The 118,910-nt window shown below is 46.5% G+C and overlaps 16 protein-coding genes across 39 annotated transcripts in view; 11 read left to right on the plus strand and 5 right to left on the minus strand.

Annotated features, from left to right (window-relative positions):
- The window catches only part of LOC117581245 (inositol-trisphosphate 3-kinase A-like), an 11,989-nt gene extending 7,189 nt beyond the window's left edge, over positions 1-4,800 (plus strand). Inside the window, exons 2-7 of one of the 5 annotated variants that reach the window (XM_034268246.1) lie at positions 1,820-2,235; positions 2,266-2,937; positions 3,072-3,321; positions 3,403-3,674; positions 3,753-3,863; positions 3,938-4,800. In XM_034268246.1, coding sequence (XP_034124137.1) covers positions 1,912-2,235; positions 2,266-2,937; positions 3,072-3,321; positions 3,403-3,674; positions 3,753-3,863; positions 3,938-4,273 — 1,965 coding nt within the window. In that variant the 5' untranslated portion in view covers positions 1,820-1,911 and the 3' untranslated portion in view covers positions 4,274-4,800. Of the gene's footprint in view, positions 1-1,819; positions 2,938-3,071; positions 3,322-3,402; positions 3,675-3,752; positions 3,864-3,937 lie in introns of all 5 variants that reach the window. The other 4 variants (XM_034268244.1, XM_034268245.1, XM_034268247.1 and 1 more) reach the window with 4 other exon arrangements.
- A 394-nt stretch (positions 4,801-5,194) lies between these two features.
- On the plus strand, positions 5,195-6,856 carry LOC117581250 (peroxiredoxin 1). The gene is made up of 2 exons (XM_034268253.1): positions 5,195-5,348; positions 5,990-6,856. The coding sequence occupies exon 2, from the start codon at positions 5,990-5,992 to the stop codon at positions 6,572-6,574; it is 585 nt and encodes a 194-aa protein (XP_034124144.1). The 5' UTR covers positions 5,195-5,348; the 3' UTR covers positions 6,575-6,856.
- Positions 6,857-9,729: 2,873 nt separating this feature from the next.
- LOC117580958 (40S ribosomal protein S15Aa) lies at positions 9,730-11,190 on the minus strand. The gene is made up of 2 exons (XM_034267743.1): positions 11,042-11,190; positions 9,730-10,306 (listed from the first exon to the last, which is right to left on the minus strand). The coding sequence occupies exon 2, from the start codon at positions 10,302-10,304 to the stop codon at positions 9,912-9,914; it is 393 nt and encodes a 130-aa protein (XP_034123634.1). The 5' UTR covers positions 10,305-10,306; positions 11,042-11,190; the 3' UTR covers positions 9,730-9,911.
- A 68-nt stretch (positions 11,191-11,258) lies between these two features.
- LOC117580957 (nuclear speckle splicing regulatory protein 1) lies at positions 11,259-12,709 on the plus strand. The gene is made up of 2 exons (XM_034267742.1): positions 11,259-11,389; positions 11,450-12,709. Exons 1-2 carry the CDS (start codon positions 11,379-11,381, stop codon positions 12,654-12,656), a joined length of 1,218 nt encoding a protein of 405 aa, XP_034123633.1. The 5' UTR covers positions 11,259-11,378; the 3' UTR covers positions 12,657-12,709.
- A 13,655-nt stretch (positions 12,710-26,364) lies between these two features.
- LOC117581309 lies at positions 26,365-32,981 on the plus strand. Of its 2 annotated transcripts, none has more exons than XM_034268353.1 (6): positions 26,365-26,443; positions 29,023-29,310; positions 29,374-30,563; positions 30,619-30,763; positions 30,821-31,165; positions 31,221-32,981. In XM_034268353.1, the coding sequence occupies exons 2-6, from the start codon at positions 29,107-29,109 to the stop codon at positions 31,608-31,610; spliced, it is 2,274 nt and encodes a 757-aa protein (XP_034124244.1). In that variant the 5' UTR covers positions 26,365-26,443; positions 29,023-29,106; the 3' UTR covers positions 31,611-32,981. The 2 variants fall into 2 exon arrangements, with proteins under 2 accessions (XP_034124244.1, XP_034124243.1); XM_034268352.1 differs by lacking the exon at positions 26,365-26,443 and having other exon boundaries at positions 29,021-29,055; positions 29,092-29,310; positions 31,221-31,610.
- Positions 32,982-33,078: 97 nt separating this feature from the next.
- Positions 33,079-49,772, minus strand: LOC117581641 (RNA-binding protein 1). 3 transcript variants are annotated; one of them, XM_034269012.1, is made up of 3 exons: positions 49,204-49,760; positions 45,322-45,450; positions 33,079-33,096 (listed from the first exon to the last, which is right to left on the minus strand). In XM_034269012.1, exons 1-2 carry the CDS (start codon positions 49,599-49,601, stop codon positions 45,363-45,365), a joined length of 486 nt encoding a protein of 161 aa, XP_034124903.1. In that variant the 5' UTR covers positions 49,602-49,760; the 3' UTR covers positions 33,079-33,096; positions 45,322-45,362. The 3 variants fall into 3 exon arrangements, with proteins under 3 accessions (XP_034124903.1, XP_034124902.1, XP_034124901.1); XM_034269011.1 differs by lacking the exon at positions 33,079-33,096 and having other exon boundaries at positions 44,818-45,450; XM_034269010.1 differs by lacking the exons at positions 33,079-33,096; positions 45,322-45,450 and adding an exon at positions 46,351-48,572 and having other exon boundaries at positions 49,204-49,772.
- On the plus strand, positions 33,300-34,945 carry LOC117581640 (doublesex- and mab-3-related transcription factor 2). The gene is made up of 2 exons (XM_034269009.1): positions 33,300-33,999; positions 34,610-34,945. The coding sequence occupies exons 1-2, from the start codon at positions 33,546-33,548 to the stop codon at positions 34,906-34,908; spliced, it is 753 nt and encodes a 250-aa protein (XP_034124900.1). The 5' UTR covers positions 33,300-33,545; the 3' UTR covers positions 34,909-34,945.
- LOC117581639 (alanine aminotransferase 1) lies at positions 35,255-43,357 on the plus strand. Its single transcript, XM_034269008.1, has 7 exons — positions 35,255-35,401; positions 38,126-38,441; positions 38,543-38,681; positions 41,622-41,711; positions 41,790-42,052; positions 42,113-42,936; positions 43,000-43,357. The coding sequence occupies exons 2-7, from the start codon at positions 38,134-38,136 to the stop codon at positions 43,146-43,148; spliced, it is 1,773 nt and encodes a 590-aa protein (XP_034124899.1). The 5' UTR covers positions 35,255-35,401; positions 38,126-38,133; the 3' UTR covers positions 43,149-43,357.
- A 666-nt stretch (positions 49,773-50,438) lies between the features above and the next one.
- On the plus strand, positions 50,439-56,978 carry LOC117580974 (mitochondrial import inner membrane translocase subunit Tim9). Of its 2 annotated transcripts, XM_034267768.1 has the most exons (4): positions 50,439-50,604; positions 50,716-50,811; positions 50,877-51,044; positions 56,969-56,978. In XM_034267768.1, the coding sequence occupies exons 1-3, from the start codon at positions 50,545-50,547 to the stop codon at positions 51,003-51,005; spliced, it is 285 nt and encodes a 94-aa protein (XP_034123659.1). In that variant the 5' UTR covers positions 50,439-50,544; the 3' UTR covers positions 51,006-51,044; positions 56,969-56,978. The 2 variants fall into 2 exon arrangements, with proteins under 2 accessions (XP_034123659.1, XP_034123658.1); XM_034267767.1 differs by lacking the exon at positions 56,969-56,978 and having other exon boundaries at positions 50,877-51,132.
- Positions 51,160-52,607, minus strand: LOC117580973 (protein yippee). Its single transcript, XM_034267766.1, has 4 exons — positions 52,421-52,607; positions 52,008-52,258; positions 51,763-51,922; positions 51,160-51,699 (listed from the first exon to the last, which is right to left on the minus strand). Exons 2-4 carry the CDS (start codon positions 52,123-52,125, stop codon positions 51,612-51,614), a joined length of 366 nt encoding a protein of 121 aa, XP_034123657.1. The 5' UTR covers positions 52,126-52,258; positions 52,421-52,607; the 3' UTR covers positions 51,160-51,611.
- LOC117580972 (mpv17-like protein 2) lies at positions 52,863-53,935 on the plus strand. The gene has a single exon (XM_034267765.1). The coding sequence runs from the start codon at positions 53,136-53,138 to the stop codon at positions 53,850-53,852; it is 717 nt and encodes a 238-aa protein (XP_034123656.1). The 5' UTR covers positions 52,863-53,135; the 3' UTR covers positions 53,853-53,935.
- A 4,903-nt stretch (positions 56,979-61,881) lies between the features above and the next one.
- On the plus strand, positions 61,882-65,701 carry LOC117580985 (branched-chain-amino-acid aminotransferase, cytosolic). 2 transcript variants are annotated; one of them, XM_034267781.1, is made up of 6 exons: positions 61,882-62,111; positions 62,145-62,242; positions 63,380-63,805; positions 64,100-64,330; positions 64,405-64,866; positions 64,947-65,701. In XM_034267781.1, the coding sequence occupies exons 2-6, from the start codon at positions 62,213-62,215 to the stop codon at positions 65,133-65,135; spliced, it is 1,338 nt and encodes a 445-aa protein (XP_034123672.1). In that variant the 5' UTR covers positions 61,882-62,111; positions 62,145-62,212; the 3' UTR covers positions 65,136-65,701. The 2 variants fall into 2 exon arrangements, with proteins under 2 accessions (XP_034123672.1, XP_034123671.1); XM_034267780.1 differs by having other exon boundaries at positions 61,882-62,242.
- A 227-nt stretch (positions 65,702-65,928) lies between these two features.
- LOC117580984 (trichohyalin) lies at positions 65,929-67,768 on the minus strand. Its single transcript, XM_034267779.1, has one exon. The coding sequence runs from the start codon at positions 67,546-67,548 to the stop codon at positions 66,073-66,075; it is 1,476 nt and encodes a 491-aa protein (XP_034123670.1). The 5' UTR covers positions 67,549-67,768; the 3' UTR covers positions 65,929-66,072.
- A 2,913-nt stretch (positions 67,769-70,681) lies between these two features.
- On the plus strand, positions 70,682-72,041 carry LOC117580926 (lysosomal aspartic protease-like). Its single transcript, XM_034267705.1, has one exon. The coding sequence runs from the start codon at positions 70,718-70,720 to the stop codon at positions 71,969-71,971; it is 1,254 nt and encodes a 417-aa protein (XP_034123596.1). The 5' UTR covers positions 70,682-70,717; the 3' UTR covers positions 71,972-72,041.
- A 2,641-nt stretch (positions 72,042-74,682) lies between these two features.
- On the minus strand, positions 74,683-108,126 carry LOC117580925 (potassium voltage-gated channel protein eag). Of its 15 annotated transcripts, none has more exons than XM_034267691.1 (18): positions 108,111-108,126; positions 101,810-101,925; positions 92,148-92,268; positions 88,931-89,043; positions 88,452-88,502; positions 87,349-87,480; positions 86,563-86,696; positions 86,357-86,500; positions 85,124-85,220; positions 84,708-85,054; positions 84,471-84,626; positions 84,296-84,368; positions 83,399-83,598; positions 81,323-81,575; positions 80,833-81,257; positions 79,427-79,717; positions 78,989-79,006; positions 74,683-77,858 (listed from the first exon to the last, which is right to left on the minus strand). In XM_034267691.1, exons 2-18 carry the CDS (start codon positions 101,886-101,888, stop codon positions 76,629-76,631), a joined length of 3,864 nt encoding a protein of 1,287 aa, XP_034123582.1. In that variant the 5' UTR covers positions 101,889-101,925; positions 108,111-108,126; the 3' UTR covers positions 74,683-76,628. The 15 variants fall into 15 exon arrangements, with proteins under 15 accessions (XP_034123582.1, XP_034123585.1, XP_034123584.1 ...); XM_034267694.1 differs by having other exon boundaries at positions 86,563-86,669; positions 92,142-92,268; XM_034267693.1 differs by having other exon boundaries at positions 86,563-86,675; positions 92,142-92,268.
- A 9,693-nt stretch (positions 108,127-117,819) lies between these two features.
- Positions 117,820-118,910, plus strand: part of LOC117581028 (probable 4-coumarate--CoA ligase 3) — a 6,729-nt gene continuing 5,638 nt past the window's right edge. Inside the window, exon 1 of the mRNA XM_034267858.1 lies at positions 117,820-118,250. Coding sequence (XP_034123749.1) covers positions 117,969-118,250 — 282 coding nt within the window. The 5' untranslated portion in view covers positions 117,820-117,968. The remainder of the gene's footprint in view (positions 118,251-118,910) is intronic.

The following is a 118,910-nucleotide window of genomic DNA, read 5'->3' on the forward strand; positions in this document are numbered from 1 at the left end:
CGGCATCGAAGATTGTACAATTGTTTTTATTAGATAACGGACAGCAAATTTGTATTTAAGGACGGATCGGACACCAGCGTCGTTGCGATACGATCCAAAACGAATCAAATCGAATCGAATAGATCCCACTCGTATTTAAGAGAGTTGAGCAGGCAAGAGTGTGCCAAGCCAAAAATGAGAATAGAGATAGATAATCAAAGGAGCAATTATCACTGAAATTCAGTGCCAGGAGATAGATAGAAAGAGGATGTGAACAAGGACCACTGAGATGGATATGTAGTGCCAGAGACCTAGGAAAATGTGCAACATGCATCAAATTTGAGTTAAGTGATCTTATCTTTGATAAGTGCTTAAACTGGAACACTTTACTACGTAGCATTATGGAAGTGAACAACGTTTGAGTGGCTGTACAAATGTCCCTTAAGCGAAAGGACACTTTGAGGCACTGCATTGTGGTAGTTCCGGAAGGATTTAACAAAGGAAGCTTAGTAAAAAATATTAGCTTTTAAATATGGGAAGACTCTGGAAGAACTTCGCTTCAGAGAACAGTTCAGAAAGATCTTTAAACACATGCAGACAGAAAAGAAACAGAAATCAAACCCTGAAGCAGCGAACCCAGCGATTCAACACAAAGAACAGTTAGTATATATCCTAATTTTGTAGAAACTAGATCCAACGATGATCGTTGAACGCAGCCAACGTTGTGTTCCAGCAAGGTTTCCACTCGTTTGCCGGTCGGTTTGTCGTCTATTTGGGGTGTTGTTGGTTGTGTTGCTTCGTTATCGCCTAGCGGCGACAGCGTCAACTTTTGCAAATGACGTCAAATGTTATAAAGAAATTTCAGTATACCAAACCATACTCTACAGTATATATGTACAGAGTATATGCCACAGACTCGTATGTATATTCAGTATTCAGTCTGTCTGTCTGTCTGTCTGTCTGTCTGTCGCGGTGTGCACTGGCTGGCGTAACTGGATAGCAGCTCATTGCTGCTGCTGCTGCTGCTGCTGCTGCTGGCATTTCCATTATTATCATAATGTGTTGTTCGATTTGGGTTTCGGATTGCCTTGCCTTGAGTTGCCTTGCCCGACTCTGGTCTGGGCGGTTTCCACTTGCTTCTAGTAGCTGCTGCGGCTTGTGGTGGCTTGTGGCACCGATGGTGTGGATGCCGCAGATGGAGCTGCCAAGATGCCAACACGCTTCGACAATGCCTACTTACGTGTGCTTTTTCTCCGTTTTCTGTGTTTTATTTTTATTTTGTTTCATCTGTGCTGTTACATGGCACATACATGTGTCTTAAATTTAATCAATTTTGATTGATGTGCGCGCGCGCGCGCCCAACGGCTGCCACAGCAGCCCCCAAAAGCAGACAAGTCAAATCAGCAAATCAGCCGCAACCACGAACCAACAATACCCTCATAGATCGCTCGGTGTTGTCCCATTTGATGTAACTGCAGATTCTCCCATTTGCAGTGGGGAAAATATCTTCTACTTTGGGACAAGTTCTTTGACAAACTCTTTCGAATTTTTCTGTGGATCTCTCTCTCTCTCTTATGCTGCTCTCTGGCTGCCTACAGGGTATCCCAATCACTCCTCAGACAGCGGTAAGCTAGGGACAGTGGGCCAGGCACTTGGAGCTGGAGGAGGGACCTGGTGGCTGCCTGACGGTTGGCGTTTAAGGAGCGAACGGGTTCGCAAATGTGCAGAAATCATAAATGCAGCCATCAGCCCCAGCATCAGCAATGAGCTGGCCTCTCTCTCTCTCTCTGTCTGTCTCTCGATTTGTATCTCTCTCTTGATGTCCATAACTCTGCCGCAGTTGCAGTTGCAATCTGAATTTTGTGTCGGAATCGTGCCGCCTAATGCGCCAGTGGAGCATCGAGCGTCTGTCCCCGACGCAGGTCGTGTAAAATGTCCGTGTGCGCCCTCACCCAACCGCAACAGAAGCAGAAGCAGAAGCAGAAGCAGAAGTCGCCCCGGCCAGCGGCTGGAAAACCTTTGCTGACACCACTAACCGCTGCCGGAGCACTGCCGCTCCAGAGCTCCTCGAGCTTGAGTAAGAATCAGATACCGCCGACGCCGCCGCCCTCGCCGCAGGTCCGCATCTACGAGGACTTTGACAGGATGAGCGCCAAGGAGGTGTACTACAATGAGGCGGGCAAGAAGGTGACCGTCAAGCTGCTGCACTTCCCGGACGTGTCGCCCGAGGATATAGCCAAGCTCCGCTTCGACGACGAGGACGATGACGAGGAAGCGGAGAAGGAGGAGGAGGATGAGGAGAATGACAGCCGTGTGCCGAAGAAAGCGGCCGCAGACAGCGATGAGGATGCGGGCAGCGAGGCGGAGACCAACAATGGACATCCAGAGGCCCACGCGACTGGCGGCGGCAGCAGCTCCGGCACCACCAACAACACCACCAGCAGCACCGTCAAGAAACTCTTCCGCCGCAAGCTGTCGGGCAACAACATGCAGTCGAGGAAGTGCAGCCTGGCCTTTGCCCAGGCCCACGGCATACGGCAGCGGGCGGAGAAGAAGCTCTCCATGCCGACCATCAGCATCACGGCCAATTCGGGCGATCAAATGGCGCACAACATGAACCTCAATCTGAATCTGGCTGGGAGCCGGAAGCTCTCGCAGCAGCACTCGCTGCCGCCGGGCTCTGGTTCTGGTTCCGGGTCCCCGAGCTCGCCCACGGCACTGGGACTGGGGCCGCGGCGCTCCCATTCGCCGCTGGGCCAGAGCCTGTGTCCGGGCTACATTCAGTACTCCAAGTCGCTGCTGGAGGTGCCCATGCCGCGGGACTATGGCTACGCCAGCAGCGATGATCTGAGCTCCGAGTGGGACTCGGATGTGTCCACCTCGGGTGCCCCAAACGCCTCCTCCGGCTCGACAGCAGCGACGGCGGCTGGCGGTGGCGGTGCACCGGGCACCAAGAAGGTAACGAGCGACAAAGAGAGGAGCCCCTCCAGCGGTTCTTCTTGCTTGGATCATTTTATGCTGTTTCCTGTGCATCTCTTTTGATCTGCTCATTAATCTCCTCCTTTTTCTGCTCCTTGTGCGATCCTTTGCAGAGCTCCGGCTGGCGGAAGATTCGGAACATTGTGCAATGGACGCCCTTCTTTCAGACGTACAAGAAGCAGCGCTATCCATGGGTCCAGCTGGCCGGACATCAGGGCAACTTCAAGGCCGGTCCCGAGCCGGGCACCGTCCTCAAGAAGCTCTGCCCCAAGGAGGAGGAATGCTTTCAGATCCTCATGCAGGACCTGCTACGGCCCTATGTGCCCGTCTTCAAGGGGCAGGTGACCAGCGAGGATGGTGACCGTGAGTTGCGCCTTTGATTTTGTTCTTTTTCTTTTTCTGATTCCCATTCTCATCCGTACCCCCCCCGGCCTGCCATGTCAGCAGTTTACTTGCAGCTCCAGGATCTGCTGAGCGACTACGTCCAGCCATGCGTGATGGACTGCAAGGTGGGGGTGCGCACCTACCTCGAGGAGGAGCTGTCCAAGGCCAAGGAGAAGCCCAAGCTGCGCAAGGACATGTACGACAAGATGATACAGATCGACGCCCAGGCGCCCACACTGGAGGAACATGCGGCCAAGGCGGTGACAAAGCCCCGCTACATGGTCTGGCGTGAGACAATCTCCAGCACGGCCACGCTGGGCTTTCGCATCGAAGTGAGCTCCCCTCAAACGCACAAGCGAAAAGTGCCAAAGAGAAACAAAATGAACGTTTTCCTTCTCTCACTCTCGCAGGGCATCAAGAAGAGCGATGGCACCAGTTCCAAAGATTTCAAAACGACCAAGTCACGCGAACAAATCAAACTGGCCTTCATGGAGTTCCTCAGCGGCCATGCCCAGATTCTGGTAGGTGTACAGGTGTCGCCCCTGGAGCCACGCTAATGGCATTCTCTCTCTCTCTCTCTGTCTCTCTGCCACAGCCGCGTTATATACAGCGACTGCGCGCCATACGCGCCACTCTGGCCGTGTCGGAGTTCTTCCAGACCCACGAGGTGATCGGCAGCTCCCTGCTATTTGTGCACGATCATACCCATGCCAGCATCTGGCTGATTGACTTTGCCAAGACGATGGCACTGCCGCCGGAGCTGCACATCGATCACTATTCGGCGTGGAAGGTGGGCAACCATGAGGATGGCTACCTGATTGGCATCAACAATCTCATTGACATATTCGTCGAGCTGCAGGCGACCCTCGAAAAGGACGCAGAACCATCCAAAAACGAGGAGGATGGTGCAGCAGGAGGAGCCGACGAGTGAACACAAATTCGTTGAAGAAGGGGCTGAGCCCCTGAGTGGCACGAAACACGATTGAATATTCCCCCTAAAACCCAAGTTTAGGCTAGAAAATAGTTTTTTTTTTTGTTTTTTTTTTTATATAAACTACATACATTTAACCCGTTAAATTTAAAGAAAAAGACTGAAACAGAATATACCTATACGATATATATGTAAACAAAACTTATAGATATATTTACACACATTTACATAAAGAACCCGCAAGTGCAGATTAATGCATACAAAATGTACAAGTAAATGTCTCTATAGCTTATTTGCGCTGCTGCTGCTGCTGCTGACCAAGTAATTTATTTATGCAAGATGGCACAATCCCACGAACCGCGTATAAAGGTAGCGAAAATGAAATGAAATCAATCAGAATAATAATATGTAATCCGTAATGTTACGAGCAGAGTTTAGTTTTATTGTTATTAATGTAACGTTAATGCGATTACCTACTAAATACATACTAATTGTGCACTATTAAATTCAGTTCGAAACCGAAACTTTGATAAACGTGTGACTACATAATTTCAAAGACGATATTCACGCGCCAATAGGTAAAGCTGCAGGCGATAGCCAACGCCGGGTCGCAGTCTCAGCAATCGATAGGTCCATGGTACAAGTAGGGAAGGTGGGAACAATATGTTCTGTGCTGGCAAAGCTTACACAATTTTGAACCTAATTCCAATGTTTTTCTACACAGTTCATGGCAATCCATCCAATCACTACACACTGGTTAGATGCGAGTTTTGTTATTTCGACATACGCCATAGAAGAAATAAACCCCGCAAAAGCTCCCCACCTAAAATAGTTATACCATGCGCTTGGAATACAGCGTTCGGTAACACTGGCGCTGAAGCACACGATTTGGCGCAAAAAGCGAGAGGGAGAGAGAGAGAGAGGGACTACCCATTAACTATAACTATATCTATATCTCGCTCCATTCTCGATTTTGTTACCGTGCCGAAAGGTTGTGTTATTTTCAACCAGATCTTAGATCGACCCGAGTCATCCAAAGCGGAAGTCCATTTTATTCTATATCCAACAGGTTAAAGTGAGTGTCCGACAATGAATATTTCGCAAATACTAACCAAAGTCAAAGAGAAATTACTGTGGAGTGTAAGACCAATCATGATTACCATTGCCGTAGTTGTTTTTTCTTTTATTTGCTGTTGCTGTGTGTGTGGTGTGATGATGATTTGAGTCGCAGATAATTTCACAAGTTTTATTGCCGCACCGCACCGTACCGTAATTGTAGTCTTTTCTTTCACTTTGTGCTTTATTGGCACGTCCGTCCGTCCCTCGCTCAAGAGCACAAACACACGCACGCACAGGGCAGACGCAGCCTCACACACAAACACACACCAGCAAACACTCGCAGTGTGTGCCGCCGGCTGTAGAAAAATTGAATCAAAGAAGAACACGAAATAGGGTTAAAATATGCGCAAAATGCGGCAAATAGTTTCGATTTCTGTAATTAAACCCACACATCCGCACTAAAACGTGCCCAATGTTCAATTGGTGCAAATATTTGGCCACCTTCATTACAATTACATGCCTAGACACATGCATACATATGTACATATGTATGTATGTAGGGGTGAACCGCTACATTATGGCTAGACAGACGCCATCTTGTGGACTTGAGCTTAGATTTTACTTACTACATAAAACCCTTTCTCTTGCCCCCATTAGATGCCCCAACTACAGAAGCCCGCACCCGAATTCGCCGGCACCGCCGTGGTCAATGGCGTGTTCAAGGACATCAAACTGAGCGACTACAAGGGCAAGTACCTGGTTCTGTTCTTCTATCCACTGGACTTCACTTTTGTGTGCCCCACGGAGATCATTGCCTTCTCGGAGAATGCTCCCGAGTTCCGCAAGATCAACTGCGAGGTGATTGGCTGCTCCACGGACAGCCAGTTCACCCATCTGGCCTGGATCAACACCGCCCGTAAGCAGGGCGGTCTGGGCAACATGGACATCCCGCTGCTGGCTGACAAGTCGATGAAGGTGGCCCGCGATTATGGTGTTCTGGATGAGGAGACTGGTATTCCCTTCCGTGGCCTCTTCATCATCGACGACAAGCAGAACTTGCGTCAAATCACCATCAACGATCTTCCCGTTGGCCGCAGCGTGGAGGAGACTCTGCGCCTCGTCCAGGCCTTCCAGTATACGGACAAGTACGGAGAGGTGTGCCCAGCCAACTGGAAGCCCGGCCAGAAGACCATGGTGGCCGACCCCACCAAGTCCAAGGAGTACTTTGCCACCACATCCTAAGAAGCTAATCATCTGTGTGGGCGCTGGGCCAGTGCGGTGCTGTGGCCCTGGCGAGTCCAGGACGATTCGAATCGCATTGCACAGACACACACACATTTGAATACCTTAAATATAATATAATGAAACCCAAAACCCTAGAGCTAGTTCGTCATCCATATACGAGAGTTGTATGCATATTATTATGATTTGTGAACAAAAACTGTGAAATAATTGCTTATTTCTCCACCCCCTGCATTACAATACCAACACAACACCACAAACAAACACACACACATTACCTAAGCAGAAAGTGATTTATTTGAATTTGCTCTTAATTTGTAATTTCGCCTCAATTAAACTGTATTGAATACTACACCGGACACGTGGGTCTTTATCGGTGGAGGAAGGAGGCCTTTGCTGGCCGGAGAGGAGAGGGCCGAGAGACGGACTTTCGCCCTGCTTATCTGCATGCATGCATGCGGTGCTTACTTTTATCGCATGTCCCAGACAGAGAGCGGAGACGTATTTCGCAATCTCCGTTGATTATACGGAGGCGTATTAATATGCTAAGAATTCCGGAACGGAACGGAACGGAACCCAACGTCACAAGTCCACAGAGCACGAAACAAACCAGCTGATGCATGACACAGTGACAGTGGCGGCAGTAGGTTACGTTACACTGCTGCACTTCCCCTTTTCGCCAGCGTATTTATTCCCGTTTTGGATTCCCGTTTTCCTTTTCAATGTTAAGTGCAAGCCGACGACTGGTGACGTGGATGTCGTGCATATTAAGCAGGTCTTGGCGGGATGTATCTGTGTGTGTGTGGATGGAATGAGATGTTTCGCTTGCGTCTCGCCTATTACATGTGTTGCAGCGCATCACACGATCCGCCTGTCAGTCTGAGTCGAGTCGGTTTACTCTTTGGCCAAACTAGTTTACACAAATGTGAGTAAGTGTGCTTCTTCTTGTATATGTATGTATGTATGTATGGGTATGTACAAGCAGCTGCGAATCGTGGAAAAAGCTTCGGCGCTGTTACCGTGTCGCCGCCGATCGAAGCTACCAGAATACAGAACAGAAGGGGAACCCTTTCGAATGGTGCGATCGTATCGTTCTGACTTTATCTATGGAGACTGAGCATACATATTTTCTCAGTCATGGCGTTGTCTACTATCAGCCGAGAAAAATGTTTGCTCGCATGTTTACTACTCGGCAACACACAACTGCGGACAAGCTATTAGCTAGCTAAATATATTTGTTCATTTAAAAGAACTAAAAGCTCGCACTGAAGAGCATCACTGCTTCGCCGTTCCAGATATTCCCTTTTCCAATGGTTTGGTTTTACCTGAGCTGATGTTAGCCAACTATCGCAAAATCTATTCATATTCATAAGCGTCTCGACAGCTGCAAAAAAAAAAAAGAAAAAATAACAAATGCCATTTGGCTTTTGCTGAATCACTGCCCAGAGAGCTGTGCGACCAAAGCGTTTGCGTTTACTGGAAAGAAACATTTTTCTGAACACAGAAAACAGTGTACAAAAAAGTGGAATAATCTGCGTCTGAGCCAAATTGAGGGCGTTGGGTTTGAATGACTTTCAATTCTCGAATAACGGTATGTACATGTACATGCATATGTACATACACACACACATATGTACATACTATCGATGAATGTAAGGAAATGCCTTTAAGCGAATGAAAAGCAGGACTCGGAATTGCTGCTCCAAATCAAATGACATTGAAATACCCGGAAAGCACATACTCGTACCATATATAATACTTATAGTGTGCTGTCTGGTCTGTCGCGTAATTTGATTATTTTATAGACTGATAAAGCAAGAATCTAATGATAATCGCTGGCTCTGTGGTTCTTTTGCTGTGTTGGTGCTGGGCAGCCATTGGCTCAAGGGTTTGGGTCGTGTGGAAAATAATATAAAATGGCAAAATACTCGTAGATAGTAGATAATGGCCTATGTACGCAGAGTCCTACGGGTATTGGGTGTGCGGTAATCAAAAATGAAATGAATAAGTCTGCAGCTGCTTATGACCTTTCAATAGTACCGCCGAAGGGTAGTGGGGCGGTGTGGGTGGCGAGCGTACTCCTGATTGGCTCATCAATTATATTTCTGCCACTTGCACGCAGCGTGCAGGGTGGGTCGATAGTTATTATTATTTAGTTCTATGGCTGATAAGTATTTATGGAACATTTCCCGGACATCATTTGGGTGTGGGTGTGTTTGACACAAACTGCAATTATCATGTTAGATTATAGTCGGCAATGTGTTCGTTGTATTTTCGATTGATTGTCGAAATTATTGATTCACTTTTAATGGGTAAGGTCAACGGGTCAGCAGTCAGCAGTCAGCTCCGGAACGTATTCTTTTATGTTCTTGCCGTAAACTATAATTTGCGCAAGAGCTGTCTCGTACGAACAGAACTTTGAAGCAGCTAATGTAAGAGATAATGACGGGGGAAAATTGGTTTGCTCATCAAATTGATTATTATTTGAACTCCAACAGCAATTAGGCGGGCCAGCTGGGAACCTACAACCAATTGGCAGTGCCAATCAAACAGCTGATCCAGTGCCAGAAATGAGCGTTGTACAACACATATGTATGGTGTGACCGTGCGCTCCATCCCTTTTATTTAATGCGAGGGCTGCAAAACAGTGACTTCCCGCCAATATGTTTACTTTTTAAGGTTGTGCAGTTTGTTTTGATTAATGGAAATGAAACAGCGAGCGTGTATCTACCAGATACTTGCAACTGCCTGTTGACTGTAGCACGTTTTTCCACAGCGTCCTGTTGCACAATGCGCTTTGTAGCGCAGCTCTCTCATTGATAATCGAACCAATCAGCAACCAAACTTCGCAAAGCTTTGGCGCCATGCTGCATCTTGACAATGATACAAGACAGGGGGGATACGTGCATCAAAAATAAAGCGTGCAGTTCCTTCTTGACTTCTTACTGATACAATTAACGATTTGAAAATGATTTACAGATCTAAATGGCTATGCATTTCACACACTCATTCACTTGGCAACGAACTAACTTCAGTTACAATTATACACACAGATGAGCTTGTTTCACGTTGTCAGATTGATTTACTATTATTTTCATTTATCTTTTCGGCTTACATGTTACAGTGTGTACAAATTAACAAAAAAAAAATCTTGATCACCATTAATATGTATCAAATCATTTTATTTCGCGTTTAACTTTGTGAACATTCAGATTTGCTGCTTTTATTTTATGCTTGAATGGAATCCTCTCGTCGGTCCCGGGCTCGGTGTGAAATAAAAGAACATTTTACATATTAAACTCCCACACAGACGCTTTAGCTCAAGCATTTAGGTTGCTTAGAAGAAGAAGCCGAGGATCTTGCCTCCCAGATGTTTTCTCCTGGCCTCCTCGTGATCCATTATACCGCCCGAGGTGGTCAAGACAACGTAGCCGAACTGACGGGACGGCAGCAGATTGTTGGTCCACTTCTCAATGTCATTGATGGGCACATCGAACCTTGGGGAGATGACGCCACATTTGTTGAGGCGTCCCGTAAGGTTTACCACAATCTTGCCAGAGCGATGGTCATCGACAATCTCGAACTCGCCGATATAGCCGTGCTTCATCATCACAGTCAGGAACTTGATGATCACCTTTGAGCAGGGACGCAGCAGCACCTGGCGCTTGCCACGCTTCTCCGCGTTGTTGATGCATTTAAGGGCATCGGCCAATACGTTCATACGCACCATGGCTGCAAAATGTGAAAACGAGACAAATTAGTTCACGGCTCTCGCAGAACAATCAAAAGAACAGTAGAAAACTTTTCCTAAAAGCTAGCACGTGCAAAATACATGAAAAAATAACTCCAGGGCGGCCGCCATTGCCTGTGTGTGTGTGTGTGTGTGTGTATGTGTGCGAACTCCCATGCTGGGCTGTGTGAGTTCCTCTGTCTGGGCATTGGAGTTACATGGTGTAAACAACAACAGGCAACAGATAGATTTTCGGGCAGGACGGTGCTCCCCCTCATCAATATGCCGGCTAGAGATTCCCTAGGTCAATGGATCGAATGCTCTCGCCTGAATCCCGCTTACAGACGACACACAACCACCAGCAACAACAACAGCAGTCGCACACACACACACACAGCTGACATCTCCCTCACCGGGCAGGAATCACAGCCCAAAAACGCCGCAACATAAAAAAATTGGCAAAAAAATAGATTTAGATATCCTAGGACTCATTCATTGATGGACAATGTCATGTTTATACATTGGGCCAAGCGGGCAGTGTTCGGCGTAACCACTGTCGGCCAACAAGTAATTGGATAAACTTTGGCTCACAACAAAAAAATATAAAAAGAATAACATTTTTCACATATTTTGCATAGCACTCGCACTAAATCTATGGTTTAAACCACAGTGGACACATTTGGCTTGCCATTTTTTGGCTTTACTTTAACAAATCTATTAAATTAAGCGACGATTACCTAGGATTGATTTGCAAACACAAATTTACACGACCGCGAACGTATCGGAAAAGAGAAAGAGGAAGTCGGGCAGGCCGCATCTGACACTTGACAGCTGGCAGGGTTGCTTTGGAGCACCCAGAGTTGCTTCTGCTGCTGCCTATCAGAGCCCTGATAAAAAATATGCCGTTTTCTGCAAAAAATTTCTACGGTCACACTTCAAAAATATAAACATTGTATTTATATTTGGTCTTAATTGGTATACTTACAGTATATTTCGGTATATTTGGGACTGTCAGGTGGTATATTTCATTAGTGAAATCCGCGGCCAAATAAACAAACAAAAAAACAAAAAGAAATGTCAAAACCGTGAGTATTGCATGAAATAAGTTAACAAAATGACTATTAACGTGGGAATCATGATCTTAGGTATGGCCTAATCATACCGGGGCAGCAAAAGAAGGAGGCTGCCCGGCCGGCAAAGCCGCCCACCAAACCGTCCGTATTCGACGAGAGCAGCGACTCCGACGACAGTAAGAATGCCCCACAAATGCGCCCCAAAGCCGGCGTGACTGGCGGACCAAGTGTAATGGAGCGTCGGGTGGCACGCCGCATGCAGGAGAAGGCCCTGGCCGAAGATCCCACCATATTCCAGTACGATGAGCTCTACGACGAAATGGAGAACAAACGCGACGAGGCCAAGCAGAGCAAGAGTCAGGAGCCCCGCAAGGCCAAGTACATCAACCGCCTCATGGAGCACGCCGAGCGGCGGAAGCTAGAGAAGGAGCTGCGTGTCGAGCGGCAAGTGCAGAAGGACCGCGAAGCTGAGGGCGAAATGTACAAAGACAAGGACACCTATGTGACAGCAGCGTATCGCAAAAGGCTCGAGTCGATGCGCGAGCTCCAAGAAAAGGAACAGCGGGCCGACTACCTTGAGGCCATAGGCGATGTGACCAAGCAAAAGGATCTGGACGGCTTCTACAGACATTTGTACGAGCAAAAACTGGGCACCACAGAAACGCAGGTGGCCAAACCGAAGACAGCACCATCCACCGAGGAAGTGGCCTACAAGCCCATCAAAGCGGAAGTGCCAAAGCACCGCAGCTACAGAAAACGCCGTGCCTCTGACGATGAAGAGAATCAGCCATCCGCCTCTCCTGCCAAGCCAACCACAATTCCAGATACGTCTGACAACAAGCCAGGCAATGCAGCCAGCTCGCTGGCGCACTTGAACAACAACATAGATGCGGACTCTGATTTCAGCATCGATGATTCCAGCGAAGATGAGGTGGAGGATGAGAAGGAAAAGAACATGAAGCAGGCGCAGGCCAAGAAGCAGACCAAGAAGGAAAGTAAGTCAGAGCAGTCTAAGAGTCAAGACCCAGCCAAGAAGCGGAAAACGGAGCAGCCAGAGAAGCCCGAAGATGTCTGCAAGGAAGCGATGGCAGATCCCAAGTCCAAATCAAAGGATGACGATGGGGATAAGAAGGATGCTGATGTGAAGAACCTGCCCATCCCCACGGTAACCAAGCCGACCGTCGACCGTACTTTGATCTGGCGCAAGCGGACCGTGGGCAAGGTCCTTGAGGAGGCACTGGCCCGCTATCAGGTGCGCAAGAAGTCCCGTCAGGGCTGAATGCAATTAGAAAAGTTTTGGCAACGCATTAAAAAGGGGAAATAACCGAAACTCGAAAACAAAAAATGTCCATTGTTTGCTTATTATGTTAATTCCAATTTGTCCCCCGTGTCATAGTTTATTTATGCATGTGCATGGCAGTTTCAGCTTCAGCTTCAGCTTCGGGACCACAAAGGCATCTTCTGGGGACAAACCCCCTTGGTGCACATATTTAGCATAAGTTGCAATTTTCTTTCTTTCCTTCTCTCCCTCTTTATGCGCTTTCTACAAAAAAAATGGCAAGAAAATGCTGATGGCTTCGTCTGACGAGACATTAGATACCCTTGCCGGTCTATGGTGTTATTTTTGGATCACATTCATGTGTACTTTGTTCCATGTAGAGACGGATTTGGTGGACACGTTTTTCCGTGCAAAGTCTTATTCGATTCAGTACAAGTATCGGATCAATGATATGGTAATGCGATCTTATCAGTTTTCCTATAGTCTCTGACATGAGGGACTCCCACTCGGGTACTTTGAAATGGAAATTATGTCAATATGTGCACATGCATAAATACTCGTTTAATTCATGAAATTAGAGATGTTTTCTAAAGGTTGGGCTAGGTTATTTGTATTACCCACAAGAGTAGGGTATAAAAAGCTCACGGCGCCAACTTCGGCATGACGGATAGAAGCAGAGGAAGAGGCAGTGGCAGTGAAACCCTGGATGTGGATTGGCGACAGAGCCAGAGGAGCTGCTTGTAGATGGTGGGGTGGGGGATAGAAGCACGGAGCATGGCACGAAGATATTCCATTTATTTTGTATGACGACGACGACGACGACGACAAACCCAAAAGAGCCAACAAAAAGAAGACGGGAAAAAAAATAAAACTTGCAAAACGCCCAAATAACAAAGAGCCAAGTTGCCGTTAGTTTTCTTTTTTCTCTCTCTTTTTTTTGTGTGTTTTGTTTCATTTTACCGCAAAAGCTGGAAATCCCTTTTGAAAATAGGTGTGCCTGCCTGCCTGCCTTCGCTGCTCTGCGATGCGATGCGCTGGCTGTGGGCCGCGCGCCATAAAAGCGAAAGGCAAGGAATGGAAAGAAATGAAGGGGAAGAGCAAAGCCCGGGCATGGGCTATGAGCATAGCTGACATGGTTAGGAAGCGGGTCCGGCGCATTGCAGACATAGTAGACCACAGCATCAGGAGCAGGAGCAGCAGCAGCAGCAACGGCAACGGCAGCGTCCTCATCTGCATCTGCATCCTGGCTGTCAAGTCGGATGCTTCGCTTTTGATGTCGTCAACGTGCTCTCCGTCCTTGTCGTCGGCCTCGTGCTAGTCGTCCTCGTCGTTGTCGTCAGCGAAATTAATAGTGAAATCCATTTTCCATTTGGCACGGCCCTGTGCCCCGCACTCTACACTGCGCCACATAACAACTGCATCGCGGCTCTGGCCATCTCGCTTGCACACTCAACTCTTGCCTGCTTTTATGTATGTGATTCTCTCCCTCATACCTGTTTGATTGTGTCATCAATCTCACATGTCTTCTTCTTTTACTGCCGCTGCTCTGCTGATGCTGCTGTTGTTGTTGTTGTTGTTGTTGTTGTTGTGACTGCTCCTTCATTACATTCCTCTTCATCATTTGCTGGCGCTGCCGCTATTTCTACTTCTCATTCTTCTTCCTGTTCCTGTCCTTGTTGCTGTCTGTGCTGCAGTCGAGATTTGTGTTCCACATTTTAGGCAAATTAATTTGATATGAAATGAGCATTCCGTTCCGTCAAGTGTGCTTCCGCATAACGGATCGTATCGGTTGGAAGAGTGCGGCATGCGTACACATGACCATCTCTTTCTGATTGATGGCAGTGATCAGAGCAGTGGGGTGTGATTATTTTACCCTCTCTAATTGATTGTGTTTGGTGGTATGCAGTTGCTGGAATGGCCCAATTCGGTTTTGATAATAATCGGTTTAAGCAACAACGTCGGCGAACAGGGTATTCTGACAGCCAAGTGCATAAGCATTTGAGTGGATCGCTTAGACATTTATCGCATTAAAATGTTGTACATGATTAAGCAGCGAAGTACAAATATACATACATACATATGTATGAACATATATATTTTACAATATATTTTATTCAGCTCTCCCTCTCTCTCTCTATGGGTCTGGTCTTTACCTGATCCACGACATTGAGAGAATATGCAAATATCTTTGAGGAACAGTGCAGCTGCAGCTGTGGGATGGGAGAGCGATAACACGAGGACAGCGCTTGCATAACTGTAATTCCATTAACCCCGTTGTTCGTTCGTTATGCGGTCCGTACCTCGGTTGGCTGCTCTCTCTCTCTCTATCTCTCTTTGGCTGCTGCTCCTCGTTGGTTAATCAATTTACGATCATAATTACTTGGGCCTGTGGCGATGGTGCGGGCATGGTTTGGCTGCTTTTGGCTCTGGCTTTTCCTTTTGGCCTCTGCCAAATTGCACTGATGCAATCTGACTCTCCTTCTTCTTCTCCTCTCATGGCTTTGCTCCTTTGGTTTATATGTGTTGGAGGGGGGTGGCATTATGGACAGGGGCTGTGACTGGGGGTATAACTTAGTAAAGGCTTCAAGATTGTGATCATTCACGTGTAAATTCAATTATCAACATTTTCAATGCCAGGCTGGACGTATGAGGGGGTATTTTCACCGCAAAGGAGTCTAGGGGAACGGGGAGGGGGAGAGGGCGTACCAGCAGGCAGCGGCAGTTAGTCTTATCCAGAGTTGACAGGGCCGTAGACGAGTGGGGGGAAAGAGCAGAGACTTGCTCAGCACATTTAGGTCCCTCCCTTCATTCCCCCGCTCCACTTACTCTACCGCTCTAGCCGCGACGCCACTGACTCCCTGGGTGTGTGTGTATGCTGGTGATTTATTTCGTGTGTGCACTGAGTGTGTGTGTGTGTGTGTGTGTGTGTGTGTATGTGGGGGTAATGTATAAGAAGCCGAGCCGCCGCCTCTTGGCAAGAAGCAATGCGCGGCGCGGTGAGACGCATCCAAAAAAATTTCGTTTGCTGCATTGGACAGAGAGTGTAATGAAAAACTAGCTGGGGTGGGATGTGGTAGGGTGGGGTAGTAGGCTAGATGCCAACGCTCATGACAAACAAAACGCATCCCACTCACACACACATATGCACAGGACCGTGCACAAACACACATGTGTAGATGGAGCGTTCGCTCTGTCAGCCTCTTCTTGTATCTTTGCCATTGCATCTTCGCATATCCCGTTAGTTGGCTTGGGTCACGGGGTAGATTCGTTTCGTTGGCAGTTCTGTTGCCATGGCACTGCGCTGCCGCTGCCGCTGCCGCAGCCACTGTCTTAAGCCGCTGCCCGTGCTCTGCCGCTGCTTTAAGCGGCTCCCACTGCCTTTTTGCTCTGCTTTAAATGCTCTACTTTTGCTTTATTTTACTTTACTTTTCAGATTAAGTTCTGCCGCAAAGTGTGGTAATACGAGGTGAAGCATTCCAGTTCTCCCGCCTTTCCACTCGCTCTCTCTTTATACATATGTATGTGCCTTTCTTTGTGTCACCCACACAGACGCCTCTACAGCAACTTGTGCGAGAGTTCACTGTAATCCAGGAAGGCCTCACCTTGCATAAATACACCCTTTTCCTCTGCTTTCATTATGTTATTCCCGTGCACTGCCGCTCCGCTTCCTTGCGCCATCTCTGCAGTTCCAAGGTGTACTTATAATCCTTTCCAGTAGGGTGTGCCATATGTTGAAAGCTGTGAGATTTCTGCGAGCGGGTGTGAGGAGGCTTTTGTTCTTTTTTTTTATAACGAACTGCACTTTTTCGGATTAACATGGTTTTTTTTTATCAATATGTACAGACGGATGTACATATGGATGTACATACATGCATACATATGTAACTACATATAACAATAAAGAGTTTATGGCGTAATTATGGGATGGAAGATAGACAGCCCAACCGCGTATCTATTTATTTAAATTGAACACTCTTTAAATATTTCCAAGCCGAGAGTTTTTTTCTTTTCGTAGCCAGGAACCAAAATGCAGCCGTCTGAAAAAGTTAAGGGCCTCGTAAAACTGTCAATCCACAGCACTCGAATCCTGTTAAGCTCAGATGTCTCAGATTGATTCATTGATTCAGCGAGGAGCTTCGTAACAAAGTTACTTATTTGCTGTGAATATGGGTATTTTTAAAGAAATGTAATGGTTAAAATTACCTCAAGTACTGAATATTCGTATTTCCCTATTTTCTCATGATCTTTTATATTAATTCGGAAATCGGGTAGATCTGAATATGATCTGAGAACTGCACTCCTGCTGCCCCTCCCCTTTCTTTCCTGCCGTCACTCTGTCTCATTTTCAGAGATGGGTAATCGTCGAGTCGATACTTGTGCACCTCTAGGTCTTCCTGCAGGTCTTCCCCTGCACTTCCTTTAACCCCTACTGTGTGGTGTGGCTGTGGTTGCTGCGGGCGTTCGTTGTTTGCGTGTGTGGTGGGAATGGGTACGGGAGTGGGAGTGGGAGTGCGAGTGTGAGTGTGAGTGAATGGGCAGGGGGTAGAGTGTGGTAAGGTGAGGAGGGGGGGTGGCAAGGGGGAGGCCCTGCCTTAGTTTGCCTTTTGCGGGCGTGGCCTGGCTAATAAGCAGGAAATTAAAATGTTATATGCATTGTCATGGTTGCTCAGCCGTCCGTTCGTCCGTTCATCTGCCAAGCCTCTCCTCGGGCATTGTCAACTCTCTACGCCTGCCCCCGCCCTACTTCTCCACCGTCCTCCACCTAGATGTGTGTGTGTGTGCTGTAGTGTGCGGTTTGGTGGCGCGCCTTCAAGTATGCATTATTTTTACGTGTCAGTGCGCATTTTTGGCATAATTGAAGCACAAACACAGCGCCAGAGCTCCCGCTGCTTCCGTTGCTGAAGGTCGTTTATATGCTCTCAGCACTCACTCACACACACACACTTTCCCCTTTCCATTCTGCTGAGGCCATCCCTAAGCCAAAGTTAACATTGCGTGCCTGCAGCTTCGCTGGACTTGGATTAAGTTTTACACTCTTTCACCCGCTCTCTGCACTCTCACCCCCTTTATTCTTTTTCGCTCTTTTTCGCTTTTTCTGCCCTGCTCCTCTGCCTCTGCCTGTGCGTGTGTGTGTGTGTGTGTGTGTGCTTGAGTGTGTATGGGCGGGCAGCTTATAGACAGCCAAAGTTTTTGTCACCCGCCCCCCCATTATCATCAACACCCCTTTCACGCCTGCTGCTGCCGTACCGTACCCTCTTGCACGATAAGTTTTTATACCCTTGCAGAGGGTATTATTACGACGTTGCAGAAATATTTGGCAAGCAGAGCAGATGCACAGCGTAAGCATGCATATTTTATTAAATACTGGATAAATAATGCACATCAAATCGTATCCCAAAATGTAATCCAAAATATGTTCATGATGGACTTCGTGTATTTCGTGGATAGTAAATCGTAATTTACAAATAAGAAGTTGTCATCACCACAGACAGCTGTTCTCTTGCGAGGCTCACACGCTTGTTCCTCTCTAAGCCGAGAGAGAGCGAGTGGATGGTCCTCGCCACCTATGTAATTCCTTATTATATCGTGAATCGTAGAGCCTGAATAAATACTTACAATTGATTATTCTACCATCTACTATAACTGTACTTAGTTAAACTAATTTATTTGTAATACAAATCGAATAAAATGTTTAGACCATCCCAGCTAATGGGAAGACTGGATCTGAAAGTGTATTAAGAGCTTCGGCCCCTGCGGCGAGTTTTTCTTTCTTGTTAAATGAGATTCTGTTTTATGTTTCGCAGCCTTCCCCCACTCCCCACTCCCCTCTTCACCACTGATCCGCTATAACCGAATTCCATCTGAACACATCTGCGGCACTTCACCTCCACCTCCACCTCCACCTCCGCCCCCCCCTCAGCATTCAACGCTGCTGTTCTCATGCACATCTCACACTTTACGACTTTTGCGGTTGTTAGGCAGGCGGCAGGGGGCGTGGTTGCTGGAGTGGGCGTGGTCGTGGTCGTGGTCGTGCCTGGGTCGCTGGCTCTTATATAAAAACCTAATTAAAAGTGCTTTATTATGCAATTAAAACAGATAATGTCGCATTGTGGAGCCGCCAAGTGGGTAGGGTACCGGACACTCAGCTGCGGACCGAAGGGAATGCATTTTCAGCCAGGGATGTTCATAACATATCGATATTTACAGCACTTACACTAAAAATAAAAAATACAATGGAAAATATTATAATTATTGTTATTTATTTTATAAATTATAATTCTGATAAGACTTAGCTAGGCTCCAAAACCATTTACGGATCTCGTAACAAATTGTGAAATAATTGATATGTGGAACAAAGTCAAACATTTTTAAACAAATTCCCAAACATTTACGAACCGAAATTGTCAACGATATGCACTAGCAGAAATGTAAATACATTTATTGTATGAACAATACAATACAATAAATACAACACTATTTGCAAGTGATTTCGAATAAGCACAAAGATGCAGTTTCAGCCCAAACCCAATCCCAATCCCAATCCCAATCGCAATCCCATTTCTCACCCTCGGTATCCCCTGTCCACTCATTTCGCATCCCTCTCTGCAGTTCCTTTCCTCATTGTTGACATTTGTTTTGCATAAATTCTTTTTTGGCTAGGAAAATGTAAAATTCTCACTTGTTTGTCCATTGGCAGAGTCCTCCCCCCCCCCCCATTTACTCTCCCTCTGCCGCTGCCATCCCACATTACCATTTCCCTTGTGGGTGTCCTGGTCAGATGAGAGATGAGAGGGTGCATGTTGCTGGGCCTGGGCACAGGCTGCTGCTGCTGGTGGGGGACAGGGATGGGAACATGGGGATGCTGCTGCAACTCTTGTCTTTGCTTTGTCCTGATTTATGTGCTTATAGCACTCGCATTCGGTGTCCAGTCCCTGCTCTGCTCTGCTCTGCTTTGCTCTGCTGCTCTGTTCTGTTCTGGATTCAACTTCAGTTTCGGGTCTGGCAGGGCCTGCATTCCCCAGAAAGGACATTGCAGGACATTCTCGGACATGCGACAGGCCGAAACTTCACACATTCGCTGAGCCTTTGGGTGGGTACCCGGGATTCGGGTCTCTGGTCTTGGGATCCGTGATCCGGGTGTGTGTTGGGCTGTGGGTGTGTGTGTGTGTGTGTGTGGCTGGTATGCTCGTATTTAGACAAACATAAAATATGCTAATTTATGGCTGTTGATTTTAATAACTTGGCCCCGCCGCCCATATAATCATGCCCTGTTTTTCTTTGCCTTCTCTTATCAGTGGACTGTCGGAAGAGAGGAGTGCGGGGGAGGACTGCTGAAAATTGGAACAGTCCAGTGGGAGGACGTGTAGGAGGCAGCCGCATTACACCAGAGAGTAACAGCTCACATGCTAAAATGAAAATAGAAAGACAGAGTTCCACTGTAATTTAAAGTCTGAAACATTTCACGTCGCAAGAGGCTTTGATTGGCAGCCCTGACTTTAATTTAATATTCGAATCTTGATAGTCTCCGCCACTATCCGTGATTTAATCCCAATTGTAACTGGCATGGACATTGATAGTCCGGGCTAATCTGCTTTGTACTCGTCACAGACGGCACGGGGCACGGCCCCTATGTCGCTATTGTACATAGGAAAAGGCGCTGCTGGAGCGCTGCCTCTCCACGTCAACGTGCATTACAGTGGCTGGCACCAATAAAGTGTTCCGCTGTAAACGCACTGCACAGCATGTGACTGTCAGCGGCACACTCGGCACTGCCACTACTGTAGTTGCAGTCACTCTCATAATGATCTACTGTATTGTTTGGAAACTTAACAGCTGTTGGGTAACTTCGAACTTCCATCCAATCAATTTCAAAATCAGTCACAGCGACATTTAAAGACGCATAAAATTACATTCGTAATTGTTCAGGATTTACAACGATTCAGTTGCAAAGTAGCTAAGTAGTAAGTTGAAGACGATGTCAGTTGAAGATTTTCAAGAGTTGGATTAACCCAAATTGCGTGGGCAGCCATGAAAGCAAGCGCAGCTTATAATGAGAGCGACAAATCGTGGGAGGGATAGAGCAAGAGCGCAAGAGAGCAGCTTGGCGGCAATGCTGCAGTGCCAGTCACAGAGCGAACAAAGAAAGAGCGCGACATAAAGAGAAGCGAGAGAAGAGACTGCAATGTTCCGGAATATTCTGTAACTGTTACTTTATGCTGAGCCTTTCTAGCTGTGAATTATTTACATTAAATTTTCAAACAGACCGCTGGCAGATTATCAGCGTTCGAGTTCGAGAAAGTTCTAGAACTTATTTATTTACTGCAACCGAGACAATGGATTTTAGACACATGCAAGTTCATTTCTATTCACAGTCAAGAAACCTCACATCGAAGCACAGTCGTGGCCGTCATATTTAGACAGTGTGGAGACAAGAAGCCATTCAAGTCACACTCTCTAATCACTGCCAAAGAACTTTGTCACAGCATAGTGGAGCGGAGTCGTGGATACAGCAGCCGAGTCAAGTGAGGACAAATCAGTCACATCGAACCGTCATTGGTAATGGATAGCCCTCGAACAGACTTCGAAGTCACCACAAAAGTCCAGCCCCCAACTGTCGCCAGTGATCCGATAACCGATATACATACTCGAATGATTGCAGGGAATGGACGGGAGCGGGAGTTACAACAGATAGAGTCCATCGGGCTGACATCAATGGCCATCGAGTACACATGTCTGTGGATAGATGGAGCACTGACAAATAGCAACTGTCCCCTTGCCCGTCCTCGACCCCATCCACATGCCTCCCTTTGCTTTCGTCCACCTCTTTATCCACTGTCCCGTACCCTGTCACAGTCGCCATCCCGGCCACAAAAGCACGGACTTTTCAATGGGACTTCCTTACCTTTCCGGCGAATCTCTTTTTGTTTTTTTTTGTTCTCTTTCGTTTTTTATTTTACGGGGTTTTCTGCTCTTTTTGTTTCCGTTGTCACTCGTTTTCGGTTTTTGTTGACAAATCATTCTATGCGTGTGCTGCGGGTGGGGATAGCGATGGAGGAATGTCGGGGCTGTGTCCTGTGGCACCACAAAGGGCACCCCAGTGCAAAGGACAGAGATTGGACAGAGAGGACAGAGGGTACACAGGGTAGAGGGCATGGCAGTCAGGTGGTCCATTGTCCGAGGCAACTGGCATATCATTCATTCACCTGGGCAACGGATGCGCCGATGTCGAGGCGAACGTCATCTGGCGCTTCAGAAAGCGCTCGCCCAAATATTCCAACAGTTGAGTGTATGTGGGTGTGGGTGTGTGTGTGTGTGTGTGGTGGGAAGGGTAGAGGGCAGGCTATATGTAAGTATATGCTCCACAAAGAGTCCCTGCATCAATGGGTCAGTTTGAGGCAACGATGACGAGATTATGCTCATTAGAGTGAAGGCCTCGCCTGACAGCAGGGAGCAGGGAGCAGGGAGCATGCAGCAGGCAGTAGGGGGTTCCACATCCATTACCCACCTCCTGTCGGTGGTGAAAACAATGGGGATTGAGAAACCAGTGGATTGCCAGAGCGACTGGTACGTGGCACGCGGCACTTGGCACTTGGCACACTGCGCCAACAAAAATAGCGCAAAAAGAAGATCAGGCACACCGATACAGCTGGAGAGTGTTTGCGGTGTGGATGGGCCCAACCCCGTGGCTATTTTTGAAACAAATCCCAGCCAGACCTCGAAAGTTCACGACGTTCTTTGACCCCTTCTACCCTGCCCTGCCCCAAAATAATCGACCTAATTGATGGACAGTTTCGGGGCACCACTGCCAATTAAGTAACCACATTTAATAGATGGAAAATAACTAAGATTGACACATTGTTTTGACCCGGCAAAACGTTAGACTCAATGAAGACTATTTTAATGCAACAAAACATAAATAGATTCTTCATAGGCTCCCATCACTGTTATACCTCTCTGCTACCCCCTGTGTGCCCACCCGCTATTATGATGATGCCATCAGTTTTGGTGAGCGTTGATGGGAGGCTGGGCAGGCTGGGTAGGCCCTAAAGCCTGATCGACTGGCACACTCGGCAACTACTTTCCATTCAGAGGAGCAACTTGAAAAGAGTTCTCGGTTCACAAAGCGTTGAAATGCTTCCCCATATAAATCCCGTAATTCTAAGTTAATTGGGTTGTCAATTGATGGAAGAGTGAGAGCGAGAGCAGATAGAGGGGAAGGGGGGGGGGGGGGGGGGGGGGGGGGGGGGGGGGGCAGTTCACCGAAACAAAATTGGGAGCAGGGTTGCCGGGCACTGCCACTGTGAGGGAACAAAGTTTGTTGGCCAACGAGTTGGCCTGTCTCTCTCCCCCTCTCCCTCTCTCTCCCGCTCACTCACTCTCTGTAACTGTAACTGTGTGTGCATATTTGTGTTTGTGTGTGCGCTTGTGCTGTTTGTGTTTGTGTGCTGTATGTAGCTCGTTTCACTCGGCATTTGTGCAATATTTTCTCATGAATTGACGTGCCCGGTTGATAGGCTTCTGCCTGGAATGGCAGCAGTTTTTTGGGTCTGTTGGGGCTGAGGCTGCGACTGCGACTGGGACTGGGACTGGGACTGGTGCTGCAACGACTGAAGGGTTGCCATTATTTGTATGGCCTAAAACTTTTTCGTAATGCCCTGATCAATGCACAGAGAGAAAGAGAGAGAGAGAGAGAGAGTGGCATGAATCCTAGGATGGTGGGGGATAGTTGTCGAATTCAATTGAAATTGCATTTGAAATCATTTTGGCATTTAGCATTATTATACATATTGTTAGGCACAACAAAAATGCCAGGTCCTGCCGGTCCTGCCTGTCCTGCCTGTCCCGCTGCCGATAGCAGCTACCGATATGGAAATTGTTGTGCTTGTGTCAGTTTCAATTTACCACAATTTGCACAATTTATTTGCTTTGACTTTGACTCTTCAACCCCGGACGAAGCCTGAGCCTGAGCCGGAGCCGGAGCCGGAGCCGGGAGCCTCCTGCACTGAGCTGGTACAGTTGCCGCACAGTTTTACCATCCAGGGCCGTCCGTGCCACAATATGCCACATTTCATAGAAGCCGACCACCACCATATACTAGTACAATTCCCTCAGCTTTATTTCATTTCATTTCATTGCATTTCATTTCATTTCATTTTGTTGTGCATCGCATTGCGATGGTAAGTTTTTTTTTGTTGTTTTGCTGCCTGCCCCAAAGGCCCTTTTTGCACTGCAACATTGCCATTTTTTAATTCTTTTTTATTGTTATTTTATCTGCTGTGGTTGCTGCTGGCCCACCTAGATTTGGCCTGGCCCTGACCAGCCAATGCATTGCCAAAGTGTTGGCCCATAATCAATTTGATTTGTTCGACAATCAACTGGGCAATGGGCAGTGGGCAAAAGCGCGTCAAAGGATTCTATGGCTATGCCCATCAATGCGAATTGCTTTTCATTAGAGCAATTTTTGATTTAGAAATGCGTGGAAATAGGTTTTCCCCGCCACATTCCACATTTGAGCAAATGAAAGCCGCAAATTGCCAAATTAAAATGCACTGTTGGTGGTGCTTTCTTTTTCCCTTAAAACATTGCCGCTGGAAAAGCATTTGCAACAAATTAATAAAGCATGCTTTTTGGTGTGCCCCGAAAGTGGGGCACAAATAATTTCGCTCTGCACACACATCCAAGTGAAATGAGCCCGATGGAAAACTTGCACAAAACTTTTAATGTGCCTAATCCCATACCCCATACCCCATACCCCACTACCCATCCCCATGCCCATTCCCATTCCCATTCCCATCCTTCTCGTATTTATCTAACCCCATTATGCTGCCAGCAAGGGCTCAGCTTCGGCTCCGGGATTAGGCAGCGTAACAACAACATTGTGTAAGGTCAAACTGTTCTACTACTTGCGTTCCACATGACCTGCACATGGCAGTTGGATGCAGGGTGCCGGTGCATGCTGCAGGACGCAGGGCATGCCAGGGCAAGGGTAGGATAGCCTTGTCATCATTATTCGTTATGCTGCTGCTGCTGCTGCTGCTAAGAGTCCTTGACGGGGCCGAAGAAGCACAAATGCAGGCCCCTAATGGCATTCCAAGGTCTTAACAGTTGCGGCAACGCCTTAGAGGCTATGCTAAATTAACAGCCTGGGGAAGCGAACAGGGGAAGCGCACACAATAGCTCTGTTAAATGTTTAACAGCTTGCTGTAAGCATGCCCATCGCAAAAGCTGTTAACTCCGTTATATAACTTCAGGCCCACGCGTCAGCCGTTAACAGTTCTGCAGGCGCATGCACACCCAATTACCTTGCTAATCCTTTAACAGCCAAGCTAATGACATCACAGCTATGCGGACAGTTTGCTCAGCCATGCGAGTAGCGGTGAAGCGGTGAAAAGATGCACTGCTCATGCATGGATGTATGTGTGAGATGCTGCTGAAAGGCAAAGATTTATCTTCAATTCGTACATGTAACAGCTGCGCTGCTAAGCTTCGTAACAGCACTGCTCAGTCGCTGCTAAATGCCCGGCTGACTGTATAACAGTAACTGGAACACCGAATCTGGCTTCTAACAGCTCTGTTAACTCCATAAAAGCTCTGCAAAGTCCCCAATCGAAGCTTGCAGTCTACACAAAATCCCCTCCTTCTAACCCCTTTGTTAGAATAGAGACGAATAGCGATGCTCTCGTGTCACGACACGCGATGCTCTCGCAGCATGACTCGAACAACATTCAGAATTGAGCAATAATTCGCAGAAACTTAATTTTTATACAGTATAGAAACAGAATATAATCATAAAATCTCTCCGAAATAAGGCCGGCACATGCTGTTTCATTAAAAGTAACATATTTGCCTTCACGGCATTATCTTTGATTCGGATGTTTCCAGCGGCTCAGCTCTCGTTTATGGCATTTTAAGGTACATTTTTAACCATAATGGTATGGCCAAGCATTTTATGGTTCATTTTTTGGACTTGACCAGCCATAATGGTTTGGTATAATGGCATAATGACCGCCATAATTATTGGTATATTGGCATAATCGCTGCCATAATGGTATGGTTATACGTTTTATGGTCAATCCATGTCCTAAAACTCACTTTATGTCGAAATTAAGCTCATTTTTGGGACAGGACAAGACACAAACCCTGTCTATCGATTGCACCTCAACTGTAGCTTATCGTAAACGTGAGATTGTGTGTATATGTGATTGGCGAATATATGCGTGTGAGAAAGAGAAAGCTTGTGGGAGGACCCAAATAGTGGACCAAAGTTTTGTTGTTGCCGTCCGGATAGGCAACATTTAGTACCAATGCAAAAACATTCCATCTGTGTCGGTGAGCCATCTCAACGAAATTTTTCAGATTATAAATACCGAGAATGTATCTAGAACTTTTAATGCTATTTTTTTGGTTGAGCTTTTTAGTTTTAACCTTATTTTGCAATCAATCCAAAGAAGATAGGTCTTGAAAATCAGCCATTCTTGTGAAGAATTGAACGATGATTCGAATAAAACTATATTTTCAAAGCTGAGAGTGATAACTAGCTGATAATGTTAAACAGAAGATCAAACTCCAGGAAAATGTTTTAAGATTTACGGTAACTTTTCAAACCTTCGGTATATTCGCGAAGGTCTGTCGGTATATTTTATCGATAATTCCGCGGTCAAGCTGGTTGTGTGTGATTCCAGTTATTGGGGCAGCCCCAAATTAAAATTAAGCTAAAAGTGTTAAATTCCATAAACAGTATAATGATGAAAAAATTTTATTTTTGTAAAAGAGAAGCCAAGCTAAAGGTAAAGGAAATGTGTTGCTGCTGCTGTCCTCTTTTGTTGATTTGTGTACATTGTTGTTCCTGCGCTGCTGCTGTTGCTGAGCTTCTGCTGTACTGCTATCTCTTATTGTTTTTTGTAGTTGTGCTATCTTAAAGTGTGTCCAAATAAAGTGGTATAAGGACCTTCCAAGGGAGAGGTATCTGAAGAGTGACCTATAAATTCAGGTGCTATCTTTAGTGGTTTTTGCTGCCAGTCAAAACCTTCGAAAATGAATAGCCGAAAAGTTAACTGTAATTGTGGCATAGTAGTACTGGCAGGAATGTGTGTGTGTGAAAATGTGTGTGACCCGTGCGTATGTTTCTGCAATTTCGCCTACTTGCTCTAGATTTTTTGACCCCCACACCCCTACGTTTGTCGTTTATCCTGCTCTGCCAGCTCTGTAGTTGCCGATTCCGATGCCTCTGTCTCTGCTTTCCTTCTCTGCCAGCAATTCCTTCGCTGCCTTTTTGCTGATTTAAGTTCTGCCCCTGTACTTTTTCTCTGCCGGCACGGCACCTATTCATCTGCCGCTGCCTTTACCTCTGCCCACACTTCGGGCTCTACCACTTTTTGATTACTTTGACTTTCGTTTGCTTTTCACTCTTCATTTCACCATAAAAAACATTTCTGATTTCCTTTCTCTTTTGTTTTTCTCCGCTAAGAGAGGGAATGGAATGGACAGACGCAACTAAGGAGGGGAGGCGGCAGAAAGATGAGTAGCGAAACAAGGTTCTAAGTACGGGAGAGGGTGGATAGGGAGGATAGATAGACCGTTTACAGTTGTCTTCTGACGTGACTAGAGTTCATTTTTGTTTTCGTTGGTGCCTTTGTTGTGCGTCCAACGGTCTGGCCGCCACAGTGTCCCATTTTTGGTGCGGCAGCAGTGAAGCGAGAAGCCGCCAAAAAGAGGTCACTAGCCGGCAGCACTCCACATCTTCTTCCTCTTCCTCATATTCGCTTATTGGCTTATGCGGTGACACTTTCAGGCCTGCATATGCAATAATACATACACATGTACATAAATACATATTTGTATGTAACAAATATGCACATGTGCACACAGACTGGGCTGCTGCATCCTGTCGCATTGGAGCGCCAACAAAAGACAGAGCCAGTGGAATGACCTCGCAGTAGGTTAATGAAAAGTGGCACTGTGCTGATGCTGGCAGCCTGCCTCCTGTACCTCCATTGCTGCAAAAGTTCTTCTAAGCTACTGCTGGCACCGTAGTAATAGCCCTGTCACACAGAGTGTACTTGTGTACGTGTGTGTGTGTGGGAGAGCGGAAGATTGAGAGAGGCTGATTAACCGATTATTACACCCGTTAATTAGAGGGTAGTCGGGGGTAGATGGAGCCAAAGGCAGCGCAAGTTCTGCTTTTCCACCATAGAGTAATGTCTGTACAGAGTATGCAATAGGCGACCCTACATAGTCTTGAAATAAGAGGCTGCGTGGGCAGTGTCTATGCTGGCATGAATGGGGGATACATCATTTTGTCCTGTGTATTTGTGATAGATAAGCCTCCAGGCAGCGGATTCTCCTGCAAAAAGTGTCCACACAGCGAAAGGACACGCTGACTCTCTCTCTAATCCGCACAATGCAAAATACATACAGGGTATGCACAGAACGACTTTCTCTAAGCTGTGGGCCATGTAGTATATATAATGCATTTATGCCCGGGAATAATTAAACTGAAGCTCAATGAACTGAACTGCATAAATTGATTATATACGAGGGCTTAATTCAACGTTTTAATGAACCATTCACTTCGCAGCCCAGCTAAAAGCAATTTAATTCGGCCGTAGAAATAATCCCCATTCAAGTGCTGTTACTTAAATACCGTTGAGTGCCTGGCAGCGCCAGCTGAAACAAGAAAAGAGACAGACAGGCGGAGCAAGTGCGGGTGAGAGAGGCAGAGAGACCTGGATGAGTGCAATGCATTGTCAGTGTTTGCCTCTCCCCCCATTCTGCCTTCTCCCATCCGACACTCTCTCGTTCAATAATCCGCCTAAGTCCCGTTGCCTAAACTCTTTGAGTGCCTCTGCCTGCTACCTTCTGGCTGGTGACGACAGCGATAGCAAGAGAGAGAGAGTTCTAAGTGTGGGAGAGCCGCCCTCCCGGCAGGCAAGCTGCTGCCAAGCGAAAGTGATCCATTGTCAGCGACCAGCCCGGCCCCCTCCCTCTTGACACCTCTTTCGACGCTTCGCTTTGATGTGGCAATGCCTGCGTCTTCGGTTACAAATTCAATTGAAAAAACTGTCAATTTTTGAGATTGAGAACCAGAGCACGAGCACCTGTCCACGCCTCCACATCATCCGCATCTCATCTTATCTCATCTCATCTCATCTCATCGTTGATGAGGCAAATCGTCGACTGTAAAGCGATGCGAGATGAAAGTGTTTTCACTATTTGTACCCTTGCACACCTCATGCCCAACCCCTTCCACACATCATTTTCCAATGAAAACATTTGGGTTTTATTTTCGTTTCTATTTTGTATGTTGATGAAACTTGTAAGGGAAGCTTTGCCGCTCACCCCCGGCTGACTCATTTCCATTTTGTAGGAAACTCACGAAATGACCAGCGACTGGTAGAGGATATCCATCCGAGCAGAGAGGCAGAGAGAGAGAGACAGAGAGCCAATAGCCATGGATAGGGTGCCGTCCCTGACAATGACCTTCACCAGCCTGGCTCTGCTGCTCCTGGTGCTGATCATGGGCCTGCTGTTTGCCTGCCACTGCCTGGGGCACCGGGCGGCCAGCTGGATGCGCATGCGGTCCAGCAAGGAGGAGAAGATCGGCCTCTCCAATCACAAGCACAAACTCTTCCATGGCAATGGCTATATGGCCAGTGTAAGTTGGTTCCCGCTTCCCATGCCCGAATGTTATCGATTGTCCGTCCAATGCTCACCACAGATCCAATCCGGCTCGGAGTTCCTGCTGAGCACCAGCGGCAGCTTCAAGCGTTTCGACACCATCGACAAGGATGATCACAATCGCTCCCAGCATCTGCTCTTGCTGAATGGTGGGGCAGGTGGTGGTGGTGGCGGGGGCACGGGCACTGGTGCTGCCTCCTCCACATTAGAGGCCACCACGCCGCTGTGGAACCTGCCCCAGGGGGATGTTGGCATTCCGCCGCAACCGCTGCGACCCGCACCGGCACCCAATAGCGCCGGAGCCAGCAGCAAGACCGTCACGTTTTCCTTTAGTCAAGTCAACGAGCTGGCCTCTCCCACAGCCGACGAGCCGGAGCTGCTGGATCGCCGCTCCTGTCTGCGCTCACCGCTCCGAACTGTAGTGCCACAGCCACTGGAGGCACCGCCGCCACCGCGACTCACCACCTCCGCCTCTGTAAACCTGTCGGCCACCGCTATTCCGCGTCCAATTGCAAAGCGTCAGGTGTCCCTGCAGCAGGGCATCAACCGGAGCGGGGAGCAGCTTGCAGTTGGTGCAGGCCAATTGGTGGCGCAGGTGGAGCCCCAGGTTGTGGTGGAGGTGGAGAGACGCACACCGGCATTGAAGCGCCGCAACTCTAGCACAAATCCCTTCCTCTGCGAGTCCATTGAGCATGTGCAGCCAGGCCCAACAGAAGCTCCAGCAGCGACCTTTACTCCAACTCCAACTGCAAATCCTGCGGCACCTCACAATGGGAATCCCTTCATGGAGTCGCAGAGCCTCTCCAGTCGGCTGCTGAAGTTCCACAACACAACGAATCCCTTCACGGGTCTGGGGCAGCGCGTCAAGGGGCCACACATGCTGCAGAAAACCATCTCCGAGGACTATCTCTTCCGCAAGTTGGGCATGAACGGTCCACTGGTGAATGGCCATAGCCAGGCCAACGGCAACGGCAATGGCAACGGCACTTGGAGCTTTGGTCGCTCTCTGATGCGACAGGAGTCGACACTCAGCCTGGGCCTGGGCAGGCGCAACAGCTCGCAAGTGTCGCTGGACACGGGCTCCGCTGCGGGATCGCTGGAGGGCATCAATCTGGAGCATGCCATCTCCTGCGATTCGGTCAACTCGGACTCCACCCTCTTCCTGGATCAGCTGGATCAACCCTACACCCAGATCACTGGATATCTCTGCATTGGCCTGCACTATGACAAGTAAGCGCACGATGAAGTTCGATTTCCCTTCAGACTATCAGTGAATTCCTTGCAGAAACAGCATCAGCAGCGAGGGCATGGAACTGACTGTGAGCGTGCTGGAGGCCAAGGGTCTCATTTGTCCCTTCAGTGTGGAGTCGTTGGATACGTTTGTGCGGATCTATCTGGTGCCCGATCATCCTGGCGCCATGCAGACCAAAGTGAGTACATTTGATGGCTGTTTCTGGAGCTACCCACACGACAAATTGTGCCTCCAGGTGGTCGACTCCACGCTGACGCCCAGCTACAATGAGAGCTTCAACTTTTGGCTGCAGAAGAAACAGGTGCGGCACTCTCTCTGGTTCCATTTGTACCACAACGGACCGGCGCACACGCTGATTGGGGAAGCGGAGATGGAGATTGGTGAGCTGCCACGTCCCATCACCACCTGGATACCGCTGTCGGACTCGCGGAAATGCAACGCACGCTGGGGCGAGCTAATGTTCTCGCTGAGTTACCTACCAACGGCCGAACGGCTGACCATTGTGGTGGTCAAAGCGCGCAATCTGAAGCTGGACGTGGAGCAGTCCAGCCCGGAAATTGTGCAGAATGTCTTTGTGAAGGTAAGCATGGGGTGAAGCAGCCCTTATGGCACCCAATAACCCTTTTTGCTTGCAGGTTTATCTGATGAACAACGACAAGAAGGTGCTGAAGAAGCGCACGTCGCTGAAGCGCAAGGATCGCTGTCCCATCTTCAACGAGTCGATGATATTCAGTGTGCCGCCGCAGAATCTGACAACGGCCCAGTTGCGTCTCACGGTGTTCGGCGTGACCAATGAGGGCGGTATACTGCCGCTGGGCCATGTCATTACCGGCAGCTGTGCGGTGGGCAAGGGATTGCGGCACTGGCATCAGATGCTCTCGTCGCTGCGTAAACCTGTTGCCATGTGGCATGTCCTGCGTCGGGCCGTCAATCAGCCAATTTTTACGGGCGGCGCCGAGGCTGTGGTGGCCGCCATGCAGAGCACACTGCAACGGGCCAGCGCCAAGCGGAACAGCATCGTTTAAGGCGGTGTCTCAGATCTCGCTCGCTCGCTCGATGAGCCATTAAAATTAGCGTATTTAGTTGGAAAAGAAGAACCCTTCTCCCAGTCCCAGTCAAAGTCCCTCTTCCCCCTCCAACTTGTTTGGCAAACGAAAGAGACGGGAAAGATGGAGAGCCTCTAAATTGCATTTAATAACTTTCTTACTTTTCTACTGCTTAACCCACATCCTGCCAGCTCCCTCCCAGTCTTAGCTTAGGGCTAAAATCAAATTTACTAAAAGTATTATTAAAATATAGAGAGAGTTTAATCTAATCCTAGACCCGCACCAAAGGACAAACAGAGCCTATTAACTAGTTATACATATTAACACATTGTCTACGCACTAATTGTTATTCGAATGTAAGATTTATATTATGACTATCTAGAGTGAGTGAGTCCACCCCCAGCACTTGTTGAGATTTGCGTTCATTGTCGGCATGCAGCGCGTGGTGGAATGCCCTTGCGCTGCATGATAGCTAGTCTAGCGACCTGTGAGCCTGTTATATGTATGTATTTACTCGTACAACTCCATAGATAGTTAGATAGATCTCCGATCGTCAGTTGGCAATCAATTGTTGTTGAAATTTGTAACTCAATCGAGAAGCGTTCAATCCCCTTAAGCATTGTGATATGATGACAGAGCAACAGAGAAACCCTAAAGAATCGAACAAAATTAGCAACAATTACGCCTGTGAGTTGTGCACTTTATGTTCTGCACTTTTAGATTTAGTTCTAAAATTATAATTATAATCATTTGTGGACAGATTTCCATTTAGAGTCGAGTTGTTTAAGCAGTAAAGGACAATAACTTTGCAAGCATTTATAATTATGTATAATCAAGGACAGGTCCTGTCGAACCCCAACCACAACTCAACATTTCACTCACTTTTGATTGAACTCCTTCAACCCAGGCTGAGGCTTTAAAAATGCATCCAACAATTACATAAATCACAGAGATATGCAGACATTCCCGACATTATCAATGAATCAAATTATTGATCAACATTCTAAATCGAAACATTAAGGAGGTTAAAGGTTAAAGAAAATCAAATGAAAGCAGTGCTCAATGACCATAGCGTTGATTCCTTATTTATTCGTGACTATATTTATCATTCTTTGAGTGATATAATTCGACAATCGATTTGATTTGAAATGCACACCAAATCGGTAAAAGTGAGAGAGAAAATTCCATTATTAAGTGTTCGATCAAAAAGAAATACACAAATATACGAAGAGAGCATTTAAGGGCGTGTCCTGTGCCCCAGATTAAACAATATAAATATATACAGACCTAAAAACAAATATATCTCGTAATTAACTGACGAATCCGAATATAAAGACCTTTTTTTTTATTGTTTGTTTGCTAAAACTAATATTAAAAGAAACGAAAAAAAAACTAGTTGAAATCCGTGTTGAAATTTGTATTTATATATATATATAGTAGAATTATATACATACATGCATATAGAGGGGCAAATATATAAGATAATGAATGCTACAAATTGTTATACAAATACCAAAAATAAACCGAGAATTGAATCATAGATTTATGATACATTTTTGGGTTCGTGGCCTACGGATTGGATTGTAGCAAGCAAATCAATATGCAATTTGTCGAGCGACTTTGTCCAAACACAGATGTCTGTGGAGATACACAAACTGATGCCTGATGCGAGACATCTGTGCCGCCATTGGAGCGTCTATTTTTAGTTGCAGCGATTAGCAGCCAATGGCAGGCCAGACCCGACCACACCAGACCACTTGACGCTGCCCGAGCAGACTGTCTGTCTGCAGCCACGGAGGAGTCGATTCTGGTAGTCAAGTAGTTGCGGTCGCTGCCGCCGTTGAATGTCTTAAATGTTTGTCACTCTCCCGCGATCCTTTCAGTCGATCGTTAGCCGCGAACGTGTCAGCAAGGATGAGCCAAATAACGCTGAAGGAACGCCGTCTCCTGCGCACACCCAAATGCGCGCGCTGCCGCAACCATGGCGTCATCTCGTGCGTCAAGGGCCACAAGAAGCTGTGCCGCTGGCGTGAGTGCTGCTGCCCCAACTGTCAGCTGGTCGTTGATCGCCAGCGGGTGATGGCCGCTCAGGTGGCACTGCGACGTCAGCAGACAATGGAGGCGCTGGAGGCATCCGCCCAGACATCGCACACAGCCACAGCCACAGCCGCAGCATCCAGCAGTGAGGGCGAGGAGTCCTTAACGTCAACGTCGCCACCACCAGCTCCAGCTACAGCAGTCGCCTCAGTTTCCTCATCCTCATCCTCATCAGCCACGCGCCAAGCACTGATTGCACAGAAAAGGATCTACAAGCAGCGACTGCGCAACCTGCAACAGTCCACGTTGCACATCACAGCAGCCATGGAAGGTTAGTAATAGATTCCAGTCCCCATGCCCATGCCCATGCCCATGCCCATGCGATGTGCCATGCGGTGCCAGACTGTCTGGCTCGGCGATGCGTAATTGGAGATCCTCCAACGCCATCGGGGGCACAGGAAATGACTGATTCGCTGCAACAACAATGACAACAGCAACAGCAAGTGATTAAAACTCGAAAGAGAAACAAATGGAAATTGGATGCCACGAAATGTGTCTACGTACGCACATTTCCAATCACTTGAGCGAACGGACAGTCCGTCTGTCTGTCCGTACTGTAAGTGGATACGCGACCAAAACGGAAAAACCTCTTGAGACAGAAACACAATGTGGCAACAGCCAACAAATGACTTCACTTTGGTGATCTTCTTCGTCTGCTGTCCTCCATCTGGTTTCTGCAGAATCTACCAATTTTGGTGCCAGACTGTCTGGACCGAACAGGGTCTGTCTGGGCCGAGGGCAGACGCTCATATTACTACCCTCGGCTGAACGAATTACGGCAATTTGTACTCTGTCCGCCACTGATAACGCCCCCAAACACACACACACACACACAGTACCGTTACTTATTCGAGTCTCCTTCTTTTGTTTGTCTTTTGCAGAGTACAAGCAGAGATTTCCCACGTTCAGCTCGCCGCTGATGGAGCGAATGCGCAAGCGACGAGCGTTCGCTGATCCGGAACTCAACTACGCCATGGAGGCGACGCTGGGCGGTAACGCCCTCTATGCCGCTGCTGCTGCTGCTGCCGCTGCGGCTGCTGGCATGCATCACTCGGGGCCGCCATTCATAGTCGCAACCCCAATCACAGCCATCACGACACCCACGCCGCCCGCACACGCCACAGCGAAGAAGCCCAAGTTGAGTTTTTCCATTGAGTCCATAATGGGCATTAGCACGTAGCCAGGAATCGGCAAACCTCTGTACATATAGAATAGTTAAGAATACACTTTTTTTTTAATAGAACTAAGTTTCTTAGGAAATAAAACAAAATAATTAAAACTGCGCGCCTTATTTTTTGAATTGCGATAACTGAGCGCAGCCAAGCACAGAGAACGCGGCGCTGCCAACCCAGACAACGCAGCGTTGCTTTGTTCTGTGCAATCGGTATTTTGTTCAAATATATCGCTTGGCGCAATTGAAAACTTTCGCACTGGGCCAATAAATATAAATGCAACAACAGCAACAATAAAATAACAACAACTAACCGCTGTACACGCGTTGTCTAAATAATTGTCGAGTAAGAAGTAAGACGCCGCAGAACCAGGACGGGACAGTTTCAGTTGCTTTAGCGGAATTGGAGCGAGAGGCAGAACGGCCAAGCTTTGATTTTCTTAGTGGACACACATATTCTGCCGACCGTAAACACACTCACACAAACGCGAGCGCGCGCCAGGTACGACCAACACACACACAAACAAAGCCTAATATTTATTATGTATGTGGTACATATTGGGATGGTGTAGATAAGTTTATTAATAAGTTTAAGTTTTCCACATTTGTTGTATGTTCGCTGTGTTCGTGTGTGTGATTTTTTTTTGAGGGTCAATCTTGTGTGTCCCTCCCAACAGAGCAGTTCGCAGCGGCTACCGCAACGTTTTGGGATCATTAGATAATCGGGACAGGAGATAATAAACAACAAGCCCACCCCCCAACCCCTTCATCAAGGTGAGTTGAGGAGGAAAAAGAAAAATTGCATTTCGGCAAAGAAAAATCGATCGAGCTCTGCCAACTTGGAGGCTGACAGACGGACGCATTGCTCTTGAACTACATACACACGAGAACGGACACTGACACACACATACAAACACAAACACAGAGGCGAGACAAAAATTCTTATTGAGCCAAGAAACGTGCTCCCGCCACCGCTGCGCGACGCTGTTTAGTGAAAGTGATTTGTGGCACACTCAATTGTCGCCAATTTCCGCCCAACTGTGGTTTTGTTTACTGCCTAACGGTACACCGTTTAGCGTTTTGCGTGACGCCCTCTAATTGATTTGCGTGCTCGTTTTGCAAAAGTGTGTCAATTATCAGGTGGAAGCGGCACTTCCAGAATGAATTCTCCCACGAGTGTCGCAAATTGTTTTGGAAGTGCCTGAAGGAGCGAAAGGGAGAGTTGATGTGTGACTAGAAGACCGACAATACTAATGTCTCCACATTATTTTATTACACCCTTGCTGCACGACTGTGAATAGCCAAAAATTGTTGCTTCCCCTCCCATTCATTGTGTTTTTGTGTCTCCCTGTCTTCTTCTTGTGTGCGTGTGTCTGGGTGTGAGTGTAGTGAGTGCATGAGGCGTTAACAGCTGTTTAGGCAAGCAATTAGCAGAAGCTTCTGCCCTTCACCTTCGCTCTAACATTTCAATCAAATTGAGACCCGCTCCGTGCTCCACTCTCGCCTTGGATTAGTATAGAGTTTTAATTAGTTTCAGTTGTTATCTGGCCTATCTTATCCAGTCTTGATATTAAATTTGTGCACATTCTAAATTCCCAGAGAGATTGCAGGAGTGTGTGTGTGTGTGTGTGTGTGCGTGTGAGACACAGTGGCCTGTCACTGCATCAAAGTCCACAAATTTTTTTTTGGAACATCATTGCATAAGTGTAATGTGTGCCGTGCGGGCCAAAAACAAAACAAATCAAACACAAAGAAAATAAAAAAGACTTTTTGCATCACCTACGGGTAGCTGCCTAAAGATTTCCAATAGTATCTGCAATTAGCAGCTGTTTTCCATGCCGTAGCTCCACTGTAGCTCACCCATTTATTGGCACCTTCAATTGTTCCTTCTGCCTGTGTTCCTGTTCCAAGCGAACGCTTTGAGAGCTTTCCCTGCGTTTTGCTTAGTCAGTATCCCCTTTAGCTGGCTGATCATGTTATATTTGTATGTACCATTTATATATACAAATTTGCATAAGCAAACCCACTTTTTTGCTACGCTGTGCTCCCATCAAACCCTAACCGGTTTCAAGTGCGTTGCGTTCCGTTCCTCAAAACAGAATCTTCACCCGAACCTAATGAAACGAAACGTGTGAGAGCTGGACAATGGGCAAACAAGTTCTGAGGTTCAGTTTAGCCGGCTTCGGGGCTTCTTCCCTAACGAAAGCAGCTACACAATACACTCTTATACATATGTTTTGTGCCATATAGTATGTATGGCATGGTATGCCATGGCATATAATTTCTAGAAAGCAAAACATATGCTGGGGTGGCTGATTGACGCTTTATTTGTGCCGTGCCGTGTCACATTTTAAAACATTCTACACCAACAATATTTAGCCATACGACTTGTGGCCATTGTCATTTTTTTAATGCTTCTTTGTCTGCTTTTTGCTTGCTTTTACTTTTTGCCAGCTTGCAGTTACGTAAGTGCCGTTTCAAAGTGCAAAATAGATGAAAAGTGAAGAATCTGTAGGAATCGGGTCCATGTACAAAGCTTGGACTGGGTACGTCACTGATAAGAGTACCCGCGCTCAGGCTCAAAGTCAAAAGTTCGTGTTACTGATTAGGGGACTGTACGAGTGTAGCAGCAACCGGAATTCAGTTTGAATTTGTGCAAAAATAAACCCATTTATTTTCTCTCGTATTTTCGTACACCCCCAAATGAAGCCTGTTCCACAGCAATAATGGACTTACGATTACAAAAATGCGATAAGAAACAGATTCAAATTTGAATTTCAGTTGCGCGCTCGAATGCAGCTGTCAGCTGGGGGTTCGTTTCTCCGCTAAATGTGCATATGCGCTGCCAGTGGCAAATTTAACTGAACTGCTAACTGCGCTTGTAATGAGTGTGTTATATCGCTAAATTATATAAACCTCGGACTTAGCACACATAAACTACACATACGCCCAATAAATATATAATCTACTTATTTAATATTGATAAGCAAGCAATTTTATTGAGCCGCTTCTGCCGATAACACAGCAACAGACAGCAAGAGAACCGGCAAACCGACTCTTATACATTGTACCAGCGTATTATACTCTTATACGAACGCACCCTTTCACAGTATGCGTGTGTTCTGTGTTCCTCCTAAATATACAACAGAAATAATAAATATATTTCACATCAATACATCGATATATCGATATATATTTAACATAAATTATTTACATTTAAATTCAGAGAACAAAATGAGCCGTCTGCTAATAAACAAACCCAGTGCCATGCAACGTGCGGCAGCCACAATGTCTGGCAGGGCCGCCGCCGCCTTGCCACTTCGCCAGCCCTATCCACAGCAGCAGCAACAATCCAAATTGACGCCCAGTGTCGTCATTCGTCGCTGGAAGTCGTTTATACATAGCGTTCAAAAATCCGCAACAGCAGCGGCAGAGCCAGCAGCAGCAGCGACAAGCGTGACTACTACGACAGCGACGTCGCACCGCAGCCGCATTCAATCCGAAGCTTTTGGGGGTAGACATTCACCGTTTGACGCCCGTCGGTTAGTTGTTCGCCTTCTTCTTCTTTAGGCCGTGTCCAAGAAGTGAAATACATTTTAATAACAAAGTGAAAATATTGCGCTCTTGCACTTCTCCTCCTTAGTTCGTTCTCAACAAGCACCAACATGCCAGCGAAATGTCTGCAACTGGAGAACATCAATCCGAACTTCATCACCATGGAGTATGCTGTGCGTGGCCCTCTGGTGATACGAGCCGGTGAAATCGAAAAGGAGCTTGAAAAGGTTAGTGAGCTGGGTTAGACGCCTGGCAGCGTGTATAATTGAACACCGCCACGTTAAGTGCGCCGTGTCGTATCTTCCAATTTAATGGCCGTCAAAAGCCCGCATTTATTGTCTAAGCACGCTATACACTCATATGTGCGTGTGTGTATATCCAAAGTGTTAGTGTAGTAGTGAATTTAAGTGTTCGCTCTGCCGCCCTTTTCTTTATAATTCAGCGGGCCAGAATTCGGTACCAAATCATTCACTGACTGTTGCAGCCAACTGCATTGCGGCCACCTGTTAGAGGCTGTTCATAGAAATTCGAAATGAGGATGTGACTTTTTCGGTTGGAGACTACTTCAAAGTGAGCCCCAACTTGGTAAATTCCGTGGCTAAATGTACTTTATCTCAGATATGCTTTATGGGTGATAAAAAAATACCCGAAAATTATAATGAACTTTGAAGTGGGATAAGAAGACATACAAAACAAAAAAAAAGTGATATCGTTTCATATTTGAACAAAGACCTTACTTTCTACTATGAATGATTGGCGAAAAAGAGCTTGCCTAATCCCCGCTTATGCTTTCAGCTCAAGTCGAGTTTGTGTGTAGTTTGTGTTACACATGTGTATGGCAAGTTTTTAATTATTGTTAATTACATTTTGCAGCTTTCAATTAGGGGAAGGCCTCATACGACCTTCAACTCCCTTGAGTTGTGCTTACATAACAAGCCAAGAGTGTGCGTGGGCGGGGAAGGGATGCTGTTATCAGTGCGAAAAGAACGTCAACATTCAAAACAGAGACAAAACATGCGCATAAGCTTTGACAGTGTGTGTGTGTGTTTTATGCCTCATCCATACATACACTTCTCTCCTGCTACACCATTCTCTTTGTACACTTTTACCGTTTGTTTTGGATATTTCAAGCTGAATTCTCTTCGAAATATGCCCAAGCGACGGCGCACATTGACCCACAACATACATACACATGCATACATTGAGTACACATAAACATACATATTTACATACAAACTTCTACGCTTATGCGAGTATGTATCAGATCCATTGTTTGTCCCGCGCTGACTTTTCACAATTTGTATTTTAATGCCGCTGACAGCTTGTTCACGTTCCCCCCTGATCCGCCCCCGTTGCGATTGATTTCCTTATACGCCTGACTGATTCGATTCGTTTTTGCTCTGATTTTTTTTGTTCTTTGTGCTTCTATCAAATTCCTTTCGGCCTGTGGCACAGCTAACAGGATGAAGCAGAACGATTTGGCCATTTGCCAAAACCATGTGGCGTCGTGGCCCAAGGCAGAGACATTCTTATCATTTAATATTACTTATGCTTCTTCGTTGGGGCTTCTTGAATGCATTGAGTGGATTATGTGATGGTTGGGATCTCCCCGTACCCTGTGCCAAGTTCATAATACCCTGTGCCGCATAGCAAACGAGGGTATATTTGACTTATCCCTCTAGAAAAAATGTTAGTATAATTATGTCCACGTATTACCATCCATTTGATGAATCATCCAAGAAAATATTCAAAGTATTGGGTATCCAATATTAGTGTTGCTATGGAAGTATTAAGCTTTCACAGTTGTTTTCACTTCCATTTGACATTCGGCAAATTGTTATTACATATTATTATTGTTATGGCTCGCTTAGAGCGATAAGATCGCCGATTGGGCGAGCTCTCCTGTATGATTATACGACTCTACCTTATACCATATACCGTATATAAATACATACATACCTGCCCTGCCATATACTTATCAATTATATAGCACTTGGAACCAAACAGTTTGTTTACAGCTACACTAAAGTGCAAATTGATTGATGGAATACGTTTTAAAGTGGAGAGCGAAGAGTGGAGAGAGAGACTGCAGATGGGAAACTGTGGGATAAATACGGTTTTAGGTTTACACAATATACATTCACTAGGTACCATTTAGCCCTCCGAAACAAATATTATACAGTATATATGTAATCTACAATGTACTCTGGCGACTTGGCAACACCTGTTTTTTTATCAGCAATTTAACGAAATTGAAAAGGAAAATATGGTTCGATAAGGTGGTGGCCCCAGATCTGTTGAGTACGTTTACACTGTGCGAATGTTTGCGGTTTGTGAACTGTGGAAAAATGTAGAGCGTTCCCTTGGATGGCAAACTTGTTGTTCCCGTCTCAGTCCGTGATGTGCAGCGAATTCCTCAATTATATTCAATATTTACCCTGACATGTACTGCGGTATGACGTAAACGACAAAACACCAACGCCAACGCGCCAGCATTTTACATATCCATTACTTGGTCGGTCACCCATTTGAAAGCAGCCTCCCCGCACCCGTCAATTGTGTGCCCAGTCGAGCGGAGCATTGTAATCCAAGCCACTGCCAGCTATAATGAATGCAGGCCACTGCAAGTGCCCTGCAAATTGTGTGTTAGATTGCTGACAATTTCTTGGCAAATTATTCCGCCTCACCCTTTATTCCAGAGAGTACGGAAAAGGGCTGTGCCAGCGGAAGGCAATGCAAAGTAGCAGGATTCCCCTAACCCCTAATTTGTGATTGGAATCCAAAATAGAACAGACGCTAATGTCATTTCAAGGCTTTTATCTGTACTCCTTATTTGTTTGGTTTTATTTGTACGATACATACATAGATATCCCCCGATTAGCCACAGGCACTCGATGAAACGTTAATTAGTATCGCTAGCTAGTCCACCGCCTGTTAATCGTGTGCCATAAATAATCAATGAAGAACACAAATCGTGTGCAATTACGGGCTGATTGTATGTGTCGTCCACCTCCCTCCCAAATTGAATGTAATTTGCATGGCAAAGAGAGCAAAATTAAAAGCTCATTTGATACGCCTCGTGGCGCATCCAACATTCAACATTAGACTTTCATTCAGAAAAAAAACCCACTATAATTTCGCTTTCGTTTGATTGAATTTGATTGCAGGGCGCAAAGAAGCCGTTCGACCAGGTGATTCGGGCCAATATCGGTGATTGCCATGCCATGGGACAGCAGCCGGTGACGTTTCTGCGTCAGGTGAGAGTCGCACTTGGAGAGAAAGAGAGAGAGAGAGAGATCTTCCCAGAAATCGAATCTGTTGTTTCCTCGTTACAGCTGTTGGCCTTGACATTCGAACCTCGCCTGCTGGACTCGCCCGATTATCCCGAGGATGTGAAGAAGCGCGCCCGCGCCATTTTGGCCAACTGCCAGGGTCACTCGGTGGGCTCGTACACGGACTCCGCTGGCCTCGAGGTGGTGCGTCGCCAGGTGGTCGATTATATAGAGAAGCGCGACGGCGGAGTGCCCAGCGACTGGCAGAATATTTATCTGACTGGTGGTGCCTCGCCCGGCATCAAGAGCATTCTCTCGCTGATCCAGTAAGTGGTGATATTCCCTTTCAAAGCTTTTTCTAATCCTGGCTCTGACTTGTGTTTTAGCGCTGAGGTGGGAGGCAAGAAGCCTGGCGTAATGGTGCCCATTCCTCAGTATCCACTGTACTCTGCCACCATTGCCGAATATGGCATGGACAAGGTCGACTATTATCTGGAGGAGGATTCCGGCTGGAGTCTAAGCCGCCAGGAGCTGCAGCGCTCCTTCGATGAGGCCAAGAAGACGTGCAATCCACGCGCTCTGGTCGTCATCAATCCGGGCAATCCCACCGGCCAGGTGCTCACCCGCGAAAACATTGTCGAAATCATCAAGTTTGCCAACGACAACGGGCTGCTTCTGCTCGCTGATGAGGTGTACCAGGACAACGTTTACGACAAGAGCTCCAAGTTCTACTCGTTCAAGAAGGTCGCCTACGAGATGGGTGAGCCCTACCGCAGCCAAGAGCTGGTCAGCTTCCTGTCCACATCGAAGGGTTTCCTCGGCGAGTGCGGCATTCGTGGCGGCTACATGGAGGTGGTTAACCTATGTCCCCAGGTCAAGGCCATGCTCACCAAGTCGATAACGGCTGCCCTGTGCAGTACCACCGCCGGTCAGGTGGCCGTCAGTGCTCTGGTCAACCCACCCAAGCAGGGCGAGCCCTCGTACGAGCTATTCCAGAAGGAGAAGAACGCCACCCTGGCGGCCCTCAAGGAGCGCGCCGAGCTTGTCCACAAGACGCTCAGCAGCTTCGAGGGCTACAAGGTGAACCCCGTCCAGGGCGCCATGTACGTGTTTCCCCAGATCGAGATCCCACCAAAGGCCGTTGAGGCAGCCAAGGCCAAGGGCATGGCACCCGATGCTTTCTACGCATTCGAGCTCCTCGAGACGAGCGGTAAGATGTGCCCTGCAACGATTTGTACACCAAACTAATCGCATTTCCTTGTCGCTTTTATAGGCATTTGCATTGTTCCTGGCAGCGGATTCGGGCAAAAGCCCGGCACCTATCATTTCCGCAGCACGATCCTGCCGCAGACGGACAAGCTGAAACTGATGATGGAGAAGTTTCGTGTATTCCACGCTGATTTCATGAAGAAGTACAAGTAGATGCCGCACCCATTGCTTGTGGCCCTACCCTAGACCCTTCCTCCCCCTTCCGCCTGCCTGTGTTAAGAGTATCTGATCACGCCCCACCCCCCAGCTAAGGATTATCTGTTTATTTTTTTTTTGTTACTATAATTGATAATTATTTGCCATAGACTTTTCTCTGTTTCCTCTGCTCTATATTATTTTATATATCAAATATAAAACATAAATATAAATGTGTAACATTTTTACATTCAATATTTGTACGCCAAAGAACTCCATGAACCCACAGCAAATGAATTATTTTCTTTGTTTAAAACATTTAAGATGTATTAAGACAATTTGACAGCAGTTTTTCTGCATTTTTGCTTAGACATTACTTACAAACTGTGGACTCATTCGGTTCTTTGGCAGCTGCTATATAATCCTCTCTCTGTTTAGTCGTTAACTAAAATGTTGAATTTTGTGTAGCAATGATGTGCGATGTGCCGATCCCTAATCCACGATTTGAAACTTTTGCGCATGCTGCAAGCGAGAATGGCAACAAATCCAAGTGATTTGAGGGGAGTGACAATAATTTTGTTAGAGCCAAAAAGTGATTTATTACTTGCGTTGGCCTAGCGTAGCCGATCCGGATATTGTTCTATAGGAAAGTTGTTTTTGCATTATACATACGTGTATATATTTATCCATACTCGTTCACATATGTATGTATGTGTGTATGCCCCGATCCGATCACGAATACATATTATGTACCATGTCCTTAATTCATGAATATTTGTTAACATACAACATAAATATGAAATATATAAACATTACAATTGTTACATTTTTACTGGGAACTTTACTGGAACTGCTGGAATTAATATCTAAACTGTAAGCTAATTAGCTGTAAGTATTGTATTAATAATGGAACGGCTGTGCAGCAAGAAACTTAAATAGTCTCATGGCAGACAGTTTGTAATTCAAAGTAAAAGTCTCACCAGCAGCTAAAAGAAATAGTGCCAGCTTGACAGTTTCGTGAGTTCATAGCAAACAGCTTTAATAGTTTTATGGAAGCCAAATCAGTTATCCTCGATTTATGATGCTGCTGGGCATATTAATTCCCAGAGGGTGTCGGTGTCCATATCCATATCCGCTTTGGAGCTAAACGTATGTATGTGAATTGCCTCAAGTCAGGAACAGAGTTGGTATAGATACAGCTGAACAGCTGTACTTGCTATTCTCCTCTATTTCATGGCGAACAGCTTTCTGGCTCTTTCTTCTTTCACCCACTGGTCTTGAGAATAAGTTAAGAACGTTGAAGACCGACTGTAAGTATATAGTGGGTTTGAGTAGAGTAAGGCTCTTGGGGATGTCGTTTGGCTGCTTATACAAATTCCCATGCATGAAATGATCGTACATTTTTGATTCGATTCGTTGTCGTTTGTCAACGCATCAACATGGATGAATTTTCATGCATATTACAGTTTATTCCTAGTTATTCGCTTGTCCTTAAATGAATTAGGATAATAAAAACACGTTTTAATTTTCATAATTTGTTTTATTTGTTTTTCTTTTTATTGTATCCATTTTGAGTTACGACAGATTTTTGAAATAAACAACACAACAATAACAAAAAAAGAGAAACAATAAAATGCGTCCATGAATTTTAAATCGCATTTACCTTTTCGTTCTTTTCTGTTTGCACCTTCTTGTTCTGTTCATTGTTCTTCGTCCGTGTGCTGTTTCTGTTGTTGTTGTAGTTGTTTATTGCAGATGCATGCTGATCTGATGATTAGAATCTAACATATGCTTAATATCCTATATGCCAATATGTACCGTACTGTACTGCACTGCACTCCCTCCTTACCAGTCGGTCACGATTCGTCTGGGGTTTGAATTTATAGGACAGGAGGGAACTACGTTGTGGGTCTTAATATTACAATCAAACTTGTTATTCTTAATCAGCGCCCCTAGGGGGGCGTTCGATAAACTGATAGATAAAATTTACAATTACTTTAAACTTACATCCGCATGGGGATGTCCATTACTCCAGGGTTAAGGGAATTTCGTAGCTGCTGCCTGCTGCTGGTCGGTCTGCTGGTGAATCAATAACTATTTGCTTCGGACACAGCTGTGGCTCTCTACGATCGCTATGAGACTGTGTGCGGGTGTGTGGGAGAGGGGTGGGTGGTGAGACTGTGTAAGTATATATGTATAGGTTACATCTGCTGAAACGGTACTGTTTGCCACCTAGTGCCGATCCCGGGAGTCGGAACGGCTGCGACGATCCCTTGAGAAGCTGCGACTGCGTGTCCTCGACCTTCTGGGTGACCTCGATCTGAAATTAGATGGGGATATGGGTGACACCACAGATAGAGATAGACAGAGAGAGAGAGAGAGAGAGAGAGAGAAAGAGTGGGAGAAACAGAGAGGAAAGAGAGAGAGAGAGAGAGAGAGAGAAATACAAATTAATAGTTTCGTGCACTTGTCGCTGTCTGAAAATGAATGTAATAATTAGCAAATTCCTTAATATGTAGGTAAAGTTGATAGTTGAGAATGTAGAGTCTCGATCGAACAACACACACAACTTGAACAGAGTCGGGCTGGGCTGGGCTGGGCTGGACTGTGGGTTGAGCTGAGCAGAGCTGAGGTTGAGGTCGAGGTCGAGTTGGAGTTGGAGGTTGAGCTGATCTGATCTGAACGAAGGCAGAGCTGAGCTGAGCGGAGTTGATTGGAGCTGAGCTGAGCTGTGAGCTGTCAGCTGAGAGCTGAGCTGGCTCTTCAGCTTGGTTGAGGTGGTCGAGATTTGAGTTGAGGTGGCAGACTGTGGCAGACTTTTGGGCCCCGGTTGGTTACGAAAGCGTTGGTGGTGGTGTGACTTTACATAAGTAGTTGGTGGTGGTGGTGGTTGGTTGGTTGGTGGTTGATTGACTGGTTGATTGGTTGGTTGGTTGCTTAGTTGGTTGATTGATTTGATTGATTTTGGTTGGTTGATGATCAGAGCAGAGCAGAGCAGACTGAGAAGACTGTAGTTGTAGTTGTAGTAATAGTAGCTGTTGTTGTTGAGTTGTTGTTGTTGAGTTGTTGTTGTAGTTGTAGTTAGAGGACAGTTGATACGATATTCTGATACTGATATTCTGATTTCGATTGATTAAGTGTCTGTGGTGGTTGTGGATTGGTGGTACTGTGGTGGTTTTTTTTGGTGTGTTGTTTTTGGTGATGACTGTACTTTTTTTTGGTTTGCTTTATTTTTTTGGTTGCTTGTTTGATCGCCTTTTCTGGCTGCAGCTGAAGAAGTTGGTCGGAGCTGAATGGAGAAGCAGTAGTGGAAGCAGCAGCATCAGTAGAAGCGGCAACTGTGGAAGAATGATTGGTGGCGGTGGTTGTGGTAGCTGAGCTGAAGACGCCGCCATCCGAGATGCTTAAGATGGAGATACAAGACGAGACGTGACGTGTCGTTAGCAGACCAGACCATAGCAGGACGAGACGAGATGAGCAGAGACGACGACGACGAGGAGGGCCACGCTCCTGGTGCTAGCTTGATTGATTGCTTTTGATCGGATTGCTTGCTTGCGCTGGTTCGCAAGGTTGGTGAAGAGGTTTTGCTTTGAGTTGATCGGGTTTTTGCATGCACACACATTGTATATATACAGATATATAGAGCAGAGACCATTAGCGTGAACAACATTTATCGCAAGACACAAAAAATAAAAGAGGAGAACGATCAAAAAGAAAACAAAAACAGAAACAAACATAAGAACAGGAAACGGAAAAAAGAAACCACAAAAAATAATACAAAGAGAGAGAGAGAGAGAGAGTTACTAACAAATAAAGGAACAGAATAGATGATTTTGGTTAATGCTGTTAGTTCGAGTATAGTTTTGACCAAACATTTAGCTTCTTCGCTGCAGTCGTTGTGGTGGTTGGCTTTTGGGGCTAAGCTGCGCTTCCGCTTGGTTTCATACTTGCTGCGATTGAAGAAGGGTTGGCATTGGCATTGGCATTGCATTAGCGTGAAGGCAGCTTCAAGAGAGCTGATCGATCGATCGTTTGATTGATTGACCTTTGAGCAGAGGTGAGCAGAGGAAGAGGTGCAACTACTGGGAGGTCACCAACAAGAACCAGCATCGGGTAGGGGAGTCCAATCGCAAATAAATGGAACGACCATTCCCCATTGCCAGCACTAAAGTCTTGTTGGTGTTTTTCTTTTGATTGTTGTTGTTGTTGTTGAATTGTTGTTGTTGTTGTAATAGTAGTAGTACATAGTAGTAGTAGTAGTGGCAGTAGTAGCTGTAGCTTTTGTTGTTGCTGTTGCTGGTAGGCTGCGCTGAAGATGACAAATGATGTTGTGGTTGTTTGGTGATGATGAGGTTGGGGACAAATCGTTCGACTTGAAGCTCTGCAGAGAAGTGTGGTCGAGGCCTAAGAACGTTGACGTTGGACCAAGTTGGTTGCAAGTTGGCTGAATGAAGCGTTGGCTGGATTCGATTGCATTTGGGATTGGGGTTGGATTGGATTGGTATCTGGGTTTCGTTTCGGTTGGAGTGTCGTGTGTGTTTCTGTTATAGTTTGGCTTTGGCTTTGTTTTCGTATGGATTCCCTGGAGCATTAATAGTGTTGCTGGGCTGTGGCGCTCTTTTGTTGTCGCACTTGCTGCTACTTCTGGTGTGGCTTTGTGTAGTTATTGGGTGGAATAGAAGTAGCAGCAGTAGCTGCTGATGAGTGAGAGATGAACACGATGAGGCGCCGCTCGCAGATCGCTGCAGTCAACAATATTTGCTTGCAACAGAACATAAATCAGAAGAAACAAAAGAAAAACAAAAAAATGAACCATGACTGATGTGTGTGTGTGTGTGTGTGGTTGGGTGGGTGTGTGCTGTTTGTTGGTTATTGCTGTTGCTGTTTTCTGTTGCTGCTGCAGCCGTAGCCATAGCCATAGGCCTCTAGTTGTTGGTTGTTGTTGATGATGGTGTGGACTGGACTGGACTGACTGCACCCATGGATCCCATCCCATCCTGTAGGTGGTGATTGTGGTGGTATTGGTGTGCTTGTGGTGGAAGGGAGCATGTGTGCTTATTGAGTGTTGCAGTAATCGTCAATTGTTGCTGTCAACGGAATATATCGAACTTGTTGAAGTAGCAGAAATCGGCAAATATCATACTAGGGCCACAACACAATTGCCTTGGCTGTTGGCAATTATTGGTTGTGGTGTATGCTATTGTTGGTGTTCTTGTTGGAGTTGGAGTTGGTGGTGGTGAAATGTGTGTCTGAGGAGGAGCAGGAGCTGTAGTAGTTGTGAGACGTGAACTTGTTCTGGTGGTGGTGGTGGTTGTTGTTGTAGTAGTAGTTCTTGTTGAAGGAAGAGGAGTAGTAGAAGTTCTAGTAGTAGTAGCTGTTGTTGTTGTTCTTATTGTTGTAGTTGTTGTTGTTGTTGTGCTTGTAGTAGTAGAAGACTTGATCCTGCAAAATGATTGTGAAACCACATTAAAACTGGCTCCATTCGTTCCATTTTATCATTGCAAGTTACAAAAACACAACATAATTTTTTTTTTCTTTTCTCTTGTTTTGTTTTGGGTTTTGTTCAACCACTCCCCCTTCACCTAACCCTCTACCCCATCCTCGGCCAAGCCGAGTGTGTGCGAAATGAATGTGAAAAGCATAAGAACAGTATGATGCATCGGTGCACAGCGATGCGGATGCGGATGAGGTTAAATTGTTTGCATGCAAAAGAGGCGGGCTCAGCAGCATCTGCCTGTTTGGCCCGTAGGACGTTGGACGCAGACGCCACGGCTGACCCTCAGCGGCACCTCGGACAACTTGTGCGCCCGCGACTGTTTTCCCACTGTGTAGACGCCACTGTGCGCGCACCAGGCATGGACATGTAATCATTGTTTTCATTTTTTCTTTCTTTCTTTCTCTTGTGTATGTATACTCAAATCGATTTTTTCGCAAGCACACGCACGCACACATGCACGGTTCGATGGCACCATAAATATTCTGCACATCTGCATGTTCGCGTGTGCGTGTGTGTATGCACCTACACATGGAAACGAACATATTAATAATTTCATAACCTATTGCCGAGACTCACCTATATCGTCCACCGCCGTCCCCAGTACGGGCACCACCGCCGCCACCGCCTCCACTACCGCTTCGGGCACCACGACGCGGTCCACCGCCACCGCCTCCGCCACCACCACCGCCGCCGCCGCCACCACCGCGTCCTTCGCGTGACCGACCAGAAGACATTTCCACGCGAATGCGTGTACCACAGCAACGGGTGCCGTCCAGGCCACGGGTTGCGTCCTCTGCATCTCGACGGTCTTCGAACTCCACAAAGGCAAAACCTGGCGGGTTGCGGGCCACCCAAACGTTGCGCAAGGGTCCATACTTGCTGAATGCGTTTTCAATCTCGTACTTGGACGCAGATGAGCCCAGGTTTCCCACGTAGACTTTGCAGGCAAGGTCCCATTCCCGGTACCGTGGCATTTTGGCGATGTGTGTTAGTGAGGTGTCGTCGGGCGTACAAATACTTAATGCTTTTACTTTTCTTTTCACAACTAGTTTAGCAATCGCGTTGCTACAAATTTACGTTTTCCAGCAATTGCGGGCACACCCAGCAAAAAATTTTTCAGATATGATTTTCCATTGAAAAAAAAGATGGCTGCCAGCCGATAGGTACGCTATTTCTACCCATGAAGTAACCATGAAGTAACTATAAGGAGGTCTCGTCGGTGGCAGAGTTACGCGGAAGGTTGGTTGCCGACAACATTTTTTTTCAAAATATGTATTTATTTTCTAAACAAAGACTACTATCACGTAGCAAACTGTTACACATTAAATTATGAACCAATTATTATGTTTTTACACATGGTTTTCACATTGTCGTTGCCCTCACACTTGCAGCGAAAGCCCTTACACTCGCACTTTTCACTCGCACGAATTTCTTAGTTATGCCGACGAGACCTCCTTATATAGTTTCTTCTTGATTGGTACCCTGGTAGTGCGATAACGATCTATCGATGTTTTTTTGCGATATTGTCAACATTTAACATTATAGCAACATATGATTGTAAATACGTTAATATGTAGCATTAATTGTGTGATTCTATTTGAAATAATAAAATTATATTTCTAGTGTTCGTTCGGCAAACCTTTTGAGTTCAACATTTTTAGTAACATTTGTACCTGGTCAATGCGGACTCGTTGGCATTTTAATTAAAAACAAAAAAGAAATAATAATACCATAATAAAAGTGTGGATTTAGCGACCAATCGATAGTTTGTGTGTCAAAAATTAGCACAGCTGCAACCCTGGTCGATTTGACATATCACTGCTCACAGCTGTCGGCCCTACTATTATTTAATATAGACCACAATTCCCTTGGACATTTCGTTTTTAAGAAAAGTTAAGTTAAACGTGACAAATCAAAATGGCAAAAAGTCCGGAAAATATTGCTATCGACCAACTGGACAAGGACCAGATGAAAACGGTGAGTGGGCAGCCAATTGTAGAGCTTTCAAGCAACGTGATGCAATGCAGCCGCTGAAATCCAACCACATTGTGGTACAAATGTACTAATCCGCCGATCCATCACATGTAGTTCTCCGACTTTCTGATGTCCTACAACCGGCTATCCGAAATGTGCTTCACAGACTGCGTTCGCGACTTCACATCCCGCGACGTGAAGGAGAACGAGGTAAGTGGGGAGGAGAGTTGATTCGATGGTCCGAGTATCCTCATTCGGTTTTTGTTGATTTGCAGGAAAAATGCTCGCTGAACTGCATGGAAAAGTATCTCAAGATGAATCAGCGGGTGTCGCAGCGCTTCCAGGAATTCCAAATGATTGCCAACGAGAATGCCCTGGCCATGGTTAAGAAGACTGGCAACTAGAACTAACTAAGGATTATATTAAGCAAAAGGACACACAAAAACCTAAAACAATAAACATGGAAATGAATGCATTTTTGTTGCATTTGTGTAAACAATAAAGGAAACCAAACAGCCCAAGCGCCTGGAATTGTTCGTTATATTTCGAAGAATCAAATGTGCTTTATTGTTGATTTATTTACGGGCTAGAGATCTCGATTAAATGTGATTCGGATCGATGGTTTGGTTGGTTGGTTTTTTGCAACAGCGACTGCAACCGAACCTTTCCGCGGTTCAGCCTCATGGCATTGTTTACAATAGAGGGGAAAAGCCGCAGCTGCTTATGTGCTAAATGCCTAAAAACTACGTTTAAGTAACGTTAAGACAGGGCCATACATATGTGCGTCTACCGTCGTGACGTGCCCCTGCATCTCTCTGACACAGGCGCGGAGTTCAATCATTGACTACGGCGATCTGTTCTCTTAATTAGGCTTAATTTATATTAAAAGCCCTCGCCTACGGCTTGCTATTCAATACTAGGGGTTATGCGCGGTTCGGGTCGCCTTATGTATGGTCTCTTCGGGTATGCGGATCGGTGAGGGCAGCTACTAGCCCTGCTCTCGCTCAGATTCAATGACTGGAGGTGGGCGCCTCTGCAGGAAAGCCCTCGGCCTCGTTGATCAATGCATATTCCAGAATGACGCGTCCCTCCTTGTATCTAGAGTGAGGGAAGTGCGGGATGAGCCTCTTGCTTGGTCGGGATGCGGGAGCGGATACTCACTTCTGGGACTCCTCGGTGGCGAACTCGTACATCCAGCCCAGCTTGGCGCCGCAGTTCTTGCACATGACGTCGCGCACCATGTGCCGTCCGGTGAGCATCACACGCTCCTGTATGTTGCTGAAGGTCAGGTTGACCACGCGCTTGAACAGATACGCACGGCCTGTGGGAACAATGGGATATAATCATGAATGCGATTCCAGCTGCCACCCGTTGCATAACTCGGGCATGATCGGGCCATTGCTTACCCGTCGCCCCGGTGAATCTTGTGCTGATCAGTTGGCTGCGGTTGGTCAGGTTCGTTTGGCACTGGGCGCAGTTGAATAGCTTCAGGCCTCCCAGGTGCTCCAGAAATACGCGTCCCATTTTCTCTCCCTCTCTCACTCGCTCTTGCTCTGTCTTTCCCCTGGCTGCGTTAGTGTGCGTGTATGCTAGAGATTGATGTGATTGCGGTCGTGTTTGTGTGTGGCAGGCAGCGTTTCTTTGTTTGCCTTGGGATCTAGGCGAAAATAAGTGGTTAAAGTGCTACTCCCAGACGGTGTGTCACAGTTGTAATGCTTATCTGCTGTGCTTTTGTTTTGGAGTACACTAATGGCCTGGCCTCTCCTCACTTTGCACAACAACAAGCTGCACACCAATGATATGTCATGCACACACATACCTCACCCCCAGCTGTTGGGTTTACAGTTGACTGTTGTCCTTCAGCAGTGGCTGGTAACCCCAGGAGAAGGACAATTACAGATTTAATAACTGATGTGGCGCGCGTCCAAGGCAGCTACTGACAATCAATCACCGATTACGATTTTACAACTTGCTTAATGCGACGCTTGCAAAAAAAAAAATGAAAACAAAACGAAATGGAATGTTTTCTAGGGTTGCCGCTTTGTTCTCCTATCGATATCACCATCGATATGATAATGCACTGAACAAATAATATTTTTGCAACTATGATTAGTTTAAATAAAACGATTTATCTATAGCAATTTACATATCGTCAATAAATATTATTACAGATCCCTTTGATTGATTTTGGTGTTGAATTGATATTTTGCATATCGGTTTATGAGTCGATAACGTGGCCAGCCCTGGTCGAACAGCTGCTACTACACGTGATTGTTGTTGGTTGTTGTTTTCCTGGCCTTTTGGCCTTTTAAAATTCGAGTACATTAAAATTTTGGGAAAATAATGTACAAAACGGCTTAAGTTAGATTTAAAATATATTAAACATCACCGGTGCAACCAGTGGATCGACCTGTGGCTGCAACGCACTACAAGTGGAGACCATGTAAATTTCGTTTCAACCCAACCAATCCGTGAAACCGTATTCTGTTACGTCCACACTCCTTCCACTATTCGCACATAACAAACAAAAAAATATGCAATCCATTCGCTGCCAGGCCCGGACCCTCTTCTCAACCGCCACCAGCAGCGGCCGCCCCATCAGACTGAACCTCTTGCGGAATGTTGGCACCGGCACTGGCCCTGGCCCTGGTACTGGCATTGGCACTCCCGGCTCCCTCTCTCGCTCCGAACTGATGCGGAAGCTGCGTGAGTGGCATGCCACTGCGTTCAGCAATAGGTTCCTACTCTTCACCAACGTGGGCATCTCGCTGACGCTCAGCTGCCTCGGCGACGTCTTGGAGCAACGTCTGGAGATCTACAGTGGGGAGATCGAACGCTTCGACAGCCAGCGCACCAGCCACATGGCCATCAGCGGTGTCACCGTGGGCCTCATTTGCCACTACTGGTACAAGATGCTGGACAAGCGGATGCCCGGTCGCAGCATGCGCGTGGTGGCCAAGAAGATTGTGCTCGACCAGCTGATATGTTCGCCCGTCTACATCAGCGTCTTCTTTGTCACCCTCGGCCTGCTCGAACAGAAGGACAAGCACGAGGTGTGGGAGGAGATCAAGGAGAAGGCCTGGAAGCTGTACGCGGCCGAGTGGACAGTGTGGCCGGCGGCGCAGTTCATCAACTTCTATTGGATACCCGCCCACTATCGCATCTTCTACGACAATATCATCAGCCTGGGCTACGACGTGCTCACCTCGAAGGTGAAGCACACGAAGTCGCACATCAAGAAGATCCCCTAACAGCCACTGTCAGCCAGCATTGTAACTATTTATTTTTATTTCGAAATCCTTGTAAATATAGACGAGCCCATGTACACGCCAAAGCTGTTGTTGATCTCTCTCTATGTCTGTCTGCAGCAAGTGCACACCGAGCTGAAGCCTGCTGAACGCAACCAGTTTGATGCACATGTCCATGTGGTTTATGTACATGTAAGTAGGGGACTGTGTAATTGGATCTCGTCGGATGTGAATGGCTGTACGAACCGGTTCGAATACCTGTCATGCGAAGGACTTTCGAGTTGAAACTGGAGTAGGATTGCTGAGGAAATTGTTACAGTGGGAAGCCCTACAGCCTACAGCGTTCTTGGCGCAGCGATGACGCACTTCGATGCCAGTGGATGGCGATAAGAGACCCTCTAGCAACAGTCCCCAAACATGCGATGCCAGGCCCAACTCCTGAGCTTCCACCCTCCTTCGTCTTCAGCACCTTCGCCCCCCCTGCCCCGCTGAAATTGCCAAATCGATTGATAAGCTTCGGTTGCCACCGACTTAAAAAATAAATCACGAAACCCATCCCAGTAACCGATAGGAGACTGATAATGAACTCAAATGTACAGAATCATTCAGGAATAATATATGTACATAATGTGCAGGGATGAATAGGCAGAAAGTGTTTGTGTGTTTGCCCATTAATTAATTGCTTGCAATTTTAATTCGTCGAAAATCAATTAAAGGCTGAAAACATCAGCCATTCAAATGGCAAATTTGTATGAGGAAGCTCTCTAATATTTACCAACTTATTTCAACTTATTTTATACTATTTGGGGAGCCGCTAGGCTTTGCTCCATTCCCCGCTTATCACGCTTCAGGTAGCACTCTGTCATCGAACACTTCACGCTACTATTTGGCGACTCTTTCGAGCATTTCTTCTTTCATATCCATTAATGAAACGAACAGCCGCGCAGAACCTTATCACTGTCAGCGTTCGCTTTTTTTGTTTTTTTTTTGGTATTTCAAAAGCGTTTAATTAGAATCGTGCTTGACATTGATAATGAAAGTTGCCAAAAAAATAAAGCAAAAATCACAAAATATAAATATGCGAGGGATAGGGAGACTCGTAATTAAATGCCATTTGAGGGGCAGCAAAATCGAGAGTTGCTTTGAAGCTACTCGAATATAAATGGCAAATTGTTTTGTTTCTTTTTGCCTTTGTCTGGCCTGGCATCAAATTTGAATGTGATTTGCGTTCAATTTATTTGGAGCTTTCCTGTTGTTGTGCCATTTCTTATGGGTATTGCTGGGGATTGTTTAATTTGTGCATTTATGCATGTATTCGTGTCTGGCCGGAGACCAGTTGGGGGCCTTTTCCAACCAGTTTTTGATTTTTTGAACTGAGAGAAGATTAATTTTCAGTTTTGGTGTGTAAGCACCAGGCCACAGGTAGCAACCGAATAAGTCGTTTTTCGATGGCACACATACAAATGTACATATGTTTTTTTTTCGATTATGCTGGAATTAGTGAGATTTTTTAAATATACAATTAAAGATTCGAGACAGAAAAAAAAGAAGTTTTTATGGGGAAGGTTGCATTTTTTAGTTCAGATTTGTAATGAAAACTTTTTATGTTTGTTGCATTAGCAGAGAGACAGAAAAAGTTTGTTCGATTGCCATTTTATCTGTTAGTTTACTGGATCCCAATTAAATTTGATTTACATTTATAATTATGCTTCAAGCTACATCTTCATTTAAGATACACGCAAATGTACATGAAAATGTATTTACATAAATAGATATCCCAACTAGATCTATCTGGTTATTCCATATAACCCATACCAATATAGAACAGCTATATGTATGAATGTATGTAGAATATCTGCTGACGCACTGCGTCATCTGTCATACATGAGCTGTGTGGTGTGTGAGATAATCCACACTCATCGGTTAGCGCTTGCGGATTGGTCAGTTTGCAGGGCTCGTCCGTAATACCGATAAAAAAACTGTACCAGTATATGTTGATTATATAAGACAAGACGAAGTGGGGAGAAGCGTGTAAAAAAGAATGTGAATGGTAAGCCGCAGGCGATGCCGTGCCGAAGAGCGCGACACACGCGCAGCATAGACACCAATGTTTGTAAAAAAGAGCCAAAGAGTAGCCTCGGCACCGGGCAAAGAGCACGAATAATGTACGCAACCCGATTCGAACAGGTGCCACTCATACATGCACAGATATGCAGAGGTGTGTGGGTAACATAAAAAGTATTTCATTTGGACACTTGCGTCCGTCTGTCTGCCTGTCCGTCGCTTTGTCGCTCTGTTGCTCTGTCTGTCGTTCTGCCTCTGTTGTCTGACTGATTGACTTGCCAACTAGACACTTTTTTGTTCGACTTTTTCTCTTATTTCTTTGTGTGCCGTTTTTTTTTGGTTTCGCCGAATCAAGTTTTCGGCCGCACGACCGCGCCACGCGCAGGTAAATTGCGATCTCGCTCCTACATGCATATGTAAATGGGTGGGTGATCGTGTGTGTGTGTTACCATTTAGCATATGTAGATTCTAAAACTAAAACAACTGATCAACTAGCTGGTGCTCATCGATGGCTGGCTTCACCTAAAAGTATGCTAGCTGCAGACTGAAGGATCACATTTCCATTTTGAGTTTGTGTTTCTGTTGCTGTAAGCATGACTCAGTGTCCTTGGCGTCTGTTCTACGCTGTGCCAGTCAGCGGTTAATTGTATATGCGCCCAACACACCCTTGCATACCCTGCCAGAATCAAAGAAGAGCGAAGAAAAAGTGCGAAGAGCGGCAAAGGTGGAGAACAGTTAGCAAATGCATACATACACTTTGCCCAATATTTATGCTTACACTATTGAGTGCAAATACTAATAATGTATCCCTTGCTCGGAGGTTTTAAACTATTTTAACTAAGATTCTCTCTAAGACTTATTGTCTCACTGTCGGTCATAGTTACTATAAAATGTATGTGGAAATGAACGTAACGACTGTGACTGGACGAATAATTGCTGATTCTAGTGTACAGCAAATACACAAACATTCTCATACTTTAATTTTTATGCCTGCTTCTTATGCTTATTGCGAGAGGCACACGTGTCATTGACTCTCCATTGGAATATACATACATACATACACAAGTATTTAGTTGGTTCCATTAATTTTGTGACTCTTTTCTACTGGCATTTACCGAATGTCGCACGCGACTTGGCCACGAGATTAGCACTGGCCATTAAGAGCGATCGTTAAAAATATCGTAAAAACGTTATGTTCCTCTTACTTTCTCTCTCTCTATCTCTATATCTGCAAGCCCCCCCTGCGACAGTGCCTAACCTTGAAAATTCACAAAAAGAATCAATTAGAGAGATAGTAGCACCCGCAGCTGGTAAACATCGACAACAAAAAACTGTTCTTTTATTTTATTTTCTCTCATTTTTTTTCCATAAGTGCTATTTTTGAATGCCAACGATCGACAGTGAAAATTGGAGGCTAACATGTGGAGGGGGGGCTACGGTGGCATGTGGCAGGGCGGGATAAGACCTTGAGCAGTACAAAATGTGCGAGGAACGAGGAGAATCGACCGGACAAGAAAATAAAGAAAGATCGCGTAAGCAAATAAATCTCTTGAGATACACCCACGATTTTTGGCCACAATAAATACAGAAATATGCATAGATACATATTAATGCATACATATGTATGTATGTACATATGTACATTTATTTATTTTGGACCAACATTTGGGCAGGAGGCACTATTCGAGGAGTCTTTAAGAGAAGATCCCAAATTGATTAAAACTTTCAATTCAAGCTGGGCATATTTTTGTCTTTTGCTACATTATTACAGTGGCCAGTTACAGTTATCAGCGCACCCCAAAGAAATAAATTCAACCAAAGCTCAAAAAAAGTTCATTAAATTCCCCTCTGCACATAAATTTCCAATAAATGTCTGAGTTATATTTGAAATGCGTGGCAAAAACCTCAAGCAGATTTTGGTTTTCACACTCACATTACATTTATCATGCCAACAATATATGGGATATATATTATATCCTATACCCATATCCGTACTCAAAATGACTTGCGGAATCCAAGTCAACGGATGGTCTGCTGACTAAGCTGCTATCTATTTTATTTTATTTTGTTTTATTCTTTTCTTGAATGATTTGTCAGCGAGTGCGTGGTATGGTATGGGTGTGTTCTCCTGCGATAAAGCCGCATTCATCAACCTGGCTAACCGATCGTGATCATGTGGTGCTCTGTATCTGTATTTGTATCTGTGCCTCGGACAGTTTTATCTCTCCGCACTCTCTGACAGCCAAAGCTCCGGAAACGTGTATCTTGTGATCGCGGGGACTGTGGCAGCAAGGGGAAGGAGGACAGTGGGCGTGGAGTTGATAACTGTGGATGATTGCTTCTTTCATATTTTTTTTCGGGGAGGGCGTGTGCCCCAGAGCCTTACGTCAATGGATTGATAAGCGCCCCTCCAAAAAGAGCCTCCAGATGATCAGTTGATCAGATTTGTAATTGCCAGCAAATATGTACCTTTAACTGCCTATATCATACGATTAATACTACGTCGTCCGTAAAAGCCTATAGCCCCCCCGCGACATTACGAACAAAGCGATATTTGAATTGGTGAATCGCATTGAATTGGATCAGTCGAGACTCGTTGGGGAAAGGGGCAGCGCATGCCTAAGCGGGGTGCCACAATTCCATTTGCCTCGACATAGTTGGCCGTTGGCTGCGATTAAAATAGCTCGATCTCCGCTGAACCCCAATACGATTTTACGTCATTATACATACGTACATATGCACCACCACCACCACCACCACCACCACCACCACCACCACCACCAACACCACCACCACCCTCCGCCAACTGCTCCACCCGTCCATCAAGTGCGTAATTTCGAGTTCGATTTCAAATTAGCAAGAACTTAAGCCCAATTTGGGGTTAACAAACAATAACAAAAGGTACATATTCCGTGAAAAAAAACATAATGAATATTTACAGGAAGTCAAAAAAAGGTGGAAAAATGGGGGAAATGGAATACGCATTAGCAAATGTTACGAGTCTCTTACTTTGATTTGAAATGGTGGAAAAAAATGAACCCATAATTGAGATTTCTGGCAGGTATATCTGTTATATCTTTATCCGTGTGGCACACCTTTAAATCTGTGATCAGGAAATACGCCTCGATTCCTTCTGGTTATTGCCACTTTCAGGAATCCCATACACTCCCCTGTGGGACCAAACGGGGTGGGTATACGGTGGCTGCTTCGCCGATGACGCGTTCGGTTATCAAGGTAAGGAAAACGGATTGAAAATAAGTCATCAAAACAATAACAAAATTATTGTAAAGATTCAGGGGAAAAAACAAGTCAGTCGTGGGGCGTGCGGAAGGGGCAGTGGGAGGTTAAGGCAGCATATTACGCATACGCCTCATGTGGCGTCGTACAATATACACACAGATGTATACATACATATGTATGTATTTATGTATTTATATGTATGAGAAAAGTGGGCCCGTTTCAAGCGAACGCGCCTCCAAAAAGCACTCACCCACACACATGCAGATAGCGAGATATTGTATACATGCACAGACACACCCCCTCAACCACACACACACACATAAAGTTTGTTATTCACACAAATGTGGGCGTCCTTGATCATGCCTTCGCATGTAAGGCAAGCAGTGTAAGCAGTGTAAGCAGTTCAGTGACTTTTGTTCTCGATGTGCAGTGCTGATGCAAAAACTTACATGCATAAATACATATTGTACATATGTGGTATGTACATGCGTTCATCAAAAGTTGTCGTTTGGCCTGCCCGACCACTACACTTTCGCTCAGTGCACGATTGTTGTTGTTTATCTTTCAGTTACGTGGGAATGTACGTACAGACATACATACATATGCACGTGGGAATCGTTTATCATGTTGTTTTCGTGCAATTTTGTTGATCTTCGCCTTAAAATATAATTAATAACAATAACACCCCATACTAAAGAACGACGGAGATAGAGGGGCAGAACGCCAGCGAAAGGAAAAGGAAGGTCAAACACAACCACTGTGACCCACTAAGGAGCGGAGGAGGCTAATATTACACAAACAAAAATGGACAGAGAGAGAGAGGGAGAGAGAAAGACCCACAGACACACATTACAGCAGGGTCAGAGAGTCACAAGCGACAGAAAAACACTCTGTCCAGTACATTGACATTGAAATTATTCGTATTTGTATCGCACGATAGATAGGGCAGCGTTAATTTATTTGTTTATCAACCAGCCAAGCACCGCAGCAGCCAAAGAGCAAGAAAATACAGCAAGAGAGCAGCATGCAGAGCGCAATGTAATGCTTGCTCTTCCCTATGCTCCGCTCTCTGCGCTGCGTTATGCTCTCTTAAGTTACACCCAAAGCACATGGCAGTGGACAGACAGCATAAAAGCTATGATCATGATGTTTTCGTTTTAGATATTGCATCAGGCAGGATTCAAATTGGTGTCTGGTCTACACACATCCATCCACCTTTCACTAGTGTTTTTTTTGCACAATCTGTTGCATGGAAAAACAACACAAAACGTGGAACAAACTGCCTTATCAGTTTGGGAAACTACAAGTAAAAAAAATAACAGGAAAACGACAAAAATATAGCGAAATGTGCGCGTCATATTGTTCAGCTGAGTGGAAAAACAAATTTCCTTTTTATATATTTCCCACACCATTTATTTCGCATGATAAAAGAAGGAAGATAGGAGCCATGAAAAAAAGGAACTGTTTCCTTAGCCAGGTAGTAGAAGAAGGAACAGGCGATAACATGTGTGTGTGTGTGTGTAATATAAAGAACCATTTTCCATACCATCCCGATCATTTCCGTAGCTTTCCGGGGACAAACGGAGATAGTGGCAGAGGTAAGGAAAATTAACTTAATGAACGTTTTAATCGGCTGGCGGAGCATTATCTATGGTTAACGCTGGAAAAACCCCAACGAACATCCATAGGTACATATGTCAGTAGATATGTATACATATACAGAAGAAAAACGGATAATTCCACAAACGTTCATGTACATATTTATGTATGTATGTACCTGGGCATATAGTACTTAAGTATTTATGTTCTCACATTTAATGGAAAAGTACACAAAAAAGGCACCCAAACCGCGAGTAAACAAAGAAAGAACTAGAGAAACCAGAAGAGAAAAAGCAGCCAAAAATTCAACTCGAACAAATATGTCACCCAAAATGAACTGAAAATAATGGCCTGAAATTGGTTTTTGCACCGCTTCCCAAAAAGCAACAAAAAGTCCACGAACAAAATGCTAAAAAAAAACATGAAAGAACAAACAAATTCGTTGCCTACCAAAGATCGTCTCGTCAGATCGGTGGTGCGTCCAAATAAGTACGTACAGCCATGGGGGGTACCATTACTGTCCTCTTCCAGAGCACCAGCTCCCCACCTAGGAGGCCGTCAATCGTGTTTTTGAAAACAAGAGCCGAACGGGAGCCGACTTGAGAGCGAGAGAGGGAGCAAAAACATTCGATTTTATGCTGTGTGTTTCTTTAGGGTACACTGACCAGCACGGAAATTGGCCACTCGGGAAAATTTTGCTCTGCAAAAGTAGAAAATAATCATGTGTGGGAAATAGGAATACCCAATAACCAACTGGCGACATTTTAAAGTTTACCCGGAGAAGCATTCAATGGAAAATTTCAGTAAAGAAGAGCGCTAGACACAATATAACTCATTTTATCGCACTTTCTTGGTGCAGTGTATGGACTCCGCCGCCTCTCTTTTGGGGCCGGCCACTGTGCGCTTGCTTTTTGCGCAAATTCTCTTAATCAGCGGTTGCCTGACATGTTCCAACGGTAAACAGGCCGCTCTGCCGCCGAGCGCCGTCTCTTCCAAAGCAATTCTTCCGATTCTCAAACAGAGAATCGTACGACCTGCTCACACACACGCACGCACACACCCACATGCTGGCCGCCGCCGCTTCGGCTATAGATAGAGGAGCGCACAGCGGCAGCAGCTCATTTATTGCAGCAACTCGTCCAGACACACATGTTGTGCGAGAAGCGAACCGAAGCATATCGAAACACTCAATTAAATATATTTAAACTTTGTGATATATCCATTTTTTTACTGTGTGAGTGAATGTCGTGAAGTGCTATTCCTTGAACGCGAAACAATAAAGAAATTCAACTGTTACAAAGTGCAAAGAACAGGCTCAACGTGAACGTTTAATATCAAACTCAAATACCGTTTGACCAAGTGCCAAAGACGCTTTGCCGAAAGAGCGCGAAGAGAAGAGAAGAATCAAAGAGAGTCTGCGAGATTGGAGCAAACGGGAAAGAAAGTTCGCAGCCAGCAACATGACTACCAAAATGGCAATAAACGCAAAGGTTTGTACACTCTTGAATTACTCAAAGAAAAATCAATAAAAACAGTATTATTCAACATTTAATTGAATTATTTATACAAATACTTTCAAGGCATACATAAATTATGCTGCCATTGGAAACCCAGAACCTCAATCGAAATCTCATCTAATGCTAATTTTGTTCCCAGACAAGTCATAATTAATATTTATTTTGTATTAACTTAGCAACAGTCTGAAATCTGTTGTTGTTTCTTCTTTGTGTGAATTCATAAAAATATTACCAAATGCAAATCTCGGCACTCGACTGATACGAGTATTTTTTATCAATGTCCAAAACGGCAGCAAAACTGGAACATAAAATATGTGCCATAACATAAAGTGAATGAACTGGGAGTTCAGGAGAATATTTTATTGTTACTTGTTCCAAGTGACACTCCGCTTCAAATTTGAATTCTATCAAATCCGGTTCAACAGTGTAACAAGTATTTTCACTTATTAATACTGATTCCACTCTCAGAACCATTAAAAATAGAACAAATGTTTTATTTTGGGCATTTATGGAGACATCTTATCTACTCCAGACGCGGACGTAATCTATGGGGTTAGATCGTGGGCTAAGGCTGGTGGGGGAGGGAGTGATAAGCCTCGATCTGGCAGACATTTAGTCGACCAGTTTTTGAACCCTATTTTGTATATTTTTTGTGCTGCGTATTTTATTTCATTTCCAATATTTGGCTTCGCTCTCGGCTGATGCAATGTAAGCGACAATTTACGGCAGTTTTGGACTAGTTTTGGCATTGGCTGAGACTGAGGCTTAGTCGATAGTTTTGGTTATTTCATCAGCTTTGAGATCAGCAAAACAAGTCTCCGAAGTCTCTGCTGATTAGCGACACAACTCTGACCCAGAATGGAGGCAGGTGAAGAATTCGAACGACTTCTCGTTGCTTCCTCTGGGGTTACATGACACCCGACGATCGGCAAGGGCGACGGACTGGCATGCAAATCGAAAATGGATTTGAATTTGGGGTGCAAATTAATTTCGAAATCATTTCGGGTCTAGACCCAAATTAGCATACAATCATTTAGCTCATTAGAGTCACTCAAGCTGGTCGTGTGTGCATTTTTCTGACCGTCTGCCGTTTCATGTTCTTCCTTGCAGGATATTTTCCGCAATCAGCATCGAATGATCAAATTCATTGCCCACTCCATTCGACTATGCAGCAACCAATCGCTGAAGGCCGCCCAGGCTGCCCAGCAGCAGCAGCAGCAAAAGTCCTCGGTGGACTTTGAGATCACCGCCTCGGTGGACACACAGTACACACATGCCCCGGAGCCCATTAAGCACGACAAGGATCTGGGCCATCAGTTCAAGGCCTCACAGTTGTCGGTGCGACTGGCCACGCCGCAGCAGCTCCAGCCGAAGCCGGACAACGATGAGGAGCTTGGCTTTGGCCGCCTCTTCACCGATCACATGCTCAAGATCTACTACCACAAGAGCCTAGGCGGCTGGCAGAAGCCAGAGATCACGCCGCTGGAGAACCTCGTCATGCATCCCGCTGCCAAGGTCCTGCACTACGCCGTTGAGGTAAGTGTCAAACGCTCTCCACTGCAGGCTCAGCTCCACCACTCACCCTTCGTTCATCCGATCCGATCCGATCCGATCCATCCGTACCGTAATCTCTGGCTGATCCAGCAGCGGCACGTGTGTGATTTATGCTGACGTCGAGTCATCTCAATTGCCATTGCCATCGAACATCGTCATCGTTATCGTTATCGTCATCGTCGTACCATCTCATCTCATGCGATCTCTGTGGCGGCTGCTGGCTGTTGCCAAAGGGTGTCTTATCAGGCGACTGACTGATCGATCGATTCGTTGCAGCTCTTCGAGGGCATGAAGGCGTACCGGGGTGTCGACGGAAAGATCCGCATCTTCCGGCCGGACATGAACATGGCCCGCATGAACCTCGCCGCCCAGCGCTCCGGCCTGCCCACCTTCGAGGGCAAGGAGTTCGTTCAGTGTCTGTCCCGCCTGCTGTCCATCGACTCGGAGTGGGTGCCGCACACGGACACTGCCAGCCTCTACATTCGCCCCACACTCATTGGCATCGATGTGAGTATTCCTGCACGATCCCTGGACAAGGCACAAGTAACTAATTTTGAATCTTTGATCTGTTCCTCGCGCAGCCCACGTTGGGTGTGGCCTCCTCGGACTCTGCCCTGCTCTACACCATCCTCAGTCCGGTTGGCAGCTACTTCAAGACGGGCTCCACGGGTGCCGTCTCCCTGCTGGCCGATCCCGCCTACACACGCGCCTGGCCCGGCGGCGTTGGCAACCGCAAAATGGGCTCCAACTACGCTCCCACGATCAATGTGCAAAAGGAGGCAGCGTCACGGGGCCTGCAGCAGGTGCTCTGGCTGTACGGTGAAGACCATCAGCTGACCGAGGTGGGCACCATGAACATCTTCATGTTCTACGTGAACGATCAGGGAGAACAAGAGCTGGTGACGCCGCCACTGAATGGCCTCATCCTGCCCGGCATTACACGCGACTCCATTCTGAACATGTCCCGCCAGTGGGGCAAGTTCAAGGTGAGCGAGGCCAACATCACAATGCCCATGGTCTGTGAGCTGCTCAACCAGGGAAGGGTAAGCAAACAGATGATTACATTCATCCCGCAGAACCTCTGGATCTCATTGAGGTTTTCTTTCTCTTTGTTTGCTTTCAGTTGTTGGAGCTCTTTGGCGCGGGAACTGCGTGCGTGGTTAGTCCCGTCAATCGAATTAATTATCTCGGCCAGGACCTGTATGTGCCCACCATGGAGCAGGAGAAGCCCGTGCACGAGCTGATCCGTGAGACGCTCACCGACATTCAGTACGGCCGTGTGGATCATCCCTGGTCGGTGGTGATTGATTAAGCAGCTCAGTTCAGTTGTCTCCCTATCCCATATACCATATACCATATGCCTTATACCTATGCCCAATCCCTTATCCCTTATCCCTATCCCTATCCCTATCCCTATTCCCTTGCCCTTCCCCTGTACTGTGTATTAGTAGGATTTAGTTGAGGACAATGAGTGTTTCGTGGATGCTCGAATTTCGTTTGCATTTATCCGCATTTATTGTAGACCATACATAAATCGATGTCTAACGATAAGTTGAGGCGGGGTTGACCCTATATAGATGTCTATATAACATTCGATTATGTTTGCCCTTAGTTTGTATATTTATTTATTTATATTTTATGGAATCGATTTCCATTCAATTTGTTTATTGTACATATTCCAATCGGTTGAATGATATTTATAGAATTTCCTCTATTTTTGTTTCCATTCTGTTTTTATTTTAATCTCCTTTTTGTTTGCATTTAATTTGTTGCTTGTTAGAGTCAACGTTTTTGCGCTTTTACTTCCAAGCAGTATCGAAAATCCAGTCAGGAAATTAACCACCATCTTCAAAAGAGTTTTAAATTGAAAGCAAAAAAGAAAAACAAAACAAAACAAAAGAAAAACTTTGGAACAAGTTGAAAACGTACCGGAGGCGAAATGCATTTATTAGTTTGTAAGTTGTCAAGGATCGAGGAGCGAGGATTCTTCGTCTTGGAGGTAAAAGCAGCGCAAGAGCTGAGCTGTGACGAAAAGCAAAACCCCAAATACCTATCTCTAGAGTGTCTCTGCAGAAAGAGACACTCCATGGACACACACACCTAGGCTAGAGCACAACCATATCCGAATCGAGATGTATTTAGTTATTAGGCGAATCAATCGATGAATAAACGTGTAAAATAAAACAAACTCTCTCCGCAATGTCTGTGGGGTGTAAGAGGAAACTCTTTAATGGGTGTGTTGGCGGTGTTCAGATATGTTTACTTGTCTCCAGATTGAGAACCTTCTGCTCGTTGGCAGTGAAGATGTACGGCCGCATGGCATTGAGCACCTCCTGGGGTTGGATGCGCAGCACACGAAGTCGTTCCTGGCCCACAGCAGCATCCTGTGCCTCCTGCAGCTGGGCCCATGTGGCGGCGATGTTGCGCGCTGCCTCGGCATCGGCATTACGCCGCTGCTCGTTGGCCATGGCCTGCTGCTCCATGTCGTGGTAGCACTGCTCGTTCTTCTTGTGCATGGACGCAATGCGATGCTCGTACATGTGATGCTGGCGCTCGCCGAAGGAGGTCGAGTCGCGGCGAATGTCGTTGCCAATGTTGGCCCGCTGCTCGCGGAAGTACTTGTCCTCCTCGCGCTGCTTGCCCACCTTCTCGTGGTTTGCATAGCACTCGGCATGCCGCTCCAGCATCTGCTCCATGTGCCGCTTGCTCTCCTTGACACTGTACTCGTGCTCGAGCAGGTCCATGAGGAGCTCGTCGCGCGCATCTCGATCGTGCTGGATCTTGCAGAGCTGTAAGCCCAGGCGGACGCTGTTCAGCTCTCTGGCTTGCATCTCGTCCGAGCGGCGCTTCATGTCCTTGGCCACGAAGGCGGCTGTCGTCGGGCCGTACGAGTCGAGGATGCCACGCTGAGGGCGGGTCCTGTTCGCCTTTTCCTCAGCCTCGCGTGTGGCCTGCTTCTGAGCGAAAGTCTTATTGAGGGACTCTTGGAGCTGCTTGCGCTTCTGTGCCCACTTCTCAGCCTCCTGCTGCTGCTCCAGAGCGATTTCTTTCTGGTAATCGATGAGCTCTTGGCGCTCCTGCACCTTGGTCTCGTGCTGCTTCCGTTCGCGCTTCTCGGTTGATTCCGCAATCTGATTAATTAGGGCCTCGCGGTATGCGTGGGCCTTCTGGTCGGCCACCAACTTCTCCTTGAGCACCTGCAGCTCCACCTGCTGCTGTTGGGCCTGGGCCTCCTCCCGCTCCGCCTGCTTGTCGACGCTTCGCGCCTGTGCCTCTGCCAGCATTTGCTGCCTGACCTTCAGCGCCGTCGTGGCCACATTCACCTCCACCTGCAGGTCGCGCAGCTCGGGCACATTTCGCTGCAGCTGCACCAGCTTACTCTTTGCCACAACCTCGGCTTTGCGCTCCTGCACCAGAGCCCGTAGTAACTCGTTGTTGATGCGCTGCTCCTCCTCCATCGAACTCATTTCCAATCTGCGCTTGAGTGCCAGCTGCTCCACCTGAAATTTAATGGCGCGATAGACCGCGTTCTCGGCAGCCGAAGACTTCTGTATCATGGGATAGGCGTCCTTGTCGTAGTCGCTGCTCCCCATCGGCAGCGGCTTCATCATGGACAGCATATTGTTGAGGGGCTCCTGGCTGACGACCGCAAAGAGGGAAACGCCGGGCTTGTCCCAGGCCCCATACTGCCTGCGGGACTTCTGTGTATTGATATTGTCTGACATTGTAGCTGCCTTTAGTTAGTCTTTAAGTTCGTTTTTGGATGTATTTAGGACTACACAATTGAGCTTACGAAATATATATATAGAGAGATTGTTTTATGGAGTGTACTAAGCTAAGCTAAAAATTAATTCTGTCAACTGGGGGGAGCTACAGAGTCCGACAGCCTGCGAAAGATTTCGAATGGCCAGATCTGATTCGATCGAATAGGCTATTACAAATGTAAGTACTTCTATATAAATATACAAATATATCTTTAGTAAACGTTCTTTATCGAAATTAGCATTTTACCTCTAGAATAATACTATTTTCAAATGCAGTTTATCCCTTGAATATATGCAACTTTAATTATAAATTTAGCACGCAGTATGCGAATACGATCCCAGGCTGATGCTCCCCAACAAATTCTATCATCAGCTTCATCATAACGGTGCAGCCTAACTTTATTATTGTTTGTGGTTTGCACTTCCCACTCTTACCGCATTGTATGTACATACATATGTATAAATGCATTTGCATGTAAACAGCTCCCACACGGCAGCAGCCTGGGCAACGTTCTCTCGCGTCTTCTCTCTTCCCTCTACTTTTGTTGTGTGTTTGGCTTACGTTAGGGCGCAGCATATGCGCCAATGCTCTCTCTCTCTCTCTTTCTCTTAAAAGGTTTCATTCGGAACGTCGCGACGGCTCTGCAGGTAGTCGTGCGCTGATTTTCATAGCTGTACATTTTTACCGTTATTGCAAGTAAATACAGTCGTGTGAAAAATATTAGGGACAGTGGGCCTAACTTCAGCAAGTGCTCTGTAAAATGTATATTTTAAGGAATTTTGAGGTGATCTCAATATTTTTTAGTTGATTTATGTGTTTGCACTATAAAGTAAAAACAGCAAATTTGTTATAGCTTATATTTAAAATACAATTACAAAAAAAGGTTGAGTATTTTATATGTATAAATGTATATGCAATATTTGGTGTACAGTTTTCTAAAACTATCTAATATATTTAGAGCTTCAAAATGTAGAGCTCTGGCGGAGCTTCAATAAATCCACCTCCAGGTACATTATTCAACTTACTTATTGTGAGCTCAAAACATTTAAAAATTTGTAGGGCGCACATTGGCGCTCCTGAAATTTACTGCTCAATGTTCCTAAATGTAGGAGAGCTTGATCCAGTTTTTCATTTGCCAATTCACTTTCGAAAAGGGAAGTGCATGACGTGGCGAAATGTATCATGTTTTCGAGGTTGGTTTCATCATCAGTTTGCTTAACATACGGTCCTCATACTCTCAAAACAAATCGCACTGACACGTACTCACTTAGATGGTGAAGAAGTACTTTTGCCAAGTCCTCTTTACAATGCTTATACAATTCCTGCAAGTCGATCTGATCGCCCTTGTTGGAGTGCACGCGATACGATTTCCATTTCGATTTCCAGATCGTGATTATTGGTGTTACATTCTCATTGCCTGCTAGTTGAGCAGCTTCGGCATTCTTATGTTTTTCAGAAATTAAATTACGAATCTCAAGAGTCGGACTGTAGCTCTCTCGGCAAACTGTGCAGAAAATTCTCGGTTGACTTCGGATACCTTTTAATGTCGAATCTTGGCCCATGATGATCTCAAAGGCATTTCGGGTGCCCACACAGGTCTCATAATGAGACGCAAAATGCTTGATTTCGAGTACTCCGTTGGAGTACTTATGCTCCGCGATCGGCTTGTACATATATAAGCGATGGATCGCATTGCTATGGGCATAAAGCAACTACATATATAAGGAGGCCTCGTCGGTGGCAGAGTTACTCGCTGCTTTTCACAATTCTCAGTGCTCGTTTGCCTGTCGACGCGGAAGGTTGGTTGCGGACAACATTTTTTTTTCAAATTTTTTCAAAATGTTTATTTTTTCAGAACAAAGACTACTATTATTAAATTATGAAACAATTAATATTTTTTTCACATTGCCTTCAAATGATTAATCAGCACACTCTATTGTCGTTGCCCTAACACTTACAGCGAGAGCCCTTTCACTCGCACTTTTCACTCCCACGTTTCCATAATTTTTTCCGACGAGACCTCCTTATATAGTTGCTTTATGGCTATGGGTAGGCATGTTTGTACGCATGTGTATATGCCCAGCGCTGCTGAAAGCGGGTGGCGCGAGGGGCATGCATGCACATTCAAACGGATCATGTTGCACTTGATCGTGATTTGTCCGATCGTCTGACCGTCGCACTCAAGATATTTATGATTGCATAAACACTGCAACAGAGTGTTACAGTGTGTTGCCCCTTAAGTACTCTTGGTACAGTGGGTATTGCCTTTGTGTGCATACCACACTAGTTTACATTTCAACCATTGCAATGCATTTATCCCAGGACTTAATATACCGATTATATTATGGAGCAGCCGAAACGAGTACTTAACTTTGTTCCCAAGCAGTTGTAAAGAGAACTTCAATCGCGTCAGCTTGGACTCTCGATACTTGTGACATGCTTTCTGTCTCTATCTGCCCTATGTCTACAGCCGCTACATGAAAGCTCCGCACCTTTGTTTTAGTGCGTTTTTATGCACATACAACAGGCACGAAGTCAAAACGTTTCTTGCTTTTCTGTCGCTGCGAGCAGCCGAGCAATTGTGTGTGTTCTCGTGCATAGGCCGAGGCCACACGAAGCCTTTACGTTTTGAGGGTGCCGACTGCGCTGCCCGAGATCGTTTCCTATGCACAGAGCATATGACGCTGCCGAGCTCTGCTGTAAATTGTGAGCCAGAACCCTTACACCCCCGTCTGACAAAGTGTAACTGAATATCCACACAATTTACATAAATAAATATTTTTTTTAATTTAATCGCAACAGCGTTCGGTTGTTCGATTCGGTTGCTTAACTTTTCGAACTTCCTTGGGGGGTTTCTTGCAATCGTTGATGATTGTCCAGCTTTTATCTATTTTCCGCTATCTAAAGCCATAGATAAATTTATTGACTCACTAATAGACTGGCTCTGGAGGGACAGTAGTTCAATTAACAGTTTTTGAAGTCTTCAAATATTATGAAAATGTTATCTGAAGAACATTTGTGGAACGATTTAATTGATTCCCGGAAGGGGCGACTCGATAACGAAAAGCCCATTGCCTTCACGACTCTATAAAGGCCCAGAAATACAGCGGCGCTGGTCGAGAAAGCAACATGACCAGCACCAACACCCATTCCAAGACGTTAGTTCTGTTGGCCCTTTTGGGTTTGGTGGCAGGAGCATGCGCCGCCATGCATCGGATACCCGTGCGCCGCTCGGAGAAGTTTGTTCGGACCCGCCAAAGCATCATAGCCGAACGGGAGCATATCTGGAGGAAGTATAACCCAGTGCAGAGTAGTCTCAGCACCAACAGCAGCAGCAGCAGCACCACCGCCTCAAACTACTCCATAGAGAGCCTGGAAAATTTGATGAATTTTCAGTACTTCGGGAGCATCAGCATCGGAACGCCGCCGCAGACTTTCATGGTGCAGTTCGATACGGGATCTGCGAATCTGTGGATTCCCAGCGTGAATTGCCTCAGCTTGGACTGCTTCAATCACCGGCAGTACTTCTCCGGTGATTCGACCACGTATCAGGCCAATGGGACCGCCTTCTCCATCACCTATGGCTCGGGCAGCGTGTCGGGAATCCTCTCCACGGATGTGGTGACCGTCGCTGGCCTACAAATTGTTGGACAAACATTCGGTGAGGCCACAGCTGAAACGGGCACAAGCATGGGCGATGCCACGTTCGACGGCATCTTCGGCATGGGCTACTCCAGTCTGGCCGTGGACGGGGTGCAGCCGCCCTTCTACAATCTGTTAAATCAGAGTCTGGTGGATGCGCCCGTGTTCTCCTTCTACCTGGAAACGAACGGCACCCAGGCGGTGAGCTATGGAGGAGAGCTCATCCTGGGCGGCTCCGATGCCTCGCTTTATGTAGGGAATCTCGTCTATGCTCCCGTCTCCAGCCAGACCTACTGGCAGTTCCAAATGGATGCCGTCACTATGGGCAGCAACACCTTGTGCAGCAACTGCCTGGCAGTGGCCGATACGGGCAGCTCGTTGCTCATTGCTCCCTACGACATCTACCTGATGATCCTTTCCTACATTAGCCAGGAAGTCAGCTGCGCTGCCATTCCCAGCCTGCCCACCCTGACATTCACCATCAGCGGTGTACCCTTCCAGATACCGCCCAGGGAGTACATCTTGCAAGAGGATAACGACTGCTCGCTGGGCATCGATTACATAGAAGGCTCTGATTTCTGGATTCTGGGCGACACCTTCATTGGCCGCTACTACACGGAGTTCGATTTGGGCAACAATCGTTTGGGTTTCGCCCCAGTGAACTCCGCGAGTGCCCTGGCAGCCCCGATCTTCCAACTCGCAGCTCTTTGTGGACTGTGGAAGCTACTCAACCTGCTCTAGAAATTCTTACGAGTTGAATTGTGATTTACAAAAGTAGTTCGCTGGCACATTAGTCATTAGCTAGCTCATTGCTATCTTCTGTTTTTTTTCTCTCTATTTAAATAAACACAACGAAACGATATGCATCTGGGGCAATTGTATTGAAAAAACCGAGCATGGAGGATCCACATAAGTCCAGCCCCGTGCTAATTGAATGGTGTTGGAGCTTTGGCTTCAGTGATTGCAATTTGAGCTGGTCTGATTGGAACAGACATTTGAGCTGAGCTGAAACTACACTGATGTAAATGATCCAAAATGATTGGCACAATAATTTGGCCTTGTTGGGCTCTCTTGAGGGTGAGGAAAATCCGTGGAAGTGGCTCTTATCATCAAATAAAATCTGCTGTTCTTGGAGTAAAAACTTACCGTAACTGGAATGACATTTACCCGAACATTATTTGATGGGGGTTTAGTTTTTTTGTATAAAACATTTATGTATGTATTTCTCTTTGCTTTGTTTCATTCGCGTATTGTGTTCTTTAACTTCTGTTCTGCGAGCTCTGCAAATGTTGCAAATTAAGAATTATTCTTGGTTTACTTTTACTCCTTTTTTGCTTCTTTTAAGATTCGCTCGATCTTTACTAACCTCAAATATGAGTGTGGAGTGTGTGTGTGTGTGTGTGTGTGTGTGTGTGTGTGTGTGGGCTCGTCTAATGTAGGGCATTAATCAAGTAACTGTACATATTAATTAAAGGAATTAATCCATCGGTACTCAAATAAATGTTACAACTATTTATGCTCATGCGATTTGTTGGGGTTTCTTCTCTGAATTCCTAGAAAGCTTCAAATGGGCTAAACTGTAAACACACACACACACACACACATGTACCATATCTATGTTCGTGTGTGTGTGTGTGTGTGTGTGTGTGTTAATTCAACAAAGCCTTCTCTTTCGATTCACTAAGTAATAAAAACTCAATTGATTTCAAACTATTTTGTAATTGTTTTTTTGTTTTTTTCTTTTCGCCTCTTTGCTCACTTTTTTTGTAAGGTTTTCACTTTACTTGGAATTTTGCTATTTTAATATGTACGTTTTTTTTACGGTTTTTTTTGGTTTTCTTATTCTTTTTTGTTTTTTGTTTGTTTAATTTGTAGTTAAGTTTTTGTTTGTATTGGTTTTTTTTTTCTCTTTCGTTTGTTTGTTTGTAAATATATAAATAGGCAGCTTTACGACGTTTTAAAAACAAAAGGGCGCGTGTACGAAATCGTTTGTCAGTATTTTTATAGGTATTTTTATAGGTATTTTAACAACTATGCTTCTCAAATTGGTGGAAAATGTTTGACATTGCTTACTCGCTTTTGTTCTTGTTGTAAAATTTTGGTTCTTTGTTCTAGAATCTAGAGCATAATGCTAAGTTAGTTGCTTGTTTGGTATTTTGTCGGTATATTTAGTATTCGTACTCGTACTTTTGGTTTGCTTTTGCTTAGCTTTGCTGTGGAACTTACAGAATAAAAACAAACAACAAAACGAGGCGAGGCGAGTAATATTTTTCTTTCTTTCCTTTCTTTTCTTTTGTTTTTTTTTCTTTTCTGGGTTAAGGCTTTCGTCTATGTATGTATGTATGTATGTATGTATAACATTCTTTACCTATTTGGTTTAAATTGTATAATTAAATTAATTTCATTTATGGTATTTTTGTTTTGTTTTAATTGAGTGGCGTATTCTCTCTTCTCTGGCTTTTGTTTTTGTTTTTTTTTTATTTGTTCTTTTCTTTTCCTTTCTTTTCTTGTTATGTTTATTTATGTATATTCTTGAGTATTTTCTTAGAAAAAAATTCTGGCGTATAAAAGCTTAATTTTGTTAGGTTGTTTCGTTCTCGTTCTCGTTCTAGGTATAACTAGAGGTAATCTTGAAGAGCAAGCAGTATACTTCAGTTTCTTTGGCTCTTCTTACCGACCTGAACTGAACGGACCTTCGTCTGCCGTCTCTCCTTCTTTATATATATATATATCAGACTGAATTGGGGCGTTTTTTTAGGCGAAAGTGAAGGCAAGGACATCACCATTAGACATTTGTATGTGTGTGTGTGTGTGTGTGTGTGTGTGTGTAAAGTGGAGCTTTTCCTCTATGTATGTACATCATTGTCTGAATGTGTGTGTGGGTTTGTGAGACTCGCGATTTTTATATTTCTACTCCCGATCTGTCGTGGGTATGCGCACTCGTACATGTGAATATAAATTGTTCAATATAAATTTCGACTAAATTGCTCGCTTCTCGCTTAGCTTGATCTAAAAATTGTAATTGCACCTTTCTTACCTACATTCGGTATTAGTTTTACTCTCAAGTTTCCCTCACTTGCTCTTTTCTCAACGTTTCCTTTTTGTTTGCTTAGTACTAAGGCTAAAGTTAATGTTAATGTTGGTATAGGTAGGGGCTTAGCTGTGTTGAGTTCTGCATGAGTTGGTTTTAGTTGCTTTAGGCTAGGTGCTTGTTTCATAAATGTATAAGGCTCTGTGTAGTTTTTAAGATCTAATAGACACCCAACAGAAAGACCAACCAAGAGTCAGAAGCGACTGGGAAAACGATAACAAGTGGGAGATGTAGGGGAAGAGGAAGCCTTGAATGAGCTCGAAATTCCAGTCTAAGATCTATAGAAAATGACATCGAAATACTAAGCTAAGGGCTCTATAAATTTATCAACACAAGTCAGACCGATGTCTAGTTTCCTTCACTTCACTTTCCTTTCCTTTCCTATCCAGCTGCTTCTAGTTAGTTCTGTTTTGCCTAATAATAAATGTTTAGTCTTTACAAATATCTATGATTATATATAAAAAAAAATCTATGTACAGTTGGACCCCGCTGTGGCCAACATTCGTTCAACTTTTGACTAGAAATGGGCGCCCTAAGCGTATGCAACAAATTGGTTTTCTGCTATTCCTACTTACATTTTTTGATTCATTTTGGAGTATTTGAACTATATATATGTATATGCGTGTGTGTGTGTGTGTGTGTGTGTAGGTGTAGGTGTGTTGGTTAGTCAAAATGTAATACCACTTGAATTGCTTTTTGATTTGATGATTTCAGATTTAAAATGCTGTCGAAGTAATCGAACAAAACTACTAATCACACTAAAACTAAGTAACTATTACGAGCATCGTAGTTGCAGCAGACAGCCCAATACCCCCCAATACCCACGGACCTACAGCAATTGCAGGAAGACAGTTCGTATCAGGGATCAGGGATCAGGGATCAGGGCTACTGCTGCCCTATAGATCTCTATGCAAAATCGAACCTCAAACAGGAACAGAACGAACTGCGACGCCGGCGACTTAAACGTAATGAAACCTTTGCCTCTTCAACTGCTCAGGAGACACCTCTATAAGTATTTGTATATTTGTATCTTCATCCGTACTACCATTCTATATTGTAGTTGGCCTTATGCCACATGCGCGTATCCAGCATGACTCGCTAACAACTCTTCCTTTGCACTTGCACTTCGGGCATAAAAGCGTTAACAAATACATTTATTTTTTTGGGTACTATTTTCAGCTAATTTGTATCACAAAATATGTGTGTAGGTTGTGGGTGAAGTGGGTAGTGCTTACGAAGAGCATTAACAAGTATTTACAAGCTCTATACAAATGTTTCTGCTTTCTTGTTCTTTTTTCTTGTTAGTTTTAAGAGTTTAAAATGTAGTTTCTTATTTTCTCGTCTTAGGTCTGTCGATTGTCGCAACTTATTTTGTTAGTGTTGGTTTTTTGGTGAGTGTAGCTCCACCTTCTAGTTGGGGGCCGTGACCGGGGCAAAGCCAAGCGAGTGGTGCGAGTGCTGCGTTTCGTTAAGCTACAGGACGGGCTAGATACCCACTCGAGTATGTACATGTACAATCAATCCAGCTCTCTCTGGGGTGTGCAGGTGTTGTGTGCAGGTGCTGCTGGACTATGACTATGGATAGGTATGGGATGCTATGCTATGTACAATTCACGGGCATCTGGTTCGATCTTTTCACACTCACTTCGTCGCCTCTCACTTCAGCAGTTATCACAAAGTTAAATCCATCTCTATATATGTACAACTAACCGTAATCATCTGGTCTATCCTGTGACGTTTCATCTACGTAGTATCCCTCTCTAGTATATCCGTGTATATAAAGGTAAATAATTGCAGTAAATGTAGCAAAATCGTAAGCAATATGCTTTGCCTTAATCGTAGTCATTAACTCTAGTCTCTATGCCTATCGCTATGGCTAATCATCGCGGATCGGCTAATGGGCTAAAAGTATCGAATATCAAGTATCGAGCACTTCCATTCAGTGTGTGTGTGTGTGTGTGTGTGTGTGTGTAAGCGAGAGAGAGAGAGAGGATATTCTTATATCGAGAGAGACAGAGAGATAGAATTAGCGCGAGAGAGACAGATAGATTCATGTTGGAGCTGTGAGCATTTGTTTGTAGGTTAGTCTAGCTCTTGAGGTTACAGGTTACAGCATTATCATCTTAATATATATACTAGAATTTAGTCTCTAACTAAGCCAATGGCGGGGATTGCGGATTGCTCTCCCTCTCCACTTTATGGCTCCATGCTGCTGCTGCTGCTCTCCGCGGAAGCTGAAGCTAAAGCCGAGCTCGAAGCCGAAGCCGAAGCCGAAGCCGAAGACTGATGCCTCAATAGAATCTTGGGCTAGAGGAACTCTCGCTTGCCGCTCCTTGGACCGCTGCTGCCTGTGGGCGTGGGCAGCGTGGGTGGCGGCCCCGTGGGCGAGGTGGCGGCACTGCCAGCCGCTGGCGTGCCGCTGCCTGGGGGCGTGGCCAGCGATGTTGGAGTCGTGGCTGCCGGCGTCGACGGCGGCGGTAGCTGGGCCGCCGTAAAGTCCTCCTCGAGCAGGCGCAGGTGCAGCAGCTCCGTGGGGCAGGCACCACTGGGAGAGCCTGCCCCTGCTGCAGGTGATGCTGACGCTGCCACGCTCGTCGTACCAGATCCAGCGGCGCCCGTCAGAGTTGTGGTCGTTGAGGCTGACGCGCCGACCAAGGCGAGTGTCTGCTTAGGAGGCGCCGGTGCTTTCCTGCTCTTCGAGCGTCGCTTCTTGAGCATCAGTGGCCCCAGGCCGTTGCCTCCCGCGCTCGACACAACCGGGGCACCTGGATTTAGTAGACCGCTGCCAGCGCCAGCGCCAGCGCCAGCTCCAGCTCCAGCCCCTGGTCCCGCTGCTGACGTTGGGGATGAGATGGTTATCACAGTGTCCACGGGCGTGGTTACCGTCACTGTCGCCGGGGTTGTGGGCGAGCCCGACCCAGTTGCAGCCCCTGGTCCTGCCGCGACGCCGCTCGCACCGCAGCCCGCACAGATCTCGTCGCCGGGCGTCGTCTGGCCGCTGCTGTTGTCGCCCTGCTGCGGCCCAAGCCGCTTCACCAGCTCGCCCAGCAGATCCTCGATGCGGCCTATTCGCTGCTGCATGCGCTGCAGCTCTAGCCGCACATCCACCTTCATGTCCAGGACGGTGGCGATGAGATCTCGCTGCGCCAGCGTGGGCGGCGTCTCGCGCAGGCCCGTGTCATACGTATCCGAGGTGGTGGCCCGCGAGCTGGCCATCTCGATCTGGCGCTCTCGCTCCAGGGCCAGATTTCGCTCTCCCTTCACCAGAGCCGTCACGGCTCCAGTGCCTCCGCCTGCTCCGCCGGATGAGCCCGGGCCTGCGACTGGCGCGACACCTCCTGACGCTGCTGCTGCCGCTGCTGTTCCTGCCGCCGCAGCAGGAGCTCCGACGGTGGCTGTGGAGGCTGCGCCTCCATCGATGACCACACGGCTGTCGCGACTGGGCGGAGAGGAGTCCACCTCGCCGCCCTCGTCGATGGTGTCCTGGCGAGCGAGCGTCGCTTGGCTCGCCTGCAGCTTGGGCGCCTTTGGGAAAACCTGAACGTGACGTTTAATGGAACGATGTGGATGCAGGTGGCAATGCCAATGCGGATGCAGATGCGTAGGCGAAGGCGTAGGACAGGTAATTGAGGTTCGGTTAGGTACAGTAACAGGCAGCAGATTGAGGCAGAGATTTAGGGTTGAGGTTGAGGTACAGTTGTGTTCGGTTGGAGGAGGAGAAGGAGGAGGAGGAGAAAAGTGAGAAAAGTGTTTAGGTTGTTTTTTGTTTTTTTTTTCGATTTAAGTTTGATATTTTTGTTTTGTTTTTTGGGTTAGTTGCAAAAGTTGTTTTCGTTTTTTTTGGGTTTTTCGTTGTTGTTGTTGTTGAAGCATTCATTCAGATTGTTGGGTTGGTGTTGGTTGTTGGTTGTTGAAAGTTTGTTGTTGCATATTTGGATTGTTGCAATGTGCAAGGCAGAGTTGGTGCAAAATTTCGTTTCCAATCGGTGGCAGGTTGTGTTACAGAGTAGCAAGTGGTTCGATCGATTTGAAGCCCAATTTGGAAGCATTTTTCAATCGTTGCAGTTGTTTGTGTTTTTTTGTTAGTTATTTTATTTTGTTTGGTGTTTGCACGAGACAGAGAGAGAGAGAGAGAAAGTGTCAACGATAAACGGAGGAATAGAAAACAAATCAATTGAGTTTTAGAATCATTATTGGCAGTACTCAGTCTAAAGGCAGGTGTTTGGGCTGTGAGTGTGGGGGAGGGGCTTGCTTGGTGCTTGGGTGGGGCTCATCACTAAGCGCACTACAATTACAATTGAGCGTTGAGCGGGGCGGGCCAAATCGCGGTTGAAACATGTAATTAGCTGCGATAGCTGACAATTAAAATATCAACTACATGACATGGCCAACTACTTGCAAGTTGGTCTAAAAACTGGCATTTAGATTTAGAAATTTCCATACTATTGCCACCGATTGAGCAGCAGAAGAGTTCCATAAATATGGAAGCCATCAAAATATTTACTTACAAATTACGGCACTGCTTTTAAGTAGTGAGAAAAATGGTGCCAGAAATCAGCAAGCACTATTATTGCCCGCCCTCGCTGTCAATTTTTGTGCTCAAGTGTGGGTAAGCCAGCTAACATAACATTGAAAAAAAAAACCAAACTAATTGTTCGAGAACTTACTTTGCTTAATTGTAAATGCTTTTCATTTGGATTGCACAATTGTACAGTCAATGGTTGATCGGAAATTAGCAGTTAACGCAATGAACGCAAAATGAGCGAGTAAGAAGTAGCGAGTCGCGCAATCGAAATCGTTGTTAATCGATTTGTTAATCGGATGGGGCAGAGCAAAAGGAATGGCACAAAAAATAAGAGACAGACACAGTTATCATTATTAATAATGGGAACCCAAGATAGACCATCGAATATATTTATAGTGTGTTGACTTTTCTGTGTGTTCACGGATTGTTAAATAAAAAAACGACTCCAAGAAAATAGCAATTAAAATATGGATTATAGAAAACTGCATCTTCGAATTGGTTTTGGTTTTGGTTGTGTGTTGAGTGTTGTTTGTGTTGCGCTTTGAGCGGTTAAGGGGTTAGCGAGATTAACGGTAATTACTTTGTTGCCTTGTCCACCATTGCTACTCGAAGTACTACTCTGCCGCGCCTGGGCGGTGCTCTCACGGAGACTCTCGCGGGCGCTCAAACTTCTCGAGACGGCTACCTTGGCGCTGGTGTCGCTAGCTGAATCGACGCTTGAACTGCCCAGAAGGCGTCCCCACTTGCTGGCACGGGTACTCCGCGCAGATGGTGGACCCGATGAGGGCGAGGGTGATGGCGATGGTGATGGTACGGCGGCGGTCGTTAGGATGCGTGAGTCCTCGGTTAATGTCAGTTTGGCTGGTAGCTTCTTGTATATGTTGTTTGATTGTTGTTAACGAGCATTTTTTATGTCATATTTTTATTTCGAACAAGCGGGGAGACATGAGAAAAAAGATCGATAGAGAGTGGAAGAGAGAGAGAGAGAGAAAGGAGAAAAAAGTGTGTTGGGAAAGCAAGGAGGAAGTCGCCGAGTGGGAAAGGAGTTTCGGGGTTTCATTTGGCAGAGTTTTGTTTGTGTGTGTGAGTGGAGCAGAGGGAAATAATATAGAATTTTCCGTTAGTAATTTGAATTGAGTTCAATTTGGGTTTAAGGTGTTCTCGATTCAGCCAAATTCACAATCAATTTTGTACAGCAGAAATCAAATGCAACATGTAAAGAACAGAGATGGAGACAGATGTAGAGACAGAGAGAGAGAGAGAGAGAGAGAGACGGTACAGTGTGGTGGCAAAGCATGTGTAATGGTGAGTTGGTTTTATCCAGCGTGTGGTGAGTTTTGTGGTCGAGTGGCGTGGCGTGTGGGCGTGTGAGTGGAAACAGTTATGCGAGAAAGCATGGTCCAGAAAGACAAAGATAAAGACAGAGAAAGACACACAACGAGCATAAGTCACTGGTAAGACAAGTCACATCATTGGTAAATAGTATTGGTTAAGCGAGTTGAACGATTATAACTAGAACTCAACACACCCAGCCACAGCGGTGGCTTCCACTCTCGGCCACATCTGGTGATGGCTTTTGCGGATTGCGCTTGTGTCCGCCGATCGCCTGGGGGCTGTGGCTGTGGCTGTGGCTGGAGCTTTTTGTGTAATTTGTGGCTAGCCAACGACAATGCTTCGAAAGAGATGTTAGTTTGATTACTTGGTTAACAGGAAAGGCGGCACAGAACGAACACAAACTTGGGCGAAAACAGAAGTGCAAACGAAAGGCAAGGACAGGGACTATAAGTAAATCATAACTTTCAAGCATCCAAGTGCATCCCACTGCAAGGATTAATCATTAAGAAATTATGTAAAATAAAGTTCACAATAACGATAACGATAACGATAACGATAACGAAAAGCATGTACAGTAACACATCGAAAGCAGAATGCACAGCGAGAGAGAACACAGAGAACGAGAGAGAGATAGGAAAGAGTTGCACTAACCTTAACGCGTTCCACCTCGCCGTCACCTTTCTCGACATCGCTCTGGCCTGAGCCCGTGCCGCCACCGACAATGTCCTTGCTGCCAGCTTGAACCTGGGGCGTGCGGCGGAACTTGGAGAAGATCTTGCGCACGAGATGGTCCTGATTCTGGGGCAATTGCGGCTCGTTCTTACGCCGTTCGGCCAATTCTTTTTCGCGCTTCACATCGGCCACCTTGCGAAAAATCAGTCGATGTCTGAGATTGTAGGTGAGCACCAGATTGCGTGCAAAGCTATTCGCAAATGCCGAATAGAAATCGAGGACTTCGAGCAATTTATCACGTTTGATGGCATGCAAATCACAATAGGTCAGAGCGCGCACATTGGCCGCGCTCTGGCCAACGGCCGAGTCCTTCCAGAATTGATCACCGAAGACGTCGCCTTTGCCTGCAAAATGCAATCGACAGACGAGAGTGTCACACATTGGGAATCGAATTGCAGCGCGAGCTTACCCAGTATTGCCACAACCTCATCGTCCTGTATCACCTCCAGGCTGCCCGTCACTATGAAGCAGAGACTGTCGATGCTCTCGCCGGTGTGGTAGAGCAGATCTCCTGGCGCCGAATGGGACATCATGAAGTGCATCGCTAAAGCCCGGAGACAACCATCCGAGGCCAGACGAAATGCCGGATGCTCGTTAAATACTTTGCGATTTAGATGAACACATATGTCAGCCTTCATATCTTTCGGACAATAGTTTAGTACCTGCGAATTGTGAATGAGTTGCGAGTGGCATTCTCTCATTGGGTTTGGGGTTTGCACTTCGAATTGAATTCGATTCGATTGGATTGGATTGGCTTGGCTCGGGTTGGCCTGGGGTTCTGGGTGTGGCTGTGGCTGTGGCTGTGGGTTCTTGTGTGACTAAGGGGTGGGCTCTCTGTGGTGGCCCCGCGCCGGTTGCCCACTGAATCAATGAACCAACTTCGAATCGAATTAAAGGGTATCTGCAGTACCAATCGACTGCCATTTGTGGCACCTCTTCATGGAGTTTATTCTCTATCAAATATTAATAGCCGGGCAACCGGGCAGCCGAAATTGTCCCCTGAGATTCGCTTGGCTACACACACGAACACGTACACTAATACACACACACATACAATACTTAACAAGTGTGTGTGCTTGTGTGTGTGGGAGTTGCTGTGACTGTGTGTGTGTGTCTGTCTGTGTGTGTGTGTGTGTGTGTAGAGTGCTTTTTGGGGCTGCTTCTTGGAGATTTCACCCCACAGAAGCAGCTGAGCCCATGCGGGCCTCAGGAGGAGGGACAGTTGGTTTGGGAGAACTTAATTGCGGCACAAACTACAGTCAACGAAATAGGTATAAAGGTCAGTTTATTTGGCATTCGATTGGTTGGGTAAACTCTCGTTATCAGTTGAACCAAACGCATTTTCATATCAGATCTGATGGGCGCACGCACCCCCATCCCAGAGGAGGGGATAACGGGGATAACTGGGATTGAGGTTTAGGGTTTGTGGGGGACTGTGGCTAGGGGGCGCTGCGCTGTTTGGTTCAAGTTCATCTAAAGGCATGAATTTGACGGACGCTTTTCGTTTTGGCCCGGATTTCGCTCGCGGGCAAACACAAACACGTGGAGAACACAGATTTCGATCGATTAGCTAAAGTTGTTGTCAAAAATGGTTGTTAGTTTACAGTAAACAGTGAGTTAGAGAGAGAGAGAGAGAGAGCTTAGATGATGGCCCACAGACACAGCTTACCTCGCACCTGCATCTGTGGGTGGTGGTTTGTGGCTCTCAAACAGTTAACGAGTATGAATACGAATTGTTTTTTGTTGGGCAAAGCAGAGCCCACTAGTCCCTGGCAAAAGCGTTTTTGTTGGTCTGAACTTAGGCCTAATAATGCGAGAAGCGGAAATAATATGGAAAGCAAAGCGAGAAAGCAGCGCCAAGCTGGATCTATCGAGAGTACTAGACAGAGAGTTAAGGAGAGAGAGAGAGAGAGAGAGAGAGAGAGAGAGTGTGTGTGATAATATGTATGTGTGTGTGTCTCGTGTATGTGAACCATGTAGACTAGCGAGTAGCGAGTGAGAGCTAAACTGTGAGCCAGAAAGCGGCGACGAGTGTGAAAACCAAACATGGAAATTAAGCGTAAAACGAACTAGAAAGAGTGTGCGAAAGTCCTAGAGAACTGGAGGCATAGATGATAGCAACGATTGGCGAGTAACGAGTAACGAGTAGCGACAGCATAATGTAAGCATTACCGTGTGCGTGTGTGTGTATGCCGAGTGTGCTTTAGATAAAGTGATAGTTTGAAGTGCTCTAGGCCATAAAATTGAGCTAGCTAAAGCATTTACAGCGTTGACCCGCTTGCCCAATACTTATTAACATCGAGAATCCACTCTCAGTCGGATGGGAGCTTGGAGCTAAATGCTTGCTGTAAAACCCCTGAGACTAGGATCTTTCGTTGGAGCTACAGAACAGCCACTGCTCTGGGGGGGAGTCTCCCGTATATGTAGATGGCCAGCAGGCATGAGCCGGCCACTGCTGGATGTGAACGCACTACGAATTACTCACCTTCTCGGTGTCCAGACCCTTGGTCATGGCCCACGTGGAGACGACGTAGTCCATCACTCGCTCACTGAGTGCCTTGGGCACCTCGTGCAACTTCATGAACTCCCTCACGTTGTTCAGCATGTCGTGGTACTTGGCCGTCGCCGAGGTCATCTGCTGTATGATTGTGGTCACATGACCAAAGATTGTGGCATACAGCAGAGCTGTAAACGCAACCAAAAGTACATCAATAGGTGGGGAGAGTAGATAGAGACAGAGTGTAGGGATTAAGAGTAAGCCGCGAGACACTTTAGGTCTCAGGTGTCGGGTGTCGGGTGTGAGATGCGAACGCAACACATATGCATATGCAGTGTACAGTTATCGCTGATTCAACTACTCGCTGTGAAGAAAGTAAAGACGCACAGGTGCGCAACTAGAACGTTAATAAATGCCACAGATTGGACTAGCACACAAATGGAATGCAGGAGAGCAAGAGCCAGGGGGGATGCTGCAGGGGACTGCATAGGCACAGCATTCGCTGAGGTTGTTGCCTCCTTTGGGTTCATTGAATGCTGCGCCCGTGCAGTGGTGCAGAGAGTGGCGAGAAGGAAGGGAATGGGGATGAAGTGGAACGATTGCACAGATTACATTAACGAGTGACGAGTGACGAGTAACGACTTGGACATGGACATACAGAGTGTGTGGACAAACTGTGTGGCTGAATGAGGCTGTACCAACTGGAGCAGTTTATTAGTTCTAGCGGCGCAAATAGATTGCTTAGCTTTTAAATGATTGCGAGAATCGGAATCACAGAATCGAGAACTGTATCGGTCTATCGAGTTCTATTTAAAAGCGTGACGCGTGTGCGGGGGTATTCAGAAACTTTGGACGCGGCAACGGAACGTGTTAAGGACACAGCACCTGCAATGATCATCATGCAGATGGTGAACACCTTCTCGTTGTCTGTCTCCGCGGCGACATTGCCAAAGCCAACCTGTGAATGGGCAGAGATAAACGAAGAGACAGTTGAGTTGCATTGCCATTTGGCTGGGCGGTTAGCTGGTTAGCTCTCGCTCAGGGCTCTCGCCCCGCTCACCGAGGTCATGCAGGTCATGGTGAAGTACAGGGCCGTCACATACATGCTCTTCCTCGACGGCCCATTCACCAGCTCTGGCCCCGTGTCGTTGCTCCAGATGTACGAGTACGGAGACTGCGTCACATTCGCCAGCTTCCACAGCCAGCTGTATTGGATCTTTTGGGGCGGGGAAAAAGGCAAAAAAAAGGATTATCCTTCGATCCGATCCGCATCGGGTGTGCACGCCACACCACCTACCCCATTGTCCGCATCGCTGCGCCCAATCGAGTACCAGATGCAGGCCAGCCAGTGGGCCACCAGCATGTAGAAGCAGAGCAACAGGATCAGCATGGCAGCACCATACTCGAGGTAGCGGTCGAGCTTGCGCACCACACGGCCCAGGCGCAGCAGGCGCACCACCTTGAGGGCGCTGAACAGCGACCCGATGCCATCCTCGTCCCGGTCGAACGCATTGAAGACATCATACGGCAGGCAGCTGAGCAGATCGATAATGAACCACGACTTGAGGTAGTTCATTCGTATCACCTTCGGATCGCTGACCACCTCACCGCCCGGCCCCACGAATGTGGTGTGGAAGTTTAAAACTGAAAGCACGCAAGTGGAAGAGCACAGTGATGGGTGATAGTGATAGTTGTCTGCCTAGGGATGCTTACCAATATCTATAAAGAATATAACATCGACTATCGAGTCGACCACGAGAAGGGAAACATCCTCTGAGGTTTTATTTTTAAACGCTACATTGTATGGCACCTGAAACGAAATCAAATCAAATCAAATCAAATCAAATCAAAGCCAATTAAGGCGATCAAAGGGAAAAGGTTTACAGGTTTATCCCAGCCCATTGAGTGATGTTTGAAGTGATGTACGGATGCAGGGTGGGGGAATTACTCTGTGAAGATTATTCGCAGCACTGATTCTGCGTTGCAGGCGCAACAGTTGGCCCATTGTTGCTTTCTCAACTGTTGCCCCAAGTGTCAGTTATAAGCCTCTTATCACGACGGGCGGGGCCGGGCCGGGCTGCTTGGATTACACACGTCTCTCGCTCTGCCTCCCTTCCTGAGCTGAGCATATTAATTTAAGCACATAAAACATAACAACCTCCCGCAAAGCTCGGTGTCTTGAAAGGGCTGCTAGAGCCTGGTGTTCCGAGTGGGGCTGAGCAGCCACTTGGTCATGTAAATGTGTACACTTGTGTCTGCCCCTGCCTCAGCCTCAACACTAATGTCTGGCAAAAAGCATTATCTGATGCCTCGACTTGCACTCGAGCCGAGCCCCCGTACGGCAAAGATACCAGAAAAGTGAATTTTATGCAAGTTGAAACTTTGCTTGAAGCTCCTCTTACACAATCAGCCGTTCAGGCATATTTCAGGATTTATGGGAACAAATTTTCTGGGTACTAACAGCAGCAATTAAACGGGAACCTCAATTAAGTCTGCATGTATCGAATTTCCACAAGATTTCCACATTTTATTTCAGTCAGCTTCTTAGTGGCATTTTCTCCAAAATACCCTAAAGTTTCAGTCAGGAATAGAGGAAGAAGTCTGGCGGCAAAGTGGAGTTCGAACCGCAGAATATCATTAAACAATGAGCGAACAAAAATGTTGTGCCACCCAAACACTGAAACAACAACCAACTTTGGGTTTTTGCAGAGCAAAACCGGAAATCCACGGGGTGCTGCTGGGATCCCATCCGGTTCCGGAGCCAACTTCGGCTGAGCACAATTTCAAGCGAAAATGTTAACATCTTCCTGACGGCAGACAAGAGTCCAAAGTGCTTTGGATATATTGAGTTTGGATGGCAAATTGGAGAAGATCAAAGAACAGAGTTGATGGCCGATGGTTGAGCAAATGCGGAGGAATGAGGGCTATCGATGGACTCTTACTCACCATGATGGCGGTATAAAATGTTAAACACAATATCACCCAGTCCCAAATTGCTTTAAATGCACAATAATGCAAGAGTATGTGTGGCGGCGTCTTCGGCGCTTCCTGTCGGTACTGTGGCATAATATCCGCGCTCAGTGACATCATCTGCAGTGTACAAGTCGTAGAGGGATGCATTTATGGATGGATGGATTGATGGATGTACTTACATGCGCCAGATTGGACTGCTTTGTGGGATCCTTCAGCGTGGGCAGATGGGCGCTGAATTGGCGGCTTCGCGTCACCGAGCGAGCCAACTTGGCGAACTTGGAGAGACCTAAAACTGGCAAAAATAGATTAACCGCTACAATGGATGACAACATCGACACACAGACACCAAGAGAGCGTAACGTAACGTAACGTAACGTAACGGAGAGATCGTAACGGAGAGCGAGACGAAACCAAAAAACAAAAAGAAAACAAAGTAACGGCAGAGATAGAGTTAGAGATAAACGATAAACGATAAACGATAGACGATAGACGATATACGATTATGCGATATACAATACGATATTCGTTATACGATACACGATCGATTGTTTTTGCAGATCGAATTGGGTTTTTTTTGTTTTTTCATATTGTTGTTGAGTTTTCGTTGAGTTTTGTTTTTGTTGTTGAATTGTTGAATTGAATTTGTTCAATTTGTGTAAGCATAACATATACATGTGTGTGTGCGTGTGTGTGTGTGTGTGTGTGCGGGGTGCAAGTGTATGTGTGTGTAGACATGGAAAGAAAGAGCAGAACAGTAGAGTGATAAGAAAGTGCAACGGAATGGTTGCCCTTTCCCCCAACAGATATTGAGAGATTGGAGCGGGAAGATCGAAAACTGTACAGAAAACTGTAATCATCGAATGCTACACACATACATCTATGTACAAACATACATACATACATACATACATAGATGTAGTTAGCATCGGTCGGGTGTGTGTGTGACATTTGACATCTGCACTTACCTCCCTTGGTGTCCTCGCTGTCGATGGGCTGCTTGAGGGCCGTTATGTCCCGGAATGTCAACAGGAAGAGCACAACCAGATCCCTCTCGTTGCGTATGGGCGCCACCTGCAGCAGCAGCCATAGTGGGGTCTCTGCGGCAACGAAACAAAGAGGCGAAAATTAACAACAATTGTCCATAAGCCCCCCCCGCCCAATGGGGGATTATGATAATAATGGGTGGGCTGTATGGATGGATGATAATGCTCGTCCAGTCGATTGCGTTCTCCAAACGAATTCAGGTCACAAGGGGCCCACAGACAGCACGGAATGAGAATGGGAATGGCTTGGGCAAACATTTCATTGGATTGCAATTATTTGTATGGAACATTCGATAATGCAATGCTGCTGGGTGCTGAATGCCGAATGCCATGCAAATTGCATGCATAAACGAGCAGGCGTGCGAGTACAGTGCGTGGCATGGTCGTAATTCAGCTGTAACCTAATTTTTCCCATTTTTAAAAGAGATTTGTTCGGGCTTAATGCTTTTCCGATCACTGTTTGTGAGCCTGTCAGCCAGTGAGCCCTTTTGCAGCTCGATTTGCATTGAGGTTTGAGTGTCTCTCTGCAGCTGTGTGTCTGTCTGTGTTTGCAGGCGTTTCCGCTTTTCATTTCCGCTCACTGTTTATGTTTCGGCGAGTATTAATATTGATTGGTTTGTTGAGTTTTATTCTCTCTATTGCTGCTGGCACATCAAAATGGTGTCGGCTACCCCCCCCCAGAGACACCTGTCAGCGATATTCAATCTGTTCGATTTCCCGCAGCTTCCTGCTTTTGTTTGTGCGCCTTGGCCCGAATCCAATAAGACTGGCAGCAAATATTGTGCTTGGAGTGAAAACTCATTTTAGTTCCGAATTGTGTTCAATATGAATTGAGTTGCCGATTTGGATGCTCCATCTGTGGCTGTTGTTCCTCCATCTGTTGATGCAGCCATCCAGTGGCTGCACTTGATTTATGCATACTTAATGCAACCCAAACCCCACTGCCCACTGCCCGCTGACCCCGCCAGAGATGCAGCAGGACGAAGGAGGAGTATTGGTGGGCGGGTGGTCGATGGTCTTGGTACCTTGTGTTTGCGCCTTGCCAAACTGTGAGAGGGCACAGCCACACTGCACATCTGAAAATTGATACTCGAAGGCGTTATTTCATAAGTTGGCCACTGCCAGTTGCAGGCGTCACATCTCTCTGGCAATACGACTAACTAGCCTACACTTGCTTCCACTTGATTTGGCCGGGGCTATGGATATCCATATGGGATTACACATGTGGGTGTGGGTGTGGGCTCTGCCTGATGGATGGTCCTCACTCAGACCCAATTTGTTGGCATTAGAGTGGTTGGGGGGAGGGAGCACACACAAATTAAGTTACAGCGGTGGGCTGTGGTGTGTGTGTGTGTCAGGTGGGGTTGGACCCAGAGATGAAGCAGCCATTTATAACGAGCAAAAATCCACATAAGGGGTTGGATTTGGGTTTAGCTTGCAACTAACAGGAGAGTCTACTCGCTACTCGCTACTCGCTACTCGCCACTCGCTACTCGCTACTTACTGTTTTTCTTGTAGAGCAATATTTCGAATTGATCCTGCTGCTGGTTCTCCAGCGTATACTCCAGCCGTCCCACCGTCTCCTTGTCTGTCAGCTCGCCGTACATGAAGCCGCATCTGCATTGAGATGGAGAGATGGAAAGAGCAAACGAGGTATTATTCTTGGTTAGCTTTAAGCACGATGCATGCCACAGGCACAGACACAGACACAGACACAAACACAGATTTAAGACATGCAAACAGAAATGTGCAAAAAAGAAAAAAACAGAAGAACAGAAAACATTCAGAGGGAGAGACGGCAAAGTGAATTGAATTGTGCCGTAACCAAACGCCAAATGGAAGGAAGCATAAATGGTTGAATGGATGAAAGGTACGGTACATTCCAGGGCAAGGAAAATAACTTCTTGTTTTTGGTTTACCAAAATAAATGCCAAGTGACGAGCTGGCCCAGCTGAGGACTTTCCCATGCTGCTCGCCCGAGGCCAAGTAAACATTCGTCGAAGAGCAGGAATATATTTTGAATAGTTTCAGCAGTGAAATAAGCTTGTCTCTGGGTACACACTTAAGGCTGTAAGCGATGACTAATGGCCAGGCCAGGCCCAATCGATGCATTATGAAAATCTAGGCAAAGGCCGAGCATAGCTGGTGCTCGTTTTGGGATCATTTCCCATGAAAAGTAAATATTTAATGCTCAGTGTTTTGGGTGTAGGTTGCGGCGAAACTTTTGCTTCTTTTCATGTTGATTGCTTGGGAAAGTTTGCAACGTGCTTGACATTCCAGCGAACAACCAACAACATCCCCTCGATGGCATCATCATCATCCATTGGGTGTGTGTGTGTGTGTGTGTGCAGCAATTGCAGTCCGAAATGTGCTGCATGCTTCGGGGAATCGCATGCCGGCATGACGTCAGCAGAAGCAGCGAAGCGAAACGAAACGAAGCGAAACGAAGCGAAACGAAACGGTAATGAAACACAAAACGGAACAAGAGCGAACGCGTGGAACAACAGTTAATGCTCTGCTCTCCCTTTTATGCTTGTTGTGTATATGTGTGTGCATGTGTGTGTGCCATGACAAAAGTTCAACAAACTATGTTCAGGGCGAATCGGCGACGTCACGGGCTTTGGCAGAGCAGAGCGGCGGGCGCCTCATTTCCGCTCAGCGCGCCGCCAGTGCAGTGTGCCAAAAAAAAAAAACACAACACAAAATTGGGTTACAAAAGCAACAAAAAAAAAAAACATTGCATGGGGAGAAAGGCAAAAAAATTCCGCAGAAGCTCAACAGCGGCAGTTGATCAATTTGGATATCCATTTGGTGCCTGGCCATGTCCCTGGATCGAAATGAAGTTTTGTGCATGGCAACTCGATGCTTGATGGGCTGCAGATGTTGCCAATGAACAGAAGAAGGAACAGTCTGCCTCTAAGCTAAGCTTCTGCTCCATCTATCAAAGAATTCATATGGCAAGTGCTGCTGAAGGGCGAAGTTTCCCCCAATCGAATTTAAACTAAAAGTGGAGCAAATAAACTTGTCTATGGTCGCGGGAGTAGTTGTCTGTTTCGCGTGGATGGGGGCTAATGAGTGCAAACTTCTGCATTTATCGGGGAGTAAAGACTGCCAAGCCAACAGCAAAAGAATCGGTGGAACGATTACTTAGCCGCTTATACTCCACATATCTGTTGCCTTCTCTCTGCCGCTTACTATCCTTACTATCATCCATCTCTCTCTTGCTCGTTGTATCTCTTGCCCAAGTTTAGTTTTCGTTGGTCAACGTTTATGCTAGAGTTTCGTTTTCCTTTTGGCTTTTGTTCGCTAATCTTTTTCGTTGTTTTTCCCTTGGCGCACTCGGCCACAGAACAACAAAAGTAGGTCAAAGCAGCACACACTGCCACTTGAAGAGAGATGGAGGAAGAGACAGCAAAGAGGAGCGAGAGAGATGGTGGGGGGGGGGGGGGGGGGGGGGGGGGGGGGGGGGGGTTTGTGCATATCTCTAGCTAAACGGCAGATTGGCATTAAAAACTTTATGGTTTTTCGGGGCCAAGCCACTGGGGAATCACCCGCTGATGCTGCAAGTTTCGTAGAGTGCAAAGTGGGAGATTGCGAGAGTGTGTGTGAGCTGTGTGTGGTGTGTGCTGAGGTGTGCTATCCTCCTCCTCCTTCTGCCACTATCCTTTTGTGTGTTTGTGTGTGTTTGGGCCTGCAAACTACACACGAATCTCGGGAGAGATTCACCTCTGGGGTGGGCCCGTTTGTTGATTTATGAGAGGTCCTGCTTGAGGTCGGATCCAGTTTGGAATGTACAAGCGAAATGCAAAACGAAACCCACTAAAACCTTAAACTATGAAAGGGGAAACTCTTCCTTTGGAGCTGCATGCCTCGACCTTCGCAGAGCTGTTGCAGCTGCCCTAATTGTTGCATTCAACAAAGACCACTCAAACGGAGAGCAGCCCCAGTCAATTTGCATTAAGCTGCAAAGTGCATTAAGGTTCGACAATGGGTTTTTAATGGTTGCCTCGAATGGCTGGACGGGAATAAAAGGTAAATTAATTAAAGGAAGAGACGAAAAACAATCAAATGAACTTTACATTCATTGTTCGCCAGCAAACCAGCTGGGGATAAGCCGTTAAGCAGTTGAACGTGCCCAAAGATGGATGGAGCTGTAATGGGGTCAGGCAAAGGGCAAGGGCAAGGGCAAGGGAAGGGGAGAGTGCCAAGGTGCGTAAGCATCCTGTTAATGACAGGATAGACAGACAGTGTGAACGGAAGCAGGATCCATGGAGTCAGCTTGTGCGACGAGTGTAGGAGGCGTCGCAGCAGAAAGCTCTCTCAGTCGCTGGCAATCCTCTTAGCTGGCAGCTGCACCCACCTATCCACTCTCCCTCTGCCCGTGGGATTAAGTAGCTTACAGTTTGAGCAGCATCGCTGGAAAGCTGATATTTACACACACGAAATGAACATGCAACGCTAATAGAGATGAAAGCAAAAGTAAAACAGATATTCAATGAAAGAGTTGCGTGGGTGGAGATGGAAAATGAAAGAAATAATTGAAGAGAATTGTGTCCAAAAGACCTCCTCTTAATGGAGTAATAAGATGAGCAAAACTGATGGAAACAGCGACAACAGAACACAGAACACAGAACAACGAGAACAGTTAACGAGAAGAAACAGCAACGAGAGAGAACAGAGCGAGTTCGAGGTGAGAATAAATCGGCAATACGTACACATACCTGCAGGACTTCTGCATGACCTCGGCCCGATTGTAGCCACTGATCTTGCAGAAGGACTCATTGCAGTAGACGATCGGAAAGTCGACGATTTGTGCGTTGGCCAAAAGAAACGAGCTGTCCGCTGAAAGAGAAAATTAAGTTTCAGATTAATATTCATTTTCCATGTGGCTAAACAAACTTATGGCTAAATGAAGCGCACAAAGGTGCTGTTAGTTGGCATATAAGTTACTTAGTTGGAGTTTACCCGAGCAGTGCTCTTGGTAATTGGAACATTTCGAATGTTGTCATTCATAATAAATATCGGTTTATTGACTGCACCCGCCCATACATCCACCGAGTCGCACTCAAGTGCTCAGTCAGCTCAGTCAGCGGCAGTCATGTCTGGCTGCCTAGTCGGCAGACTAATGCCGGTTGTTACTACTGCTTGTAACGTAGCTTGTAAGCAGGTAACATATGTAGACCACGCGCTGCCATCGCACGGCATCGGACATGGACAGCGAACATGGACACGGACATGGCATCGACCTGCAAGGCGGGGGGGGAGGCCTCTCTCTCTTGTTTTACTATTTATTTGTGTGTTAACATTTGCCTTGTTGCTGTGTCGCATCAGTTTTTGTGCCGTTTCATATTTATTTGCATCTACTTATTTAGCTCTCGATGACAGGACAGGGGAATCATGTTTTCTTATCAGACAATTTTGTGCTGCTCTTTCTACCCATTATCATCCGCTGTCTGTGTTGCTTTTATAGGACTTCAAGGATGTTCTTTGGGTTTCAAATAACGAGTTCGATTTGCAGCTCTTTTGCCACATTTGAGTCTAGTTTTAGCTGCTGCCTCTGCGTCGTATAATCCGATGTGCGAGTCGAAATCAGTTGATGTTACTTTTTATTGACATTACCAGCGTTGGGTTGGGCGTTGGGTGGCATGGGCATGCAGGCATCGCATGGCCAGAGTTGCGTGTTGCAGGTGCCAGACACGGTAGGAACACCAGCAGCAGCAGCAGCAGCAGCAACACACTAACCCACATTGACATGGACATGGCCAAGCCAATGAATATGTATACAAATATTCACATGCAATGGCTCGATGCTCGATGGCTGGCTGCCGTTGGTAAATGGAAATGCATATTTATGTGCTGCCCACACACACACACGTGGAGTCATCTGCTGTTTTGCGACAGCAACAAGGACATCAACATCCACATCAACATCAACAACAACTTTTGCTACTTTGCAGTGTCAACATTTGCCCTCACGGAGCTGGCTTTGTCGGCAATCTCGTTACGCCCTGAAAGGCGATGGAGAGGCACGGGAAAAATGGTTTATGCGTGCAAATATGAAGAGTTTTTGGCACGCAGCTTGATCGGGAATTCAATGTCACCCTTTGTGACTGACTGAATGCTGTCTGATTCCGATGTCTGATTTCGTGATTTCCTTTCCTGTTGTTCTGGCAACGCATAAACGCCGAGCGGCATTGCGTGTGCGTGTTTGATTTGACAATATTTTACTTGGCAATGCGGTCGCTTCGGTGAAACCCGAAACCGGGCTAAATAGGCCAACTTGCCCTGGCAATGCGTGCGGTCTCCCTCCCTGCTTGCCCTGCACCTCCACTTAATGGCATTCAAAGCTGTTGAAAGCGCGCAAAAAGTTTTGCCATTTGCCTGGACGATTTCTGCCTGGCCGCGATTTCTTTTTAAGCCTCACATTCTGTGCCCAACCGCATCCCGTAATGTCTCTGAAGTGGAGTAGCGTTAACCGGATTATGGCAACGAGCGAAGGAGCCACAGACGGAATCTGTTCCGGTGTCAGCGGCCGATGAACAGGAAATCCAATTGAAAGCGAATCGAATTTCCGGCATATTTCGCTTAAAGTTTCTGCCACCAAAGTCGCAGAAATATTACAATAAAATATTGCTGATTGACAGCCAGGAAGGGGACGGCAAAAGGCAAAAGGCAAACCGCAAGAAGCGAATTTATTGCTGTGGTCCCTTGGTTGGGTTTGCCAATCGCTGATTGCCTTATGATTGCATTTATGAGCTCGATTATGGATGAGGCATGTACGAGTATTATAAATGTCAACGTTGACAGTTCCTTCAGCGCGGCAGGGGGAGGGAACATTTTAATTAATGATTTTATGATTTTATGATTTTATGATTTTGATTTTGAAAAGTCCACCCCCAGCCCTGCCACAACCAGCTGTGAGCAAACAAAAGGCAAAGACAGTCAGCATCGAGCACTTTTGCTTGTTGGGGGCTAAGCTGGCTGTTTGCTAATTTGCGATTTGTGTTGACAAACTCAACCTGAAATATTAATGGAACTGAGTACGGATTCTGGCTGCTGGGCTCCGGTCCATGTACCTCGATGATGGATGAGGCAGCACCGCACCGCTATGCCGCCCCATTGCCAATTAGCCGTGCAGCGTTTACAGTTGTAAGCTTACCCAAAAACAAACAACAACAACGAAAAGAACTGCAAAAGTTACAGTTGCTCTTGTTGTTGTTGCTGTTGCTGTTGCTGTTTGCTTGTGGGACCTGAACCGTTGCTGTCGTTGATTGATTTGAATGTGTGTTTGTGTTTGTGTTTGTGTTTTTGTTTGTGTGTGTGGTAGACCGCAGCCCGTACGGAGTCCACCTAAGTGGATTTGTTACAGGCCTTGGCCTGGCAGGCGGTGGGGGGCTGTCATGGAGACCTCCGAAGGATATAACAAAAATAGTCCATTAACTAAATACACCATGAACACACCACACACACACACACACACACAGGCACATAGCCACTTATATACATGCAAATGTGGTTGCAATTTTTGCAAAACTTTCATTTCCGCCTGGCCGAGGCACAGTGGCAAAAAAAAAAAATAAAAATTTTTCTGACATTTTTTCTTGGATCTAGAATTAATTTTAACAATAAAAATTAAATTTTGATCTGCATCTCTACGCATTGAATCATCATAAGCGGAGAAGTTTTATTGTTGGCACTGTTGCTGCTCAAAATTTGTTCATTTTTACTGTTAGACAACCACTGTGCATGGCTCGCTTACGTTTGCTGTTCTCCTCCTCCTTATCTGCGCTCTCCCTGTGTCTTGTCTTGCTTGCATTCTCACTCTCTCCCTCTGTCGCTCGCTCGCCCGCTCTCTCACACTTTCGCTCTGTCGCTCGCTCCCTCTGGCTTTATCTCTGGCAATTTTTTTTCATTATTGTTTTGCCGTTTTTGCATTTGCCATTTTCGCTGTCGCTGTCGCTGTTGTCGTTGCTTTTGTTCGGCGCACATACCCTGACACTCGTAACGGTGCTTTTTATGACATTAGTGTGAATGGCGACCGTTATACGGTTGAGGCGGCACAACGGTGCTTGCAATTATCCTTTATGCACACCTAATGTACCCAAACCAGCAGCCTCTCAACCCCCACCCCCCCTCCCCACCATGGGGCTGCGATTAGGCCACAGATTGCCAGATGGCCAATGTCATTTTGCCACCCCACAATCCTTACCTCTTTCGCTCTGGAGCAAACACAAGCAAACACAGCATTGTCCCCGTACGGATCGAGCGAGTGAATAAATTTTATTGTCCGAAAAGTGAAAAAGAAGGCGCGGCCGTGTCAGCAATGCGATTTAATTACATTAGCGCCAGCTGGCGAATGCACAGAGACAAAGGGAGATAGACAGAGAGAGAGAGAGAGAGAGAAAGAAAGGGGAAGAGTGCCAGTGGGGAGGGGAGGAACGAGCAAAACCGCGTTGATTAGGCAAAAGCCTGTTACTGCTGCTGCCGCTACGACTCCTCTGGGCATGCTTTAAAAGAATTGCAACAAAGTTTCACTCGCAACCATTCCTATTTTCGCATCCCTCGCCCGCTACCCTACTTGTCGCATAATGGCATTTATAATAAACCTCATGGAGGCACACCGTCACCCCCCCACCCCACAGCACACTCCACACGCTCTCTCTCTCTCTCTCTCTCTCTCTGTGTGTGCGCCACTTGGCATTTGTTATTAAATTTGCATAATTAAGTGTGAAGCAGCGATCCAACCACTGAGCCACTCAACCACACGCCTCGCAGCGCCACCGCCAGAGAGAGAGAGAGAAAAGAGAAAGTTGTCTACAGTTGGGTCCAACTAGAATTGGGGTATTACGATGTTGGGAAGACTACAATATGCCATATACAATGAAATATTTAAGAGAATATTTGGTAAAAAACTAATCTCTGGCAATAGGCAACAAAGCGCAGAAATGAGTTCATGGAATGGCCAGCACGCAGCCAAAACAGTTTCAGGCTTCAATTTACAGCCAGAGTAAGCAAAACTCTACCCGAAGATCCCTCTTCTATATTCTCAAAATAATTTCCCATCTTTTGTTCTGGGTTTGGACATTTGACTTCAAGGTCAATTGTGTGTTGTCACAGTGCTGTCGCTGCACCAATGAACTACCGCCCAAATCCACCCTCCACACCCCACCACTGACTGGAAGGTTCATTTCGTTTTGCCCGCGGTCCGATTTCAGGCCATTACAATATTTTCTGTTTAAAATGTTGTCCAGCATTTTTGAGCATTTCCGCACAAAAACTGACGTGACTGTATCTGTGTGGCTCTTATGCTATGTGTGAGACACACACACACACACACACACACACACACACACACAGCGAGACACACTTGGAGAGCTGTTGGCGCCATTGGATATGCCACGCTCCGCCTCATTCCTCTGTGGCACTGCCTCCGACTCGCTTTTCCTGATGCCACATTAAAGTTTTGGTCGTCGACATCGTCATTTCCTCTGCCAGCCAACTCTCTCTCTCTCTCTCTCTTCCGTTCCCTCTCTCTCTGTGGTTGTGTGTGTGGAAAATGGAAAAAATTGCGAAAAAGTTGATTGCGTAAAACTTGCACAAAAACTTGCTGGTCCCCGCCCAGCAACAAAGCTGCCAACAAGATCGAGTTTTAGTTTCAAAAATATATATCCACACACATGCACACACATACATATGTATTTCTTAAAGTGTGAGCTGCCCTCTCCCTCTCTCTCTCTCTCTCTCCCTCCAACTCTTGCATTTTGGCCACAAATTCAGTTTTTGGCTTTGCGTTTCTCTGGCGCGTTGCGTGCCGCGAGTGGCCCCAAACAGCGTGCCACACTTTGCCACTATTGGTAAAAAAGAAAGCAAATTAGCCACAGCACTCACACACTCACACACACAGCGACAAGCGAAGAGAGAGAGAGAGAGAGAGAAAAGCAAACACAGAGAGACACGCGATTTACAGACATAGAAGCCAAAGTTGGAGAGCGATGGATCCGACTATTCCAGCTAAGAATGCTTCTTGCAGACCTCACTTCGAATTTATCAACATTTTTGCTACAATTCTAGTTGCAAAAACTGGGATAAGTGGCCCAGCTAAGCGCAGATACTCACAGAACTAAAGTTCGACAAGTTTTGGTCGCCTTTATGCTGGTTGTCGGCACCACCTGGCCTGGAGACAGAGACACACAAAGGAGGAACTACAAGAACTTAATCCAATTTGACTGGGGACAACAGCGCAGCTTGGACTTGGCCCCAGCCCCGCTTAGCTCTGCCCTGGCCTGCGCTTCACCCATTCCCTTCCCTGCCCCCAATCGTTGAACATTCTTAAATGGCCTTTTACTTAACGCTAAGTGTCGTTTGACTGCTGCCACAATGTCGATGTGTGTCTTCCTCCGACTGGTGTCTGTTACGCTTTTCTCTCTCTTGGCTGGAGTCCGCGCTGTTCCCTAATTAAAGCACTGGGCTTGGGCTTGGGCTACAGGCACATGTGTGTGTGTGTGTGTGTGTGTGGGTCCTGGAGCTACGTCGAACATCAACCTGCGGGCGAAATCCTTATGAATTACGCAAGGTGCCTGCCTGAGGGGGTCACAATTATCGCCAGCTGGTCAGGCGGCAGGCAGTGGGCATCCAATGGCATTGAAAGCCCTCGAGTTGCGCATTGATTTCTATGGAATTTCCACAGCAAAGGTCAAAGCTGCACGCGAGGCCCAAAAAGCATTCAAGAAGCAGCTCAGAAGTGGCAGTAGCCCAGAGGCAGAGGCAAAGGCAGAGGCGTAGTTCAGTCCCAGAGCATAATCATTCCCTCACCTCAATCCGGAGGATTGCTGGTTTCCCTTTTGGCATCTCGATTGTTATGATTACACTTGGCCTGCAGTCGGAGGGGGCCGCGACAACATGGCGTATGATTAATGCGCGAAATATACTCGTACTTCACCTGGCAACCACACACAATGGCCGAATGACACGAAATCAGCCACCCACCGTCCCCGGGGGGCACAACAACTTTGTTTGTTTTTCGTATTTATTTGAATTTGCTGCCCCGCTCCACCCTTGCACCCTTTGTGTCCTTTTGTTCTTCCCTTTTTGGCTGTGATTCAATGCGAGGTACGAGTACGAGCCTCAGTCCCTGTTCGTGTCCGTGTCCGTGTCGGTGTCCGTGTCCGTGTCAACAGGCCAGAGTCCAGGTCAGGGCAGATTATTCTTATGGCTGCCAGTGACTTTTGTTTCTTCTCGCTTTGCATTGGATAATTCTGAGGGTGCTACGCCACTTTGACCTTCTCGCGGTCCGAGCAGGGTCCGCTGGGTAATGGGGTGCATTCGCGCATTTCCGGCCACAAACAGAGGTTGAAGAACAGGAAGAACAGGAAGGCAGAAGGGCAGGAAGGAAGTGGAGCCTGGCCTCGATTAAAGCCAAAACCACGAGCACTGCCCTGAGATCGTTTATCTGAGAGGTCTCCACATGGCTGTGTCTGCTTGTTGATGGAACCGGCAATACCCTCTCCAGAGGCAGGTGGCGGTGGCAGAGGGTGGAGCCAGGGAGCGAATAAAGCGTGAACGGTGGACGGTGCCAAAATCAATAAGTGCCACCACCAACACGACGTTAATTTACACGAAACAAGCGACAAACACAAGACAAAAACAACAACAGAGAGCAAGGCGACGAGTGGGATACCCTAGGCAGCAGCTCGATGTGAAGGAAAGTTGCACATTTTTGGGAAACTTTCAATACAAATTCAGCTATAAATTGCCACAGATTGCTGCCTCTCTGCGGATTTCATTGTAAATCATTGACTGTACTTTTTTGTTGCACTTATTTTTGCTTCCCTTTGTTTTGTTTTGGCAGCCCAAATGTCTGCTCGGACACGGCATGCCCCATGTTCCGGTGCACACACAGAGAGGGCAGAGAGCAAACGAAATGAAAAATGAAAAATGAAAATCAATAACAAGCACGGGCCGGAAAGGCAAAGGGGAAAAGTCGAACATGGAAGTTGCTGCTGGCCTGACGGCAGACAATGATTGTGCATAATTGCAATTGTTAACCGATTGGGCTGCGGGGGGGGCTTGCGGCTTGTTGCATGTGTCACGAATTCCGTGGCTGGTGCATCTCTGAGAGAGAGAGAGAGAGTGTGTGCCTGTTTGGTGGCTTGACATTTCTCCTCCGGGCTGTGCAGCATTTTTCTCTCTAACGATTCCATTTTCAGGCACTCCAAGCTCTGCTGCTGGCTGCTTTCTACTTTAACTTTATTCCTGAGGCACTTTCCTTGCACTTTTCTCTTTTGGATTGCTGATTCATCGCTTATTCAGCTATCAAAACTCATACCCTTGACCTAGACAAACATTCATCCATCCAAACAACCGCCGTGATGGATTTGGAACGCACAAACTTGTTCCTGCCGACACTTGTTCCTCACGACAGCAGCAACCACCGAAAGCAGGAAGCAAACTTCAAGGCCCAGCTATCAGTGCCACTACCCCGGGCCAGGCAAAACTGATCGATGCCAGAAAGGCGCTGCCTAGACACATTCCAGTCCCCAGCTGCGAGGCACTCCTTTTGCTGTTCTTGCTAATGTTGTTTGGCTCTGCCGACAGAGACCAGACAGAAAGGTCAGAGCGAGCATCGAGGTGCCCAATGTGCACTCGAGATAAGCGTGCGAGGCAAGCCGCAAAAGTGACAACAAAAAAACCCCCAAAAAATGGCAAACAGCGCACAGAGCACGGAGCGACAGCGAGGGCAAAGTTGTTTGGCCCAAAACATGGAGAGATGACAATCTGCTCTGCTCTTCCTCGCGGCATTCTTGTGGACATTTTGTGCCAGGACTGGGCCTCGGATTTTCCTTCAGTTTTAATGAGTTTGTTGGCCAAACAAGGACACCAATTTTTGCCTATTTGCAACTTGTTTGGCCCAATCGATCGGCACCGAAAAGGGGTTTCAGGGCCCGGCTTAAAGTCAACTAATTAAAAAATGTGTCCACTCTTCCACTCTTTTGGCGGTTTTCCGTTTGGGCCTCGCTTGCCACTTTCCCAGGCCTTTGGTCAGTTTTGGCCTCCTGCCCAAAGGGATGGCGCAAGGACTCGAGATGGAAGGCTCTTGCAGGGTGCTTATTTGGTTCAAGTAAAAGATGCATAAGAAGACAAAGAAGTTGAGCCATTTGCCAGGGCTATGCCCTGCCATTTGCATTCTGGCTCTGGCTCTGGCTCTGGCCCTGGCCCTGGGTCTGGGCCCTCAAGTATAAACGCAATTTCCCGCCTTAATGTGCTGCACTTACACATTCAGTGAGCATTACTCCGTCCGGCATTTGCCATTCTACTCCGCCTCTGTGTGCATTTCCTTTATGGCAGCAGACGAGGAGCAGGAGCAGGAGCCAGTCCATGCTCCTAGCTAAAAGCTGGCTCATTGCTGACTCCCCTGTGTCCCTGCTGTTCTCCTACGTTTTTTCCCTTCCACTCTGTCAGTCAAACGAAATCCTTTTGGAAAAGGCTTTGTGTCTGCTCTTCAGAGTAATCCGCTTTCGACAGCCGCCCGAGCAGAAGGACTCCTGGAGGAGCATGTGAAATCTACGCCTAATGGAGCAGAAAGTAGAGGGCAGAGGACTGTCCAGTCTCAGCTGGGGGAAGGAAGCCTGAAAGGAGTAGCACAGACCTGGGCTGCAATTAGAGCCCAAGTCAAGCCAATTGCCCGATCATAGAACCCAATCATTGGCTGTTTATTGTGTGATCAATGGAGTGGCTTTCACTCATTTGTTTTTCATCATTCGATTTACTTCCTTCCCGGTGCATCCTTCTCCATCTTCAGCTGCTCTGTGCCTGCAGCTGCCTTTCCATTCCTGTCACTTGTCACTTGTTATCTTCACTATGCACACACGCCTGGGTCTGGCAGCGGCCAGAGCCAGACACACGGAATGAGGGCAAACGAGTGGCGCCATGTCAGATTTGTTAATTATCCGCAAAGTTGCAGCTGCATGGCACTCCATTTCCATGTGTGTCCCCTTGGTCCCCTTGGTACTTTGTGAGCTCATGTTGTGGATGTTGCAGCAGCTGCCTGTTGCCTGCTTTGACCCCGGCAAAAGCCGTGCTCGACTCGTTGTAAGCCCTCGGATTGAATCGCATTCGAATCAGGTATTTCCCAGGCAAATTCCCTCAAAGGCGATGGGCACTCGATGGAGGAGGCGGCTGCCTGCTCTTTCCCCTAATTGAAAGTGTTGCCACTGACCGCATTGACTAGTTGCAGCAGACCAAAACAATTCCATTTCCATATCCTATTCACTTCGGCACTCGGCCTTCTGCTGCGATAATTGGACATGTGTTGACAGACATTCGCACTTGAGGCATGCCTTATCGATTGAGCGGGTAAAGGGAAAGGGAAAGGGGGGATACTCACGCTGCGAATTGGAGCGCCGGATGATGTTCTCGAGGAATGTGTTTTGTGGCGCAACCAGTCCACGTCGTCCGCCAGGCATTTTGCCGCCTACACGCTACGCTGCGCCACTCGTCGCACTCGTCCGTTCCTGGCCCGATCTTCCGCTTGCCGTTGACAGCTGGACTGGACTCGCTCTTGACAGCTGACGGATGACAGCAGCTGACAGTTGTCAGCTGATGGATATGGATGCTCCAATGGCAACTCACTGTCTCTGGCCTTGCCTGTGGCTGTGGCTGATTCTCCGACTCCAAGTGCGGATATCTTTTGGCTTTGACTCGAGGATGTGGGCTGCTCGTCCGCTGGATCAATGGATGTTCGATTTTGCTATCGTCATCTGCGTTTCAGCTTCAGCACCTGCTCGTGGCGGCGAAGACGACATCGCTGGGCAACGCCGCAACTCTGCTGCCCCGACCAGCCGCCATATCGAGATGCTTCACACGTCGCTCAACCTCTCGACAGTCGCTGTCCAAGCCGTTCACCACTTGACCAATCACGCAGTCTTATCGGTTGCATATGGCACTGCAAGCAAAAGAAAACAGCAAATGAGCAAGAAGTTGGCTTAGAGCGGAGTCTAAAGCTACGAAAATATGTGCAAGTGGAGTTAGAAGTTCGGGAATTGATCTGAGACCACTATGAGAATGATTGTAGACCACTTCTGGATTACTTATTTAAAGACCCACAAGCCAAATTGCCCTCTTCGAGCTCTGCTCCGAATGCTGCAAAACTCTTCAATAATTCTTGATGCTCCCCTGCAGGCAATTGGCATTCAAATTTGCAGCCGAAATGACACAAGTGAGAGCTTAATTACATTGTTAGAGGGCGCAGTTGAGTCACTAAGCGACCAATTAAAACTAATGAGACTCGGCCTGAGGCCTAATTGAGCGACATTCAATTGATTTGCCATTATGGCTTTCACGTATGCAAAGTGCAGAGTGCTGTCACATCGGATTTCTAATTCAATTTATGCATTTTCACATTGCAAACATTAAGCATACGTAACTTTGCTGGCAGCCCACCTGCACCAAAACTAATTGTTATCCGAAGTTGGATAAGGAAGTTCTCTGAATAAAACAAAAGGAGCGAAAGTTCTACTGAATATTCCATGGAACTTATCGCTGATCAGGCGGCTCTGCGTTGTGGATGGACTTGCAAATTTATTAGCTGCAATTAATTGCGCGACTATGCACGTGTCGTATGCGTAATGTCAGTCAGCAAAAAGAGCTTAGGTCAGGCTTAAGCACAACACAATAGAGCAACTCAAATGGCTATTCGCACTTGAGGCAGGGACAGGGGCAGGGGCCATTGAACACTCGAACTCGATGGTCTACACTCAGGCAATGGATGAGCAGCTCGTATTGCTGGCAATTAGGAAACCGCAGAGGCGGGAGGTTTGTTCTGAGCTTGTGCTTGGGGTTACAATTGGCAACTATAAGTATCAGCTGGGAATCTGTTGAGCAGAGTACACCAAAGATGCCAAAACAAAGTGAGCTCCAAGCTATGCAATACGAACACAGGTGCCAGGTGCACAAAATATACAAAAGAGTCACAGCAGAGCAGCTTCTCAGAGGAAAATGGTGGAGCCCAAGGAAGTGACAAAAGCAAATGAAGTTTTAAACTCAGCATCAAGATGCGCCCAATTCAGTATTCAGTATAATTCAAGTGAAGTTTATTCAGGGAAAAATAATCCACTCGTGAGCGTTAAATATCCACAATGCGGCTCAACCAATGGGCTTTGATTTTAAGCAGAAATTATCCAAGGCAACATTAGCCATGAAAGTTATTCACGGAAAACTTGCACCCCCCGAAAACTGTTGCAATGCTGCTGCCTCGTTCCACGTTCCAGCTCTCAGATGGCTGAGCTCAGTAATCTTTAATGTCATTAAGATTCAAACTACAGCCAAGACAGGGGCAGGGTCCTGGTCCTGGTTGCTGCAGTAAGTGCTTATTAGAGGCAGGCAGCACACTCGAAAGCTGAGCGAGAAACGCTCTCAGGCATTTATGAATTTTGTGGCTTTAATGCGTGGCTGCCAGATGGAAGGGCAGAGGGAGGAACTACCCCAGCAAGGGACAGCAGCTGGAGCTGCCCCAGTGGCCCAGTTGTGGATGTGGAAGGACACGCGGCATTGAGGGAGCGGGGAATTTCTGTAGAAACTTTCCGAACAATGCCGCTGCATTCATTTGCGAGTATTCCTTGCATTTTATACCGACACAAGTTGCCTCGTCCTGCCCGCTGGTAATGCATATAATTAGCTGCGAGTTACAGCTCCATGGATGCACAATAATGGAGACTAATTCAGAGCTGGAGCCAGAGCCAGAGCCACTTGATGGAGAACTAATGAACTGCAAACGAGGGAGGGGGGAAGCGCATCTGAGACCCAAAAAACAATGGCCAATAGTCCAATAAGCTTTTGCTTTCGAAGGCATCAGCAGCTCTGGTGTGTCCTGCCTCAATCCCTGCTATTTTCAGAGCCAACTGCAGTCTCCATCTCTGCTCCCAGCAGTGTCACTCACGTGCTGTGTCCACTCTCTGTTCTGTTGTCTGTTCTCTGTTCACTTTTCTCTTTTGTTTCCGCGATCAGCACTCGCTGACGAGACGCACTGTACCTGACGTCACTGGACCAAAAGGGATAAAGGCACAGAGGCGAGTCAAGCCTCTCGCAGCAGTCGCCTATTTATAATAAATGGAATGAAATGTTGCCCCGTCCTCCACGGGCTTGACACACTTTGCCACGGGTCGAGTTGGCTGTGTGGCAAGGACCAAGGACCAAGGACCAAGGACTGCGGCAACTACTTTACAGCACAAACGCCGCCACAGGATGACGCTCACCTTGTCCCACAAAGCGCAGATGAAGCAGGACTCGGGTACGTGCTGGCTGTGGGCTTGCAGGTAGCTGACTCCATGGACATTTTGAATATGTTGCAGCTCTAAGCGCTCACTTCAAGTACGTCAAAGGGGGCAAGTCCTGCTGCGGGTTGCCACAGCTGACAACTGATCCAATCGAAAAGCGAGCAACGAGCTGGTGCGAGGGAGACACACATTTCTAGCTTGAGGCAAAAGTTACCATAAGTGAAAGGACAAAAATCGCTCCAAAATGATGGCAAACGCAGGCCAAGACTGAGGCCAATTTTGGGCCATTACTAGCTAATATTTTGGGAATACAACCGAGTTCAGAGTATAATCCAACATTCACAGTGTACATCCCCACAACCAGGCCTGCTGATTGGGAGCTAAAAGGTAAGTGAGGACGGGCAGAGAGCATCGTCCTGCCCTTCATTGGGATTTAATTTCCGGTGTGCTGCGTTTTGGGCTTCAAATATTAATAGAGCTCTGGCATTATTAATGAGATGGTGTCATCAAGAAAATGAAGCTGCCTCCACAGCCACCCCACATAGAGCGAGGGAGAGTCGGAAGCTGGATCATACCCCAAGCTTACCCATTCTCTCTCTCTCTCTCTCTCGCCTTTGGACTCACTTTGTGCCATTGTGGACTATTCAAAAATTTATAAACTTTTTTGCCATTTGCTTTGGCAGCCACCTTCCTGTAGCAGCAACAGCTTAGCGGGGGGAATGTCTGCTTTTTGTTGCTTGTCTTTGGACTGCGGGAGGGAAACTTCAGTTGGAGTCTGCTAATTACTTGTGTCGCACACAAGTCGCACGTTTCCTGTGAAGTGAAGAGCCAACCATCCAGACCCGTGGGATCTTTTGGGTCTGGCATCTTCGATATTGGCTTTGACAACACATTTTACGCTCTCATAACCGGCTCTGGCTCTGGCTCTGGCTCTGCCTCTGGGTGGCCTAGCCCATTCGGAAAGCACAATTGTTGCAACAATTACACAAACACAAATGCAGAGGAAAGCCAAACAAAGGGGGGAAAGATGGAGATAAAACGTGGAGAATGGAGGGGAAGAAAAAAACAGCAGCAAGCAGGAAAACAAAGCCTCGGGGGGACAATAGACTCACGGGAGTGACTGAGGGTGGCTGGGTCGGGCAACAGCGCAGACGAAGAACAGACCAAGGACTCGATATGCACAAAGGACACCGAGAAGCAGCCATGCCGTGGGGAAGAGACAGGGCACAGTTTTGTGACTGGCGGGAGAGGAAGGAGCACGGGAGGACTGACTGCCAAATCATATTGTAATTTCTGTAATATCATGCCAGCGAGCGGCACTCTGATTGGAATGGATAATAATCAAAGGAATGGGAAGGAGACAGCCACAAGCCAAATGCCTTAAACCTTAAAGGGAACTCAATCAAATTCAACTAAAAGCATCAAACCTCACTTAAGAATTGGTTCAATAAATAATCAACAAAAAAGCAAGACCCCACAGCAGCTACCTGGAACTAGATTGGGGCGAAGAAAAAAGGTTTTGTAGGTAAATCAAGCAGAGCCATCGGAGGGCCGGCGTATAAATTAAGGTCAAACAGGTTGCTTGACACTCCCAGGCTTCATCCAGGCCCAGAATCCAGGCTGTCAGACAGGATACACAAATTCGAAGGCAACGCCAACAATTGGCGCCTTGGGCTGGCGACTTGGGACTGGCTTTGGGATTGGGATTGGGAACTGGGAACTGGGCCTGGGTTGGGCTAATTGATTGACATTTCCTGCCCGAGTGGTATCTCCGCTCTCGGTGGAAGACCCACTTCTGCTCCACTTGTATATGCGCATAAATACATATACTTAACCTTGATTTTGCCAACGTGGGGCTCAGCCTGGGACTGGCTTTTGCGTGCCAAGTTGGGGCGCCTTGGACTGACAGGCAAAGTAGGGCAGCCATTTCATTAACCCAAGACAAGGCAAGCAAAAGCAAAAGCAAAAGCAAAAACCGAAAACAAGTGCAAAAGAAAGTCTATTTTCGGCATCGACATTTCTTAAAGAGGAGCAGCCACAGTGGCAATGAGGAAAGTACTTCCAGTCTGTGTGTAGCTCCTTGCTAATCGATCCTTTCTCCAAGCTCAGACTCAGACCCAGTTTCAGTTTCAGCTCCAAGTTCTTGCCTCGTTTGCCTTCATTTGCGCTGTCTCCGGCCAATGGCTCGAATGCCCATGAATAATGCGCTCTATTTGTCTCTGTGCTGCCTCTGAATGACTCATTTGTATTCATAATTTTGTACTTAATTAGGCGCCGCCTAAGCCGAGAGCTCTCCAACTTCGAGGAGCAGGCTTTTGATATTTTTATATGCACGCTTTGATTCGGTGTGGAATTTCCCATAAGCGAACGGACACGCAGCAAAAGCAAACCCTCTGCAAGTGTCTGACAAATGGAAGCGAAGATTTATTAAAATATTAGAGTGCCTGGCAGGGGGCAGAGCAAAGCCTGTAGAATGAAGTGGGGAACTTAATTCAAATCATCCACGAGCTGGCACACAGCTGGAACTCATTGAATATTGAGTTCTTTTTCCCAAAAGTGAAGTATTTCTTGAACAAAATGGCTGTGCATTTCTCTGAAGTCTCTTCAAAGTGTTGCAAGGGTTTCAAAATCTGCTGTAAGAAGGAAAATCAGGACACACGAATGTGTCCGGTAATGTGAGCATTCATTTGGGCATCTAATAAATTGCTAATAAATTATTACCAGCAGTTCGCGAGTGTTTCAATTACAGCGCCCTCACGCGGTCCTTTTCTTGGCCAGAAATACAATTTGAAGCGTGTTTTAAACCGTGTTTTAAACCGTGTTTTAAATGGTTAAATTCCTGTTTGAGTTAGAAGCAATCGCTTTGAATCGTTGCTGCAGCCATTAACCGTTAGCTGCTACCCTTTTCTGCCCTAACAAACATGGCCGGGGGCCTGGGGTGGACTGCTGGCTGTTGGCTGTTGGCTGTTGGCTGGCAGATGTGATTTGATTTTATTGTTGCGGCGGCTTATCAGCTTTTGGCCTCAGCTCACGGCTGACTGGACTGCCACTCGCTATCTCCCTCTTGGCGCTCTTTTCCAGCGCCCTTTGCCGTCTGTCTCGGTCTGTGGCAAATTGAATTTGATCTTTTTCATCGATTAATTTGGCCTAGGCCGGCGGGCGCAGTGCTCTTTCACTTTGCCATTCTTTAGCTGCCTCCTTGTGCCTCCTTACCTGCCCCATTCGGTGGCACTATCTCCCTATCCAATTAGACTTTGCTGCCACAAAAGAGAGAGAGAGAGAGACAGAGGAGGAGCAGCGCCTGGCCATATCTTTGCCTTGCAACCTCTTTGCCTGCTTTTCTCTTCAACCTTTCTTCGGGCGTTTCGTTTCGTTTCGTTTCGCGTATTCTGCTATTCCCAATGGCGGCCCAACCCGCTCGACACTGCACGCAAGGTCAGTGCTGCGCACGTAAGTATGCAACACATAATTTCTGTCGGCTGCCCCCTTGCCCGCCCTTGCGACACACCATCCACCGTCATGTTCAATCACTTTGCATGGCATTTGGTGCATGCAACTTCGTTTGCATTGAATGCAGCACCCGCCACGAGGGAGTGGCAAGTGTATCCTTGTGCCGCTTCCACAGCCCGCACACCCCCCCGGAGTGTCCGGACGTGGACCCAGTTACAGAGACCCTCCGAAAATTCTAAATATAGAAGCAGCAGCAACCCGGGCACCACCCCGTTTCCTTCCTTCCTGTTGCCATTTGAAGTTCTGACGTTCCACTCTCCACACGGCATGACTCAGTTGTCCCTCCTGCCACAGCCACAGGCACAGCCACTGGCACTGCCACATGCCACACGCCACACGCCCCTCCGTGCAGCACACACCGTGCGAAATCGAAAATCGAAAGTGTGCCAAGAAGGAGAGCAAGAAAAATGGCAACAAAGCGAAATTGTGTCATAAAAAGTTTCTCGATTGCGCGAAACCGAAGAGCAAGACAACAAACGATTCACTTGAGAGCTCCACAGACCAGGCCAAGACAGGCGGAGAGGAGGGGAGCATTGTCCTGCCCTGGACCAGTGAGTGGCCGTCTGAGTGGGAGGACCAGCGACCAGACTGAAGCCTGAGACTTGGCCAATTTATGCCGCTGCTCAGCTGGCTGCCATATTTACTTGTCATGGCTAAAAGCAAAGCTTACGCCAAAAAAATATTGACATACACACACACACACACACACACACACACACATGAACATGATAAGCAAACAATGGGCCAAAGCAAAGCAAACAGCCAACCCGTCACACAGATAGCAAAGAAATGAAAGGAAAATATAAACAGGAACAAAAAGAAAGCCGCAGAAACGTGGCACGAAACAGCAATTACCCTCGCAGACTCGTAGAGCACTTTGTGCTCTCTTTTGGATGAACAAACCCTCGTGACCACTTTCCAGGGTATTCAAACAATCTTTGTCGCAAAATCGAAGGCAGCCCAACCAACCCCAAAATCAACAACAACAAGCAGGCCGGCCCCTGTATGCCCTACTTATCGCTTCCTCTCCATCGCTTGTGGAGCAATAACTGTAATAGTTTTACAGCGCCCGCCGAAAAGTATGCTGCGACATTTGGGCGGACGACAGGCTGGCGTCGACAGTTGGACAAGCACTGAGCAGAGAGAGAGCGGGAGACTGTGTAACAGGTAAGGGTGCTCGCAATTCATTTGCATTTGTCTGGCACAACTTTCCTTGCTGCCTGCCTGATGCTGAATCCAGGCTGATTTTAATTATGTTTTTGCGGCTTTAAAAGCTTTTCCAGCAAGCAAGCAAGCAGCTCGGCGGAACAACACGAAATTCATAAATGAATGCATGGCGTGATGTTGGCTATTAAAAGCAATGAGCAGGCACATGAAACAGAGAGGCAGACAGAGAGCAGAAGGACTGTAGGCGGACGTGGCAGGGCAGGGCAGACAGAGATAAAGAGAGTTCCGCACACACGCACACACGCACATTAACATAAAAACAACATCAAGCACCAGGCCAGAGCAAAGACCAAGCAAAAGCAGACAGAAAAGTGGCAAATTCTTGTCCGCTTTGCATTGTATCTGTATCAGATGTGCAGCTTCAAGCAAAAGTAGATTAAAAAGTAAATTGTTGTGTGCCCCGGGGGGATGCACGGCCACAGACACAAGTCTCAGACGCGGCCCGAGTATTGACCCCGATCTGTGCTTGCAACGCTGAAGTATCCCTCAGGCTGATGCCGTACACCATAAGTTATCCGGAGAGCACTCCACGAGTGTTCAAAAATGAGCAAATAAATTTACATATTGCGAACGTGCTTTTCCTTTTCCATTGCCTTTGAGTTCCAGCTGCTGGTTGCGGGGATTTTTATTTCATTTTATGGCCAAAGACTAGGCGACAATGCGGCGAACCCGCACCCGAAACAGAGCCAAGAGTCCGGAGTCCAATGGTTGCCGAACTGTTTGGCAGGCCCTGCCCTGCCCTGCCCGGGCTGCTTGCCAACATTTTACACATGTAATTGTTCCAGGAATCTTGGCAGATGGCTGCCACGGGACAGTCCCTGGTCGGAGTAGATTTTTGATAGTCAGCGGGAATGTTAATAAACTTGTTTTGAAAGGACTTTCAGCCACAGGACAAGGTCAACGAGGACGAGTGCGAGTGCGAGTGCGAGGCTGCAGGCAGCAGGTGGCCATCGCATCGTTAAGAGCCGCGCCGGAAACGGAAGACGCTTGGCCAGCGGATAACAGACAAACAATGGACAATAAAAAGTATTTCAATAAAGTATTTCCCATACATATTTATGCATATTTCATTGGGCAAAGTCCAACCGATCAGAGGAGATTGAAGCATCAGCTTCCATGGGTTATTTTTTACTTGTAAACTCCTCTACACATTTCCGACTTGAAGCATAAATCTAAGTGCGATTCCCTGGCCCATCAATCTAGCTGATTGATTCGACTCGCTGCGGCTGGGAGTCTCCCATGGAGCGGCCAAGCTCTGGCTCTCTGCGCTTCATTAGCTTTGAGGGCTCAGCCCGATTCTGAGCAGCACAAATCTTATTTTCGATTTGTTTAAAATCATTAAATATGCAAAAAGTGAATATTGAACATTTTCGCCCAAAAGTCAATTGCCAGCGGCATACCCATACACACACACACACACACACACACACACACACACATATATGTACTTGTATTTGTGTGTCAGCATTTGCTTTTTCCTTTTTGTTTTTTTTTTTTTTGTATTTATTTTATGTTAACAGCAAATTGCGGCGCCCGTCAGCTTGGACCTCGTTGCTGCTGTTGTTGCTGGTACATTTTTAATGTTTTGGCTCTTTTCATTTGGCCAACACACACACACACACACACACACACACGCAGAGCTCTACACATGCGTGACAAAATTGTTGTGCTCTTCTGGTAATTTGTATACCCGAGCGAACCATGTGCGAGGGTGTATTTGATTTGCTTATGTATAAATGTATTTAAATACATAAATGTATATGTATATGTAGCAGCCTGCGGGAAGTGTGTGTTGACACTAGATGAACTCCAGATCAGGGTCAACAGCCATCCCCAGGCAACTACTACAAAATATTGTGGAAACATTTCTACGCAAGTGAAAGTGAGCCAAGGAGAGACTTTGACTCCATTTCTATGTATTTGAAAGGCTAAAGTGCAACGGGTATTTGTGTGCATTTTCTGTGTGCAATTCATTGCCACAACATTTCCTGTCATTGCTGGCCAGCTTTATTTTTGAGGTTTACCAATTTTTGAGTGTGTCCAAATTTCAGTAGCGGATATTGAAACATTTCTGTGGAAATGCGGTTAATATTTGCACTGCGGTTTGCCATTGCCATGTACCCAGTACATTTGGTTATTATGTATTTATGTAAAGTGAACAGAAAGCTCAAATAAAACAATATTTTCCTCAATATATTTCCTAGTTACTGACTTACAATTTAACGATTTGCCGTGTATTAGGAAAAATATTCGATTCGCCGATCTTAGTTCACTTTGCTGAGCATTTTGGTAAGATTTTCGGAAGAACTTTCATCCAAAATCGTGCCTCTTTGAGAATATAATAAAAAGAAACAACAAAATGCCGAAAAAATGACCTCTTAATTACATTTAATGAACATAAATTCGAAACTCTCAGGCATAAAATGATTCCTTGCCAAGTTTCAGCTCGAAAACGAACTTTACAGGGTATGCAATAGTCGGAGTGCTCAACCATATCGTCTCATTGGGGGATATTTGTGCTGGTTTCGTGCAGTGGGTAGGGGTGGACAAAACTTGCTCAAGATTTGCGCGACGTTTGTGTCGGTGGCAGTCGGCATTGTTTGCATATTTGCGACGTGGTTGGGTTGAGGCTGGGTGTCGTGCGAGCGGAACCATTCAATTTTACGTTACCTGCCCCCCACACTCCGCCACACTACTTTTGCTTGTCCCTTTTCCCTTTTCCCTTTTGCGTTCTCTTTATGCAGAGAACTTCGTTTACCTTTTTGCAATTTCTGTAAATATTTAAGTAGCTTTTCCCCGTTTCCTGTTGCTCTCACTCTGTCTCCCTCTCTTAGTGTGTCTCTCTCTCTCTCTCTCTCTTTGCGAGAGCGAGTATATATAAGGTTGTGTGTGTGTGTGTGTTTGTGTGGGTGTAAAGGGCATCAATATCAATCTTGTGTCGATGTCAACTGTCAGGGCAGGCGGCAGGCGGCAGGCGGCAGGTGCCATTTCGTTCACCCCTTTTGCCCTTTCTCGCTCTCTCTTTCTATCCACCACTCTCTGGGTGTGTGTATGTGGCTGTCAAACTGTACGCGTGTGTTGCGGTTGACACTTATGCAACCGCAAAAGCAAGACCTCTGCTCGTTCATGTGTAATTGTGTGCTGGTGTGTGTGAACTGCACTTGAAAAAGCAACCAATTGTTGTAGTTTTCTTCTATTTTCCTCGCTCTCTCTCTCTCTCTCTCTCCCTTTCGGTCTCTCTCTCTCTCTCGCTCTCCTCTCCTCTTTATCATCTCCCTCTAACGCTGACATAATTGCGCATTCAAAAGGAGCGCTTCGGGTGGCAAGAAGTGAGGAGCGAAGAAATGTTGTTCATTCTTTTGGGCTGACACACATTCTGAACAAGCTTCGCAGGAGCAGAAGGAAAACCAGCGGCAACAATGGCAGGCAGCACGCAAATTTAACTTCGTTTCGCCCAAGGTTTACTCATGAAAAAGGTGAGGGGAGACCACACAATAGTTTTGGGTTTTCTGTGTGCCTTTTCTTGTATAATTTTAAAGCTAAGCAACCGGCGGCTAAGCAGTGCCAGCGATGGCCTTACCGTACACAAATATAGCCTGGGTTTTGCCTGCCTACTGGCCTCTGCCTGAACCAACTTCGATTTCTCGCTCTCTCCCTTTCTGGCCTGCTTCAAGGCTCCACGTTTGTGCGGCTCCAACGAAGACGGCAGTCAAAATAGCGCCACAAGCGACAGTGGCAGCGGCAGCGGCAGCGGCAGAGCCCAGAAGGAAGAGACAGCCAAGACAGCGCCAGCGCCAGGCGACAGCAGCGTCAGCGGCGGCAGACAATGCCAGTGCCAGTAGACAACAATTACAATTAGAAGTGTGCTTATGCCGCCGCTCTCTTCCTCGATAGCTCTCTCTCTCTCTCTCTCTCTCGCTCTCTTTGCACCGCTCTGGGTAAGCTTTCTTCGCGTGTGGCTCCCCGCTCCCTTCCGTCTATCCCACATGATGCGTATCACTTCGCATTTGCCTCTGGTCCCCACCACAACCCCAGCCCTAACGATTGTTCCAGTGTGAGTGTGTTCTTTTTTTCCACCCAAAAGAAATTCAACTTCATTACACAATATTCGCTCTCTTTGTGGATTTACCTTCGTTTTGTTGTTGCTGTGGTTGTTGCTGTTGCTCCTTGATTGCCTTTTTGTGTTTTGTTGTAGGTTGGGGGATATACCGTAACTTATTCCTCGTGGTTCCCACCGATGCTGCTGCTTCTGCGGCGTTCTTCTCCCCTTTTTCTTTGCGTTCTTCGGCTCCTCTTGCTCTCCGTCACTTTACAGCTTTCTTCTCCTGCTTTTTGCTCTTTCTGCACTTTGTGTTTTGGTCTCCTTTTTTTCGGATTTATTCCTTTTCCAAATTCTTTTACTTTATTTTCTTTTATTTTATTTGTGTTGTTAATTATTTTTGATTACTTTTAACGCGCTTTCCGCATTTCACTGTTTGCACTGCACGAGGGAAGGTGAGGCGAAGAGACAAAAGAGAAAGATAGGGAACGAGTGTGAGAGAGAGGAAGAGGGAGAGAGCGAGAAAGTGGGGAACACAAAGACACACAACAAACAAGAAATAACATGATGGTTAGGTAAAGAGTGTGTGCAACAATTGCCGGACTCCCTCTCCTCTCACGACTCCGGATCCGGATCTATTGAACACCCTCGCCTCATCGTCATCCACCACCGCCCCGCAGGTGCCGACGTCCCTCCTTTGCCCATCCGTTCATCCCACTGGCACGTGCGCGCCCCGCTCTGTGCTGCACTTTCGTTTCGTTTCAATTTGAAATTCATTTCATTTCATTCCGTTGCAATGCACTTTCTTCGCCAACAAAAAATATTACAAAAAAAATACCCAAAAAAAAAAGACAACATCAAAGAACGGGAACGGGAACAACAGCGTATGACAGCACACAAAAATGTTTGCCTATTTTGCTCTTTTATTTGATTTATTTTCTTATGTCTCCCGCTGCATGAGACTCCCCGAGACTCCGACGCGAGTTGCGCGCGACTACGCACCTAAAAGTAGACTACGAACTCGTCGCGTGCTCCGGCGGCATCGAACGGGCAATATTCTCAGAAGCACACTTTTCGTCTCACCAAAGCCCCCTGAAGCGGGGCTTTTCGCGAACAAAAAGCTCGCCTCAAAAAACACGCTCCATTCCGAAGTATAAATTTCCCCGCTCTGAGCCGAGCTTCGGCGAGCTTACTCTGAAGCGCCACCTGGCACAATGTTTTGCCCCGTTATGCGTCGGCGTCAATGCACTGCGCTGGCAGTGGGAGAGCCAAGACACACCCTCGCCCCATACTGGGCCAAGGAAATACCAATGCTACGACTAATGGGATACCCGCTAAATGAAAAAGTAAACAAAATAATATATTTGATTTTCATTGCATTTTTCGGTTAAAACTTTCTTTTTTCGCAGGATTAAAGTTTGATATAGAAAGCACTGGGCAGCTGTCAAGCATCCACTAAGGGCGATCGTTCTTGGTTGGTTATTCCGTTTGGGAAAAGTCTCAACCTTGCTGTTGATCGGTTGCAAGAAAAGAGTACTTACAGGAGTACTCTCCATCATACTGTAATAAATAAATTTCGAAGCAAAACCAATGCAGAAGCTATGTTAAGTATTCCCGCTTGTCCAGCTACAATTTGTAAATGTGCTACCACCTGACCCAAGATCCAGATATCTATCGTCTGTTATTAAACACATGCCAGAGTGTAGTACACCCTAGTCATCGGTGTGTAACGGGTATAAGCAACCCCCAATGTAACCCCTGGCACACATTCCATCTTTGAAAGCATCAAGTTGGTGGAACTAGACGTGGACATGGGACTGGCACAGTTCCAAAACACGCATTGAGCGCGACACAACCCCAAAGAGGGAGATTATCAAATTAACTCGTAAGACCTTCGTTCCTGCACGGCTGTGCGATTGTGTGAGAGACAAACCTGTGGCAAATCTTTGTGTATACTAAATGAAGGCATACTCGTATGAATAAACAAACAGGCACATCCTCATATAGCAATAATAAGACGAACCATAACTGATAAAGCCTCTGAAACTTGAAGCATTCCACCCTATGAAATCTAAATCCCTCCGAAAACAAAGTTTACCCGTGGCAAAAAGCGCGGAGTCAGCTCGTGTGGAGCTGGCACAACAACAGTAAACCAAGTTGGAGCTGCACTCGTATTGCAGCATATGAAGCTATGGGCCAGACCCCATAATAAATGCAGTCGAAAGCAACAGCGAAAACAACAAGAAAGAAAAGCATCAATGAAATCCAGAAAAACTGGTTTGCTTGTATAAACATTTCGGATTGTTTTTATATGTTCACCCAAATGCGGGTATTATGATTTGTACCATATGTGTGCAAGACAGAGAAGCAAACAATTTCTTTAATTTAATTTATGTACCTATTTAGATCGCTAGAATTTAAATTCTATTAAATAGATTTGGAATGTTTTAAAGACAAATACTCGAAAATAGAAATGGAAATGACTGAAAGATATACCAATATTGGAAATATGGATATCCAAGGGTATCTAAAGCTTCGGATTCCCATAGCCGTTTTTCTTTTTCATGTTTTGGTTTTTGTTTGGCTCTTGCTTCGACTGCGACTGCGACTGCGACTGCGGCTGCGGCATAGACTGTGGGACGGACCATCAATTTAGACGACGACTTTGAGCTTGGGTACAAAGTTCATACGACCGTTTGCAGCCCGAATAAACAGGTCGAGAAAGTGGCAAATTGACGCGCACGAATTTCGCATGCTCTTCAAACACGATTCTCTTCAAAAGAAGTGCAAAGCGTGTGGAAACAAGCATTATATCGGATGGTATGGTAATCAAATGCAAACAGACCACTGGTAATCGGCTGATAAGGCGCTCGTCCACAGTGCAGGCGGCCGATTGCATGGACTTTCTTACATATAATCAACAGTTGAATACATAAAGATTTTTTTTTAGAATTTTCGAGCGTCAAACCAACTTCAAGAGTCAGTGCATTCCCTAGCACAGAGTGTGGAGAGAGCGGATCGCTGCAGCAGAGAGAGAGAGAGAGAGAGACAGTGCGATGGTTTAAGAGCGCGAGAGCAGAGAAAGGCAATGGAACGCACATGCAAATATAGGTGCGAAAGGGAAAGGGGAGAGGCAATGCAATGTGGGAGCCAGATTAGTGTGACTGAGAGGGAATGCATTCTGGCCTTGAGCTGTGCTCACGTTGTAGCTGTTGCTTTTGTTATTGCTGTTGCTTCTCCTCCTTTCCTTTGCTTTCTTTTCTTGCATATACCCTGGCAAAGAGTATGATGGCTTTGAATATATTCTTGTCACGCAGCTCTGCAAGCTAACTTGTGTGTTATCGTTCTTGATCTGCAAGAGCATCAAAAGCTTCGGCACATGGAGATAGAATTTCTTTGCTCTTGTTGGTGGTTGTTCTCTTGGTTTTGGCTGCGGTTGGAAATGAATTTGTTTCTTTGACAAAGTTTCCATTTCAAACATAGAAATTCCCCATGCAGAGGTTAATGCACTCGCCTCAGACAGCGGGGTGGGGGATAATCTCTTATCTTCTCTGTGAAATTACATGGTGGTGCTGCAGGTGTGTTCGGGATAATAAATATCAGTTTCGAGTCACCGCTACGCGGCGATCAAGGTACAACATTTCTGCGTACTATTCGCTGAAGCGATAACGGGGAAGACTGCCTCGTCATGCGCAGACAACAAGAATGCACACCACACGGCCAGCACATCGGATTTCAGGGGAATTACTTATGTATTCATTTACTTATACAGAAGTCCAATCACCACCCACCCCCATTCACTCACTGCTTCGTTTCCTTATCATTTGAGCAATGAGTAGACTAAAAGGGAATGGGAACTGCATCATGGCAAGAATATTTTGTAGGCCTTCCCGCTCATCGAGATCAAGTGGAGATCTTTTTATTTTGCCACTCCCTCGTAGCGCTGATTAAGAATATACATATAATGCGCTTATTGACTTTATTTTACAGTTACAGGTAGGTGTTGCTTGCGGGAGAGGGAGATGCACAAACTGCAGTCTGCCGCCGCCTAGAGGAGTGCAGCGCAGCCGGCCGGTGAGAGCCCCACAGCGGGAGAGAGCCACAGAGAGAGAGAGAGAGAGAGAGCTGGCGAGCAGAGAGGGTGTGCAATGTAAAATTGCAAAGAAGGATAGAAACGAGACGCAGCAGAGTACAAGTTGTACAGCTGGGTGCTGGCAAAGAAGGGGAGCAGAGGAGCAGCGGAACAGCGGCAACGCCAACGCCAACGCGATCGTCTGTGATCGTGGAAGTGTGGGTGTGTCGAAGTGTCTGTGTGCGCCAGCGACAGGCATTTACTGTACGGAGCACTGCGACGCCAGCCGACAGTCGTGTCTCAACACTCGACAGCAGCAGACGTTAAGCACAACTCACAAGCAAGACTAGAAGCAGCAGGCAGCCCCAACCAAATTCCAAACTCGACTCCAGTTCCAAAATAAAAACACACACAGAGAGAGACCATGTATCCAGCCACTCAGTTGCTGCGTCTGCGCAGCACCAACGCTTTGAGCAGCGCTGCCATACGCACGTTGATGACCAACGGCCGGCAGAGGAACACCAGCACGGTTAGCGCAGAGAGGGCTCGGGCACAGGGCGACAGCGAGACGGACAAGTTTCTGCACTACAGCCCCGAGGATGGCTACTACAAGACCTCCCCCTACGACCCCATCGTGGTGCCCAATGTGCCGCTGCACGAGTACGTCTGGCGGGACTTTAAGAAGTGGGAGAGCCGCACGGCAGCGGTAAGTGCGCTTACAATACCTAATTCCAAGTGTTAAGTGAAGCAATTCAAAGAGTCAAGTGATGTGTATGTGTGTAGTTCTTGGCCATAATCTCGAGTAAAGTGCTGCCCCTGTAGGCAAATCGCACTTCCTCTTAAGTGCATTTAGATTGCAGAACTCACACAAGTAGGGCTCCCTGATAAGGCATGCTCCCTTCATGTAAGACTTTCCTCTTAGAATTTCGAAGGTACTTCACAAGTGAAGTATCAGCTTCTTGTTAAGCTTTCTCCTTAGGGATTACAAGTAGCTCCAAGATCGTTAGCCTTCCACAAGTTGATTTAAATTTTAAGAAGGATTTCAAAGTCTCTTCCCTGGGTAATCGTCTCTCCAAATATGCTGAAGCAGTTCCTAAAGTTCCTCTGTCATCTCCAATATCCAACCTGCCCCAAGATAATTATCGGCCCACTCCAAACAATTGCCAATTGTAGGAATCGCATTTCGAGACCAGACCAGACCCGACCAGATCCGACCAGACCAGACCCCCATTGTTTTTGTTTATGACGGGCTATTGAACCTATTGCACGCCTGTCTATATACACAAATCGTTGTTTATATGGCCGTCCAATATCGGATTCGCCTCTGACGTCTGGCGAAGCAGTGCAACGGTGAATGCCCCCCCCC

The sequence above is a fragment of the Drosophila guanche genome, unplaced genomic scaffold (assembly GCF_900245975.1).
Source record: "Drosophila guanche unplaced genomic scaffold, DGUA_6, whole genome shotgun sequence".
In the NCBI taxonomy this organism is placed as follows: Eukaryota; Metazoa; Arthropoda; class Insecta; order Diptera; family Drosophilidae; genus Drosophila; species Drosophila guanche.

Coding starts and splice junctions, on each gene's coding strand:
- LOC117580972 (XM_034267765.1), top strand. CDS start 53,136: ATGCAATCCATTCGCTGCCAGGCCCGGACCCTCTTCTCAACCGCCACC.
- LOC117580925 (XM_034267689.1), bottom strand. CDS start 101,888: ATGCCTGGCGGACGACGTGGACTGGTTGCGCCACAAAACACATTCCTC. Junction 86,501..86,562: donor AGCAGTCCAATCTGGCGCAT/GTAAGTACATCC, acceptor TGTACACTGCAG/ATGATGTCACTGAGCGCGGA. Junction 83,599..84,295: donor CTGCATGATGATCATTGCAG/GTGCTGTGTCCT, acceptor TTGCGTTTACAG/CTCTGCTGTATGCCACAATC.
- LOC117581250 (XM_034268253.1), top strand. CDS start 5,990: ATGCCCCAACTACAGAAGCCCGCACCCGAATTCGCCGGCACCGCCGTG.
- LOC117581309 (XM_034268353.1), top strand. CDS start 29,107: ATGGATAGGGTGCCGTCCCTGACAATGACCTTCACCAGCCTGGCTCTG. Junction 30,764..30,820: donor CTGGCGCCATGCAGACCAAA/GTGAGTACATTT, acceptor TTGTGCCTCCAG/GTGGTCGACTCCACGCTGAC. Junction 31,166..31,220: donor TGCAGAATGTCTTTGTGAAG/GTAAGCATGGGG, acceptor TTTTGCTTGCAG/GTTTATCTGATGAACAACGA.
- LOC117580974 (XM_034267768.1), top strand. CDS start 50,545: ATGGCAAAAAGTCCGGAAAATATTGCTATCGACCAACTGGACAAGGAC. Junction 50,605..50,715: donor ACAAGGACCAGATGAAAACG/GTGAGTGGGCAG, acceptor CATCACATGTAG/TTCTCCGACTTTCTGATGTC. Junction 50,812..50,876: donor GCGACGTGAAGGAGAACGAG/GTAAGTGGGGAG, acceptor GTTGATTTGCAG/GAAAAATGCTCGCTGAACTG.
- LOC117580984 (XM_034267779.1), bottom strand. CDS start 67,548: ATGTCAGACAATATCAATACACAGAAGTCCCGCAGGCAGTATGGGGCC.
- LOC117581640 (XM_034269009.1), top strand. CDS start 33,546: ATGAGCCAAATAACGCTGAAGGAACGCCGTCTCCTGCGCACACCCAAA. Junction 34,000..34,609: donor CATCACAGCAGCCATGGAAG/GTTAGTAATAGA, acceptor TGTCTTTTGCAG/AGTACAAGCAGAGATTTCCC.
- LOC117580958 (XM_034267743.1), bottom strand. CDS start 10,304: ATGGTGCGTATGAACGTATTGGCCGATGCCCTTAAATGCATCAACAAC.
- LOC117580985 (XM_034267780.1), top strand. CDS start 62,213: ATGACTACCAAAATGGCAATAAACGCAAAG. Junction 63,806..64,099: donor TCCTGCACTACGCCGTTGAG/GTAAGTGTCAAA, acceptor GATTCGTTGCAG/CTCTTCGAGGGCATGAAGGC. Junction 64,867..64,946: donor AGCTGCTCAACCAGGGAAGG/GTAAGCAAACAG, acceptor GTTTGCTTTCAG/TTGTTGGAGCTCTTTGGCGC.
- LOC117581639 (XM_034269008.1), top strand. CDS start 38,134: ATGAGCCGTCTGCTAATAAACAAACCCAGTGCCATGCAACGTGCGGCA. Junction 38,682..41,621: donor TCGAAAAGGAGCTTGAAAAG/GTTAGTGAGCTG, acceptor ATTTGATTGCAG/GGCGCAAAGAAGCCGTTCGA. Junction 41,712..41,789: donor CGGTGACGTTTCTGCGTCAG/GTGAGAGTCGCA, acceptor TCCTCGTTACAG/CTGTTGGCCTTGACATTCGA.
- LOC117580973 (XM_034267766.1), bottom strand. CDS start 52,125: ATGGGACGCGTATTTCTGGAGCACCTGGGAGGCCTGAAGCTATTCAAC. Junction 51,923..52,007: donor AAGATTCACCGGGGCGACGG/GTAAGCAATGGC, acceptor TTGTTCCCACAG/GCCGTGCGTATCTGTTCAAG. Junction 51,700..51,762: donor GCCACCGAGGAGTCCCAGAA/GTGAGTATCCGC, acceptor CCCTCACTCTAG/ATACAAGGAGGGACGCGTCA.
- LOC117580926 (XM_034267705.1), top strand. CDS start 70,718: ATGACCAGCACCAACACCCATTCCAAGACGTTAGTTCTGTTGGCCCTT.
- LOC117581641 (XM_034269010.1), bottom strand. CDS start 49,601: ATGCCACGGTACCGGGAATGGGACCTTGCCTGCAAAGTCTACGTGGGA. Junction 48,573..49,203: donor GACGGCGGTGGACGATATAG/GTGAGTCTCGGC, acceptor ATCATTTTGCAG/GATCAAGTCTTCTACTACTA.